This window comes from Ailuropoda melanoleuca, chromosome 9 (genome assembly GCF_002007445.2).
Source record: "Ailuropoda melanoleuca isolate Jingjing chromosome 9, ASM200744v2, whole genome shotgun sequence".
Taxonomy (NCBI): domain Eukaryota; kingdom Metazoa; phylum Chordata; class Mammalia; order Carnivora; family Ursidae; genus Ailuropoda; species Ailuropoda melanoleuca.
This window is the reverse complement of record NC_048226.1, coordinates 31,103,917-31,245,908: the sequence shown is the minus strand read 5'-3', so window position 1 is coordinate 31,245,908 and position 141,992 is coordinate 31,103,917. Positions and strand designations below refer to the sequence as shown.

The 141,992-nt window shown below is 42.7% G+C and overlaps 1 protein-coding gene across 2 annotated transcripts; it reads right to left on the bottom strand.

Annotated features, from left to right (window-relative positions):
• Positions 1-33,024: 33,024 nt before the first annotated feature.
• Positions 33,025-119,832, bottom strand: LYN (LYN proto-oncogene, Src family tyrosine kinase). Of its 2 annotated transcripts, none has more exons than XM_002924109.4 (13): positions 119,690-119,832; positions 98,482-98,618; positions 95,652-95,697; positions 94,749-94,854; positions 93,077-93,175; positions 92,851-92,954; positions 92,179-92,328; positions 91,190-91,342; positions 73,372-73,554; positions 70,836-70,912; positions 45,927-46,080; positions 42,941-43,072; positions 33,025-34,491 (listed from the first exon to the last, which is right to left on the bottom strand). In XM_002924109.4, exons 2-13 carry the CDS (start codon positions 98,611-98,613, stop codon positions 34,289-34,291), a joined length of 1,539 nt encoding a protein of 512 aa, XP_002924155.1. In that variant the 5' UTR covers positions 98,614-98,618; positions 119,690-119,832; the 3' UTR covers positions 33,025-34,288. The 2 variants fall into 2 exon arrangements, with proteins under 2 accessions (XP_002924155.1, XP_011229205.1); XM_011230903.3 differs by having other exon boundaries at positions 98,545-98,618.
• Between the last annotated feature and the right edge of the window lie 22,160 nt (positions 119,833-141,992).

Genomic DNA, 141,992 nt, shown 5'->3' with positions numbered 1-141,992 from the left:
TGCCTCTTCTGAGAGTCAGAGCAGCAGCGGCTGAATCTCAGCCTCTGTCACAGAACAGAGGGATTGCGGCCTGTTCTCTACTGATGTTCTGGCCACTTTAACTCTGTTGCTGTTGGTGCTGCTCAATCCTGCAGTGTCCCGGGATGTGTGCCCCACACCCGGCATCCCAGCCCTCACTTCCAGGGCTGGCGCGTCTCTGTTCTTTGTGTTTCTAACGCCGCCAGCCGCCGCCGCGCGCTCCCGGAGCTCCCGGTCTCAGTCTGGATCCAGTGAGCACCTGGAGTTCTGTGAGAAGTCTGGTTGCGCGCGCTCCCCGCTCACGGTCTCTGTCTGTTTTCTCCCAGGTGCGGGTCCCCGAGTCCGCCCGCTCCCCCCGTGCAGGTGGTTACTGCTTCCCTGCACCTGAAAGCGGCAGCTCCCTCCCCCTTCCATTTATCTTCCGATATCTGTGCGCGGTTTCACGGCTCCCCACCTTGTACCTCAATACTCAGTGCTGGAGATGTTCATTTGTAAAGATCCAGATGTATCTTCCTGTGTCTCAGGCTGATTCTGTGAATGTTCAGGCTGGTCTGGTACCTATCCAGCTCGACTCAGGGGACCGGCTGAAAAAGAGGTCCCCTACTCCTCCACCATCTTAACTCCTCCCCCCTAAAAACCAGACCAGGAGATAAAAATTTCTATAACATGACTTCAGCTTGAGTTAAGTATGAGCCTACTTAAGGAAATGTTCATAGTGATTGCCTATTTCTGTGTTTTTTTAAGATAAAGAATGCTTTGCTGTAACTATAGCTTTCATCATTATCTATAGAAAAATAATTTTATGTCCTATAGTGAAAACTTATAAGACTTTGAAAAGGGTGTGATTTTTAAATGTGAACTTTGAAGTTTTATTCCTGAAGTAATCTCCCTGCAAATTTTTGGCAGTTGTACTACTTCTTTTAATATTTTACTTGATTCTTTGAGAGTGTATTAAGAATGTGGTTCCACATGAAAAAGACAGCCGAGCTCTGTGAGGAAGGCAATGCTTGATAGATCATATGTTTTTCTGTGAATTTCAATATGGTTTTGATAAAATCATGGTTTCAATTCAGGGAGTATTTGTTTTATTATCCGCACAGCTCTAAGCTAGATGATCCACCTAACTCACTTGGAGTTTGCCAAGGGACCTATTAGCAATGTGAAATATAAGTAAGAATATATTATATAGAGGGCTGGAGGTGGGGCTGAGGAAGTGCCAAGGAGGAAGAAGTAAATAGGTGAAGGACTGTTCTAGGCAGAAGGACCAGCCCATAGGTGAAAAAGAGCCTGGCATGTGAAAGGGTCTGAAAGAAGTTGAGAGTGGATGAAATATCTAGCCAGGGATTCATGTGAGAGGGAGATAGGGCTGGAGAGGTAAGCCAGGTCGGGTCATGCAGGGGCTTTATTCTATGCTAAGGAATATAGACTATCTTCAGAGAAAGAAGAGAACATAAGAGGGTTCTGGTCAGAGGAGTAAGAAGATGAGATATAGTAGAAAAATGGATTGGAGGGGAGGGAGAAGTCTAAAGACTGGAAGACCATTTCAAGAGCCCAGATGTGGGGCGCCTGGGTGGCTCAGTCGTTAAGTGTCTGCCTTTGGCTCAGGGCGTGATCCCGGCGGTCTGGGATAGAGCCCCATATCAGGCTCCTCAGCTGGGAGCCTGCTTCTTCCTCTCCCACTCTCCCTGCTTGTGTTCCCTCTCTCACTGGCTGTCTCTCTCTCTGTCAAATAAATAAATAAAATCTTTAAAAAAAAAAAAAAAGCCCAGATGAGACATGATTGCAACTTTAACTAAAACAGTGGAAATTGGAATGGAGAGAGTTCTATCACTGTGAGAAGTTTTCAGAAGGTAGAATCTACCATATTTGTAAATAGGTTGACTAGGAGGAAGAAGGTAAGTGAAGAGTGATGTCTCCAGCACTGGGGAGCAGATAGAGCATTTACAAAGAACACTAGAGAAGGCTTGGAGAGCTGAATTGACACGTTTGAAGTGACCATGTGACTTCCACGTGCAGGTACTTTGTAGATAGCTAGATAAAGTGGATTGGAAGATTAGGAGAGAAATCTGGAGTGGAGATCAGATGTAGGAACATCAGCACAAAGCTAACTGCAGTCATAGAGACAGATGAGATGGCCCAGGGGGCATGTATCAAGTGAGATAAGATGGGCTGGATGGAACCCTGGAGATCACAAATCCTGATCAAGAAAACCAGGGACTGTGGAATAAGGGAAGTGAAGGAAACATCGTAAGAATGAGGGAGAAATCAACTGGGTCAAATAAGATACAAGTCAAATAAGATAAGTCCATTAGATTTAGCAGAAACTTACACAACAATAGCTTCAAGAAGCTGGTGGAGATGGGAGGGAGATTAGGAATGGACGCTGAGGAGTGAGAAGAAGGTGAGACAATGGAGGCAGTGAGCACAAACACTTCTGGAAAGTTTGGCTGTAATCGATGTAAGAGAGAGAGAAAGGGCTAGAGGCCAGCAGCATGTGGTTGAGCAGACTTTGTGTTCTTCAGATGAACTTGTGTGTTTAAAGGCTGAGGGGAATAGAAGAAAAAGTTGAACACGTGGGAGAAAGGGGTGGCAAGTGAAGGAGAAAGCGTTGAAGGATGACATCATCATGGGAGAAGGAGATGGTGGGGTTCATGAGAAGGTGGAAAGGATGGAATCCAGAGACAGGTAGAGGGATTAGCTTGAAGAAGAGGAGGGACACCTTACCCTTTTCTATTGTAAGTAGAAGGGAAGAGGTAAGGACAAGTCCTATTGGCAGGTAAGTGCCTTTGTTTAGTACCTGAAGTTCAGTAATTGCTCATATGTCAATTCCTAGTGTCTCTGTGAATAAAAGAAAGAGTCATGAGCACATAAGGAGGGAACTGTGGAATCCAAGACTTGAAGAGAATGAGGAAAGTATGAGAAAGCTTAAAGGAGAGCAGGAGATAGATAGAGCCAACCAGAAAACAGAAGGTTTTGGGGGTGGTAAGGCTGATTTTATAATGGCACCAAACCAAGCCATTTTATTACTTTTTCTGTAGTTGCATGCTCGAGATTTAGAAATGGGGAAAGCCAACAGTTGTGTTGACCCGGGATTGGGGTTTTTCAGAACCCAACAATGGTGGGAGATATGATGAGAGTGGAGAATATTATCAAGAACGTTACCAATAGCAAAAACACCCCCATAATTCCATTAAAAAATAAGCTAAGAACTTGAATAGACATTTTTCCCAAGAATACATATAAATGGTCATCAGGTATATGAAAAGATGCTCAACATCACTAATCATCTGGTAAATGTAAACTAAAACCACAATAAGATATCATCTCACATGTGTTAGGATGGCTGTGATCAAAAATATCAAAGACAACAGTGTTGGTGAGAGTGTGGAGAATTGAAACCCTCATGCACTAAAGGTGGGAATGGAAACAGGTGCAGCCACTATGAAAAACAGTATGGAAGTACCTCAAAAAATTAAAAATAGAACTACCATATGATCCAGCAATCCCACTTCTAGACATTTATCCAAAAGAATTGAAATCAGGGGCACCTGGGTGGCACAGCGGTTAAGCGTCTGCCTTCGGCTCAGGGCGTGATCCCAGTGTTATGGGATCGAGCCCCACATCAGGCTCCTCTGCTATGAGTCTGCTTCTTCCTCTCCCACTCTCCCTGCTTGTGCTCCCTCTCTCGCTGGCTGTCTCTATCAAATAAATAAATAAAATCTTTAAAAAAAAAGAATTGAAATCAGGATCTCAAAGAGATATTAGTACTTACATGTTCATTGTAGCACTACTTGTAATAGCCAAAATGTGGAAACATCTTAAATTTTCTTGATGATGGATGAATGGATTTTTTTTAAAAAATGCAGTATATATACACAATGGAATATTATTCAGCCTTAAAAAAGAAGGAAGTCCTGGCATATGTGACAACATAGATGAATCTTGAGGCCATTGTACTAAGTGAAGTAAGCCAGTCACAGAAGGATAAATACTGTATGATTTCATGTATCTTACATTGTCAGACTTGCTAACAGATACATGAAAAAAGTGTTCAACATCATTAATCATCAGGGAAATGTAAATCAAAACTACAATGAGATATCACCTCATACCTGTCAGAATGGCAAAAATCAAAAACAGAAGGAACAACAGGTGTTGGTGAGGATGTGGAGAAAAAGGAACCCTTGTGCACTGCTGGTGGGAATGCAAACTGGTGCAGCCACTGTGGAAAACAGTATGGAGGGTCCTCAAAGTTAAAAATAGAACTGCCTTATGGATCCAGGACTCGCACTACTAGGTATTTACCTTAAAAAATACAAGACCACTAATTCAAAGGGATACATGCACCCCTTTGTTTAAAGCAACATTGTTTATAATAGGCAAGGTATGGAAGAGGCCCATTAACAAATGGATAAGGAAGATGTAGTATATAAACAATGGAATATTATTTACCCATAAAAAAGAATGAAATCTTGCCATTTGCAAGGACGTGGATGGAGTTAGAGAGTATAAGGCTAAGTGAAATAAGTTAGAGAAAAACAAATAACATGATTTCACTCATATGTGGAATTTAAGAAACAAAACAAATGAGAAAAGGGAAAAAAAGAGAAAGACAAACCAAGAAACAAACTCTTAACTATTAGAGAACAAACTGATGGTTACCAGAGGGGAGAGGGTGTGGGGACGGGTGAATAAGTGATGGGATTAAGGAGGGCACTTGTGATGAGCACGGGTGATGTATGGAAGTGTTGAATCACTATATTGTACACCTGAAGCTAATAATATAACACTGTATGTTAACTCTACCGGAATTAAAAACTTTGAAAAATTTTAAAAAGGGAAATGCAAATCAAAGCCACATAGCTATCACCTAACACCTGTTAGAATGACCGTTTTCAAAAAGACAAGATATAACAAGTGTTGGCGATGTTGTAGAGCAAAAGAACTCTCGTACGCTGCTGAAGGGAATGTAAATTGGTGTAGCTATTATTTAAAAAATTAAAATAGAACTACCATATCACCCAGCAATTCCACTTATGGGTATTTATCCAAAGAAAGCAAAAACACTGACGTGAAAAGATATGCACACCCCCATGTTCACTGCCACATTATTTACAATAGCCAAGACATTGGAACAGTCTAAGTGTCCTCTGATGGATGAATAGATAAAGAAAATGTGATATATATACATATTTTTTCCACAATGGAATATTATTCAGCCATTAAAAAGAATGAAATCTTGGCATTCGGTAAGATGGACAAAACTTGAGGACATTAAGCTAAGTGAAATAAGTCCAATAGAGAAAGATAAATACCATATGATCTTATTTAGATGTGGAATATAAGAAACAAACAAGTAAATAAAAACAAAAACCAAACCCATAAATACAGAGAATAGATTGGTGGTTGCCAGAGGCAGGGGTGGGGAGTGGGCAAAATGGATGAATTGGTCAAAAGGTACAAACTTCCAGTTACAAAATAAACAAGTCGTGTGGATGTGATGTACAGCATGTGACTCTAGTTAACAATACTGTACTATATATTCAAAAGTTACTAAGAAAGTAGAACTCGTAAGTTCTCATAAGAAAAAAAATTTGTAACTACGTATGATGGTGGATGTTAGCAAGACTTGCTGTGATCAGTTTGCGATATTTACATATATTGAATAATTATGTTGTACACATGAAACTAATATAATGTTATATGTTAATTATATGTCGATAAAAAAAGAAAATACTTTTAGAATAAGATCAACAAATTCAGTTAAACCTTACACTTCATCTGTAGAAAGACTTTTAAAACCTTGCCTTCATAAGCACATCTTTTTTACATATGAAAAGATACATATCAAGCCACAAACATCCCATGTGAGGAAATAATTAGTGAAAAATTCTGTTAGAAGAATAAATGGACTTTCATATTTATAGAGGTGACAAAAGAAATAACATTTGAAGAATACAGTGGTTTAAAATGGAGAAGCTAGCAGGGCCCGGTGGCTCAGTCAGTTAAGCATCTGCCTTCGGCTCAGGTCATGATCTCAGGGTCTTGGAATCGAGCCCAAGTCAGGGTCCCTGCTCAGTGGAGAGTGCTTCTCCCTCTCCCTCTGCAGCTCTCCCTGCTTGTGCTCTCTCTCTCAAAAAATAAATAAAATATTGGGGCGCCTGGGTGGCACAGCGGTTAAGCATCTGCCTTCGGCTCAGGGTGTGATCCCGGCGTTGTGGGATCGAGCCCCACATCAGGCTCCGCCACTGTGAGCCTGCTTCTTCCTCTCCCACTCCCCCTGCTTGTGTTCCCTCTCTCGCTGGCTGTCTCTATCTCTGTCAAATAAATAAATAAAATCTTTTAAAAAAATAAAGAAATAAATAAAATCTAATAAATGAATGAATGAATGAACGAATACATACATACATACATAAAATGGAAAAGCTATTCACTCCTCTGAGCAAAGAAAGGAGGTCTCTAACCCTTCGTCCTCCCCTGAGACCCTAGCCAGTTCTTCTCCCCAAACACCAGTCCCTCACCACTACCCACCTCATCTGTCTCAGTAGCCAGACATACAAACATATGCACTTCTCCCCAGTGGGAAGCAAGATCTCCAACTACGAGTCAACTAGACCAGAGAGGGGAGTCGCTCTAGTAGTTTATTTTCATCCACTGCTGAGATGTACCGCTAGGGGGCAAGGAGAACTCCATCCAAAGCTAGGGAGCCAGTACCAGAGAAAAATGATTTTTAAGTACAGCACAGACTTTGTTGCTAAATTTGTCAACTGCCCAGCTTCCACAAACACCTGAGTTGTAGGGGAAAGGCAGATTGCTATAAAAAGCAGAAGAGAAATCTCTGTAAGACATTGAGAACAAAAGGAAGCCTTGTTTCCTAAATCAGATAACAATTGGGAGTGAGGAGCGCTCCCCACTTGAGGATACAACCGCCTTAGTGGCAAGTGTGTCCTGCCATGTTGGCGCCGCTGATTGGCAGCAGCAGCAGCCACCTGTGCCAAGTTCTGCAGCATCTGCTTATTCACCTGGCACCAGAGGAAGGAAGAATTTGAAAGAACTGTGGGTTGTAGAACAGTTGATGGGGAGGATGGAAAAATATATATTATTTTATTATTGTTGTCTTCATCCTATTTTTTCCCCTGGGCTGGCATATTCTAGGGAACTATGGTTCATAAGAACTTCAGACTCCATCCCTTCTACTTCTTTCTCCATGTCACTGCTCAAACCTTCTTGAGCTGTTAGCTGGACTATTGCAATAACATCCCAGCTGATCTGCCTGCCTCCCCCATTTCTAACCCATCAAATGCACGTTCACCAGATTGTCTTCCTGACTAGTCAGTGTTGCCATGTCACCACATGATCAAATTAAGTACAAACAACTCCCCATCTCTCTAGTAATTCAGTTGCAGCACACCGCTCCTGTCTTGAGCTCTGATTAAACAGCCTCTTTCCCAGGGTTCCCAGTATCCTATGCTTAGGTCTCTGCTTCTTCCCCGTCTGGGTGCATTATGATCCTGCCATTGTCTCAAAGGTTTGTCTCAAAGAACACCTTCTCCATGGAGCCCTTCCTGACTCCCAGCATTGCTCTGTTTTCACCCACCTGAGTCCCCCCAGTGCATTGCTCACACCTCTCCTCTAGCAAAGAGGATTTATAAAGCATCTCCTCGGTGCCAGGCAAGATTGGATAGGCATGACCTCGAGGAGCTTGTGTCTAGAAAAGGAGACAGACACTGTAAGAGATGACATGTAGAATGAGCTGGGTAACTGATACATCAGAACTGAATCACACTTTTATCAACACTTGATAACACGCTTTGGTAAATGGCAAATTCAGTCTGGTCCTGAGTTATCTGTGTATCTCCCACACCTCCTGTCACCAGTTGATTGGACATTGCCTGAGAAGATGTCTTACTCTGTCTAGATCCAGGGCAGTAATTCATACAGTGCCTGGCACACAGACATTTTTTTTCATCCAAATGAATTTCAACTTGAATAGAAGAGACAGAAAGTCTTATTCATTTCCAGTCCACATCCTTCTGTCATCCCCAATGACCTGGGACACTTAGAGTCACCTCACTCTCCCAGCAGAAGAAACAATAGAGCTCGACCATTTACAGGGGTACTGAGTAGCCTCAACCCCCAACTACATCCCTGTCTAAATTTGAAAAGCCAATATCAAAATCTTTCCTGGAAACTATTTTCCCCAGGCCCCAATATCTTCAACCTCCTTGAAATAGGAACAGGAAGCAAAACATAAAACATAACAAACAAGAAATAAAATTAAATAATCACATCAGAGACAGAACATAACCTATTTAAATTCCACAGTGTTGACATTAAGTAAAATAAGAGGATTATAAAAAAGAGCTAAAATAGTTAAAGTCATGTGAGCAAAGAATTGTGGTTGCTAGGGACTGGAGGGAGGGAAATAGGGAATTGCCAATCAATGAGTATAAAATTTCAGTTACACAAGATAGATAAATTCTAGATATCTGCTGTACAACATCGTGCCTATCAATAACAATACTGTGTTGTGCACTTTAAAGTCTGTTAAGAGGGTTGATCTCATGTTAAGTGCTTTCACTATAATTAAAAAAAATTACCAAGTGCTAGACCATGAAATCCATGAATGAAAGGGAAGGTGTGCAACAAAGGCAGATTCTGATAATTACATTCTGGCAGAATGAAAGAAAGTCAAAATTGGTTGATAATCTCACAGCAACATTCAAGTTAAACACACACACACACACATACACACACAGTGTGCAGTTGAAAAGGGCACAGGATTCGGTATTAGAAGATGGGGATTCCAATTCCTGTTTGTCCCTCTTGTTTGACCTTGAGCAAGTAATCTGACCTCCCTGGAACTCAGATGCCTTCTCTATAAAGGTTTAGACTGAAATGATCTCAGAAATCCCCTTCAGCTTTGAAATTCTAGAATTTTGGAATAATATTGAAAAGAAATCATTTTCCCATGATTCTACATGGATGTGATGCTAACTTCCAAATATGGCTATAAACCGTAACTAGTAGGAATGATGTTATACTCCATAACCCCAAGAAGACTTTCTGTTGTTTTAGTTCGGATTAGAGGTCTGAGAATATTGGCTTAACAAGTTTAGAGAAGTATTAGGATTTTTATTTTAAAGTGGATACAGCAAAGACTCTAGTAAGGTTCAGTAACACAAAGTTTTTTGTTAGAATGGAGTTCTAGGAAATAATAGATGCTAACTCATTTTTCATTTTTAAATAAATCACCCAACACTGCAAATCTGAGGAGATGCGCAAAACTACGGACATAATAAGGAGTCAGTGTGACGAGAAAAAAGAATTACTTTAAACTGATCTCCTGACCTTTATTGTCTTTTATGATATGACTGGCTGTTAGTAAGGTTGCCCATATATCTTAGCTTGTCTGGGACAGTCCTGGTTTATGTCTTTGTTTTTATGTAATTAAGGGCATTTTTCCCTTTTACTCTCGAAAATGTCCTAGTTTGGATGCTATGTTATAAGGTCACCCTATTGTTAGTAGATTCGTTTCTGCTTTGCTTAATTCCTAAACCCACTTCAAAGATATTCTTCATCTGGTCCTCAAATGTTTCTTCTGATGGGCCTTATGAAAACCAATTGCAGCCAGAAGAGCTGGTTTTCCTCTTTCTTTTTCATTTCCTCGCTGCAGCGTTATGAAGAGCCACATTTGTCACAGTGATTTAAATTGTTGATGTTAGAGTGATTTCTCTCTGACATATAAAGAGCTCAGAAGTCATTACTTCTTGCCTTATGACAAGAAAAAGCTGGCGAAACTGAAAATCAAAGAATTTTCTTGTAACCATCAGAAAACTGAGGTCACAGGGCAAACCACCTCCCCTAAATCTAGAGAGTCAATCACAGCCAGAAAGATACATGGAGCAGGAGTTGCCAAATGCCAAGCTGGTCAGAATATTTAAACACTGATTTTGACAAATTTACCAGAGACTGAGAACAGACTAGCAAGGCAATGAAAAACTCCTGGGGCTACAGTCATGCAGTGGGGCCCACATATTCACAGGCTTCTCCACCAGGGACCCCACCAGGTTCTCACAAGCAGGATTCCAAAAAGCTCCCTAAGTGAATTATCAGGAATAAAGAGTTGCCAAAATGAAACCCTCCCAGATTCCTCTCCCTGACAAAGGACTGACCCCCAAGGGAAGGGCCGAAGGGACAATTTTGAAACCTTATCCTCACTGAGGAAGGAAACGTGGCACTCCTGCCTACTGCAGCCTTCCTGTCTCACCTAAGGAAAAAAATGAGTACATAAACTCATAGTCAACAGGGCAAGGGATTTCATGGAATGTATCTGGAGATGCTGAAGTCAAGAAAAGAACTGGGGGCAAAGAAAAATGAAAGCTCTGCTTGGGAGAAGGAACAGAAACACTTCTGAGTCGCTCCTGAGACGAGACAACTAACAGATGGAGACTTAATTACAAAATTAGAGAATGCCCTCCCCCCCATAGCCTCTCATGATGCTAACAGCAATAATAACCATAGTCATAATGGACAGGAGCTGAGAGAGCTGCAAGACACAGCAGGTCAAAGGAAAGCCCCAAAAGCAAGAGGGGTGGAAAAGACAAACCCACTAGCAGAAAGTGAAGCCTCCAGTGTTTATAGCTGAAAAAAAACTAAACACAGCCCAGCTCCTAACCAGGGTAACGTAGATCCTTACACAAATAGCCTTTTACCTCAGTTCTTATTACCAGATAAAACATACCTAACTTTCAAAAAAATGTTTTGAAGGTGTGCCAAAAGACAAGAAAAACACAGACATGGAGACAAAGCAAGCATCAGAACCAGACTCAGCTAGGACCAATTATCAGAAAGCTAATTAAAAATAATTACAATGAATGTGTTAAATGCTCTAGTGGAAAAAGTAGATAACTTGCATAAATAGAGGGGTAATGTAAACAGAGAGATGGAAACTCTAAAGAAAAATCAAAGGAGGTGCCAGAAGTCAAAAACACAGTAACATAAATAAAGAATGTCTTTGATGGCCTCATCAGTGGACTGGATACAGCTGAGGGAAGAATCAGTGACCTTGCAGGTAGGTCAATGGATAGTTCTCAAGCTGAAATTCAAAGAGAGAGAGAGAAAAAAAAAGAATGAAAAAATAGAGCAGAACATCGAAGAACCATGGGGAAATTATAAAAGGTATAACATGCATAATTGGAATATCAGAAGTAAAGTAAAAGAGAGAGCGGAGCAGAAGAAATATTTGAAGGGATGTCTGATAATTTTCCAAAATTATTGACAGGCATCAAACCACAAATCCAAGAATTTCAGAAGACACTATGTCAGTTAAATACCAAGAAATCTACAGGTAGGCATATCATATTCAAACTGCAGAAAACCAAAAACAAAGAGAAAACTAGAAGACATTACAGTGAGGATAAACGTTTTGCCTCTAGAGGAATAAAGGTAAGAATGACAGCTGAGGGGCGCCTGCCTGGCTCAGACGGTTAAGCATCTGCCTTCAGCTCAGGTCATGATCCCAGGGTCCTGGGCTTGAGCCCCACATCAGGCTCCCTGCTCAGCGGGAAGTCTGCTTCTCCCTCTCCTTCTGCATCTTCCCCTTGCTTGTGATCTCTCTCTCTGTCAAATAAATAAAATTCTTTAAAAATTTTTTAAAAAGAATGACAGCTGACTTCTCAGAAACCATGCAAGCAAGAAGAGAGTAGAGTGAAATCTTAAGAGTGAAGTGTTGAAGATTGAATTCTATATCTAGAATATGCCAGAAGTCTATATCTAGCAAAATTAGCCTTCAAAAATGAAGGAGAAATAAAGACTTTCAAAGACCAAAAAAAAAAAAAACCCAACAAAACAAAACAAACAAACAAACAAAAAAACTGAGGGAACTCATTGCCAGCAGACCTACCCTGGAAGGTTTGAAGGAAAGTCTTCAGGCAAAAGAAAAATGATCTAAATCTAAAACTCAGATCTTTCTTGTTTTTAACTGGTCTGAAAGGAAACTGTTTAAAGGAGTTAAAACAACAATGTGTTAGTTGTTTATAGCATATGGATAAGTAAGATGAATGCCGGCAATGTCATAGAGGTTGGAGGAAGGACTTGGAATATTCTAGCATAAGGTAACTGCATTATATGAGGCGATATAGTATTATTTGAGGGTGGACTTCAATTAGTTGCGGGGTATATTGCAAAGTCTAGGACAACCACTAAAATGTGTTTAAAAGAGGTATAAATGATATAAGAGAAGAAAGATAAAATAGGATCAAATAAAATACTCAATTTAAACCAGAGAAGGTAAAAAGTGGTGGGGAGAAAAAAAGTATAAATGCAGCAAATAGAAAACATTTACAAAGATGGGAGATTTTCATCCAGCTATAGTGACAATCAATTTAAATGGGACTGGCCTAAACATACCACTTAAAAACCAGAGATTGTCAGATTGGATTAAAAAAAAAAAGATCCAGCTCAGTTTAAACATTAGGACTCGGTACATTAACTGTGTTTCTAGCTTCAGGAAACTGTGTTTTAGCATCTGTTCTACATGTGTATGTTGACATGTCTTTTTCTCGGCAACCCAATAATATACCTTAGTCACCTTTCCTTGACTTCCTGCCTCCCACATTGCCCTCCCCCCAGTGGAATGTGCTTTTCTTTCTTTCTCTTTTAAATATTTTATTTATTTATTTTTTGACACACAGAGAGAGAACACAAACAGGAGCGGTAGAAGGAGAGGGAAAAGTAGACTTCCCGCTGCAGGAAGCCTGATGTGGAGCTCGATCTCAGGACCCTGGGATCATAGCCTGAGCCAAAGGCAGATGCTTAACAGACTGAGCCACCCAGACACCCCTGGAGTGTGCTTTTCAAATACAAGCTAATCAATCCAGAGTCCACACTCCCCACCACACTGAGTCATTATCCCCTTGCTCTAACTACCAGAGCCAGGTGCCCCTATGCCCAGGAGCCCACTGTAATTATGCAAACTAACCAATCCTATGCCTGCTTGTCCTTCCTTGTTGTGTTCATGCTGAAGAAAGCACAATAAAGACTCTTGCCAACAGTTCCCCTCTCTCTCCACTTCTTAACTGACCCTGATGCTTCCCCATGTGGCCCCCTGTGGTATGGTGTGTCCCCTCCTCTTAGGAACCATGAGTAATAAACTGTCTTTTTAACTGCAATCATCTCCTGATTACTGACTTTACTATACCTCAGGTTTTCTATCAATACGTTATACTTTGAAACACTCAGATACATAAAAAGTAAAAAGGTGGAGAAAGGCATATCATGCTAATACTAATTTTAAAAAAGCTGGGGTGACTGTACTAATTTTAGACAAATTGTAACTACCTTGTGATACAATGACATTTTCCTAAGCCATTGCACAAGTACCACGATGTGGCGAGATCTCGGTAATCCCTTGTAATTAAAAAAAATCCTTTGTCATTTAAAGTTCCTGTCTACCACAGTAAAGCATGAGGCTGAAAAAGATGTGATTTTATTTTGCATTTGGATCTGACATATGTGCTGCGCACAAAAGTGTTAAGCGTGAGTGAAGACGGAGAGGTTTCGTGGACTCGCCCAGAGACTGATGGGCTCTGGAGAACTAATGATGAGAACGAACAATGGCTGGAAACAGGTGGGCACCCAACAAATGGATGACCTGCTGGGCTGGATGGGAACATACTTACTTTCACGTTGAAATAGCTGGTAAAAACAATCCCCACCTCACCATTTCCACAAGCAATGATTCAGATATAGAAATAGTATGGGGCTCAGGACCGTCTTTTCTGTGGTACCTTACTTGTCCTGAAATGCTATTTGACATCAGGCAGGACTCTGAGCTAGCTTAAGAGGATGCCAAAGAAGAGATACTCTCTTCTGGGGGAAGCTGCATATAGAGGGAAGTTTTATGACTTAGAACCAGGGGGTTCCCAATCCTTTACAGAATGTCTATATCCTCTGGAACCATCCACAAATAACCATGCCACTATTTATCCATTCCAGTGAGAGTAAGAAGCTAAACATTTTACATAGTGGGTTGTCAAAAATGAGATTATGTATGTTAGGTACAAGGACACCAGCTGTTGCCATTAAATATTATTTCCATTAAAAATGATTATTAGCCCATGTCCTGACTCCTTATTCCTTTTCCCTCGCATGTGACGACCCTCAGCCTTCTCAGATCTCTCTTTTCTTGACTTGCTTGGCTTTCTATGCTTCTCTCTTTGAGTGAGAATGACTGGCTAGGCTACGCTTGGACACTGTTTTTGTTTTTTCTATAATCACCCTGAAAAAAAACCTCAACCCTCCTTGAGTTGGATCTAAAAATTCTTTCATTCATCAGTGGATCCTACTGAATTAATCTGGCCAACACCCAGCAAAGCATCAGAGCATACTTGCCCTGATAATCTGCAAACTGTTATAAACCCTTAGCATTTTTCATTCTCTTCTTACTCTTTTCCTGTTACTTTTCTTTAAAAGATCCCTTTTCTTTTCATTCCCAAGTCAGCTTCTCCCTTCTCAAAAGAGGCAGGGAAAAGTTTATAATTTGTTTTTTCTTTTTCATGAAAATATGGATCTAAAGCACTTAACATGGTACCTATCATAGAGTGGATAGACAGGAAACATTGACTTTCATGCCCTTCCCTAGGAGAGAGTCAAACAAACAAACACCCTCTTGCTTTCTGGCTTTCTTTATTGATGCCTTTTTGGAAGAAGGTGCATCTGTAAGAGTCTGAACGATCTGATTTTATCAAGGGACCCTACTCTCTCCTTCTTTTTAGGCCTTCATGTATTTCCTCACCCCCTGCCCCCAGGTCAAACCCATCTCAGCCCAGGGGTATTTTACTCTTTTTTGAGGACCCAGCCAGGAGCCCTGAGTATGGGGCCTGTCACTGAGTCTGAATAATACTCTCCTTCAGATGCCATCACTCTTCTCCTCAGCCCCCAATAGCCCCTCATAGACTTAGTCCTAAGGAAGAATTTTCCTTCCACTCTTTTGGCCCAGAATAAGTCTTTTAAAAGGTGCATTATTTGAAGAAAATTCAAGCTGACCTGGGACTTGGGAGAAAACAAACAAATAAACCCGATTTGTGTGGTGAGATTTTATCCCCTCCCCTACCACACACACACCACAATCTAAACCTGATCATGGCTTTCAGTGCCTCTTCCCACCAGTGAGAGATACTTGTGTCAGGACTCTACTTTCTCTCCTCATGCCTGGTTGGAAAGGGAAGGCTTTGAAAGGTGGGTGAAGAGATGTCCAAGTTATGCTATGATAGTCCTGGAAACTCTTCCAGTTCTTCCTCCTGATAAATATGCAAGACCCCCATCTACTTTCTGGTGCGCAGTAAGGGTCCTTTACTGACCATGCAAGATGGTCAGCTGTCAACATGACTGGAGGGCTTTTGCAGCCACACAAGTTGAGTTGCCAGAACCCCAGTGACTACCAAGGGCAACAGAGACCCAGGGAGGGACATGTTAGCCCACAAGGTAATTCATCTTCTAAAAGCAAAGCAAAAAGTCTTTATGCCACATGATTCCATTTATATGAGATTATAGAAAAGGTGAAACTATGGTGACAGAAGGTAGATCAGCAGTTGCCTGGGGCAGGGGTGGGTGCCGACGTGCAAAGGAACACGAGGGAACTTTCTGAGATGATAGAAATGTTCTACATCTTTTATTGTGGTGGTGCTTAGATGACATGTCAAATCTCATTGAACTGTACCTTTAAAATTACACTGCAATAAAGAGCTAATTAAAAAAAAAAAACTGTGTAAGACACCCTCATTTAAAATGGGTGGGAGGGCCAAGGGTGCAAACTAAACCAGGTCCCTCCATCCTGCTCCTCTCCACATCTCCTGGGGGACAGTCTCCATTGGAGATCCATGGTCTGGATATCCTGGTTACTGACTGAAGAGGAGGAGCCCCACTGAGTGGTACAGATTCCTTGCTTATTTTCTTTCTCATTTTCCTTGATGCTCCAAGGGTGCTGTGGAGGATGACAGTAGTACATGGTGATAATGAAATAAATCTGGAATCATGTTCAAATCTCTTCCCCTCCTAAGTGGGCCTTCTTGAGAACCAAGGGGAATCATACCAAATCCCCAGATTCCATCTCCAATGTCCATCTCTGGAGAGGTGCTATGGCGTTCCTTCTTCTTTGTGGTTATGTTGGGACTGGAGAACAAGGCGTCTTCCCCTGGCACTGCCTAACCCCTTATGTAGAGAGTGGTGCCATTAGACCAGCCCTCAGGACCCTCTCCTGCCGCTATGCCCAGCTTGTTTCTTTAAAAATGCCTCTTCAGTTTTTTAGGAGGTTCCAGAACTTACAGCATAAGATATCTCTATATGCTTTTATTAATCCCAGGAACTCAGGATTAGGCTGAAATTTATTAGAGAAAATTTAAATCATTGCACAATTTAATTGCAACTTTGAAGAGATTCCTGAGGGACATTTCTTTAAAAACTCTTACTTGAAAATTTAATGAAATAACCACTTGGTCATTAATCTGCCTGGCTAGTTGGTAGGGAATGTGTTCACACTTGCAGTGACATATACTCCAGATTTCATTCAATTATAAATCTCTGTGACCTCAACTCACCTACAAGTGTCACTGAAAGTCATTAAAATGTTTTAAGTCCACTCAAGCCCTAAGGGATATCTTTATAATTACAGTTATGTATAAAATTTTGTGAAGTAGGTGAACAATTCTGAAGTTGCTAAACACAACAGACACCAAAATGGTGAGGAGGTGCATTAAAACTGAAATCCTCCTTCCTTCAACTGACAAGGAAATGTGCTCATTGCCTATAACTTTTATTTCTTTTTAAATCAAATTATAACTATTATGAAAAGACATTTCTCAAAGAAAATTCTACTAAATCCGGCATGCCTTTTGATATCAAGGGTGGGACGTGGTTATCCATTGAAACCTCACTCTCTCAAGAGAACATGAAGGGAGAGCAGGACCCCATTGGGGCTTCTATTTGTTGAGTGAGGTTTTGGACGCTAGAGGACCAGGTGCCCCTATGGCTGGATTTTGTAACTTTTTGTTTCATAATGTCTATTTCTCTATGATTATTCTTAATGTGCAGGGGGCTTATATTCATCTTTGGAGAGAGCAAGAAAGTGAGAGCTGAAAAGAATCCTGTTTTGGAGACAAAAAATCCCAACGGATAGGCCCAGTGGTGGCCGCCATTGAGAAGAAAGCATCCTTGGGACTCTCAGCAAAGAAGAAAGGAGAATATGGAAGCTGGCTTGGCTCCAAAGTAACAGGTGTGGAAAGTATCCCTCACATCATGGCCTGAGGGCTCCTGGTTGCTCCACAGGCGAGAGGGGGAAGTCATATTTCACTTGGCAGTAGCCCAACCCAACACCTGGAATATGCCTATCGAACGTCCAGCAATTCTTACCTGTAAGTATCCTTAATGCTATTTTTTGAGATATGAAAAATAAAATTGTTGAGTGCTTGTTCTGTGTCAGACAGTGTGGTAAACATCTTCACACATATTAGCTCACCGATTCCCGAATATAGCCTCGAGAGGCAGATGGCGTTAGCCTCCGTTTACAGATGGTGTTAGTCTCCGTTTACAGATGGTGTTTAACTAATGAAATCCAGTAACAACAACTATCACATTTGCCTTCCACAGACAGCAGGGGACAGTCCACAGAGCCTTCAGGTCACTGCTGCTGAGCCCACTACCCAGAGCGCCCCATGGGCTTACTCCCACCACTCACCCTGATAGGACAGCTCTCCTGGCTCTTTGCTGGCCTCCTCTGCTGTTTAGGGGATGAATTCTCTCTTCCTCTCTTCTTGGCCCAAGGACCCACTCATTTTCATGAGAACATATTAGCACAGCCGAAAGCTATTCCTTCCCAGCACCACTAGATTCCAACGCCCTCTTCATAAAGTTCCAGCCAGTGTTTCGTTTTGTTTTCTATTTTTGTTAGAGTTAGTGGTGGTATATCACTTCTCCTCGTGGTGCTTTGTTCCTGGTAAAACTGCCTCTCTCACATGCCTTAGAGGCTTGTTGCCTATTCTCCTCTCCAAGGACCAGTGCAGTGGTGCTAAGAGATCTGAAGATGATTGAAAGCTCTAAATCTGTGAAAACCATCACAGTACGGAACATTTATGATACAGACTTAAAAAGAAATGCACCACGTCTCAGGCTTTTTAGACTGATAACAATAATTCCATCCTTTGTCATGTCCTAGATTTTGAGAGGAAAAAAGCAAAATCTTCAGAATCATAAAACCTTCCCCGCCTTAAAATAAGTCTGTCTTTGGTCATTGTAAAATGCAGGCTTTTCTTCTTCCAGAGCCTGGAGGGTCATGAAGGTGCTCTCTTGTAACACAGGCTAGCTTTTGTCTGGGCTGAACATGTGCTCTAGTTCGTCCTTACTCTGCTTCAGCTCAGGAAGGAAAGCAACACGATAGTTATTCTGGTAAGCTCATGCTGTGAAAGGGGAAATGTCTCCAAAGTGCCCGGCATAATTGTATCCAGTATACGCTGGCAGGAGGAAGACCCTAGCCCATGGTCCTGGGGACCTCTCCAGCCTTGTGCCTGACCGCTCTGTTTGGGTCATCTATTTCTTACGCACATCTTCTACAGAAGTTTCCCCGTTGTTTATTTTTTTAAAAAGGATTTTATTTATTTGACACAGAGAGAGGGCACACAAGCAAGGGGAGTGTGAGAGGGAGAAGCAGGCTTCCTGCCTAGTAGGGAGCGGGACTCGATCCCATGACCTTGGGATCGTGACCTGAGAGAAGGCAGAGGCTTAACGGCTGAGCCACCCAGGTGCTCCTCCCCGCTGTTTGGAGCTGCTGTTTAGAGCCTCTGTTTAGAGCCTTGCGGGCAGAGGCTTTTGAATTGCTGCTTCTTGTTCCTGAAGATTCCTAGCACAGATGAGAACCACCGTCGGATGACCGTTGACTCTGTCCCAAACTCTTATTTTCTGTTCCAGCATCATCGCCTCCTTAGATGACTTCTGTTTGTTTCTATCACCAGGAAAAGTATTCAACTTTCTCTCTCTGTACCAGGGGAAAACAATTCTGTTTTATCTCCTACGCATCACTATTGATAAGAGGCGACCTGGGGACCAACAAAGCATGGTTGAGCTCGGCTGCTGGACCGTGGAAAGGCACCTGGCACACACCTCTCTGCAGCCACGATTCCAGCTTAGAGCTGCACAGGGCAGGTGCTGTGGGGAATGTGGGGAGGGAGGTACCGGCTTCCAGGGAAGAAGGGGTGACCATTTCTGGTTATCACCATGCTTATTGTCAGAGGCAATTTTGTCCAAATTCTTGTATGCTGGTTTATTACCACATAGTTCTCTTGAGGCTAAACCTTTTAGGAGAAAGTACTCTGCATCTGTCTATTATGTGTCTTACATTTCAGATATTTTCTGTTTTCTTGCTGTCACTGGTTCGTTTTGTAGCTGGGCGATTTTGATATTTCCAGAGCAAAGACATTAACGAATAAAATGGGGTAAATTGTCCGTAGTCACATCATAACTCAGACATCATCACTGACGTTGGACAATAATTTGGTTCACTGAAGTTGGACAATAATTTGCTTGCCTTCAGGAAAAGTTTTTTTTTAAAAAAAATATTTTATTTATTTATTTGATAGAGAGAGACAGCCAGCGAGGGAACACAAGCAGGGGGAGTGGGAGAGGAAGAAGCAGGCTCCCAGTGGAAGAGCCTGATGTGGGGCTCGATCCCATAACGCTGGGATCACGCCCTGAGCCAAAGGCAGACGCTTAATGCCTGCGCCACCCAGGCACCCCTACCTTCAGGAAAAGTTTTAAGGCTCAAACCTAAGAGAAGTTTTTATGTGAAAAAGCAAACCAAAGCACTAGAAAAAAATTGTAACTTGGCTAAGTTGTTATCAGTGCCTTTAAGCTCCCAACTAACTAAATCTTGATGAAATCTGAAAAACAAAACCCAGGACAAATTTTACCCTGAGAGGTGACTTCTTCTTACAAGGGCACACCTCTTAATTCCAGGTATGATGGAAATAATTGCTTTTAGGGCCTATCTTAATATATCTACATGGTCAGAAGAGAACAAGAAGCGTCATTCAAATTAATAACTGGAAAGAGTTTTTTCCCCAACCTGTTCTACATGCCAAGCACAGAGGAAATTAAGGGTGGAAAGTAAATTTTTGCCATTTATATTCTAGACAAACTACCTTTTAGGTTATTTGCAATTGGAAGGTGCCAGTTATTTCAGCTGTGTTCCTTTCTTTTTGTGACACATTTTGAAAAATCATTCAGGTTCAAAAACAATATATATTAACTAATCACTTGAGTCTTTTCACCTGAGACGTTTAAGACCTTCATGGAGCCCATTTTTTTTCCTTTTTTACTACTAATTCTTAATAAAGACATAACTTGATGAATAACAATCTCATTAAAACAGGCATGGACTTATTAAGCAAGGGGTCTTGACGTAAGGGTTGGATTAAAGTCAACACAATAGGAACTTGTCACAGCTTTGCAGTTTCCAGAACTGACAGCTGGAATGGAGATCTGCTGTTTTATAAGACGTAAGTCATTTTATAACTTTTAAACAGTGACTACACTATTAGACATTTTCATGAGTTTGTATTTCTGATAAAATCTCTTTCATACACATTATTTTTGGACTGAAATTTTAAAATAGACGCATACACTTTATAAACTGAAAGATTCAAGGCTGAAATTGTAAATGTCACCAGGTTATTTCAATTGGATTATTCGGTCATTTGAGATGATGAGCAGTCTCTGGGCACATGGGGTAGAGATATATTTCCATTTCTTTGTTCTTTTAAGCCAACGTATAGCAACCCATAGAAAAGGAACCAGAACCACCATTGTTTCATTTGTGTAACCAAACACTAGATGGCGCTGTCCCCCCGAAGGAATTAACTGGAGTACTAAATTTTTTAAAGCCTATTGTCAGGGTTGGTTTGTTACTTTGTGTTTCCCAGAAGTCAGATAAAAATATTCCATTTCCTTTTTGTTCTTAATAAAGTTTTAACTTTATGAATAAGCACCTACACTTGAAACAAACAGGGAGTTCTTGAATAATGTAACTCTCAGTAAGATATTAGGTAAATGTAAATGACAGGATGGTAACTCTTGGCTTCACTGTACCGAGAACAGACTCGTTGAACTTGTTTACTTTTCTGTTGTTGTTAACAATCTTTACTTTAAAAATAAATTTAAAAAGATTTTATTTATTTGAGAGAGAGAGCATGAGCGAGGTGAGGGGCAGAGGGAGAACAGACTCCCCACTGAGCAGGGAGCCAGACAAGGGGCTCCATCCCAGGGTCCTGGGATCATGACCTGAGACCAAGGCAGGTGCTTCACTGACTGAGCCACCCAGGTGCCCCACAAACTTTATTTTTAGAACTGTTTTAGATTTACGGAAAAATTTCATAGCTAGTACAGCAAGTTCCCACATATCTTGCATCCACTTTCCCCTACTATGGTACATTTGTCACAACTAATGAATTGATATTGATTTATTATTATTAAAGTCCACACTTTATTCAGACTTCCTTGGTTTTTAGCTGATGTCTTTTTCTGTTCCAGGATCCCATCCAGGATACCACATTAGGTTTAGTTCTTGTATTTCCTTAGGCTCCTTGTCTGTGACAGTTTCTCAGACTGTCTTCATTTTTGATGACCATGAAAGTTTGGAGTGTTACTGGTTGGGTATCGTATAAGAGGCCCCTGCATTGGAATGTGTCAACGTTTCCTAATGATTAGATTAGAGTTGGGAGAGGAAGACCACAGACGTTAAGTGCCATTTTATCCTGTCAAGGATACACACTACTGACAAGACTAATCACCGGTGCTAATGTTGACTTTTATCACCTGGCTGAGGCAGTCTTTGTCAAGTTTCTTCACTCTCAAGTTACCTTTTCCCTCCCTTCCCATACTGTCCTCCTTGGAATGAAGTCATTATGCACAGTGACTGCTTAAGGAGTGGGGTGCTATGCTTCACCTCTTTGAGGGTGAAATAGTTACATAAATTATTTGGAATTCTCCTGCATGGGAAAATTTTCTCTTCTCCACTTATTTGTTGAATTTATTTATACCAATATAGACTCATGAATTTTTATTTTACACTCTGGGTTATAATCCAATACTTCTTGATTTATTTGGTTACTCAAATTATTCCACCTTTGACTGTTGCGAGCTTTCGGTTGGCTCCTGTGTCCCTTTTAACATGTCCCCATCACTATGGGTTTGTGGTTTTTTTAAAGCAATCTGTTTGCTTCTTAATAGATTTTGTTAAGTCTACAAATAGTATTTAGCTCCATTATTCTTTGAGCTTTCTCTTTTCCATTATTAAAGTAGTAGACGATAATGAAAATTGAAAGATAAAAGAGAAAAAAGCTCAATTCAATCTTTATTACTTGAGTGTGTTCTCTTGAAGAGCCTTCTCCTTTTTCCTTACTTTGCATACTTTTCACTATTTCTTTTTTAAAAAAATAGGTCTAATCGTTCTTTGTAAATAATTCATATTTGGGTTATTTCTGCTTAACAATACATTATGAACATTTTCCTTCCTCATTAGTATATATCACTTAAAGTGTTCTACATAGATCAATTAACCTTTCCTTGTAATTGATTAAAATTGGCCCATAAATATCCTCGGTGTATTGCATAATTCTGAATGCATAGGAGGTCTTTAATGCATAGAGACTGAATAAATTAGTTCTTTAAAGAGTTTCGATATTTTCGAATTATAAATAGTGATGAAAGGAGTGCGTTTGAGTCTATGAGATACTTAAGTACTTTTACAAATTTAAGATTTCTAGAAGTTGAGCTGAGTCCAATACTAGCGTCAAAATTTTTGAAGCTCTTAATTCATGATTAGATTTTACAAAGTTGGGCAAATTGCATGAGGCTAATCGTTGAAAGAAAAGGAAACATATTGTCCTGACTATCCAAATAAGCAAGGAGTCACTGTTTGAGAATCTCAACAGAATGGAGGCCTTTTAATGAGATAGAAGACTTATCATAGACATGATGTCTAATTCAGAGTTGGGGAGCTGGCCTTCTCTGCACCCATTCTCACTGCTATGCTGAAACTCAGGGAAGTTGCGTGACCAGGTTATTTCCACCTTGTTTAACACAGGGCAGGAGGAGAGGGATTTATATCCTGGGCAGCACTGGCCGCATCACCCTCTCAGGCACTCGCATAGTGGGCAGAACAGTGAGAATTTGAATTTCTCCCCAAGATCTCTGCTTAATGACACTGCAGTACTAGCCACAATGTTCACTGAAAATTCACACAGTAGTTTGAAAACCCCAGAAAATACCAGAAGCTAGACTCCTACATTTGATGGGAGGAGATCTGTTAAAAGAATGAAAGTAGGGGCGCCTGGGTGGCACAGTGGTTAAGCGTCTGCCTTCAGCTCAGGGCGTGATCCCGGCGTTATGGGATCGAGCCCCAACATCAGGCTCCTCCGCTGTGAGCCTGCTTCTTCCTCTCCCACTCCCCCTGCTTGTGTTCCCTCTCTCGCTGGCTGTCTCTATCTCTGTCGAATAAATAAATAAAATCTTTAAAAAAAAAAAAAAAAAGAATGAAAGTAGATTTCCTTCCGTCCTTTTTAAAAAGTTTTACAATTATTTTTCTCTCATAGGAGGGAGTTCAGTCCTTGTTTTGCATCACCTGGTGTAATAACATGGGAGTTTCTTTGCAGGGTTGCACATTCAGATTTTATTTGTTGTTGTTTTTTTTAAATGATTTTATTTATTTATTTATTTATTTATTTATTTATTTATTTATTTATTTTAGAGAGAGGGAGAGAGTAGGGAGGAGCGGAGGGAGAGGGACAAGCAGACTCCTCACTGAACTCAGAGCCAGAAGTGAGGCTTGATCCCAGGACCCTGAGATCATGACCTGAGCCAAAACCAAAAATCGGACACTTCACAGACTGAGCCACCCAGGCACCCCTGCACATTCAGATTGTAAACCTCACACCTGTTGTTGAGTGTTGGTTTGAGAACATGTGTCTGGTGGGGATTCACCACTTTCGAGTTCTGCTGTGTGGAGCCTGAAGGTGCTCTTGCTTCTTCCTCTGCCTCAACGTTAGTCTTCTGACAGACAACCCCATTTTCTAACCCACAGCATGCCTCCCAGAAGCTTACATACAGCACGGGGGAATTTGCTCCTTACCGGCATTCTTTGTTACACTATTGATATATAAAGACGGAAAGTCTTTCTTTCTTATTTGATTCTTTGGAATTGAGTTTTAATCCGATCCTTAAGTTTTTTCTTCTTTTTCTTCATTTCCTCCCACAACCCGAGCAGCTCTCTGCAATATGGTTTGGCTATTTTTAAAGCTGTTGACAGATGGGAAGCTGCTGTTGAGAGAGAAGTGATAACAGAATCACTCTGGGGTGTGTGTGCATGGTGGGGGCGAGGTGCGTGTCTAGGTGTTCTTTAAAATGAACTACACTCCAGCTAGTTCACCACCCAACGTGGCGGGTGATAGATAAATACTAGTGGATGGAATAAATGGGTGAACAGCTGGTATCTTATTGTTACACATCTCCCATAGTTGAGATTAACTCACTCCTATGTCTTATCCACTAGTTCCGGTTTCTTAGAGATAAAAGTCATTTTAAATGACATTAATAACAAAAGCCACAGCAGCTGAAGATTCTGGCAAGTAATAATAGGAAAGCGTTCTGTCTCTGAAATAATTTTATGTTTAAAAAAAAAAAGCTTGGGGGCGCCTGGGTGGCACAGCGGTTAAGCGTCTGCCTTCGGCTCAGGGCGTGATCCCAGCGTTGTGGGATCGAGCCCCACATCAGGCTCCTCCGCTGTGAGCCTGCTTCTTCCTCTCCCACTCCCCCTGCTTGTTCCCTCTCTCGCTGGCTGTCTCTATCTCTGTCGAATAAATAAATAAAATCTAAAAAAAAAAAAAAATAAAAAAAATAAAAAAAAAAATAAAAAAAAAAGCTTGGCATACTTACGTATTCCTTGGAATAATGATATGGTGGAAGATGATCGCTACTGATGATAATTACCACCTGTGTGTGTGTGTAAGTGCGCGTGCCCCAGACTGTGGCTGTAAGCGCACCGCCCGTCGTGTTTTTCCATCCTAAGAATCAGAGATTACTCTGGCCTGCTGCTGCTCCAGAGCGTTCTATCCAGGGTCGATTCCCCCTCTGGCACTGCTTTCGGAAGCTGCGGGAGGCCCGGTGGGCAGGTTCAGCGAGGCCCTTGCTCCGCTCCAGTGGGGCCCTCCACTGCCTGCCTGACAAGGAGTCAAAGCACTGCAGCCTTTCACCCCTGATGTTCCTCTCCTCGCCTCTCTTTTTTCTCTCTGGCTTACATTGTCCTTCTTTGAAGCCCCACCCAGCTGCTAGTTGGAAGCCCCACCTCGCTCGGGCCTCCAGGGGCTGTCTCTCCCTCTCAGGAAACGTGGGTTCCGACCGGGGGTCTATGTGCGCACCGGGACAGACTTCCCCACCTCCTGCGGCCAGCATTGCTCGTTGTAGCTGGGGAGGCACTTTCAAATCCTTGTCTTCCCTGATACTCAATCACCCTGTGCCCCCGCAGAGGAGGCTTGAGCAAGCTAGGGCTAGAGAGGTTCCAAGGGCCTTCGGGTAGGGTGAGCCAGTGCCGGAGGAGCCAGGGCCCAGACCCCAGATGGGAGCCCCTGTCCAGAGCCCTGTGGCTGCAAGAGGGGGCTGGAAGCAGTGTGTGGGCTTTGATGCTTTCTATAAGGAAACATGGACATCCTAACTGCTCTCCACTCTTGATGCAGTTCGATGACATCTGGTTGCCTTCTTACTACATATTCTCCATGAAGAGACTTGAGTGTTGTGGTTGAATTGTGTTCCCCTCCAAATACATTGACTATGACCTCCAGTAACTCAGAACTTGAGTGTATTTGGAGAGAAGGTCTTGACCGAGGTAATTAAGGTACAATGAGGTCATGAGGTGGGTCCTAATCCAATATAACTGGTATCTTTATAAGAAAAGGAGATTAGGTCACAGACACATGCAGAGGGAAGACCGTATGAGGACACAGGGAGAAGGCGGGCATCTGCCAACGAAGGAGAGAGGCCTCAGAAGGAACCAACCCTGCCAACACCTTGATCTTGGACTTTTACGCTCCAGAACTGTGAGCAATACATTTCTTTTGCTCTAGCACCCCAGTCAGTGGTGCCTTGTGATGGCAGCCCTTGCAGACTCCTGTATTCAGCGTTAATAGCTGTCCTTGGTGTTGCTTTGCATTCTTTAGACCAGAACCTCCCTTGGGCTGGAGCAGGAGCCCGGTCTTGGAGGGGGAGCAGAGCACAGCTGCCAGGGGCAGTGGCGCTGGCAGCCCTGAGTGCTGCGGGGCTTTCTCCCCGTGAGCTAGGATGCTCGGCTGAGCTCTGTAGGTCAGGTCTTCCCCTTTGCCATCTCCTTCTTTGAATTCACCTCAGCTCTTCCGAACCCTGCTTACTATCTTCACAGTTCACTTGCGTCACTTCCATGACATGGCGTGGCTGCCTCTTCAGCTGCATTAACCAAGCCATGAGCTGGGCCCCCACTACATCCCCCTCTGTCTCCTCCCCTGTTAGCTCGGGGGGGACATCCTTGCACCCCCTTCTCTTTAGGTCTTTGCAATCCTTTTTCTCCCACCTCTTTCCAGATGCCGCTGGAGTTTGAAAGGGCTTTTCTGGGCACTGGGGATGGGGTACAAGTGAGGCGCAATTCTTACACTCGGAGGGCTTCTGCCCCTGTCAAGACAAAATGCCTGCTTGCCCTGCCCTGTTTTTATCTTCCTCCATTTTTTAAAAAGATGTATTTATTTGAGAGAGTGCAAGAGCATATGAGTTGGGGGAGGGGCGGAGGGAGAGAATCTCAAGCAGACTCTGCACTGACATGGGGCTCAATCTCACGGCCTTGAGATCATGACCTGAGCCGAAACCAACAGTTGACGCTCAACCGACTGAGCCCCCAACATCTTTTCAATGGCCATTGTCTCCTCATCCGTTGGCCTCACTACACTTGAGTACATTGAGTACGAAACCTACATTTTGAGACACACTGTTGCCCCGTCTCTAGACCCTGGACGGCACACCAGGTTAGCTCTCCTCCTTCCTGCCTTAGCAGACACTGCTTTATCTGGTTTGCTGGCCTAGCTCTCTTCTCCCTAATTGCAGATTCTCCCAATTTTTGTTTTTCACAATTTTCTCTTTTATCAGCCACTCCTATAACTTTACCAGGCTGCTGTATTCACGTGCTAGGACTGTTGTAACAAAGTGCCACCAACGGGGTAGTTTTGACAACAGAAAGGTATCATCTCATAGTGCTGGGGGCCGGAAGTCTGAGATTAAGGTGCTGGCAGGTGGGTTCCTTCAGAGAGCGTGAGGGAAGGATCTGTTCCAGGCTTCTCTCCTGGGCTTCTTCTTCCCGGGGCTGCTGACATAGTCCTCCTTCTATGGGTGTTCTATCTCTTCCCAGAATGTTCTTTTTATAAGTGTGCCCATTATTTTGGACTGGGGGCCTACTGGTAAAGTCCTCTTGGCTTAACTAATAACAACCCTATTTTTAAATCAGGTCACATTCTGAGGTATTGGAAGTTAGGGCTTCAACATACAATTTTGGAAGGACCCAATTCAACCCGTAACAGTTACCACCTCCAAAATCCAATTCCCTGCTTGAGTTTATCAGGGTTATAATTTGAATACTGAAATCGGATCTCACAGGTGAGGGAGGTTGTTAAAAAACAAAAACCACACAAACAGATCTCTGTACCCCTGCATTCCACATCTAAAGAAACCCAGCCTCAGGATGCCAGGCAAGGCCCTCAGGAGGTCTGTGTCTGCAGTGTCTCCCAGAGCACAGCAATCCTAGCTAGGGAGCTTATGTTCTCCCCACTGGGACAGCCGTAACAGCCTCCTTGCTGCTTTGCCCGTCCATCCGTCCCTAACACTGTTCGCTGATTGGACTTCATACTGTGCTTTTCTGACATTGCATTTTATTTAACATCTTTAAAAAAAATAATTAGTTATTTGAGAGAGAGAGAGAGCATAGTTAGTGAGAGAGAACACGAGGGTGGGGAGGGGTAGAGGGAGAGGTTAGAAGCAGACTCCCCGCTGAGCAGGGAGCCCAATGCAGAACTCGATCCCAGGACCCTGGAGTCATGACCTGAGCCGAAGGCAGATGTTTACCCGTCGGAGCCACCCAGGTGCCCCTTTATTTAACATCTTGATTACCAAACATCTTGATTTCACGATTTTATTTCACAAACACATTGGCTTGACTCTGTGCCTCACTCACAGTGAAATATTACATCATTTATTCCTCCTAATAACCCTGTGAGGGGAGTACTATTCTTACCCCTATTTTGTAGCTGAGTACAATAAACAAAGCCAGGCTAGGAAGCCAGGCAACGTGGCTCCGCAGTCCCTGGGCCGCAGGCTCAATGCTCCGCTGGCCTCCTGTGAGGCTCCCTCAGTTGCGTAGGGCTACCACCAGCATGCTGTAATACAGGCCGCACTCCTCACCTGGGGCTCCATATGTTCTCCACATGGTGGATTTGTTGTGGTTCGCTGGGTTCCCCACCTGCTCGTCCGGGGGCTCTCAAACAGTGGTACAGAGCCAGGAATATCAGCTGCTGTTCCTGGGTGCCTCCCCAGACCTACCTAGACCCAGAACCAGAAACTCGGGGCGGAGGGCAAGTGATTTGTTATAATGAGGCTTCCAGGTGATTCTGACGCAATCACAAGTTTGGGTATCAGCGCCCTAATGCTACCAGTCGGGGGAGCTCTGTCCTCCCGTGCTTCCCACGTTGCTGCTCGCTGCTTGTCTTGCTGTATCCTCTCTGAAACTTCTCCCCGCGACTCCTTTCCACTTGCCTGTGAGGGCTTCCTGCAAAGCCGCTCTGGAATGTCACTTATTTAATGAAGCCTTTTTTTCTTTACCTCCGTGCCTGCTCCTGTAACCAGCTTTGCCATCTCTCCCTAGAATGATCTTCTTCCCATTTCAAACCTATTTCCCCCCCTTGTGATAGTTTTCTTGCACTACCTGTATCATCCCTGCAACTTGCCCCCTTAAAGCAAGCAATTTAAGACAGACAGTCCCTGTCCCTTGCACGTCTGCCACCTTCCCTGTCCTCAGGCAAGTGCTCAGGAAAGCACTGTATTGAATGACTACTATTAGCCCATAGAACACGTTGTTTGAAGTACGTTGACAAAACAGAGATGAGGAGTGATGAGCCCCTTTCAAAACGTCATACAAAGTAGGATTTAAAACATAATTATTGGATAAGCAAATGTTTTAAAATGATTCCCATTTATCTCTCCCATCAGAATGTCTGTGCCGTGGCTCCCCCACCCCCGACTGCCTGAAGAAGTCCACACTCCCAGTTCTTTCACGCATACCCCATCGCCCACATCAAAGTGACTTTTCCAGAGCAGTTATGATTTGAGAACCCGCCATCAGGCGTTCAGAATTGAATGTAATGCTTCCACATGGTCTCAATTGCGTGTTAGGAAGAAAAAACATCTTTTTTTTTTTTTTTGAGCCCTTTTTGAGCTCCTAACATAACTCCCTACCACACTCCTTAACTGTTTTAGCAACCACACCACACTGGTAGTTCTTGTGGTCAACTAAAACCACCAGATATTTTCCTCACGGGAACTGCTAAGAGTCAGACCTCCCTGAGGTGAATTCCAGCAGAGATTATTTTCATGCCTGTGTTGTTTCAAAGAGACTCAAAACTACTTTGCATCTTGGAACATGGCTGCGGGAAATGGGCTTTGCGCACCCACAGGCCCAACGTCCTCCATCTGAATCGGACACACCGATACTACAAGGTCCTGTGGTCTTGCACCTTCTTCAAGATCTCAGAGTTGTACAAAACTATCCGCTATCCACAATTCCAAAGTCCCCAAAACTCTGAAAATCAAGCTGGGTTTTTGTTGTTTGTTTTTAAAAATCATTTGATGGAAGAACTTGACCTGAAGCTATTTACAGGCTATATTCATCCCACTTTGTGTGAGTTCAGGCATTTTTCTGCAGAAATGCTTTATTTGATTAAAGGTTTCTTCTCCAGTGTTCACTGAAGGTTTACCACCAAATATTCAATATGTTTATTGCATACCTTTTAAAAAAGATTTAATTTATTTATTGGAGAGAGAGATCTCGAGCAGGGTGGAAGGTAGAGGGAGAAGCAGAATCCCCACCGAGCAGGGAACCCAATGCAAGACTCGATCCTAGGACCCCGGGATCATGACCTGAGTTGAAGACTGACGCTTAACCCCCTGAGTCACCCAGGCGCCCCATTGCATTAACCTTTTAAATAAAAAACAAAATCAAATCTGAAATCAAAAACAGATTTCACCTTAAGGATAGCAGATGAGGGAGGGATTAAGGACTTTTGTCCAAGCCCAAATAAGTGTAAAAAAAACCAATTCGTGTATTATTTTCCTGTTTTGTGACATGGTATCTACTTTGAGTGGGTAAATAAAGCCACCTTTGATTCAAGAAATTCTGTGCTAATATTGATCACTGCCCAATCCCGATTATTTCTGACTAATCTTTCCAACAACCTAGAGATGGAGGCCACCAAGACTGCCCCTATTATTTCCACATGTAAATGAAATCCCCAAGATCACATGGTGACCATCTTGGGAACCCAGTGATGCTTTTGGTACTCACTTCTACCTGAAGTATTTAGATTCATAAAAACACAGGAAATTAAATCGGAAGTCTTTCCTCCTATACATGTGTCACATTAAGAACTTTCTGGAATAAAATTTTATCCATTTCATACAACTTCATGTTATAAAATGAAGCATAAATGTTATCAAAGCATTTTATTCCAAAGTGTAGTCTCAGGGTGCCCGGCTGGCTCAGTCGGTAGAGAATGCAATCTTGACCTCGGGGGGGTCATGAGTTTGAGCTCCACAATGAGCACAGAGATTACTTTAAAACGAGAGAAAAGAAAAGAGGAAAACAAAGTGTCGTCTCTACAAATTGTCTTCTTCAAAGGTGTGAGTGGTGAGTTGAATTCTTGCATGACTTGTTTTCCAAAATTAGAATTACATCTGATTTTTCAGCCACGAAGTAAGTCGTAGCACTGGCCATACATACCTTCAAGGGTTGTGGTGTGCGTTCCAGGTACGTTTTACAAAGTGCAAAAGAGAGCACTGAGCAAATGGTGGATGTAAGTTAGCTTCGTGTATTTGTAACCACCGTTCCTATCAGGAAGAACGGCAAGGCTCATCTTCCTTTAACCCAGGAACTTCAGGTCGTCAAAATGTGGCAGATAGAGAACTGCAATGTCCATTCAACTAGGCAGAGATCGAAAACAGAAACGCGGAGAGGAAAGGTGGGGGTGTGATCTCCTCTGAGCACGCAAGAAACTAACTGGCAGTGGAGGGCGGAGTTACGATGGTGAAGGCTGCGGAGCGCGGGGAGGAGTAGCGGCTTCCCTTCAGCCCAGCGCACCAGATGCTGGTGTGCAGTGCCCACCACCTCTCGGCGGCTACTGCCCCGATGATGCAGTGTTCGGGGAGGGGAGAGGACAGGAGAGCCATCACCACACGCAGCACCGGAAATGAGCTTAAACCTAACATTTCAGTGCCCTCGATCTATCCTACTGTGTAAGTAAATAAGTACAGTCCCTTCTTTTACTGGCCTCACTGGGGACAGGAATCGAGGCCTCTGCAGTATAGTATCTTCCCTGGGAGAAGGCCTGGGCAGTAAGCTCTTCCAGTGCGATTCTGACAGAACCAGGGAGGTCTGCCTGGAGGGTCCACAGAGCATCCTTTCTACTGAGAACACCAATGTCAAGGCTGTTTTACCTCAGATTCACGGCTGTTTTAAGGAAAAAGGCAACTTTCTCCTTTTCCTTCCTCCTGGACTCCTCATTCCTTTGGGGCAACTAAACCATCTGAGGAAAGAGGGCTGTCCTTCCTGTGAGCAGTTAACTTTGCAATATTGGGTCAAAGCGAGGGAGTGACTCTCAAGCCTGGGCACACAGTATATCCACCAAGCTTTTCGAGTGGTGATACAAATCCTTCACTGCAGAACCATGAAGGCAGGTCTGCGGGGCAGAGGAGTGGCCATTCAGCCTTTCAAGTCCTTGACAAAGATCGTGGGTGTGATGATACCAGGCATTCTGCACCCCACCGGAGACCCTGTCATGACACAAACACCTAGTCAGCCCCTCTTTCTGCCTGCCAGTCATGAGGAAGCTGGAATCTTCCTGACAAGGGAAGACACTAGCTCCCTGTCCATTGAGTATGACGTGGCTGGAGCAGATTCTGAAAGGGAGTGACGAGGCCCAAGGTGCCGGAGGAAAGGCTCACAGACTTGATCGAGAGAGAAAGTTGAATGTAAAATGGCAAAAGAAAGCAGAATCAAGAGAAGAAAAACAAGGTGAAGACAAACTTACTAATTTTCTAGAGACTTCTTTTTGCCCTCGGGATTCTTTACACTTTCTCAAAACCACATAACATGCTGGGCCATATGTGTGATTCTGAAATGAAATGTGAACAGGCAGGTGTATGCAGAAGACGGACCGTTGTGAATCAAGTCATCAGCGGTGCAGACATTATATGGCGATAATATTCCACTTTGTGAGTGTGGCTCTTGTGAATTAAGAACTTTAGAATATTTTAGGAAGGACATTAAAAAAAATGCACAGGAAAATAGGTTAAAATTTAGGGAACAGAAGACTATTTTATCCCTTCCCCTAGGTACCCAACACCTAGACAACACACCTAAAATGAAATTCTAGTGATGCCTGCTAAGCCTATTTGAAAACAAATCCTATTTGGCCCTATTAAGGGATATCCAGGCTGTCAACTCCTGGTTTTCATTTTTTTCCCCTTTTTTCTTTTTTTTTTTGCTCAAAAGATGGAGAACTTGTACAAGTTCTTTAAATGATAGAACTATATGGAATCCCCTCTCATCCCCCTCCCTCCACAAATGGCACTTATTTTTACAATGATGATAATTGGAAATGTTAAACACAAGGAAAAAGCTCGAGATGTTATTGGGCCAGGTGTATTAAAATAAAATCAAAAAAATAGAAATATTAGGTATATGCACAAGAGCATAAGTGAAACAGGGTGATATAGCATTTTCTATTCAAAGCGTACAGTAGAAAAATTTAGTAAACAAAACCTCTCATATCCCTTGCTACGGGGGCCCTTTTGAGCCTCCTCAGCCACTTACTGTGCTTTCATATCCTCGTATAAATAGTCTCGCACACACCTTACACAATTTAGAAGAGATTGCTGAATCACAAAATAGACCCAAAGATGGCATTTTTACTTTTCTCAAGTACAATTAAAATTAACATTTCATCATTAAAATAATGTTCAAATCATTGGAAGCAATAAAGAACATTCTTATGTTTTATAAGGCCCTATAAGGCCATGCAGAGATTAGAATCTTATTACTGTCCCAAAGTACGTTGTCAAAAGAGTCTCCATATAGGAAATCGTGGAACTGAAAAGCTGGACTGTTAAAAATATTCCTTCTTAGGGCAGAGCAGTTCCTGAGGCCCTTGTCCCTTTCCTGAGAGGTCTGGGCCAGCCCTGGCCATCGGCGGGGTCCACGCAGGGACACACAGCCGCTCTGCACGCTTATAAGGGATATTTCCACAGGGACAGACCAGAAGAGCATTGTGGCTGCTCTGTTTCATGTCTGGGGGTTCTAAGCAGTCTCCATGGAAGGAAAATGTTTAACAGTCTCAGATTTTAGGGTGAGGGGAACCTCACTGAAACCTGGGAGAGACCATTGTAACCTTCGGACTTCACCTGCAAAATGTAACAGATTGGATTAGTAATTTTTTAACAGATAAGCCAAAGCATAGAGAAAATGCAAAGAAGGGTCATGATATGCATCTGGTTACTTTACTTTTATAAATGAGTTTAAGTCTGTTACTATTTGAGATTCATTGCAGTGGCCTCTGAACCTCGGAGTCACACATGGAGCTGTAAACAAGAGGCCAGCGTGGGCGCATTTTGGACAGAACAGGTGTTCTCTTCTCAGACCGCTGTCTGCAGATGTTGGTCTAGCAAAGCAAGATTGCCAGCTGGGAGCAGTCCAAGAGGCAACCAGGTGCATCAGCCAATGAGAACGAGAATACTTTTCTTCCATGTCGAGAGTGTTCTTCCTGAGTAACCTAGCCTCACTTTCAGGAAGCAGGGACGGTGGATGATCCCAGTGCAGGAAATTGTCCTGCAACCACTATTGTCCTGTTTTCTTTTTGCAGGAGGCAAAAATGGCCATGAGTCTCCCTGTGCATCAAGGCTGCTGCTGATACTGCCCTTCTGTGGCAGTGTAGAAATCATCCAGGACGCTCTGCAAGTAATCAAACGTTGGCCTCTCTTCTGCCTTTTCCTTCCAGCACATTTTCATGATGTCATAGAGCTCATCTGGGCAGTTCTCCATGCGGGGCATCCTGTAGCCCTGGGACAGGGCGGTCATCACGTCGGCATTAGTTCTCCCTAAAGCAAAAGAAAGGTACCATTGAGAAACCTGACCCAGGGTCGAGCACTGCAGTGGTCTTTCTGCTCCCCACATCCCGCATCCATTCTTCTTCTTCTTTTTTTAAAATTTTATTTATTTGCGAGAGAGAGAGAGGGTGAGAGAGAGCAAGCACAGAGGGAGATTGAGAGGGAGAAGCAGACTCCCCCACACGGGGCTTGATCCCAGGACCCTGAGGTCAGGGCCAGAGCTGAAGGCAGACGCTTAACTGACTGACTGAGCCACCCAGGAGCCCCATCCTGCATCCCATTCTTGGAGCAAGCCTTACAGGTGGTTATGGGCTGAATTGTGGCCCCGCCCAAATACATTCATATGTTGAAGTCCTCAGAACTCCTGAACTCCTCAGTCCAGAGCCTCAGAATGTGACTGTCTATAGAAACAGGATTTTTAAAGAGGTATTCAAGTTAAAATGAGGCCTTGAGGGTGGGGCCTAACCCAATCTGACTGATGTCGTTGGAAGAAGAGGAGATTAGGACACAGAGACCCAGGATGTGTGGGCATTGTGTGGGCACTGAGGTAATGCTCGAGTGAAGACACACGAGAAGGTGGCCATTTAGAGGCCAACGAGGAGCCTCAGGAAAAGACAAACCGCCCACACCTTGTCGCAGACGTCTGGCCTCCAAAACTGTGAGAAAATTAATTTGAACTATTCAGTCCGTGACATTTTGTTACAGCAGCCCTCACAAACAGATAGGGAGGCTAAGAAGATTTCTGTGAGCAACTAAATAATGTAAATTTTAGTACGAAGGGGATCAAGACAGTATTCAGTTTGCCTGAGTGAAAACAGGCTAACGGAAGTAGAATAGAGAGCAAGTTCTTTTTAATGGCAGAGGGATAGTGCACTTGACTGATCCTTCAATGACCTACTCAAACCCAATCCTCACCCCCAATCTCAATGTCATTTGTAGTATTGCTTTCAGCTTCTACCTGTAATACATACACCAAAAAATCATCTTCATGTACATTATCTCTTACCAGTATACGTATTTTTAAAAATCAGCTTTTCCCTGTAAGTTTACTGGAAGAAGTCAAAATCCTTAAATCAGCTAGTCCAATGGATTATGCCCCATCATTAAATTGTCCTCTACAAAGTCTTCAGTACAGGCCAGAGTCAGAACTCGCACTGACATTGGAATATGCGTGTTCTCAACATCCAGTGAAGCAGGTGGAGTGTTCATTATCCCTACTGGGCTCTACAACAGGACTGGTAATGAAGGGTGGCTTTTAATGCAGTCAAATGACTCAGGGTAGTTCAGAAGCTGAAATATCAGTCTTTGATACTAAGAGCAGCTTTGAGGAAAAACAAAAAACATTTTCCTCCAAGATTAAAATGGGATAGAGGAATACGCTCATTTAGCGGTTTAGCAGGACCTACCCACATCTGCATGTTTTGCCTGTTTTGTGGATGCCGCATTCTGTAGGGGAAAAGGTATTTCATGCAGCATATTTTCAGGCAGAATATGTCAGATGCCTGGCACATGAGGAATTCCATTTATCACAACCAATTTCCTCTCCACAACCATAGATTTTTACCACTGGTGGACACTGGGAAGATTCTAAAAGACACTAGAAGTCAAATGTCTTTTACTAGATTTGAAACAGAGCCTTCTCTTGAACGTATCCTCTAATCGCTGTTTCTCAAATTCTGGGTTGCTACCCATTTGAGATCGACAAATTGATTTTTTTTTTTTTTAGGGAGCTACCAGTATTTTTTAAAATAAATCACGACAGAATGACACAGCGAAAATCAGAACGCACCACACATAGTAAAAGTTAGTGTGGGTTTTGTGAAACTTTGGTTCTATTCGTGGAGTGGGGTTTCTGTTTATGTCTTACCATGGGTCATGATCTTCGAACTCCTCTGCCTTTAACTAACCTTTCTTTTTCTAAGAACACAGTGACTGAAGGCCCTACCTGGCTTTAAACCCTTGAAAGAAGACATGATTACTTCTGTCTTGGAAGAGTCCTTGGTTTTTGAAATGGAAAGTTCCAAGCAAACTTTATGGACGCTAAGATCTCTTGAAAGTTGTTTACATGGTGAATTAATTTTGCTCAAGTCTTCTGAAACACAATCTTCAGATATTTGTGTAATTGGAATGTTCTAACAGGAAGACTTCAATTCATTCTCTTGGAGCCAAGAGACCAATTTCCAGACCTTTCTTCATTTGGGGTTCCAGTCTCCAGAAAGTATGCGGTTTCAGCATTACTCTGGCTCGTCACTAACCCTGCTCACTTGGATAAATTTCAGATGAAATCCCTGTATTTGCTTCTACATGGGCCTTGGGTGAAGCTCTGGGACCCTGGGAGGAGGAATAACATTCGGAATGATAGAAAAGCTGGATGGCCAACCTCTCAGGAATCTCTCTTTCACTTTCTGCGTGGAGAACCCCCAGCTGAATGAAAGGTCAGAACGTGCCCACAGAAGAGAAGACTTTCTAGCCACCCCACCCCACTTTGTCCCACTGCAGATTTTTCCTTCCTTGTTCTCATATGTTTTCCTAACTCTGCAGGACTCTCCATGATACAGATAAAGGCCAGGTGTGCTCCATCCTGCCTGGGGGAATCTGACTTGGTAAGAGGACTAGAAAAGAAAGAAATCTGAACACACGAGTAAATCAACAAGCAAAATAAGGCTATTAAGTGACAAGTCATGTGGAAGAAAGAAAGAGAGGGGGAGGGAGATCTCAACCAGACCCTAAGATTAAACCTGATCCTTGGTTATTGCTGTGTTGCTAGGTTAAAGAAAGCAAACACCCACTGGCCGGTGATCATAAAAGCAAGCAGTTTCATATTCCATCCTCCATTCTCTCCACAAGCATTTGTGTGCTTACTATGGGACGTGAGCTAACACTAAGCTCTGAGAGATACAAAGACGTTTAAGGCCGAGTCTTGTCCACAAACGGCTCACAGCCCAATGGGGGAGGATCCCCTCAGGAGAGGGGGGTAGGTGGGGAGCAGGAAGTGAAATCTGGAGTGGGTAGGAAGTAGCAGAGACTAGAACTTGGTGAAGGAGGACAGGAAGGAGAAAAATGCAGTACAGCAGAGAACAGACAAGGGGCCCTCTTGTGTGTGTGAGCAAGGAAGTGGCGGCTGCCATGAGACCACAGTCTTCCACTTGGTAATACTTCCAAAAAGTCGATTTTTTTCATTGCTGCTTTGAGCACTGCCTGTGATCAAAATGAGCATTTATAGCAAATGAGTTCCCTGATTCCAATTTACACATGTTATTAAGATGCTGGACATGTCTGGGAAGAACCAGCCAGAAAAGACAGGAGGCTTCAGAAAATTTTGTCATTTTCAAGCCTCCTTTATCTCTGTAAGAGCAAAGCAAAACAAACCCCCAACCACAAAGATCCCCTCTATTTTCTTTAGAAAATTCATATATGAACATTACTATGGTTTGCTTGTAAGCTAGTGAGGTAAGGGTCTTTGGCCCCACCTCCTTTCCCCCCTTTAATTCATCCTAAAACAAAAAGAGAACAAGAAACAGAAACTTAAATGCCATCTTTGATGAAACCTCTGTCACACAGAGGCAGAAGTGGGCTGAGCCAAGAGGAGGGACGTGAAACCGAAGTACCGACAAGAGAGAGAAACCAGCAACAGGTAGGATGTTTCACCCCACCATGCCCTGGAAAGGGTCCTCATGGAGTCACCGCACACATGAAGGGAGAGGTTGGTTGTTGCAGATAGACTATACCTGGAACCCGCCTGGCAGGTGCCCCAGGTGAACGCTGGGGAAACCGCAGGAGACAAGCCCCACGCTCAGGAATGCCAGTGGGGGTGGGGTCAAGTGTGGGATGAAAGAACAGGAGTGAGGAGAAAGGCTCAAGATGGAAAAATGAGACCCTTCTGACACACGCCACAACCTGAATGAACCTTGAGGACACAACACAGCCTTCAGTGACAAAAACCAGACACAAAAGGACAAATACTATATGATTCCACTTACAGGAGCTACCTAGAGTTGTCAAATTCACAGAGACAGAAAGTAAAATAGAGATTATCAGGGGCTGGAGGGTAGGGCAACAGGGAGTTATTGATTAATGGTTATAGTTTAAGCTTGGGATGATGAAAAAATTGTGGAAACGAAGGGTGGGGATGGTTGCACACCAATGTGAATATACTTACTGCTACTGAATCGTACACTTGAATGTGGTTAACATGGTAAAGTTTATTCTGTGTATATTTTACCACAATAAAAAAAAATACAATGACAACAACGAAAGACACCAATGCCCTCTTCCCAGGGCACCCCCAGAATGCTGATGGCCAGGCTGGTCCCCCATAGGCAGGACCTGGAAGATTCTCTTCTGAGGAAACTAGAGGGTCCCAGAGAACAGACCTGAAGATGCTGACCCAGGAGGGCGCTAACAAGGATGCCTGGACCACCCACAGACCCTCATTCTCATAAGACATATCTCATCAATGGAAGGGTGAGGGAATGAGCCTTCGAGCAGTGCTCAAGGACAGAGTGACAGAAACAGAAGAGCAGACAGGAGACTCAGAGAGTCTCCCATCTTCTAGCATGTGACTCAGAAAGAGAACAGAAGTAGAGAGGAGAACATTTCCAAGGAGGCTATAGGTGAAGACTTCCCAGAATTCATGGCTATAAGTTTCCAATAGAAGGGACAAAACAAGTGCCCAGCCTAACGTAACAATGACCAGTGAAATTTCAGGGATAGAGAGAGATGCTGAGTTCTTCCATAGAAGAAACGGGATCCAAGACACAGGACAGGATTCAGAAGCAATCTGCTTCGGCCCAGCCACACAAGAAGCCAGATCTAGGGGAGGAATTTGTTTAAAATTCTAGGTGAAAGGGCTGGCATATAGCACTCATAACATAAGCAAATTTGATAATGGTACTTACTTATTGATTTAATTTTATCTAGGTCATGAGTCTCTGAAGAAGAAGTCCTATTTGGGAAAAGTCCTAGTATGAATTAGAAGCAGAATACCAACTCTGATGCCTCAAATTTTCATGAGGACCAACTCCAAAGTCATGTACAGCAGCAACCATGATAAACTGTCTTTACTCATCCAGTGTTCACTCTTCAGTGAGAACAAGAGAAGGCTTGAAGAAAAGGATTCCTCATTGCTTTGAGCTTGTGGGGGCGGGGGGGGGCTAAACATTTTAAAACTCAAGAGAAGATTGTTGAAATTTTTGACTAACAGTAGTTGAAGACAAAGGATTTGGGGCATTTGCCCAAATTATGATAGATAGGTGCAAGGCCTCTTTCTAAAAAACGTGTTAAGAAAAAGACTTTTCCTGAATTACATTTGGTGTGCACAGAAGTTTGTGATATTAGATGTGCCTGTTCAACGAATCTATTTCAACACAAAGGACTGCAAAATGGGAAATGACACTCCTACCCTCTACTGCCCCATATTTAGTATTTGACTACTAGAATTTTGATAGGTAACTTTTACTGACAAAACTGTGTATTTTACTCTCTTATTCCCAGAAGTTTGCTCTCTGTTGGTGATATCAGTTTTGGCACCCAGCCAACAGTATGTGTATTTGGTACACCTCTAATGGTATCTCCATGGATATTTCTAGAAAGTCTCTGTTCAATTCACCAGAAATTGATTAATAATGGTTCCAGTGGGGGTAAGGGGAAGGTAGGGTGGCTGGAGATGAGGAATGAAAGCCGTGCAATTTCTACCATATACTTTTTGGATTTCTTGAGTTAGAACCATGAGATCTAACTTACCTTAATGATAAGTAAAATGGGGAAAATTTTTTACTTAAGAGATAATAGCATAATATTTTGAATTCTGAGCAACAAATATTAGAATAAATAGCTAAAATTCCTGAAAGTAAATGCCTTTGAGGAGCATGAAGCCAGGGAGGCAATTGTTCATTAGAAGTCTTTTCTTACTACCTGATTTTTTGATGCATGTATATTACATAAACAAGCACTGAAATATTTTATAAAGTGATTTTTTAAAAATGAGAAAAAATAAAAATTGGAAACTTCAGAAGCTTATCACAAAGAAAATTATAATCTATCATTTCATTGCCCAAGGACAGTAGTAACATTTTGGTATATTTCATCTTTTAGTCTTTCATTTCTTTTAAAAAATACATGTTCACTTTATATGTGACTTCCTTATTTCCTCTTTGTTTTGTCCCCTCCTTTCTCTTATTCCCATTATTTTGCAAAGCTAGGCATATGGTTTCTAAACCACTTAAAAAAGACCCAAACTTAACATATCCAGCACTCTTCCGGGTAAAGAAAATATGCCCAGATAACTCAATTATCAGTGGGGTCTCTCCCACAAGCTGTTTCATAACAGTGATGGACGTGGCCCCTGTTGGCGATGTGCACCGATTTCTGTGCTACCTGTGAATCAAGTCCTCCCATATTTATGTAAATAGGATTGTTCAGTTCTGTTCGCATCTCCTAATGCTAGAGGCTCTCCTCATGTACAACTCTCATGACCGGAATACATCATCAATCCAGAGCTCCTGATGGTATCTCTTGCATCCGCCGTCCTTACAGTGGACAAGCTACCTGGGGAGTAGACCGGTCAGTGCTTCCTGGTTGGTCCTACTGTATTCTTATTTTATTTTATACTTTATTTTATTTATTTTATTTTATTTTTTTACCATTTTTCTACTGCTTTTTTTTTTTTAAACGATTGTTTTATCCTAAACATTTTTAAATCCTGGACATTGAGCATAGTGGATGAGAACAAGGGTTTTGGGAGGCACAAGGGCCTGGGGTTCAGAAGGAGCTCTGCCAGGAGCGAGTAATTCAGTTCTGGGCAAGAGTCCCTTCTCTGAGCCTCACCGGCCTCATCTGCACGCCTTTCTGGAGCACGTCAGACATATCACAGATCATTTGATGACATTAAATGTTCATTTGATCAGATATCAGATTATATATATAATCTGAATAGACAATCTTTCTTTGTAGATAGATACAGACATAGACATGGATGCATAATACCAGGATTGATCAAGAAACATTTTCCGTATTTTACAGATATAGAGATAGATTATAGATATAGATACATAATGTCAGATATCAGGATTGATCAAGAAAATACTTCTTTTTCCTGTTTTCCCTTTTTTCCAGTAATGTTTGCATTCACTGCAGCATCTGCAGCAGAGTGGCAGTCAGATTATGAAATGTTAGGACAAGCGGGATGTCCTGGGACAGTCAGCCCACTGCGTAGGCACCACCTCAAGGCTCGCCCCCCCCCTGTCCCCCCCCCGCCCCTGGTCCGACTTCCCTATAGCCCCTCCCAACAGCAGAGGGTGATAAGGAGCATGAACGCCACACTGCGGCTCTGTCCTCAAGTTTTTCTCATCCATAGTATGGTGTTTATCTAGATGTTAAATGGCTTAAACATGTCATTCATTCATCCAGCAAATTCTCACGGAGACCCAAACCACGGGGCTTCGGGATCCCATACAGTGCCTGCTTCCTCTATGGGACGCTCAGCCCCCCAGACAGCTCTGGGGCTCCCTCCTCAAACCTGCTACTACCAGGATCACAGTATAAAACCAGAAACCTTCCTCCTCCTCCTCCTTGCTAATCTTTAATCCACTCCACAGGGTGCTGCGCCACCTGACAGTCTGTCTGTCGCCTGACTGTTATCAGTCTCTTCCTACTAGAATTATCAGCTCACAAACGCAGGAGCTGTGACTGCTGCATCGGGCCCCCTCGGGGGTGCCCGGCACCCTCAGATAGTTTTCCAATGAGGGAACGATTTAAACATTAAAGATTTAATTTTGAATTCATCATATCCATTGATTTTGTAAAAAGCCTAACATTAATGTGAAGGCTTTGGGAGAAATCCTTCTTGCATATTCAGGCTGCGATCTCAGTTAAAGGGAAGGCTGGTGCGATCTGGCTCCAAGGGCTTTCGGTGTTAGGAATCTAGACACACCGAATGGATGTCCTCACATTCAGTAAGTTACAGATCAGAAAGATCTTTAACTGATAAACAGAGGTGGTTATTTCCCAAAGAGGCAGAGGTTCCGAAGTACTTGATACAAATCTGTTTCAAGACTAACACAAAAGCACTGCGAATCCTCATTCCTGTGTCTCTTCCCTCCTCCATCAGGTGCACTGCTTCGGAGGAGAACCTGTGTCTAACCTACTACTCTGTCCTCATATCTGCAACACCTGTGATGGTGCCACTACCTTCTAGGCACTAAGAGGTGGAATTCGTTGCTGGCGGGGGGGGGGGGAAGGAGAAAAGAAGATGCACGCAATCAAATAAGAAGGCAGAGAAGTGTTTAAGCATTTTTAGAACACTTTCCACCCCAAATCATCATCTAGAACAAAGGGCTTATTCTTAGCTTTTGGATATGGGTTTATGTTTTTATGCCTCCTACCATTTGGCATTTTTTTCTCATACAGACCCCTTGAATGGAAATAGGTAAGGAAACGGTACCTGGGTAGGGAATTTTCCCATAGGTGACGATCTCATACAAGAGAATTCCAAAGGACCACACATCAGACTTAATCGTGAAACATCCGAAGTTGATTGCTTCCGGAGCTGTCCACTTAATGGGGAATTTGGCACCTAAGGGAGAAGACATGTCTTACTTGGGCCTCTGAGCTGAAACAAAAAAGTCATGGGCATGTCGCCTTCATATGTTCCTTCTTTTGGGGAAATTTTAATTATTTCTTTTGAATAGGTAATGCATGCACATAGTACAGAACAGAGATGGTACAAAAATGTTATACTGAAAATAGCTGCCTCCCTCCTGTTTCCCTTTCGGGCATTCCCCTTGTGAGAAGCAAAGTTTCCTGTGTATCCTCCCAGAGACATCATAACGAGCCCGCTTTAAACAAAAGAACATGACACAGAATGCAAATGTGTTTGTTCTTAGCTTGTGTATTTGTCCCCCAACAGCAGCCTCTAAAGCATACATCTTCAGTTCAAATGCTCTCCAACGAACCCAAACTGTTTATATGGGATATAAATAGCTCCTGATGCTCACATTCTTGTGCACAAATCTCCGTAAGCCCACACCAATGGGGATTTTAAATACTACTCCAAATGTTAAGGTCTCCTGCTTTCATTTGCTCAGCCCGAACATTACTAGTTCTAGGAATTGGGTAGCACCGTGATCTGCCCAGAGAGAGACAGTAATGCCACTGGGATTCTCACGGGGAGCTGGAGAGGCTAAGGGACAAACCTGGCTCGGGGTAACTTGCAGGGACACCTCGAGGAAAGTAGGGACTCAGGCGCAGAATGTGATCCCTATATCCTGGAAAGTCTAGGGGTTCCCACCCACCATTTTAAAAGATTTTAAACCTGTTTGCCTTTATTAGGTCTTTGCTTTAGAATTCCTTGTGGGGGGGGGGCGCCTGGGTGGCACAGCGGTTAAGCGTCTGCCTTCGGCTCCGGGCGTGATCCCAGTGTTATGGGATTGAGCCCCACATCAGGCTCTTCCGCTATGAGCCTGCTTCTTCCTCTCCCACTCCCCTGCTTGTGTTCCCTCTCTCGCTGGCTGTCTCTATCTCTGTCGAATAAATAATAAAATAAAAATCTAAAAAAAAAAAAATAGAATTTCTTGTGGGGTCAGACCCAAATTGGAAACCTGAACAAGATCATAAAGACAGCAGAAAGCCTCACAGAACAGCTAGGTAGGCTGTGCAGGGCACTCACTGTTGCACGTTCTGGGAATTGACCCTGCGTGGCTGGGCAGCAGCAGGGGGAAAGGGTGGGGGGTGGGGCAGGTGGCTCCAGGAGGGGTCCTGACTGGGGGGGGGGTGTCAGTCCCACACAGCGCATCTTGGTTTGAATCCTGGTTCTGCTGTTTCCAACTTGGTGTGACCCTGGCAAGCCACTTACTGTCTCTGGGCTTTCTCAGCACCTTCATCTATAAAATGAGGACAGAACCTCCCTAAGGTTGGTGCCAGAGTTAACTGGGGTGATCTGCATGCGTGGCAGAGGGTAAATACCAACAAAAGGTAAATATTATTGTGGCCCTGAAAAAATGGCTACTATTTAATCCTAGAACCCATGCTCTCTGCACTAAGCCACCTGTCTCACGCAAGAAGAGTTATTTTTGTGAGGCACCAGTCTTGTCCAATTCAACAGAGCCGGTGGAATACGTTCTAGCGGGTGAACTTTGAGGCTACATCTCCTGGGTTTGGTTGTTGGCTCTCCCACTTACTATGGGACCTTAGAAGGTGCTGAATGTCTCTCTGTGGCCTCACCTATGAGGTGGGAATGATGATAATAACAACAACAATATGGCTTATTACATAGGGCTACTGTAAACATAAATGAGATAACATATGAAAAGCACTTAGAGCGGCACCTAGATGGCTCAGTCAGTTAAACACCTGGCTCAGTCATGATCTCAGAGTCCTGCGATCGAGCCCCGTGTCAGGCTCCACGCCTACTGGGGAGTCTGCCTGAGAGTCTTGCTCTCCCTCTCCCTCTGCCCCTCCCTGCCTTGTGCTCTCTCCCTCTCTCTAAAATAAATAAATAAATCTTTTAAAAAAGATAAAGAAAAGAAAAGCACTTAGAATAGTGCCTGCCATACCGCAACTCCTCACTACATTTTAGTTATTATTTTCCACTCCCTTTCCTCAGACTGTTTTCCTTCACCTGCCTTTTTGTGGAGGATAAGTTGTCCCCCACCTAAGAGAACACAATCTTGAGGCAGGAGGAGAACTGCCGGAAACATCATGGGCNTCCCTCCCTCCCTCCCTCCCTCACCATTTCTTTTTAAAGATTTTATTCACTTATTTGTCAGAGAGAGAGAGCTCGTGAGCAGGGGGAAAAGCAGACTCCCCACTGAGCAAGGAGCCTGATGCAGGACTCGATCCCAGGACCCTGGGATCATGCCCTGAGCCAAAGGCAGATGCTCAACCGACTGAGCCACCCAGGCGCTCTCTCTGTGTGTTTTAATATGTGTAGAACACGGAATGCAGTTAAATAAAGGAGCGCATTACATTTACTTCTCTGTGTGTGAGAATTTCCAAGTTTTAATTTGCAATGAAAAGGCCAGAATACAGGATACAGAATTATTTTTGCAAATGTCTTTTCTATAGTTAGGAACAGTGTACTTCATTGTTTGGGTAAAAAGCTTGAACATACAATATAAACAAAGAATTTTGAACTTGCCAAGTCTTTTTGTTTTCCTTTGCTTAACTGAAATACAAATGACAACATCTGTAAACTTTATAAACAGTATGTGGAGTTAATCAGGAGAATAATTTTTAAAAATATTAGAACAAACCCACAAACAGCAACTATGGTACATTGTGAACATTTTGCCAAATGGGTTCTTTTTTTTTTAAGGATGACTATTGTAATTGCTTTGTAAAAAAAAAAAAAAAAAAAAAAAAAGCCAGACCCCAAAACCCCTAAATAACAAAACATGTAAAGATCGTAAAGATGGTGAGTGACAACATACCTTCCCTTGCTGTGTACTCATTATCTTCAATTACTCGAGCAAGGCCAAAATCTGCAATTTTGCACATGAGGGACTCAGAGACCAGAACGTTTGCTGCTCGTAGGTCTCGGTGAATGTAGTTCTTCCTCTCAATGTACGCCATTCCCTCTGCAATCTGAAACCAGAAAGAGGCTCTCATTTTCAACTTAGGGTAGGCTCTCACAGACGACCATCAAGGACTTACGAGTTCCTGAAATCCCTTCATGTAAGTTATTCTGATCATTCAAGTTTTCAACACAATGAGTAAATTATAACGACTATTTTGAGTCCTTTCTAAAATAACTGTCCCCACCCCAAATCTCCAATGATAGGGATCACGTCTCAACGGGATTTTTAACATAGTTGCATGTCTTGACATTTTCTAATGTGTGAGGAATCTTTTTAAGATCCTGCTAAATTCTTGCACCTAGAGACACAGATATCATGATCCCAGTGGTTCAAATGAGCAAACGGAGCTGGAGAAAGTAACATGCTAATACGAATAAATGATTGAGGTATCAGGAACAGGATGTCCTTGGTCAGCATCATCCTTGCAGTCCAGTTAATCAACAGCCCGCAGAACCGGTTCTCCAAGTTCTCCCCGCTCAGTGTTCCAGGAGGAATGGAGAGATTCATCCCAACCATAAAGCATGACAGCAGGAGAGAGTCCAAGATTTCAACAAAACCAGCAAGTAGGGGAGGTGAAACTGCCACTCCATTGCCTGCTAGAAAACTGGGTTTTTAAGGAAATCAGAATGAGATGTTTAGGGAACACATTACCAAATTATAAAGATAAGGATCTAGAAGGAAGGAAGGAAGGGAAGAATCAAGGATGGACAAAAGTAAGGAAGGAGCGAACTACAAACTACGTACGTAGCCGGGTCTGGTGAGCAGTGAGAAGGACAGCTCTAATTAGGATTCTGTCACATAGGAATGAATGTATTCTTCTGGATTCTATCTCAAATTCCAGCAGGCTCAGCTCTGAGGGCCTGGCTTTCCCCACTTGTGCCCTCAGTTCAAAACCCCTCTCAGTGAGGCCGGGCCGTTTCGCCTGGAGCTCAGCTTCCTGGCTTTGCATCTCTTGGACGCTCCCCCAGCCAATCCCTAGGTTTACCTTCTGCCCAGAGGGCCCTCCCTGAACTCCTCTTGGATGATGGCTCTCCACTCTCTACCCACCGTCAATGGTCAATTTGTACAAAAACCATCTGCCCCTACTGATCATAGCTCTGCCTTTATTTTTATGCTGTTTCGTGCACCTGTTGTTATGCCTGCCAGACAGTAAACACCTCCAGGCAGAAGCCACACCTTGTACCTTGTCTGTTTTCACGTGCATCTATTGGAACCTTCAACCTTGTCACCAAGCCTCTTCTCAGGAAGTTCTTTAGGAAATGCGCTGGGTTTTCAATAGTACCAGAATACTCTGTTGCCAGCTACTGCTGCAGGAATTGGGCAGATGAGATTTTCGTGGCCACAACGTCTGGCTGGCGTATAATAATCAGCACACACTTGGGCAGGTCTCAATGTCCCATCAGCCCAGCAGTTCGCATCTGACTGACACCAAGGAATATTGTTTCGAACAGAGAAAATCATACATCAGAAGAACAACTGAGGTCTGATCTTTTGCTTTTGTAGAAATGACAATTTAATAGCATACAGTTTTTCCAAGCAAGAGTAGCACGCGTGGCCCTGGAGCAGTGCTGGTCAAGTGCAGAAGACCAGGCTGCATGACCCCGACCAGGTGCCGTTGGAGTCAGGTTCCTGCCTGGCCAGCCTGGCCTGCCCTCGCTTCCTGACAGTCTGGGCCACCACATCCCTCCACAGGAATGCTTAAATCCTTGGTGCAAGTCCAACCAGGTCACTACCTGCTTCAAACTAGCTTCAAGACAAGTTTCTGAACTTTTTTTTTTTAATAGATTTTATTTATGTATTTGTCAGAGAGAGAGAGAGTGAACACAAGCAGGGGGAGCAGCACGCAGAGGGAGAAGCAGACTCCCCGCTGAGCAGGGAGTCAGATGCGGGACTCGATCCCAGGACCCTGATGAAATCATGACCTGAGCTGAAGACAGACGCTTAAGCGACTGAGCCACCCAGGGGCTCCAGTGTCTGAACTCCTTACCACTGCTGCAAAGGCCCCGTGTGACCCGGCCCCTGCTCAGCCCCCTTGCTTCCTCCCCCGGGACCAGCTCCTGTCCCATATCCTGGTTCCAGAGCTGCCTCTGCTTAGGACATACACTCTTGGCCCCTGGGCCCGGCCAAGTCATTCCGAAGGCCTCAGTGGAGATGTCACTTCCTCTAAGGAGCCTTACCCAACCCTCGTCTGCTAATGTGCGTGGTCCCAGGGCCCCTTGCTCTTCCTCTGTTTACCTATGATCGCCGCAGGAATGTAAATCCCTCAGGGCAGGTGTAGGGCGTGCACATTCCTGTCCTGGGGCCCTTAGGTCACATTCCAATAGCTATGTACAAACTGGAGCAGGATCCCCCAAGGGCCGAAGTGGGCCGCCATCTCAGGCTGGGTCTGCACTTGCCCTTGGCCGTGGCCCTGAGAACCTCCGCAGAGCCCCTTCTAGGCACGCAGACTGACCCACACAGATGTGCGCTGGTGGCACGGACAGAGCCTCTAGGACACAGCACCGACCATCCATGTCTCTCTTATTCTTGCTGGCGGATTTTAATGATCTAAATATTATTAAAAAAAAAAAAAAGCCGAACTGCCATTCCCCTTAGAACTCTCATGAGGCTGAAAGGAAATTTCTTTCCGAGCCATGCCACAGGTTAGTGCAATGTTTTGGGAGTCAATTGAATTTCCCTTCTGTGCATTTAGCACTTAAGTCTTAACCCTATGCTCCTATTTCTTAACTTTGGCTGTGTCCCTGGGGATCTTTAAATACCACCACCACCTAGGCTTCACCCTCAACCAATTACACCTGAATCTATGGGAGTGGGGCTTCCCCAGGTGATTCCAATGGGCAGTCCCGGCGGAGAACCACTCTAGGCCCTCGTGACACAAAATGTGGCCCTCGGGCCAGGAGCAGCCTTAACACCATGGCGGAGCTTGGCAAAAGTGCGGCATTTTGGACTCGGACCCAGAATTTTAACAAGATTTCCAGGTGCTGTGCACACACAGTCAAGTTTCAAGACACTAGATCATATGCTTTTAAACTTAAGCTATTTTACGAATCAAAGTTCTACATAAGAGGACACCTGGGTGGCTTGGGTTGGTTAAGTGTCTGCCTTCGCTCAGGTCAGGATCCCTGGGTCCTGGGATAGAGCCCTGCATCACGCTCCCTGGCTTGGCGGGGAGCTCTCTCTCTCTCTCTCAAATTAATAAATAAAATCTTATTAAAAAAACCCCAAAGTTTTACATAGATTGAAAGGAGCTCATCGTCTCAACACTTACCTACAACCTCACAAGTGGATTGCTGTCCTCATAATGGGAGGGGGAGCTACCATACAACTCAGCTCAAGCCACAGAAGGAACAAGGTGTTCACACCAGCAGTAAGGAGCCTGGGCCAGGAGGGAGGTGTCACGTGGGGGCAGGCTAAGGTTCAGGGCCAGATGCTTGAGGTGCTGGGATGCCCTGGCTGACCTTGGACCTAGTCCATCAACAGCTCGACATATGTGTCTTGAGCCTCTGTGTTTCCTCTCACTCAGGGAGAGACTCCTCCAGCTTCACGGCTTGGGACAGGGGATGGTGGTCTCTCTCTATATATATCATGGTACCGGGGCTGGGCCATTCCTTAGAGGACTTGGGAATGATTTGATCTTCATGTTTTAAATCATATAAAGAGATTCTCTTCATCCTGGACCACAGCAGCCTCACAACGCCAGGCCCGGTGATGTACAGATGCGAGAAGACCTCAACTCTTGTAAACTCCCTGCTGAGTCTAACAAGGGAATGAAGCATGTCTCTCGTGTTCCTGTACTCATTCCTAACTCTGAATGAGAGAGTCAGGGTGTGAAGCTTCTGGAAAGTTGAAATAAAAAGTGTCCCCATTACCTAAAGTGAGAGCAATCATGTAAGAAGACAATGTTAGTGATGTTTTTCTACTCCGGGGTTAAAGCTAACCGACTTACGTTTAGGTGTGCTTTGCATTTCTCATGGTCTTTAGCTCACAGAGTGTGGCAAATATACATTTCTTAGTTCCTCTTTCTAACCCTTCAGTGGAAATATATAATGATGACATTTCTCCCTTTTGGGCGTGTGCATGAGCGTGTGTGTGTGTGTGTGTGTGTGTGTGTGTGTGTTGTGTTCTGCCGTCCTGGAAGGGCTGAGAGGAATTAAGACAGTGACCCTGAGCCAGTAACCCACATGCGCTCTGGTGAAGTTCTAGGCAAAGGAGCCATATTAAAAATGCTGTTCCCCAAGGTAAAGGGCAGTCTTATCTTGTCAGGTGCTCACGAAGCTGACTTCCAGTCCCAAACAATGCAGTTTTTCAGAGGGGCCTTTTAGATGCAGCATCAGAAGAAAAGAAATTGCTCATACAGTGTCTGCATGGGGGAAACGAACGGGCTAAAAACACACATGCCACCAGAGAAAAAAGGTATTATCAAATGTCCTGATCCCAACTACGCTGGCCTGCCTCTTCTGCTGCTGGCATGAGATGGAAAGTATCATCCCTCCCAACAGACGTACCCTCCATGGCCCACAACAAGTTAGAAGGTGCCATGTCCTCCAGGGCAGGCGACCCAGCTGTCTTGGCTGGTGGGGGAGTGGGATCAGGGGTGCATTTCAGACCCTCCTCAGCATCTCAGAGGGCACTTATGGGCACACCGCCCACGGTAGTGTTGCCAGCGCGTGTCTGTTTTCTGATATATTCGTATCTACAGATGTGATCTTACACACACACAAATACATGTAAGCACATGCCAGTTTTCAGAACGACAACATTTTGTAAAGCACTGCAGCCTCTGCTCTGTCTGCTCATCACTTTCGACCAAGCACGAACACGTATACACCCGTACATGCCCGTGTGCACACTTACGATGCACGAAATCTAGACTTCTATATACTTTGCAAATACATTTTTTTCCCAGGGTACAAGGTCAGAAATCAGACCAAAGTTTTCAGAAACATTTGAGCTGAGCTAACTCATTTAAATTCCTTCTCCAACATTAACGTTTAGATGGAAAGTCTGTGTTCCTCTTCCCAAAAAGAGGAGTAAACATGGTGGGGAGCTCAGCAGGCCCTCTTCACACACCCCTGCCTGGGCTGCTCTGAGGAAGGCAACACGGCGCCCACTCTCTGAGTGATGCACACCTTCCATCATCAAATGCATTCCCTGAGAAGTGAGTTGCCGGTGACCAACTGGGGACCTCAGTACAGTTCTGCCTGGGGCAGGAAATACCTAAGTACTCCAGCCACTGGGTAAATGGCCGATGGGCTTATTTTATGTGGAATACAGCTCTAGAGGGAAAAAAAATCTCAATTATGTTTTTACATACCAAAGCAGAGCTCAAATAATCCTCCTCGCAAGTGACCTTCCTTGCTAGCAATGACCACAGAGGTCACTCATTTTTTCCTGTTTTTCTTAGAGGCCCAATCAGAAGCGTGTCAACCTAGCATCCCACACAGTACGTACGTCCCAGCTTCCAGCAGGCTCTCTCCTGTTCAGATGCTCGGGCTCTGAGCCTTCAGTAGCCCTTCCCAAGCCTGTGCTCTACGGATGGCTTGCTTGGCACACACACTGGGCTGCTTTCCCCAGAGAATCTGAGTGATGCTTTGGACAAACAACAAAATGTTTGTGTGGACTGCCTTGCTCTGGAAGTCTTGCTCTGGTGTTCCTGTATTCATCCTAATTACTATCACTTTTCTGAGAAATTGGCAAATAACAAGCTATCTTGCTTAGTGAGTCATTTTTTATTTTAATGAGAAGAAGCCCACATTTGAGTCAGATGACGGAGGGAATAAGGAATGAAAGGAACCTAATTGAGGGACTCAATGTGATCTCTCAAGCAAAGCTAAAATCTGCCCCAGGAAATTCCAGGCTAAATGAGAATCTGGAACTGAAAATACAACCTGTCTTAGAATTGGCTGGTTGGAAAACATTTGTCATCTAGACAAGCAATGAGAGAAATTAAACAAGAAAAGTGCCAAAAGGCAGCAAAGGATAAAAATCTGGTTTTATTGCTTTACCTGTCCTAGTAGGCTTCGATAACTTCATTCTTTAGATATGTATTTCCTTCCTACACTTGGGAAAAATAGAATTCAAATAAGGGGACTTATTTGAAAGTCCCAGGAAGCTTGTGAAATAATGATAATGATAATATTAATAAGTTGGAATGGAACCAATGAAAAGCAATTGGGTAAAACTTACAGTCTATGTGAAGGATCCTTTGTAACAGGGAGCCCCTAGGGACAATCCTAACTGACCTAACAACCATTTAATGACCATAGAAAAATAGAATGTAAAGACAACAGGGAGCTTTCAAAAAGAAAGCTTAAGTAAGAACACATTCTGTCTGTACTCCAAATATGGCAACATTTGTTTTATAGCCCTTGATAGTTTTTATAGAAACCCTTTTCTATTAATATTCATTGATCTTTCCGTACTGGAGTCCTACACTCTTCAATCCGTAATTTGGTAGAGGAAGGGATGGAACAGAGTGCTCGTTCCTTGATGTGTTTTGGAGTGAAAATTTCTTAGAAATGTTGTTTTAGCTTTACTTGGTTATTATTGTTTTTCTTTATTCTTCTCTTTCAAGTGAAACTGCTAAGGAGTAGTGAAATGTATTACTTTGATGATGGTGGTGATGGTGACGATTACATTGGATGTTTACTCTGCCCAGGCACCTGGCCAGGCATTTATAATCCTTAAAACAAGCCTATGAGACAGGCAATATTCACAGTAAAGATGTGGAAGCTGAGTCTTGGAGAAGGTAATTTTTTCCTGGATAAACTTGGATTTGACTGCCAGTCTGGCTGGTCCCACCACCTGTGCTCTTAACCTTTCATCTAGACTGGCTTCTCCTTTACAAAGAGGTAAAAACAGTGGAATGCTCACAGGAAGGTAAAAGGAGGGACAAGATAAATAAAAAAACAAGATAGTGTATAAAGTGGCCAAGTTAAAGTTTTCAGTCTGTCAGACTACGTTCAAAGCTCAAAGATGAGGGCAATCTGGTATATGCAAACTTAGGGCAGGTGAGGTTCCTATGACTGGTCAACATTTAATCCATCCAACAGTATGCAAGGATGTCTCAGGGAGACACTCATAATGTCACTGAAAATCATATTCAAATCAGTAAGTTTCCATAAGGAGATTCACCTTCTTTAGAAAAACACATTTTTCAACTAATTTCCATAGATATTCTCTTACGAAAACTTGTTGAACTACTTCACACCCATGAGGATGGCTGCTACAAAGACAAACAAATAAGCAAAAAACAAACAAAAAAGCAGAAAATAACCAGTGTTGGTGAGGATGTGGAGAAATTGCAACCCTCCTGCTCTGCTGGTGGGAATGTAAAATGGTGCAGCCATACGGAAGACAGAATGGGTGTTCTTAAAAAAATTACCATACAAACATGGAATTACTCTGTGATCCAGCAATTCCCTTTCTGGGTATATCCCCCTCAAAATTAAAAGGTGTTTGTACAATATGTAACATATTTGTACATCCCTATTCACAGTAGTATTTTTTGCAAGAGCCAAAAGTTGGAAGCAACCTAAGTGTCCATTGATGAATGAATGGATAAACAAAATGTGATCTATACACACAATGGAATATCACTGAGACTTAAAAAGAAATGAAATTTTGACACATGCATGGATGAAAATTGAGGACACTACTTTAAGTGAAATAAGCTAGTCACAAAAGGGCAAATACTGTACGATCCCACTCACATTACGTACTTCGAGCAGTCAAATTCATAGAGACAGAAAGGAGAAAGGTGGTTGTCAAAGGCCAGTGGGAGGGAGAATGGGGAGTTGTTTAGTGGGTATAGAGTTTTATTTTTGCAAGATGAAAAACGTTCTGGAGACGGACGGTGGTGATGATTACACAACAACATGAATGTACTTATTGCCGTTGAACTGCGCACCTAAAAATAATTACAATGGTGAGTCTTATGTTCTATGTATTTTGCACCCCCCCCCAACCACACACACACAAAACTGTCCTGGAAAGCAGGATGAACACCCAGCGAAGACTCTTTGCTGTGGGAAGAGCAGCCAGCAGAGCACTCATCACCCACCCACCTGTGCAATGCAGCTTCTGATCAAGGACGAGGTGTGGCAGCTCACGGCGGCGCACCAGATGGGAGCACCCATGCACGCCTGGGCGGGACCAGACCAAAGTGGGAAGCAGCCACAGCTCCTCCCACGTCACTTCTTCCCCTCCGGCACCTCCTCAATCTAGCCTCAGCTAAACCTGGCCATCATGTGAATACATAGCTAGGGACTGGCAGGAAGGAGAGGGATTACCGATGATGCCTCAGGACAGAGTCAGACAGTTGTGACCAGGGTTCAGAAACTTTAGAATGACTCAGCTTGGGTTTATACAAAACGGGGGTGAGTTTCTTCTTGAAGCCTCAAGCTTTCCACTCTGCAACACGGTGATGATAATCTTAGCAACCTGGTAAAGCCCAGATGAGAGTGACAAGGAGAATGGAAAAGGCTCGATGCAAGATTATTGCTCTCGTGACCACTACTGCTACAGATCTTAATCACAGAAAGAAAGAGCCCGAATCCAGACTGGGCTCATAATGGCAAAATGACAAACAGCAGAGCTGATTTTGAGCCGAGGGACAAGTGGCGGGAAGCTGCCGGCACCATATGCAAGTGCAGCCCTGGGCACGCCAGCTGGCAGCCCTCCGCCTGCCGGCTCCCTTTGGCTGAGAGGCTGCCACCAACCTTGGCAGAAGCCGACTTCCGGACCCTGCATGACTAGCCCCCTCTCTTCTACCAACTGCCTGAGAAAGTAAAGGGGATGACCTGCCAAAGATTCCCCCACCATCCCTGTCGTGAAAGAGACTGACCACTTCTGTACAGTGGATAAATGGCACTCAGGGATTGGAAACCGCCTTTGCTTACTGTCCCCTCTGCTACAGCAGTGTTGCGCTACCACAACGATCTAAATGAACTGCTCCTTGATCTGTGGCTAAGGAGCCATGCTCCTGCTTATCACTTTGACAAGAGAAGGAAGCAAACGGTTCACTTCTGCTCCAACTGAGGGAGGAAAAGAGAAAAACCAGTGCCTTATTTCTGAGCTTGATATACGGATCACCTCTGTGGTGGAATGTGAACCAACCCAGATATCCCCCCCAAACACCTCAAGCTGAGAAACAATTCACTCTGTTCAAATGCCAAATTTTGCATCTTGTGAGAACAAGATGGGAATGTTAAGAGACTTAAAACACTCCTGTTCTGATCTGGTTATCTGGCTACTGGAGGCAGAGGAAGGGCGGGGGTTCTAAAGTAAGGAAGTAAAGTACGTAAAGGTTTGTCCACAGAAATGTTTTGTATTGTTATATGTATTAGTGAAGAATTGGAGATTCTTATGTTAATCTATAAGGGAATGTTAAAGAAATTGTGATATAATCATATGAGTTGAATATTGTACTGCAAAGATATGTACATGTTTGTGAAGGATTTTTCATAAAGTGAAAAATGACAATATTCAGTCCAATACATACAAAACAGCATATATGGTACAAACCTAATTGAAATCAGAAATAATTAAAATAGACGGTGATGAGCTAATTGAAAAAATGAGCAAAAGTTTAAAGAAAGAGTTCCCAGGAAAAGAAACTGCAAAGAATAAATACGGAAAAAGGTGTTTGACCTCATCTATATTAAATAAACATAAATTGCAATAATGAATGCTAAATTTGACTTACCGGACTGGATTAGAGAATGATAACAATATCTGCTTTGGGCAAGGGGATGAAGCAAAAGGCATTCTCATTTCTTTTGAAAGACTTTCAGGAATAACTATCAAAATTTAAAATGTATGTACACTTTTGGTAGGTCTACAACCTACAATTTATCAAACATACTTGCACAAGTATACAAACATGTACAGAAGGCTCTTCCACATACACTGTTTCTTTTTTTTAATAATATTTTTTATTATATTATGTTAGTCACCATACAGTACATCCCTGGTTTCTGATGTAAAGTTCGATGATTCATTACTTGCGTATAACACCCAGTGCACCATGCAATACGTGCCCTCCTTAATACCCATCACCAGCCTATCCCATATACTGTTTCTTACAGTAAAAACAAACAAAAAACCCCCAGAAAATAACATAAATGTCCATCAATAAGGCAATGGTTAAATAAACTACAGGACATCTATACTGGAGCAGAGATAAGCAGCTTTAAAAGAATGAGGGGGATCCTTCTACACTGATATAAAAAAGTAGCCCAGATACATTAAGCTATAGAATTACAGCATGAGTACATATCATGCATTTCCATGGGGGCTGGGGAGGAATGGCCATAATCTATGCTGGTACCTGAAAAGATGCATTAGAGTTGCTAAAATTGGGACCAAGCAGTCAGGGTTTTTAGTTTCTAAGCTATAGTATAGACTTTTCATTTTTTAACCCATTATCGATACGTTTAAAAAATCAGTAAACAAATAAAATAAAACTGAAATATAGCATAAGAACACACAAAAATGCTTGTAAAAAGAATAATAGCATCTGAATAATATTTTTTCAATAATTTTGTCATAAGTGTGCACTGACTTCTTTTTTTTTTTAAGATTTTATTTATTTACTTGAGAGAAAAAGAAAGTGAGAGAGAGCACTGAGGGAGAGGGAGAAGCAGACTCCCTGCTGAGCAGACAGTCCCATGTGGAACTTGATCCCAGGCCCTGAGATTATGACCTGAGTGGAAGGCAGACAGATGCTTAACCAGCTGAGCCACCCACGTGCCTCTGCACTGACTTCTAATAAGGAAAAAAAAACCTATATTTAAAAAAAAAAGGAGATCTGATATGGATTACATTTTCCCAAAATATCCCAGAGCATAAACATTTGTTTTTTGTTATAGGAACCTTGAAAGACCTCCAGGATTATTCACTAAGTATGTACTCACATTTATATGACCGTATCACGCATGCAGAGGTCACAAGTTAACATAAAGCAGTTGGGGTGTAACTGAGCGTCTAGTCACTTGTGGCTTCACTGGATACCACACCCAGAGGACACTCAAGGACATTAAAGGACTGAAGATCACTGTCCTTCCGAGGCAGGGTCTTCCGTTAGCCTGAGGACGATCTTCCATTTATCTGCACCCAGTCAGCCTGCCCGCTAGGAGCCTGGGCCTGTTCTGGGTGCCGGGCAACTAAACATAGGCCCTACCTTGTGGAGTTTACTTCCCAGTGGGGCCGACAGACATACCCTGTGTCAGACAGCTAAGAACTGAAGACAATATACAAGCACAGGGTGCTACACTTCAACTCCAACAAAATACTTCCAAGAACTTGCGTTTCATTGGCTGGAAAGAACTCCCGGGAAAGCCTGAGCTCTAGCTCTGAAATTAACCCCTGACTTATCTTCCTGTGACCCATTTAAAGAAACCTACCATGAGATCTGATCAATTCCAAATATGCCTGAGACAGATTTGCTATCATCTTTATTTATATTTCAACCCTCTTGAAATAAGTTTCCAAAATAACATGTGTTTATGAATGGAGCCCGTTAAGGTTGCCTCTCAAGCGTGTTCCTTTCCTGACGATATGGGAGCAGGAGGGGAAGCTGGAAGGGCTGAATCTGAGGAAAAAGCATCGTCAAGTATTTTGTTCACCGGGTAGACTTCTTCTGTGCCTACTGACTGGAGGAAACAGTTACTGGTCTTCATGACCTCAAAGGAGGGAGACCTCCCCACCAGTTACATGAAAAGAAGCAAGTACGCTTGACTACTGAACAGCACAGGTTCAAACTGCACGGGATTCTATGTGGATTTTTGTGGATAAATACAGTACTATAAATGTATCCTTCTCGTGATTTTCTCTTTTTTAAAAAAGGACTTATTTATTTATTTATTTGAGAGAGAGCACACAGAGGCAGAGGGAGAGGGAGAAGCAGACTGCCCCGCCCAGCAGGGGGCCCGACCCTGGACTTGATCCCAGGACTCTGGGATCATGACCTGAGCTGAAGGCAGACGCTTACCTTACTGAGCCACCAGGCACCCCCTCCTTATGATTTTCTTAGTAACATTTTTTCTCTTTAGCTTACTTTATTGTAATACAGTATGTGATATGTATAACATAGAAAATATGTGTTAACTGACCTTATGTTATCAGTAAGGCTTCAATCTAGTAGTTATGTCTGGGGGGGAACCAAAAGTTATACACAGATTTTCAGCTGCTTGGGAGGGGGTCAGTGCCCATAACACCTGCGTTGTCCAAGGGTCAGCTGTACTTTTCAAGATGTATGACCTAGAAAAACGATCACTCGCTTAATTCAGCAAATTCTCAAGGGAAGTGCTCTCCAGACGCATCCAAGCCCACAGGACACCTGCAGCTTGTCCTGGGCCCTGCTTTTTAATTACTGATATCAAAGAGAAGGACCCAGAAATCCATAGATTTTAAACAAGGACCCAAGGGGAGTCTTACGATAAGGCAAGTCCAGGAAAGCCTGTGACACAGACTTCCACACAAACAAAAGAATAAAACATTTATGAAGATGGAACTTCTGAAAGCTAGTCTATGGCAAGACTACCACTGCAGGCAGATGGCCACTGTGGGGCCTTCAGCTCGTCTTCCGAGTGAGGCACAGAGCAACTGGAGGCTGAGAAGAGGAGGAGGTTGATCTGATTTGGTTTTGAGAGCAGCACTCTGGCCGCGGCGTTACACGTGGGCTCTGGAGGAAGCAAGAGCCAAAGCACAAGACTCATTAGGCAGCTCCTCAGAAACTTGTTTTGAGAGAGGGCGTGGGACTTGGGTCAGTGACAACGCCGGAGGAATTAGGAACGTGAATCTGTTGTAAAGGTACAATCACCCGATTTGCTGAAGGACTGGATGTAGGGAAAGAGGGCCAACAATGACTTCAAGGTCGGGGCCTGACGACTGGAAGGAGGGAGGGACCGCCACCAGTGGGGGAGAAAGCTCGGGGTGGGAGGTTCTGGAGGGGGAAGGACCGGCGCTCAGTTCCGGCAGTGCTGAGTGTGACATGCCTGATACACAGTCATGAGATGCTGAGTCAGCACTTAGCTCAGGGGAGCAGACAGAGCGAGACAGAGAGACATTGTGGAAGACTCAGATATAGACAACTGTGCTGGGTCAAATAGAGTCCCCCCTCAATTCATGGTCACCTGGACCCTCGGAACATGACTTATTTGGAAATAGGAGTCTTTGTAGATTGAATTAGTTAAGGATCTCACCATGGAGTCCCATCCTGGGTTTAGGACGGGTCCTAAATCCAATGACCGGTCGGTGTCCATGACCGGTGTCTTATAAGAGAATGGCAGAGGGGGATTTGAGACACGCATGCAGAGGACAAGGCCTGTGAAGAAAGAGTCAGAGTGAAGCATTGTTGCCACAAGCCAGGGAGCACCAGGAGCCAGGAGGGGGACAGGCAAGGAAGGGTTCCCCCTGACCCCCCGAAGCACAGCCGAGCTGACATCTTTATTTGGAACTTCTGGTGCCCAGAACTGTGAGAGAACAAATCCCTGATGTTTTAGGCCACCCAGATGGTGGGAATTTGTTATGGTGGCTCCAGGAAAGTGACACAACACTTTCAGTGGGATTACTTAGGAGGTCAGTGTGGAGAAAGAGAAGGTCCTAGGGCTGAGCTCTGGGACCCTCCCATGTTTAAATGTTGGGAGATGAGGAGGAAATGGCCAGTGGGAATGGCATCCCAGAAGCCAAGTGAAGAGAGCATGTCTGGGAGGAGGCAGGGACCGGCTGCCCCAACCACTGCCGGCAGGCAGAGAAGAGGCAGAGGAATGCTCTTGGACTCAGTGTGGTGGGATCACCCACAACTTGCCAGGACCTGTTTGGCTGAACAGTGCCGAGTTCAAGAGTAGGAGGAAGGAAAGGAATTGGGAAAAATGAGGATAGTCCTTCCAGGGCTTTTGACCCTATACAAAGGGAGGAGAAAAATGGAGGTGGAGGTAGGTGGAGAGAGAGAGATGGAGGAAAGGGAGAACTTATAATTCCTTTGAGACTGGCACAGAAATGAGGGGGAAACGCTAATGCAGAATTTCTAGAACAATGTCTTGAAATGGCAAGACGGGATGGGACCTGGTGCTTGATGTAGGGTGCTGTCCCACCAGGAGGAGGGGGGCGGCTTTCTCGGGCTGGCAAAAGAGACAGCAAAGAAATCCACTGAGGGAGGGAAAGGGGAGAAGGTAAGGCTTGGGGGCGGAGGAGGAGGAGAAGGTGAGAAACAGCTGTCTGGGAGCCTGAGGAGTACTAGGCACCTCCATTACTGGCCTTGAATTACAAGTACAAAAAGCCAGCGTGTCACATCAGCATTGGGGGCAGCTGTGAGATATGGAGCCAAAACAGGTAAAGAGTTGGACGTAAGGAACCTATGACAAAGGGAGAGCCCCAAGTGGGTCTGCAGAAGCCTGGTCAGGACAGAAGAGAAAGAACAAGGGGAGTGGAGACGTGGGAACAGTTGGAGTGTTCGATGGGTCGGGAGCGCTGGGAAGCGACTGCTGGAGGTGGAGTCCCGGGGGGGGGGTGGGGATCCAGACAGATGGGGGCCAGTGGACCAGCTGGGACTTGTGGAGGGGTACAGCTATTGGTCATCAGCCTGTGTGGGGCAGTGGAGGAGAGAGGACAGAGTCCTGGAGGAGAGGAAGTCAAAAAACAGAGACAGGCCTGAGCCTGAAGGCCTACCTGCCTGGATCCCTACAAACAACGGCAGGGTCTCCAGGGGCTGGGAGGAGAACGGGCTGAAGCATGGCAGTGACAAGTGTCCAGGGATCCGGGGACAGCTACAACAAGCAGGGAGGGTGGACCTCAAAGCTGGGGTTCCTGGCGGGGGTAGGCAGGGAGATAGAAGGTCTGGATCTTCCATAGGGAGAAAGTATGAAAATGATCTTCATTAGCAAATGTGCAAGCAGTTGGTTCTGTAATACAAGGTGTCACCCAGACAATTATGTTCTAGACACGGGAGGAGATGTGGATAGAACACTTAACAGGAGCTGGAAATCCTGACGTTGGAAGAAGAATCAGCCAGCCCCATTGCCACTTGAATTCCAGTATTCTTGCCTCTGTTGGCTGCTGCAGGCACAGACACAGGCTCTCCCCAGCCCCAGGGAGAGGCCGCCAAAGGATCCGAGGGACACAGTGGAATGAAAACCTTGCTTGGTATTCCCCCCTCCCCAAGTTTAATGCATCCGCTACTGGCTTCAGTGTTAAACCTTTCCGTATAATTTCTCATTCCTTCTGGCATTCTCTATTCCACCGACAAGGAGAAACAAAGCAGCTCTTTGTCTTTGCATCAAGGCCCAGATACTTGTGTTCTACTTCCTTCTTCTTTTCTCACTTCTATTTAGACCAACAAGGTAAGTTTTGTGCAGGAAAGTAAACACACTTGGAGGAAGAGAAAGAATAAATCTATCAGGAAAATATTTTACTGCTAAATATACTTGAATAGTGACCCAGAGCTTATGAAGCAGAGAATAAAGAAATTATTGTCTTAAACTGAATATAGGCAGTCCCCACTTTGGTCAATATAGTCATTCAACAAATATTATTGAGCACCTACTATTTACAAGGCACTAAGTGCTAGGGATACAAAAGGTAAACTGAAACTTATCAAAACATTTAAATTGCTGTAAGCGTTCTGAAAAAAACGAACAGGAGGCCAAGATAGAGAGAATGGAGTGAGTGGGGGGGTTTGGGATGGAATTATTTTAGGAGGGAAGATTGGCGAAGGTGTCCTTGAACAGGAGGTTGGGGGGGGGGCATGGAAGAAGAGGTAGCTTCTGGGAGGAGGCTTGGGAGAGGCACTAAGATAGAACAGAGGCTGGTGGGCTCCCAATAGGAATAAGGCAGGATGCTGGGGAGTTGAGCTCATAGGCCATCAAGACATTTCACAAATGTGATGGGATCCATTGAAGGTACGAAGCAGGGATTCAAAATCATCCTACTGGTGAGACACCTCAAGTGGTCTACTTCACAGGGACAGAGAAGAGAGGGGTGGTTCCCAGGGGCCGGGGAGACAAGGCAATGGGGAGTTCGTGTTCAACGGGTGGGGACTTCCAGTTTGGGAAGATGAAAAAGTTCCGGGGATGGATATTGGGAATGGTTGCATAACAGTGTGGATGCACTTCATGCCACTGAACTGTACACTTAAAAATGGTTAAAATGGTAAAATTTTATGTTATGTATATTTCACTGCAATACAAAATGCACACATACATTTATGTAATTGGCCTTGCCTACTCCATGTAGCTTGGGAGGAGGAAGCCAAAGAGACCTTCAGAAGAGGTTGCCAGGTAAAAAAATACAAAGGGAACACTGCTACTAAAGCATTGTTCCTTGTTTATCCGAAAGTCACATGTCACTGGGAGCCCTGAATTTCTCCTCACTCAGTCCAGCAACACAGGTAATAGGCAACCACCGTTGTTCAGATGAGACTTGATGGTGAGTGGGGGGAGGGAGATATATTTCAGAAGAAGGAACTGAGAGGGTTTGTTTACCAGCTGTCTATCGGGGGCCAGGGGTGGAAAGAAGAGAGGCTCCAGGAGCTGCCTCTGGAGTGGGGGAAGGATGGTGGGAGAAAGCCAGGCTGGGAGGCCCCTGCAGGCCGACATCCTGGGGACTGCAACCTCCCCGGTTCTGGCTGCTGCCCCAGGGCAGGAGCCCTGGGGGCTGCAGGAGGGGGCCAGCAAGGGGTTTTCTAGAAAGGGTGTCCTCCTGAGGAGCGGGTGAGGCCACATGGTGGCACGTACCGCTCAGCTGCCCCCTGGCGGCCCCCTCCTTGCTGTGGCATCTCTGGCCCCCGGGTTCCTGGGGCAGGACCTCAATCTGGCTGCTGAGCTGCACCAGGGAGATCAGAAATGCAATTTCCCTGCTGCAGGACAGCGAATGAGGCCTCTGCTATGTTGGCCAGAGGCTGTGAAACCACCACAATGAAACCGGGGAAATGCATTCCAGGCGCCAAACTGACCTCAGAATAAACTCTGAAGACAGCAAACTGTTCTTAAATGGGGGGGGGGGGACTTTTGGTGACTTAATTTAAAAAAATGTTTATACTTTATGCAACTTCACGACCAATGTAACATTCTTAAGGCCCACTTTCCAAGGATGGGGGAAGAAAGCTTTTTTTCTACAGCACACTACAGAAGCATATTTTTTTAAAAAAGATCAATCATTTAAAAATCTCTCTTTAGGTAATTTTGTTTCATTTTTTCTCCTTCATAGAAAAAAATCAGTATTAACTTGCTTTTGAAAATAAAGACTATCCAATTGCATTGAAGTAAGGACAGAAATCAGTTGTTTCGAGTGTATGGCTAGGGAAAGGTGGGGGAGGACTGAAAGGAAGGGCAGGACGGTGAGAAGAGCCAACCAGGTTGAGACAGGAAGCTCTACAGACAAAGGAAAGATTCAAAGAACTGGGAGAAGGGGAGGAGAACCAGGAACAGGGAAGGGCTTCGAGATCAGGCCTCTGGTTTTCACCTACACTGCTACACTCAGAGGGGGTAGCCAAGTTCCAAGATCTCCAAGGACTTCCTTGTTGCAAAAATCCAATGGAAGTTCCCACCTCCTCCTTACAAGGCTGTCTCCCAGGACGCAGCTCCTGCTGTCCCCAGGCTGGCCTCTGTCCTCTGCCTGGGGCTCTGCTCCCTTCACCCATTCTCCCTGGGAAGTCATCAAATCCCCATTGAAAGGTCGGTCTGCAGCTCCAGTCCCCCCTCCATCTCCTGTCTACAGCAAGCGACCTGAGGGCATGTGAGGGGGGGTGTGGAGGCACAAATACATCCTTTTAGATGGAACAGTTAACTGTGCCTCCAATGTAACTCAAAAGAGGACAATACTTCCAGTTTCTCTCAGCTCTGTGTCCCCCCTCCCATTCTTTCCACACGCCCCATTTGCACCCTTCGTGCCCCTTTTCTGTGTCCTTATGCACCAAGTTCCCTCAAAGACTCCTCCCTACATCCAACCCCTCCCAGGCTAGCAGGGCTAACCATGGCTCTTAGGGTCACCTCTTCCAGGAAGCCTATCTCTTCCTGTGACCTCGCCCCCTGGGTTCCATCCTGTTGCACGTGCTCTGAAAGCAGCCTGCAGCACCCATCCCAGGAAGGCCTTGCCCTATTCCTTGTGCGCCATCCACCGCCGTTACTGATCCGCCAGGCTGCTCTCTCTACATGTTTGTGGGTGAAAAGGGGGAGGTGTCCCAAGAGGGTGAGGGGAACGTGGGGAAAGCAAGCCAAGGGCTTCAGACGAAGATCAATCAGAATTCACACACTCTGCTGCTCTTTTCAAAGTGCTCCATCTCCACTTAAAAATTGTGAGCGGCTGATAATAAACTCTGCCCACTCCTAAACTACTTCATTTTAACTCTGGCCTTGCAGGCTTCCGCGATGAGTCCCTAAAGAGGAAGTTATTTTGTGACTTACAGTAGCACTGACCAGAAATTGCCACCCGTGGACAAAATAATTGAGCTAAGAGGAAGATCTGGCATGCAGACCAGAAGTACCACGTCCTCCCGTTTACATTAGCTTAAGCTTCTCACTGCTGCTAGAAAGCCTTCCAATCAAAATTGAAACAAGCGTAACAACGTCTGCCTTCCTTGCTATTTTAAACAGCCAGTCATGGTTGTCCTCCACGTAAACCCACTAAACATCCCCACCCCCACCTAGCAAAGTGGGGGAAAAGAGGGTTCTCGTTTTATACTATTTTTAAATGACAGTTTCCCATTCTTTCAACTTTTTCAGAAGGAAACTGCCTATGATCCAGTTTTGTAATTCTGAAAGGACCTCTAGTTTCATTTGCCCATTTTGCAAGTTTTCTTTCTTTCCTTCTTTCTTTTTCTTTCTTTCTTTCTTTCTTTCTTTCTTTCTTTCTTTCTTTCTTCTCTCTTTTTTTTTTTTTTTAAGATTTTTTATGTATTTATTTGACACACACACAGAGAGAGAGCACAAACAGGGGGACAGGCAGGCGGAGGGAGAGGGAGAACAGTCTTCCCGCTGAGCAGGGAGTCTGATTCAGGGCTCTATCCAGGACCCTGGGATCATGACCTGAGCCAAAGGAAGATGCTTAAGAGACTGAGCCACCCAGGCGTCCCTTTGTAAGTTTTCACTGTCAAAGTTTAAGTCTCAGACATAAAACTCACTATACAAAACAGATAAAGAGAGCATTTACAGGCTCCAGAGTACTGTATCCCTGTGATACATTCATCGTCCTTTACGTACGGCAATGTCAAAATCTCACACCAGTGTCCTCTGAACACCCCAAATCATTCATTTCACTTTTGGGTGATGATTCACATAGATATCCTCAGTAGATTTTCTTAGTTGTGGAATTTTAGAGTTGGAGCATCAGGCTGTGGGAAACCTAACCTATGTCTCTCATTTTACAGATGAGGATGGGCGTACGAAATGACTGTGCCCAGGCAGGAGCAGGTTTTCCAACCCTGAAGGCTCAATGCCTTCCCCTCTATACACATCATCAATAGCTCAATCACATCAATAGCGATGTTTCTCATATTCTGTACAAAGAGTTAGCCGCCATCTCCATATTTTATCTTGGGATTTACATTCTAAGACCTGGCTCCTTAGTAATGTATCCTGGGTGATTACCACGCCCCATCAGCCTGCGCAGTGTGCCGCTCAGATTATTTTGTAGAATTAAATATCTCTTCCTTGCCAGCCTTTTCCCCCTCTGAGGAGATGTCCATGCTTGAAAGGAGAATTGGAAACGTGGGGCCTCAATACAGAGTGATGCGTGAGAATTCCAGGGTGAAGAAGTGAGACCAAATATGGATTGGAAAGGAGATCTGGCCTCCTGGCTGCGGGGCAAAACAAGTCTGCGACCTGAGGCTTTCCCTTGCCACTGGATCTGATTCATTTTCTCCACGCAATTCTTCCTCCAGTTTAAGTAAATTAAATGGGATGACACCATGAATCAGGGGTTAATTAATAAAGTTCTGGAAAATAAAGCGGTTGCTTCACTATATTATGGTGGGGGAAGGGGGGGTGAAGGTTAGCCGTGAACTGCAGAATGAGAACCTAACTTATCTTTTAGGTTCTTTACAGAGAGGTAGAATGAGCAGACACATCATGGTATTGGCAAATACTCTACAAACTTCTGCAGCAAATTCCTTCCAGACACTCATTTACCACCAACAGACTGGTGGGTCCTAACCTACAGTTATTGCAAGGGATTCTCAGTCTATGTCTTGTTTTCTCAGTCAGCAGATACTATAATGAGGGGGTACTTTAAAAGGTCTGATGGCAAGTGGCCTTCTTACTCAAAAAGGTTGAGAATTACAGGGATGGAGATTTCCGACCTTCCTCAGTTTACCAAATTCCAACTTAAAATATGTCTTAAATGTAATGGAGGGGCAAAATACAGTTGAGCATAATCACTTTGTGAAAGAAAGATCTATGTTTGGCAATAGATATTTCTTGGGGAAGGAAGCTAGATATCATTAATTCTGATAAGCAAAACCCATCAAGGGGTAAAAATGCGTTAACAGCATGGTGTCAGGTACAAAACGAACCTAGGAGCAACTCTGACCTTGGAATGCAAGTGTGAGACAGCGCAGAGGGAAGGACAGGTTATCTAAAGTCAGAAGACGCAGGACTGAGTCCAGCAATTCCAGCCACTAGCTCTGTAACCGTAAACAAGCCCAAGGTCATCTCCTCATTTGTAAAATGTAGTAAATAAAGATATAAATGCTTTCAAGGTAGTTGGGCTCAAATTAGATAATGGACATAGAAGTGCTCTATCAACTGGAAGGAGTTAAAGAAAGGGGACTTACTGCCACAATTGTAACAAAAACTGACTTTTCTGTTTCTACTGCAGCTTTACTCACACACAATTGTCCATTTCATTTTTGGTCATTTCTGCCCTTCAGTGATGTTGCCACCAAAGAGCAAGAAACGCTTTGTTTCGCTCGTCCTGAATTACAAGATGATTTCTCTGACTGCCATCTTGCAACTGTGGATTTCCCACTTCTGTCCCCTCAGTTGTACAAGTCTACAATTCCACTTCCACTTCCCTTGAAGGGATTTCCCAGATTTCAACCCCCTGCCTTTTCAAGTTCATTTTTCTTCTCTTGCAGGAGGCAAAGGCTGGGAGGGAATTATGCATTATCTCTGCTCTGACAGTATTAAACTTCCTCCGCCAAGGGGTAATTTTCCGATTTTAGCACAAAGAGCACAGCATCGCTTCATGTCATACTAGAGGGAGAGCACTGGTGGAGCTACTGTAGTTGGGATTTCTTCCTCTCCATTAAATGGCAATTGAGCTGAGACACAGGTTGCACAGAGTGAATTACGCTTGGGCTCAGAAGAGCTTTTTAGGACTCATCCTGAGACAGGAAGTGATGAAATCAGCTCTCACATGAAGGAGAGGCTGTCATGTGCACTCACCCGCTTCCTGTCTCGACTGGTGTAAGGGGAGGATGGTGAGGGGAAAAGGAGAGCTTGGGGAAGTAGGTCATGGGGAGAGGGAAGAAGAGGCTGATGAGAGGCTGTGGGAAAAGTCCCAGTGCTGTCCCTCACTCCGATTCCCTTATTCTTTTGGGGCTGAGATTAAGTAAGCTGGTTTCTTTCTACTCTCCACCCCTCACTGTGAAAAACAGCTGAGTTTAATTATATCTTCTTGTGTTCTTTGATGCTACTGAGAATGCTAACAGAAGAAAGTACAAACTACAGCCTGCTCGTTGTTCAGTTTAGAGTTCAAATATGGACTCATATAAATCCTTCTGCTTTACCCTATGTCCACGCTAAAGAGTCAAGTGGAAGAAGGTATAGAAAGGATGGTTCATTCCAGTATGTGGGCACCAGGTATCCTAGATCACCCTGGGCCATCATTATTTACATTTATTATTCTCATCTTATCCATTAGGGAGAAGTGATGGAATTAACTGGTGGCACATGATGGAGAAGAAAAGGGGAAAAAGTTCAGAGATGACTTTCTGTATAGAGAAAGAATTTCAGAGGAGTGTTGGTAGTACTGGTCACAAAGGGAATTGACAATATCATGGTGGGAATGGGCATTGGGTATACACAGAAAGCCATGTGTAAGATACATGATTTCAGACTGAAAGTGAGACGTGCAGGCCCCACTCCTTGTTGCCAAGGTTCAGGCCCTCTTCTTGTGTTATCAGTATCATACAAGAAAAGTCACAAGCAAATGAAGCAGATGGTAATCAAAGGTGGGGCAACATGGGGTCGCAGGAGGTCCACCTTGAGGGAAAGATTGGGGAAGATTCTGAGTGAGGTTTGCACCATGAACAAAGATGGACTCAAAAGGAGATCCTATTTGGTTGCCAAAAAAATGAATTTTGTGAAGAACCCCAAGCTTAGTGCCATCGTGGGTGGTGCTGACCTGCTGACTCTCCCACTGACACTTCACCCTCCATGCACTTACACTGGATGTCCCACCAGTTCTACCCAGTGGCCCCTGCTAAGAAAGAGACCCTGGCAGGGAAACACAAGCTTATCTAGCAGGAGCTGGATTTGGAACACTGGTTTGGTGGTGGCCATGATTATCCCGGGCCCCTCCTCTCATTGGGGGGGGGGGCTCAGCCCCATCACAGTTGACAGGGGAGTCAACTGAAGCCACCTGGAATCTACAATTTCAAAGTCATGGTCAATGCCAGGCTCTGGGATAATCTTCCTTGCAAACTACAAAGTTTTAGAAAGCACCTTTTCCCCCAACTCATTTGTAAGTTAGAAAAAAATTACCTTTTTTAGCAATAGTAGTAAGGTAGAAAGTTAAAGAATAGATACAGAGACCCTGAGTTGGACCATAAAAACTTTGACTATGTTGAGATAAGGCTCTTCATAAGGTAAGCCATGCAGAATCAAATAAAAAATACTCATGTGACAAAATAAAGTCCTTTTCCAGGTATGTTACACGCCCTGGTATGCATAATTTCCATACAACTGCAGCTCCTACATAACCCTATAGAACTGTAGGCACACACAGATCAGACCCTCAGCTGCACTTGAACTATGACCACTCAGGCCTCCAGGCCACATGCCCCACTTTTCCATATCCCTGTCAGCCACCCCCCTTCCCTTTCTGAGAAGTGGGTACAACAAACCTTCACTATACTCCTCAAGTGTCTCATTCATAGGGGATGCCTAAATCACCACCCCAAACAAAGGCCTCCTTTGTCAATGTTGAGTGTGACACAAGTTTATCAGTTAACTGCTGCTTTCTCCATTTTCTGACTCCCTATCTACATAGGATCTAGAGCTGCATTCATCCAAGTAATCATTCCTCTTACTGCAGAGCAGTGGTTTTCAAACTATGGTCCTGGAACCCTTGGAGTCCATAGAGGAGCTCCGGGGCCAGTGTAGAGAGTTTGAGTAAAGTCAGAGCTATCAGACTCTTTCCCTTCCCCCAGTTCTACCATAGCAATCTTGTTTCATTCCATCTTAGATGTTGGGGTTCCAGATCAGCTTTGAATTTCTTACTCAGATAAGGAACCTACTAACGCTTGCCAAGTTTGGATAGATGAGATGGGGCCTGAGCTGGGTGACTTCATCACACACCTCTACCAGAATGATGAGGACACTGTCATCCCTAAGATCCCCTCAGTTTCCACCAAGAGGTTCTGAAGTGTTTGTATCCATGCCGATGTGATTAGATTAGACCCCCAACATCTCACAAAAATAGGAATTACCATTCCCATTTGATGGGTGAATAAACTAACCCAAAGAGGCAAAAGACTTCCTGAGTGGTTATGGTTATCGAGTCAGAGCCACGAGTCATGATACATGCCAGTCTTCAGATGTTGAGCCCCAACTCTGTCCATGATATTCTACCGTAGAATATGTGTTCTGATCCTCTCTTACTTGAAGCACTTTACCTGCATACTAATTCATTCCTTCGATCTCACCTTCCCAAGAAGGCCTTATCAATTTCCCAACTTGAAGAGGGTCTGAAGGAAGAAATGGGAATAAGAAATGAAGATCATAAAGGGGACCCTTTTCCAGAACTTCTGGAAATCCCTTGTGCTACATGGCTTTATGGCACATGACCTTCCCAACATGAACTACCCACGGCCAGTATTGAGAAACAAAACAAGCAAATTACTGAAAATGACTAATAGACACAATTAGACTATTAATAGTCAGTAGCTGGCATCATTCAAACCCACATTTCCTTGACACACCAGGTACATTGCTGGGTTTCTGGGTAACTTCCCTCTGCCCTTAAACACGTTTCAGGAAACATGTGATTCCAAACTAAACAAACTTGCAACTTCTAGACTAGCACTAGAAATATTATAAATGAATATTTCTTAGAACCCTAAAGATGTATCCAATGAGAAGGACTGGAAGGGGGTAGATAAGGAAAAGAATATAGTTCCTCTGTTTTCAGGAATACTAAGGACTTAAAAGCACCTGTACCTTAGATGAGTAACTTATTACTACATATGAATCGTTTATTACGCGCTGTGCTCAGACCACTTGGGATTGTGTCTCCAAAACAGAGCGCCGAGTGACCCCTCCCGCCGCAGTGCTTCTCTAGCTGGGGCAGGCATGAGCGTAAGTCTAAGAAGCTGCCTTGTTTTAGGGAAGGTGACATCCAAGTCAGAGCCAGACACAGGCACACACATGCCTTCAGTGTGAAACACCCATCACTGTCTCCAAGGACGTGCACCTCAGAAGGCCTTTTTCTCAGAACCACTCCTGGGAAACACCCAACACAAATGCCTTTTCCCTGGAACATCATGGCACTGAAGCAGGGAGGTCTTCGCGAACTTACGTGCACCCTGGATTTTTAATACTTCACCTGGGCAGAAAAGTCAATTAGCTTTGGAAGCAGCACTTTGCCCCCTTCATCGCTCTTCAGGAAATCCAGCAAACTGCCTGTTGACAGAAGAGGAACCAGTGAGTGTAGTTCAAACACGTAAGACCAAAATCCAAACAAAAGTCAAACGATCATTAGTATTAGAGAGGGAACCCACAGAATGATAGCCTTCGTGATTCTGTATGGCCATGGTGCCTTTTCCTGAAGTTGGTCAAACGCAGTCCCCTCTAACCTGTCACCTTTGACCTGATGTGAAATGTGGTGTGTGGGCCAGGTAAGAAAAGGTGACGGTGGACACTGTTTTTCTAGCTATGCGTTTCAGAGCACTTTGCACCTGCCACCACAATCCACTTGATCCAGCCTGATCTTCAGAGCTGCTCAGAGACAGAAACCAGCAGGTCCTCATAGAGGGCTTGCCTGCAGCAGGCACTGCGCTAGGCTCGCTCCTCTCTGTGTCCAGCAAAAGCACAGAAGTCAGCGCGTGCTGTAAATGTTCAATGAGTATCGGATGAACGTACTGTGCTGTGTCCCTAAAAGAAAGTGTGTCGATAAACCCTCCTACTTCTTAAGGCTTCATCTCTAAAACAAGACCTGCTTTTTCTCTTAGAATTTAAAGGGTCAACCTTAGGCAAGGTGGTTACCTGTAATGTCTTAGTCCCTGGAAAGAGGGAATGTCCTACTAGCTCTCACCAGAGGCCTTGTGAGGACAGATTTAAAGCACGTGCCACGGTGCTTGGCAGGTGGTAAGCGCTCAATAAACGTTCTGCTGCTTCATCCTCAACACAGAACAATGGTACTTGCCTTCAGATTGCTAAGAAGATTAAGGGAGATCACCCAAGGAAAGCATCAAGAACACTCTGGTATACAGTAAGTACTCAATAAAGGCTAAGTATCGTGATGAGGTATTTTCTTTTATGATTCAAATATGACTAGCTGCTAAATTCGACAAGTATTGACTGAACGACAAAGTGTCTTATCCTGAGCCTGGTTTCTGGGTTAAACCAGAAACTAAGCCACAGGGGCTGGTTTTTTTGTTTGTTTTGTTGTTGTTGTTTTTGTGGGTTTGTTTTTGTTTTTGTTTTTAAACAACGTCCTTTTTTGGAAGGACTCTGAGTGACTGATATTCTGAAATATTTATATATATTAAATAAGAAAATGTAATATTCATCTTTCTAATCTACTCAGCTGAGACATCATGCTATGATCTCCATGATGCATGAGATGATTGTTAATTTGCTATTATTGCTTATGTTTCTTTCTTTTCTTCCTTCATTCCTTCTAAAGATTTTTTTTTTAAAAGATTTTATTTATTTATTTGACACAGAGAGAGGCAGCCAGCGAGAGAAGGAACACAAGCAGGGGGAGTGGCAGAGGAAGAAGCAAGCTCCCAGCAGAAGAGCCTGATGTGGGCTCGATCCCAGAACGCCGGGATCACCCCCTGAGCCGAAGGCAGACGCTTAACGACTGAGCCACCCAGGCGCCCCCCTTCTAAAGATTTTTAAAGAACCATTTGGCAGTTTGTTAGTATCTCTAACTGATATGGAGGAAGAAGGGGAGTAATTCAAGCCCTATTATCCGAAGGTAATACCGGTCGGAGAAAACATGGTTGCAGGACACCTCTTCTTCAGTGATTCTGATTTCAGAGGAATGTAACCTCTAAGAGTTTTAAAAATATTCACATTTTGAAGTCACACCCTGAACACTTAATAATGCTAGAGAGGAAAATGAACATGTTTTAGGATTTTGAGAACTCCCATTTTAAAGGTATAACAAATACTCTTATTTGAAATATGTCTTTTTTGGACAAATATTTATGAACGGGCTTCTATGTCTTGCATGTGATTCTTATGACTAATATGAATATGAAGACAAATGCAGAGAAAATAGAAAGATTATATATTATTTCTATAATACAGATAATACATATAATATTTTTGGTGAAGTGGTTTATGAAAATGCTTTGTTTCCCCATGTGTTCTCACTTCTTAGTAGTGAGTATGCTGTTTTGGAATTAAAATTATTGGAACATTCTGTGAACACTTAAAGGTTTTACTTCAGGGCACCTGGGTGGCTCAGTAGGTTAAGGCTCTGCCTTTGGTTCAGGTCATAAGCCCAGGGTCCTGGGACGGAGCCCTGCATCCAGCTCCCTGCTCAGCGGGGAGTCTGCTTCTCCCTCTACCCCTACCCCCTGTTCGTGATCTCTCTCTCTGTAATAAATAAAAATCTTTTAAAAAATTAAAAAATAAACGTTTTTTTAAAAAAAGATTTTATTTATTTATTCCACAGAGATAGAGACAGCCAGCAAGAGAGGGAACACAAGCAGGGGGAGTGGGAGAGGAAGAAGCAGGCTCATAGCGGAGGAGCCTGATGTGGGGCTCGATTCCATAACGCCGGGATCACGCCCTGAGCCGAAGGCAGATGCTTAACCGCTGTGCCACCCAGGCGCCCCCAAAAATAAACGTTTTACTTTTGGAGCTTGAAGCCTTTCAAAAGCCCTCGGTTTGGGGGGCATGCTCACCCTTGGCCATATACTCGGTGATGATGTAGATAGGCTCCTCTCTGGTGACCACGGCATACAGCCTCACCAGCTTGTCATGCTGAAGGGTCTTCATGAGGTTGGCTTCCTCCAGGAAAGCTTGCACAGACATAGTGCCTGGTTTCAGGGTTTTCACAGCCACTTTGGTACTATTGTTATAGTAACCTAGAAAGACAGTGGAAGAGAGGCATGTTTTATCCAACTGAAAACCAAAAGCCTCATGCAGAGTTAGAAGAAAATTTATAGATAGAAAAACTGACAGAAAACTCTAGACAGTGTTAACATTAGGGGAGGCTGAGTCAAGGGTGTGTGAGAATTCTCTGTACCATCTTTACAAAAAAAATCTAAAATTATTCCAAAATCAACAAGGTATCATAAAGCAGTATTTTTGAAAAAAAAAAAAAAAACTCTATATGCAATCCATCATGGGGACAAAGATTTTCCTCTAATGAATAAAATGTTCTTTATCCAAGAACAAAAAAAATGCATAGCAAGGCTCAGTATACTCTTATACACCACACACACACACACATATGCAGAGGTCTGGAAGAAAACACACTAAAATATGCCAAATGCTGGCCATCTCCAATGGTGCAATTAGACTGATTTCAACTGTGTTCACGATACCTTCAACTACTAAATTTTCTACAATGAACATATATTATTTTTGTAATCAGGATAAAAAGGCTTGCACTTTAAGAAATTACTTACATATACTACATTTGAAGTATAATATAGCTAGAGTCAAATAAGCATTTCCCCAACTTCTCCAAGAGAACTGGACTTGGGTGACTCTCAATGAGCAAAGGCTTCTGTACCAAAATGTCTGGGAACCACCGCCTCCCACCCCCTCCCCACTCAGGAGATGCAGCAGAACCAGAGAGTCCCACAGCGAAGAAACCTGTCAGACTTGGCTAACCTCAGCGCTTCCCACACTTTCTTGACCACAGGACACTCTGTCATGTACCTTTTCACACCCTGTGAAATGCACTTTGGGAAATACTAACTCCTTAATATAGTTTCCCCAAGGTCACTTTTTCTGGAACCTGCCCCAATGGCGTGCTTAATTCTCAGCCTCGTTTTCTCCTGGGGCCGCCTCTTCTCAGTGGTTTGACAAAGCAGAAATAGAGATAATCACGTTCCCCTTTCCCTTCCTCTCTGTACTTCTCTTGGAAGTGCAAGAAAAAAGTGAGGAAGGAGTGGGAGCAGGTTCCCGGCAGGTTGCTCTACCTGGTGTATTACAGCCTTTTATTTTTCTTTTACCTGTCCTACAAAATGGTGATGTCTAGTGTCTGGTCTCTTTGTTAGATCACATAATTATCTGTGTCTGGACAGAATGTAGAGATGACTGGAAACATGCTCAATAAAACATCAACAATGATGATCTCTGGGGGGTAGAATTTGGACCTTTCTTTTGTTCTTTTCCATTTTGATTCATTTTGTGAATGAATATGTATCTTTCTTTACAAAGGGAATTATTTCTTTAAAGGAAATTACATCTCTATTTCCACACTTCCAAATGGGCCAGAAAAAGTATTAGTTAACAGTCAACCATACTTACTAACTTTTCTCCTGATCATTAACACTTATTACTCTGTTAAAACCTTTCCTTTTATATTTCACTTTGATTTGTACTTAATAGTAGCTTGCAGTGTGATACAGAGAAGTGAAAAATGCAATATACAAAGTAAAATAAGTATTAGAATGTATGGCTAAGCCAGTAATAGAAAGCTGACAAAATACTGTATTAGGTTATTTTCAAAAGCCACAACCTGCAAAAAATAATGGTATCATAAATCTAGTAAATTGATTTTCCATTTAAATGCATAGTTACACACAATATGATCTTTCTTACAGCCTTTAAGAGTAAATTTAAAGTAAATTCCACCAACAAAAGTCCTTCAACATTGCATTTGAACGAAGAAGATTCATTACCTCAAAACTACAGTAAGATATCACTTCACACCTGTCAGAATGGCTAAAATGAAAAAGACAAAAAACATCAAGTGTTGGCGAAGATGTGGAGATAAAGGAATCCCACTGCACTGTTGGTGGGAATGCAAACTAGTGCAACCACTGTGAAAAATGGTACGGGGGTTCCTCAGAAAAATTAAAAATAAAACTACCCCATGATCCAGGAATCACACTACTGGGCATTTACCCCCAAAATACAAAAACACTATGTTTATAGCAGCATTATTTATAATAGCCAAACTATGGAAGCAGCCCAAGGAGATGTGGTTTTATATATATATATATATATATATAATATATATATATATATATATATATATATGTGTGTGTGTGTGTGTGTGTGTGTGTTTATGCATGCAATGGAATGGAATACTATTCAGTCATAAAAAAGAATGAAATCTTGACATTTGCAACAACATGGATGGAGCTAGAGAGTATAATGAAAACTGAAATAAGTCAGAGAAAGACAAATAGCATATTATTTCACTCATATGTGGAATTCAAGAAACAAAGCAAACAAGCAAAGAAAAAAGAGAGAGAGAGACAAACCAAGAAACAGACTCTTAACTGTAGAGAACAAATTATTGGTCACCAAAGGGAAGGGAGATGGTGGGATGGGTGAAATAGGTGGTAGGGATTAAGAGTACACTCATCACACACAAAATTAAAAATTAAAAAAATTAAAATAAAAAAGATTCATTATAAATCTGTTTAAAGGTTTACACATAAGTATTCAGTTATAGGAATAAATCTGATAAATGAATTTAGTAAAGTCACAGGATACAAAGTTAATAAACAGAAATCTGTTGTATCTCTATATACTAATAATGAAGTAGCAGAAAGAGTAATTTAGAAAACAATCCCACTTATAATTGTACCAAAAAGAATAAAGTACTTAGGAATAAATTTAACCAAGGAGGTAAAGACCTGTACTCTGAAAACTACAAAACACTGATGAAAGAAATTAAAGATGCCATAAACCAACAGAGAGATATACCATGCCTGGATTAGAAGAATTAATATTGTTAAAATGACCTTACTGTGCAAAGCAACCTACAGATTCAATGTAATCTTAATCAAAACGCCAATTCATTTTTTACAGAACCAGAACAAATAATATGAGAATTCGTATGGAACCACAGAAGTCCCTGAGTAGCCAAAGCAATCTTGAGAAAGAAGAACATGGCTGGAGGAATCACAATCCCAGGTTATAGTACAAAGTTATAGTAATCAAAGCAGTATGGTACTGGCACAAAAATAGACACATACATCAACAGAACAGAATAGAGAGCCCAGAAATAAACTCATACTTGTATGGTCAATTAATCTTTGAGAAAGAAGGCAAGAATATACAATGGGGAAAAGATAGTTTTTTACAATAAATGGTGTTAAGAAAATTGGACAGCTACATGCAAAACAATGAAACTGGACCACTTTCTTACACCATACAAAGAAATAAACTCAAGATGGATTAAAGACCTAAATATGAGACCTGAAGCTACAAAATTAAAAGAAAACATAGGCAGTAACACTGGGACATCAGCCTTTGCAACATATTTATAAATATGTTTCCTCAGGCAAGGAAAACAAAAGCAAAACTAATCTACTGGGACTACGCCAAAATAAACAGCTTTTGCAGAGCAAAAGAAACCATCAACAAAATGAAAAGACAACCTACTGTGTGGGAGAAGATATTAGAAATGTTATACATCCAATAAGGGGTTAATATCCAAATACATAAGGAACTTCTATAACTCAACACCAGAAAAAAAAAAATCTGATTAAAAATGGGTAGGGGGGAACAGCAACAGAGGGACAGGCCTAACCCACTGACAAGGAAGGAGTTGACCAAGATTAGAGCAGAAATAAATGAAGTAGAGACCAGGAGCACAGTGGAGCAGATCAATAGGACTAGAAGCTGGTTCTTTGAGAGAATCCATAAAATTGACAGACCACTGGCAAAGCTTGTCCAAAAACAAAGAGAAAGGACTAAGATTATTAAAATTATAACTGAAAACGGAGAGGTCACGACCAGCACCATTGAAATTGCAAGGATTATTAGAAACTTTTATCAACAGCTATATGCCAAAAAACTAAACAATCTGGAAGAGATGGAGGCCTTCCTGGAAACCTATAAACTACCAAGACTGAAACAGGAAGAAATAGATTTCTTAAATAGGCCAATTAACTATGAAGAAATTGAGTCAGTGATAAACAACCTTCCAAATAATAAAACTCCAGGCCCAGACGGTTTTCCTGGGGAATTCTACCAAACATTCAAAGAAGAAATAATACCTATTCTCCTAAAGCTATTTCAAAAAATAGAAACAGAAGGAAAGCTACCAAACTCATTCTATGAGGCTAATATTACCTTGATCCCCAAACCAGGCAAAGACCCCCTCAAAAAGGAGAATTACAGACCGATTTCTCTAATGAATATGGATGCCAAAATCCTCAACAAGATCCTTGCTAATAGAATCCAACAGTACATTAAAAGGATTATCCATCATGACCAAGTGGGATTCATACCTGGGATGCAAGCATGGTTCAACACTCGCAAATCAATCAATGTGATACATCATATCAACAAGAAAAGACTCAAGAACCATATGATCCTCTCAATTGATGCAGAAAAAGCATTTGACAAAATACAGCATCCTTTCCTGATTAAAACCCTTCAGAGTGTAGGAATAGAGGGTACATTTCTCAATCTCATAAAAGCCATCTATGAAAAGCCTACTGCAAGCATTATTCTCAATGGGGAAAAGCTGGAAGCCTTTCCCTTAAGATCAGGAACACGACAAGGATGCCCACTCTCGCCACTATTATTCAACATAGTACTAGAAGTCCTTGCAACAGCAATCAGAAGACAAAAAGGGATCAAAGGTATCCAAATCGGCAAAGAAGAAGTCAAACTGTCTCTCTTTGCAGATGACATGATACTCTATATGGAAAACCCAAAGGAATCCACTCCCAAACTATTAGAAGTTATAGAACAATTCAGTAAGGTGGCAGGATACAAAATCAATGCCCAGAAATCAGTTGCATTTCTATACACGAATAACGAGACTGAAGAAAGAGAAATTAGGGAATCCATCCCATTTACAATAACACCAAAAACCATACGTTACCTTGGAATTAACTTAACCAGAGACGTAAAGGACCTATATCCTAGAAACTATAGATCACTTTTGAAAGATATTGAGGAAGACATAAAAAGATGGAAAAATATTCCATGCTCATGGATTGGAAGAATTAACATAGTTAAAATGTCCATACTACCCAGAGCAATCTACACTTTCAATGCTATCCCGATCAAAATACCGAGGACATTTTTCAAAGAACTGGAACAAATAGTCCTTAAATTTGTATGGAAACAGAAAAGGCCCAGAATCTCCAAGGAACTGTTGAAAAGGAAAAACAAAGCTGGGGGCATCACAATGCCGGATTTCGAGCTGTACTACAAAGCTGTGATCACAAAGACAGCATGGTACTGGCACAAAAACAGACACATCGACCAATGGAACAGAATAGAGAACCCAGAAATGGACCCTCGGCTCTTTGGGCAACTAATCTTTGATAAAGCAGGAAAAAACATCCGGTGGAAAAAAGACAGTCTCTTCAATAAATGGTGCTGGGAAAATTGGACAGCTACATGCAAAAGAATGAAACTTGACCACTCTCTCACACCATACACAAAAATAAACTCCAAATGGATGAAAGACCTCAATGTGAGACAGGAATCCATCAAAATTCTAGAGGAGAACATAGGCAACAACTTCTATGACATCGGCCAGAGCAACCTTTTTCACGACACATCGCCAAAGGCAAGAGAAATAAAAGATAAAATGAACTTATGGGACTTTATCAGGATAAAGAGCTTCTGCACAGCCAAGGAAACAGTCAAAAAAACTAAGAGACAGCCCACGGAATGGGAGAATATATTTGCAAAGGACACCACAGATAAAGGACTGGTATCCAAGATCTACAAAGAACTTCTCAAACTCAATACACGAGAAACAAATAAACAAATCATAAAATGGGCAGAAGATATGAACAGACACTTTTCCAATGAAGACATACAAATGGCTAACAGACACATGAAAAAATGTTCAAAATCATTAGCCATCAGGGAAATTCAAATCAAAACCACACTGAGATACCACCTTACGCCAGTTAGAATGGCAAAGATAGACAAGGCAAGAAACAACAATTGTTGGAGAGGATGTGGAGAAAGGGGATCCCTCCTACATTGTTGGTGGGAATGCAAGTTGGTACAGCCACTCTGGAAAACAGTGTGGAGGTCCCTTAAAAAGTTAAAAATTGAACTACCCTATGACCCAGCCATTGCACTACTGGGTGTTTACCCCAAAGATACAGACGTAGTAAAGAGAAGGGCCATATGCACCCCAATGTTCATAGCTGCATTGTCCACAATAGCCAAATCATGGAAGGAGCCGAGATGCCCTTCAACAGATGACTGGATTAAGAAGCTGTGGTCCATATATACAATGGAATATTACTCAGCTATCAGAAAGAACGAATTCTCAACATTTGCTGCAACATGGACGGCACTGGAGGAGATAATGCTAAGTGAAATAAGTCAAGCAGAGAAAGACAATTATCATATGATTTCTCTCATCTATGGAACATAAGAACTAGGAGGATCGGTAGGGGAAGAAAGGGATAAAGAAAAGGGGGGTAATCAGAAGGGGGAATGAAACATGAGAGACTATGGACTATGAGAAACAAACTGAAGACTTCAGAGGGGAGGGGGTGGGGGAATGGGATAGACTGGTGATGGGTAGTAAGGAGGGCACGTATTGCATGGTGCACTGGGTGTTATACGCAACTAATGAAGCATCAAACTTTACATCGGAATCTGGGGATGTACTGTATGGTGATTAACACAATATAATAAAATAAAATTAAAAAAAAATAAAATTAAAAAAAAATAGAAAAAAAAATGGGTAGGGGGACCTGAAGACTTCCAAAGAAGACTTAGAGATGGCCAACAGACATATGAAAAGATGCTCAACATCACTAATTATCAGAGAAATGCAAATCAAAACCACAGTGAGATCTCACCTCACACTAGTCAGAATGGCTAGAATCAAAAAGACAAGAAATAAGAAGTGTTGGTGAGGATCTGAAGAAAAAGGAACCTTTGTGCACTGCTGGTAGGGATGTAAATTTGTGCAGCCACTGTGGAAAACAGTATGGAGGCTCCTCAAAAAATTAAAAATAGAAATACCATATGATCCAGCAATTCCACTTTTGGGTATTTATCCAGAGAACATGAAAACACTAATTCTAAAAGATATTTGCATGCTTATGTTTATTACAGCATTATTTACAATAGCCGAGATATGGAAGCAACCTAAGTGTTCATCAGTAGATGAATGGTTAAGAAAGTGGTATACACACACACACACAGACACACACACACGCACACACACACACATGCACGTGCACGCATGCGCGCACACACACACACTGGAATTTACTCGGCCATAAAAAAGATGAGATCTTGCCATTGACGATAGCATGAATGGACCTAGAGGGCAATATGCTAAGTGAAATATGTCAGACAAAGACAGACAAATACCACATGATTTCACCTAGATGTGGGATCTAAAAAGACAAAACAAACAAACAAACAAAACAACTCAATAGAGAACAAACTGGTGGTTGCCAGAGAGGAGGGGGTGTGGGGAAGGGCAAAATAGGTATAGGGAATGAAGAGGTACAAACGTCCAGTTATAAAATAAATAAGTCATGGAGATGAAAAGTAGAGCATAGGAAATATAGTCAATAATATTGCAATTACGTTACGTAGCAGCAGATGGTAACTGAACTTACTGGGGTCAGCAGAGACTAATGTATAGAATTGCCAAATCACTATTTTGTGCATCTGAAAGTAATATAACATTGTGTGCCAACTACCCTCCAATAATAAATACAAAAAATAAATTATATAAAATGCAAAAAAAGAAGGTTTATACGTAGATCCTTAGTTACATGGTTGTATCAGTGGCAAAACAGCAAGAAATACACTTTCTTTGACGCATGTAACTGACAAAGGACTAGTGCCCAGAATATATAAAGAATTCCTATAAATCAATAAGAAAAATAGAAAAATAGACAAAGGCTTGCATGGGCAGTTGAAAAAGAAGTCCATTGGGTGATGGACCTTCAGTAGGGCATGTGAAGTAATGAGCACTGGGTACTATATGAGATTGATGAATCACTCACCTCTACCTCTGAAACTGATAATACATTATATGTTAATTAATTGAATTTAAATTTTAAAAAGTCCAAATTGCTAAGTAACAGTAAAAAGAACTCAATCTTATTAGTAATCAGAGAAATGCAAATAAAGCCATAGGAAGACGCCACCACCTAGCTCAGCAAAAATGACAAAGCCTGACAGTGTGAGTGCTGGTGAGCACACGACCCTAGTGGGGAAACTGGGGCAGCTCCCCAAGGCCACCTCCTTTGGGGCTTTCTTTTGAGCATCAGTGAAATTCAGCTGGGAAGCTTCTATCTTTACCAACATTCCCAGGGCCCATGACAGATGTTGACAGAGCAGCCTTCTTTCAAGTGCAATTACCTTGAGTGACCACACACACACACACACACACACACACACACACACACACACACACAAGGGCTGTGTTGACCTGCGGCCCACCTCCTTCTAGATACAATTCTGCTGACCAGGAAATGGCACACTGAGAACTCTTGTACATTTTGCTGGGACAAGCACTTTGGAAACAGAGTTGGCAGTATTTAGGAGAGCTGAAGATTCATACTCCTGTGATCCAGCAAACAGACTCCTGGTTCGCCCTAGAGAAAGTCACGTATCCTTGCACCAGTACCAAAGTGTTCCTGGCAGAATTGTTCATAGTGGCTTAAAACTGGGAACATGTCCAGTTCCATCAATAAACAGTGGAATCAACGGACAAGCCGTCATATCACTTGAGTAAAAATACAGCAAAACACTACATAGCAATGAAGGTAAATGAACTGTACCTACACCCCCAAAACATGGATGAATTTCACAGCGATAATGCTGAACAGAAAGAGGCGAGACATAATACAAGAGAACATTCGGTATGATGCATTTATATGAAGTTTAAAAACAGGTAAAACTAAACTATACTGTTTGCGGATGCACACCCCCATATACAAAGGTAACAAAAGTGTAAAGAAAAGGAAATTACACAGAAGTCAGAATGGCAGCTGCCGTTGGGGGACGGTCTTTTGGGGACAGCCAGGTTGGAGGTGGGAAGGGGTAAGTGGGGGCTTCTGGGTGCTGGTAAGTTTCCAGTGTGTGATCTCAGGCAGCGTCTACCACACCAGTTTTCCTTTTGTAATTATTTGTGACATAGAATATTTGTGTTGTACATACTTTCCAGGCTGCTTGTTATATGACACAGCAATAAAAGCAAAAGAAACAAAACTGTTCTCTCTCTGTCATCGAACAATGGGACTCACTGAGACTTTTACATCATATAAAATTATGGGTCAAGGATACAGAAAAAAAAAATGCTTCCAAGGGTAGGGGAAAAGTTATCAGGAAATAGCACAGCTGCTGAAGATATTAAAAATGCTGATAAGGAGTTTGAGATGAACAGTGACTAAAACAGCTGTGTCAAGCCGAGCTCAAGAATGGCAGCAGCTTCCACTTACTGGTGTCTTGGGGCCGTGGTATCTAAACAACAGGGCAGCTTTCCAACTCGCACAAAGGCATGATTTTTATTCGGCACCATAGGTTCAAACTGTACATTACCAAGATATTCTCCAGTAGGGTATAGGTTCAATTAACCTAGTCATGGAGATTTGGGTTGGCATTACAGATGCAAATCATTTAAAAAAAATCATTTAAAAGGAAAGAATGTCTTGAAGAGAGCAAGTTTGGAGCAGTTAAAGAAAGTTGGGGTGAAATTTGAGGAAGCTCTGTTTTCAGGTGTGACTAATTTGCTAAGCAGCACCTAGGTACCACACAATGAAGTTGGCTTTATAAAAAGATACATGGGGTTGATTTTGCAAGTTGGCTGGTTAATTAGTTTCAATGCCATTGGCTCAAATGAAAATATATCAAGCAGAATCAATTCAAAACAAGTTCCCTTTCTTCTATAAAGTCTCTTCGTAGACCAAGTGGTAACAGGAAACATCATCCTTGGCATCACCTACAAGTCAGTTCCCTCGGAATCCAATAATCCACGGGGGGGAAGCGTGTCACCAAGCCAGATGTCAAGAGGATCACACGAACGAGAGGAAACAGCTTGAGGGAGAAACTCCTTTCTTTTATACCAACCCCCCTCCCGCAGAACAGGTCACTTCCTAGTATTTGTTCACTGCATTTCGGACCAAAAAAATCCGGACCATAAAATGTGTCTATGTACCATTCCTCAAGCTTCACAAAAATATCAATTTTCTTGGTTGACAGTGATATCATTTTTAATTTGTTCTTCTTTTTCTACCAATGAGAAAACTAGCCTGCTCATCTCTTGAGAAATAAAACAGAGAAATAAAAAATAAAATTTATGCAGCTCTAAATGGCAGACCTTGCTATTACACCAGCCCTCAGACTGTTGGAATGAGGCACACAGACACATTTAGGAGAGGGGGCATCTTTTGACCTCTGATGCATAACGTAATGTCACCAAGCATTATTCTTTTGGTTTTATTCCCAGTATTCCTCTATTAGATGCACTCAACATATTGACATTATTTTAATAGCCAAGGACATCCAAATTCACAGAACTGTATCTGCAAAAGATTCCAGATCAAAATTTCTATTTTGTTCTTTTTCCTTTCTTTTTTTCTTTCTTCCTTCTTTCCTTCCTTCCTTCCCCACCCTGTTCCTACCTCCTCTTCCTTCCTTTCTTTAATACAAGACTAGAAAGAGAAAAGCACGATTAAAAAACAACCACCAATGTCAATATCCTGGCAATGATATCATACTGCAGTTTTGCAAGATGTTAGCAGTGGGGGAAACTGGGTAAAGGTTACATGGGATCTCTTTGTATTATATATAAATGTATATGAAAGCTTTGTTGAAATATAATCCAGATATCATACCATTTGCCTGTTTAAAGTATACAATTCATTGGTTTTTAAATATTCAGAGTTGTGAGCCCATCAGCACAATTACTGAAACATTTCCATCACCCCCAAAAGAATCCCCATATCCACTGACAGTCACATCTCCATCCTTCCAGCCTTCCACCCGAGGCAACCACTCATTTCCTTTGTCTTTATAGATTTGCCTATTCACAACACTTCATATAAATGGAATCACATAACATGTGGTCCTCTATGTCTGTCTGGCTTCTTTCATTCAACATAGTGTTTTGAAGGGTCATCCACACTGTAGCACGCGTCAGTACTTTCTTTCTTTTTATTGCTGAATACTATTCCATGGTATGGATACACCACATTTTGTCTACCCATCCAATTGATGGACATGTGGGTTGTTTACACTCTTTAGCTATTATGAATAATGTTCTTCCAAATATTTGTGTAAAAGTGTTTGCATGGACATGTTTTCTTTTCTGAATTATTTCTTACAATTGCATATCAATCTACAATTATTTCAAAATAAAAAATTTAATTAAAAAAACCCCAAGAAACAGGGGTGCTTGGGTGACTCAGTCGGTTAAATGTCCAACTCTTGGTTTTGGCTCAGCTCGTATGCTCAGCAGGGAGTCTGCTTGAAGATTCTCTCTCTGCTTGTCCCTCTGCCCCTGCACCCCCCCCGCCCCGTGCACACATGAACATGCATTCACGTACCCTCGTGCACTCTCTCTCTCAAATAAATAAATAAATCTTAAAAAAAAATAAAACAAGAAACAACTTTGTTGAGTGTGGAACTCCTGGGTAATCTCTCCTACTTCAGTCTTCACATTAATGTTACCATACTTCCTTTAAAGAAATTCAGTATTTAATAATAACACTGGTTTTCTGAGTGCTGTGGATTAAGTGCTTACCTGAATCATCTCATTTAATCCTCATATCATGCCTAAAAATGCTAGGTTCTATTAAGACCTTTCAGATAAGCCTCTGTTGCCTCTGTCTTGTAAAACATTATTAGCAAATCAAACAACCTGATTAAAACCTGAGCAAAGGACTTGAATAGATATTTCTCCAAAGAAGATATATAAATGGCCAGTAAACACATGAAAAGATAAACATACATGCTGAACATAACTAATCACTAGGGAAATGCATATCAAAATCATGAGACACAACCTAACACCCATTAGGATGGCTACCTTAGAAAGGGAGGAAAGCAGGGAGTAAGGGGAGAAAGGAAGGAAGGAAGGAAGGAAGGGGAGAGAAAGAGAGAGAGACGGAGAGAAGTAAAGAGTAAGTGTTGATGAGGATGTGGAGAAATTGGAACCCTTGTGCACTGTTGGTAGGAATGTAAAGTGTAGCCGCTATGGAAAACAGTATGGCAGTTCCTCAAAAATTAAATATGGAATTTCCCTGTGATCCAGCAATCCCACTTCTGAGCATACACCCCAAAGAATTGGAAGCAGGGTCTCAAAGAGAAATCTGTGCATGCATGTACATAGCAGCATTATTCACAATAACTTGGAAATCAACCCAAGTGTCTAGCAGTGGATGAATGGGTCAACAAAATATTAGTCAGCTTTAGAATGGAAAGAAATTCCGTCACAGGCTACAACATGGATGAACTGGAGGATGTGCTACAGGAAATAAGCCAGTCACACAAAAAAAGTACATATTTTATGATTCTGCTTATTTGATATACCAAGGCTGGTCATATTTATATAGACAGAAAGCAGAATGATGGTTGACAGGGGCTGGGAAGAGGGTTAAGGGGAATTGTTGTTTAAAGAGTACAGAAGCTCAGTTTTGCAAGATAAAAAGAGCATTGGAAATTGTCTGTCTAATGGGAATGTCTGTAACAGTACTGAACTGTATACTTAACAATGGTTAAGACGGTAAATTTTATGTTATACGCATTTTACTATAAACACAAAATTATTAGCAAAGCTATTCAAATGGTGAATTTTCACCAGATTTTTACCTTCTTTCAAACAGTTTAAATCCAAATAATACTCCTGATAGAACAATTACATATTTTCCGATGCCACATTTCTCCTCTCTTTTAAGCTCAGTTTCTCCCACTACCTGGGCACATGCTAAAAAATGTTCTCAAAAATCAGTGTGAAGATTTAGCAGGTGGCCAGTGGAAGTGCATGAACAGGAAAAGGTGAGAAACGGGCAGGAGGTCTAGTATATTTGGAATTGGAAGCAGAGGTTTTCCTAATCTCAGAAGGACAAATGAGCTCGAGCTGCAGGTAATGACTTCAGCACAGGCTTGGGCCACTCAGGACAGAAATGTACTGTGAGCCAGTTGACTCAGGCATGTGCCCCCTGCTGCTACGTTAGCTCACCCCCTCATCAGTTTCCTTGGCCGAGTTGGGCTGGCATATGGCTCCTGTGACCACCACCATGGTAAAGCTGGCAAAGAGATTGCCATTCTGCTTGCTAGTAGCTCTCAAGAAAATTTTAAGAAGGGCTGCCTGGGTGGCTCAGTCGGGTAAGCATCTGCCTTCAGCTCAGAACCATATTGTGTAGGAAACACGTCAGGTATATAATCTCATTCTCATTTCAGCAACTGGGAAGATAGTTGTCTGCCCATTTTACTGATGTGGAAACTGATGAGGTCAAATTAACTTGTAAATAGCTTATTAGCAAGCGAGTCCAGGTCTCTGGGATACCAAAGAGGCTGGCTTCTTCACTGCCTCGAAAGACTTTGAGCAAGTAGCTTGTCTGAGTCCAGTGTCCTTGTTTATCAAATGATGGCAATAATTCCTATCTCACAGTGTTACTGCGGTGACTATGAGAGATAATTGATCCATATGTGCCTAGAGGGGACCAGCAGACACTGTACAGCTGGGATATTCCTCCTTCTATCCTTCTTCTTCCTCACCCCTCACTTCATCACCTCCTCCCCACTCCAAATCATGGTAAATACGGGGAGGGAAGAGCACTCAGATGGCCAGGGGGATTAGGCAGGTACCTGGTTCCCTCATGAGCCAGTGGGGTTGGAGAAGACATGTTTGCGGGGAGTGTGGAGGAAGACAGGGGCGGCTTCTCTTTAGAGAAGTGATGGCTTCTAAGAGGGAAAAGAACTCAAAATGAGCAGATAATGCTGAAACCACTTGGGGAAAATTCTTTTGGAGCAGAAATATCTCCCCACAGATTATTAATTAATTATGAAAGGGAATTAAAAAGTAATATTTACAATGGAGATATCTGGTAGACCTCCTTAAAATCAAATAGACCATGAGGAATAATGGGACCAACTAATATTTCGTGCCTCCTGGTAAATGCCCTGAGGACATAACATCACTTACTACTTAGATAGTATTCATGCACAAAGGCAACCCCTGAGCCAAATCATGGAAAAATCCAAATGAGGAACATTCTACAGAACAACTGACCCATGTTCTACAAAGTGTCAGTGTCATGAAGGATGAAGAAGGACCAAGGGACTGTTCCAGATTAGAGGATAGTGAAGACATGTCAACTCAATGCAAAAACATGATCCTAAGGAGCTCAGGGGCATTACTGGGACAACTAAAGAAATTCTAGACTCTGTATTAGATAATAGTATGTATCAATGTTAGATCTCCTAAAGTGGCCAATGTATCATGTAAGATAATGGTCCTGCTCTTAGGAGACACATATTTCAGTATTTAGGGGTAAAAACTCATCACATCTGCAACTCACCCTCAAGTGGTTCAACACCACCACCAAGAAAAATAAAATATTTATGTGTATGTGTATGTATGTAGAAAAGAGATAAAGCAAATATAGCAAACTACTAACTGGTGAACTCAGGTGAAGTGTTTGCAATGTTTATTATACAATTCCGGCCCCTATTCTGTGGGTTTGCAAAAAAATATATTAAGAAATAAATACAAATATCTCAGAGGAATAAAGAAGGTGGCTTTTTTTTTTTAAAATGAGCAGATAACAGCTTGATGATCCCTCAAAAAGTTAATGATAGAATTACCATATGACTCAGCAATTTCACTCCTAAAAGAATGTATATACCCAATAGAAATGACACTATTTGTCTACACAATCTGTATGTGAATGCCCGTAGCAGCATTAGTCACAATAGCCAAAAGGTGGAAACAACCCAAATATCCATCAGCAGATAAATGGATAAACAAATTGTGGTATATCCATACAGCAGAACATTATTCAGCCATAAAAAAGGATGAAATTCTGACATATGCTACAACATGGATAAGCCTTGAGGACATCACGTTAAGTGACATAAGCCAGTCACAAAAGGACAGATGCAGTGTGATTCCACTTACATGAGGTACCTGGATTAGTCAAGTTCATTGAGACAGGTAGAATGGTGGTTGCCAGGGTCCGGGGTGGGGGAAGGGGAAATGGGGGATGATTGCTTCACAGGCACAATGCTTCCTTTTGGGGTGATGAATGTATTCTGGAACTAGATGGAGGTGGTGGTTACACAACAGTGTGAATGTAGTAAATGTCACAGAATTGTTCACTTTAAAATGACTGATTTGGGGACACCTGGGTGGCTCAGTCAGTTAAGCATCTGTCTTTGGCTCAGGTCATGACCCCAGGGTCCTAGGATCAAGCCCCATGTCGGGCTTCCTGCTCAGTGGGGAGTCTGCTTCTCCCTGTCCCCCTGCCTGTGCTCTCTCTCGCATGCACGCTCTCTCTCTCTAAAATAATAAATAAAATCCTAAAATGACTGATTTTATGTGACACAAATTCTACCTCAATAAAAAGGAAAAGGGCAGACAGATAAAGGCGGAGTTTGATTCTATGACCTGGGCCACAGAGTGTGAATGAGAAGAGGCCGTGTCCGGAGCACACACTCACATCCACGAATCTGCTGACTGGGATGGAAATGGTGTGCCTGACGGGCACTACTGACTGGTTCTGGAATATGCCAACCAAAATGAAGACTGTCAGGTTGTGTAATTATCATTTACCTCAATTCCACAACAAGTTCACAGACTTACAGTGCAGCGAGAACTCATTCTATGCTGGGTCAGTATCTGTTGTATTTAAAAGATGCTTCAGGGGCGCCTGGGTGGCACAGCGGTTAAGCGTCTGCCTTCGGCTCAGGGCGTGATCCCGGCGTTATGGGATCGAGCCCCACATCAGGCTCCTCTGCTATGAGCCTGCTTCTTCCTCTCCCGCTCCCCCTGCTTGTGTTCCCTCTCTCGCTGGCTGTCTCTATCTCTGTCAAATAAATAAATAAAATCTTTAAAAAAATAAAAAATAAAAAAAATAAAATAAATAAATAAATAAAAGATGCTTCAACTCAAGCAACAGCAACAGGAGAAAGGAGGCAGTACTCTGACGCTAGGGGCCAAGACGTTAGAGGAGAAACCGCCTCTCCCTCATGGACCGGACCCCTGGATGGGCAAGTGAGGTGCCTGCGTGGTCGCAACAGGCTGAGTGTCTAGCTTCTGCTCAGCGGGGACTGTACAGGATTAAAAGCTGCTACCCCTTCGTCTCTCTAGAAATCACAGTTACTTTTCACTCAGACAAAGCTGGCACAGAAAAAGCGATCCACTAAGACGTGTATGACTTCACGTGTTATCCTTAACAAGAGCAATGGCATTTTCAGTTAGAACCTTGAAGAGAACATGACTTTTTAAAGAAAGGCTTTAGGGGCACCTGGGTGGCACAGCGGTTAAGCGTCTGCCTTCGGCTCAGGGCGTGATCCCGGCGTTATGGGATCGAGCCCCACATCAGGCTCCTCTGCTATGAGCCTGCTTCTTCCTCTCCCACTCGCCCTGCTTGTGTTCCCTCTCTCACTGGCTGTCTCTATCTCTGTCAAATAAATAAATAAAATCTTAAAAAAAAATAAATAAAATAAAGAAAGGCTTTAAAAATTCTATCACAAAAGAAAAAGAAAATTCACATTCGCTATAAAAACTTTAGAAAAGACATGGGGAAAAAATCCTCTGGAGAAGTCACTGCTCTAATTTCATCATACCTCTTGTCAGACTGGGAAGGCAGGACTTGACAAAAAGGAATGATTCATTAATGGCAGCACTTTGAACATCTTTAGAAACTTTCTTGGTGAGAAAGTGCAATAAATGCGATGCTTCCTATTATGCCCACTACTAAGGACTATCCTCACCCCAAATATAATTTTCCCTGAGATGGAAGCCAATTCCCAACCCTTAAAATATGTGTCCAGAGAATCTGGTGATGAGAGAATCATGAGTGAGTAGACAGAACAGTCAGGATAAAAACCCACTGTCCTCTCCCTTATACATGTTCATTCTAAAAGAGCTACTACCAGGGGCAGGAGGAGAAGTGAAATAGGTAAAGGGGAGTAAGAGGTACAAACATCCAGTTATAAAACAATTAGGTCACGGTGAAGAAAAGCACAACATGGAAGACAGAGTCAATAATATCATAACAACGTCGTATGGTGACAGATGGCGACTACACTTCTCATGGTGAGCAGAGCACAGCACACAGAATTGTTGAATCACTATGCTGTATACCTGAAACGAATACAACATTGTATGTCAACTATAATTCAACTAAAAACTGTTTTAAAAAACTTTTAAAAAGAGAGAAAATTACAACAAAGAGAGTCCAACCAAACCAATTTGAGGCCAGTTCTTGGTGCCAGGTGGACAAAGCAAAACAAAACAAAACAAGAGATGCTTCTGACATGGTTTAATGTTTGGCTGAGAAAATGGATGGACACTGGCTTGAGCCCTTATTTCTCTGGTCACCTCCGCCAGAGCCGCACACTCACCCATCCAGACTTCCCCGAACTGCCCGGCACCAAGCCTTTTCACCAACTTGATGGAATCCCGTGGGATCTCCCAGGCATCTTTGTCCCATGGCTTTTGTGGTTTGGGGCTAATACACGCCTTCTCCAATCTTCTGCACAAGCCATCGGACTGCTCTAATGTGAAAGAGATTAAAAAAAAAAAAAGTTAAGAAATATCCTACTTCGTAATTTACCAGTATCTATGAAGAAATTTCGACTACTAGTGGGATCATTTCCAGGTCGACGTAGTCTACGAACCTAAAATGCTATGGCAGTATCTCTTGTCTAATCGTGACTTTGGAAATTCTTACGTGAAAGACAATTCAGAACATACTTGATTCTATCCATTAGTACTGTCTGCAGACCTACATTGTGTATCCCCTTGGAGTGGGTTGCAGAAATAAACTGTACCAGCAGCTACCCACTACAACTGAGTTCAGTCACACAGGGAATGAACCTAAAGGCCGCCCATGGGTTTGGCATCACAGGGCTGGAAAGTGGCACTGGAAACAGAGGACCATTGACTTGCCACTTTTAAATATTTTCTTGTCATTGTTATTTCTGTTTTCTTTTATCCAGACTATAGATAACTTTTATACACATATACACATACATATACAAAGACACAGATCTGCAAATCCGCATTCTGATTCCAAATATTTAAAGATGTGTTGTAAAAATATGCACTATATGAAGAGAATATTCATTTTTCTCTTCACAGTTTTGGAACATTAACTGTCAAACAGCATGGATCGGGTGGGAAGAACTGGGATAATTACTCACTAAGATCAAATCTGGCTTTAAATGCATATGTAATTATAGATTAATTTAGAATCAATTACAGAATATGATCCTCTAACTTCATCCAAAAGAAATATGAGGTAGGAGAATTTTAATATAAAAATGTGTTTGACACCCTACATTTCATGATAAATCTGTTTTGTCTTGTCCGACCTTCAGTTTTTACTTACTTTGGTAATGTTTAATCATGTCACTGATACAAGGAAAAGTGATTCGTGGAGAGATGTAATAACCTCCATTGTCCAGACTTCTAATTTTGTAGTGCTTAATAACATCACCATGCACAGGGTCATAATCTCTGACAGAAAGAGAGTAGCTTCCTGTGGGGAGAAACGCAAGTAGAGATTATGCTTATATTTTACAAGTAAGAGCTGCCTTATACAACACTGTAGGACACATTTTCCCATAAAATATGCAAAATGTAAATTCACTATGTATCTAGTGCATAATTTAAGTCCTATAAGAAGTCTACTTGACAAATGAAGCTACCATTTTGTTGCCATGAAGCTTATCAACATGCTGTTTTCCTTCTTCATGCTAGTTTTTTTTTTATTATTTTGCTGAACTGAAAAGTTATTTTGATTTCCTTTCTCTTACAATTTCAAGATTTACACTCAACCGTAATGTAAGAGGCTCAGCAAACATAAAGTGAGGTAAGACATGGCCGTAATTATGTCTGCTATGTTACTTTTTGTAGTAAAACTAATCACTTTAGTTTGTTATCAAACCATAAAACTTTCACTGTAAGAATATATCTTTTTCTTTAAAAAAGAATTCTAGACTAGTTTCTAAGAATGATTTCCTAAATAGTGATTTACAAGGGGACTTAAACCACTTCCTACCTTTTAAGGTTTCGCTTTCTCTAATAAGAAAAGCTCCAGCACTGTTCCCTGGAGCCAGCAGCTGCCTTTCTGCGTCTTTCCTGGTTATATCCTTGAAAAACCACCTGAGAAGACATTGTCACATTTCGTGGATGTTATTCTCCAGGGAAGGAAAAAGATAAGGAATGCATAAAAAAGCCAAGGCACCAAACAAAACCATCCAAGATGGCAAGAGGGAAGGACTCACTCTTCCGTTTCTAAGGTGTTGACTTTGGCAACGTAGTTGCTGGGGATGAACCCTTCTCTCTTTGTTGAAAGGGATTTAGCTTTCCACCATTCTCCAAGCCTGGAAGAGAAACAGACATCAAAAATGTTTGTGTCCAAGGGGCATGTGGCTGGCTCTGTTGGTAGAGCATTGACTCTTGATCTCGGGCTTGTGGATTCGAGTCTCACACTGAATGTAGAGATTACTTTTAAAAAAAGAAAATCTTTAAAAAAAAAAAAGTGTTTGTTTCCAATGAGTCAAGAACTGCAATAGCAATTATCTTAAGGTGTCTGTTTTGTGGGGTGAGGGAGGGTGGTAAGATCCCTGGAATCCCAGAATCCAGCAGAAAAATTCACTCCTTTTGCTGAAATAAAAATATGTTTAGAGACTAAGGCAAAGGAAACAGCCTCACAACTGGGTCACTGTGCTCAGTGCTGTACACACAAGAATTGGTGAAAATGGTTCCTATCTTGTAGAAGCAACACGTTTGTAATTTCCCCCAGGATCTCTAAGAAATGCTGTAGGATCCTCACAGAAACGGGAGTCCAGGGAACAATGAAACATGTTCTCACGTTATAAACTCCTCTGTTAAAACATCTAATTTCCATTGAGAGATGCTGTGAAGAAAAGAAATGGAAAATCATAAAGAATTCCAAGCAGGTAGGCTCATCCCCACGTTCTTGCTCTCAGCATGGAGCCAAGGAGGAGGCTGGGGCCGAGGAAGGAGGCAGGAATGGAGGGTCCCCATGAGCCTCAACTATAATGTTCAAATTCCCACACACGGCCGGGTTCCTTGATTGCAAGACTTGAAGGACAGCCACATGACACAAAGCTGCTGCGCACTGTACGTCTATGCTGTGTTTACACACATGTGCACACACAACATTCTCACAGCAACCCCATGACAGAGCCACTGCCGCTCCCATTTCTAAGTGACAAAACAAAGGCATAGAGCCGAACTGACTGGTCAAGGTCACAAAGCTATCAAGAGGCAGGGCCAGAATTAGGCCCAAGTTCACACTCACCCGTGAGTGGTAAGTGCTCTTAATCACTTAGTACCTTGTACTTACTAAAAGGTCTCCTTCCTCCAGCCCTGGTTGGCGGGCCTGGGTGACAATGTATGAAAGATTAGGGGGAAATACTTGGGAAATCCTTATTCTGAGTACCAAGCCCCTGTGGTACTGAGCCACGGGTCTGTGAGTCAGCATGGGGGGGAGGGATGGGTCAAGGACATGACGATGTCTAAGTGTCTTCACAGAAGGATGACAACTGCTGAGTAGGGGCTTTTCCAAAATGATGGCTGCTTCAGCACAGTGCCCTTAAAAATCAAACCAAGTCGGACCCATAAACCCAGTCTGAATTTGAGCAATACAGCTAACTAAACATGGCATTAAAATAACATGCAAATTCCACACAGACACAAACTACTTAAGGGGGCACAGATGGATAAAGAAACCGGTGTCTGCATTCAAAAAGCTGGAGAACATAAGAGGAAGATTCCTTTGGCCCCACTCCTTCCACTGCCAAAGCCCTGCTAGCAGCGAGGAGGCTGGGAGGCTGGTTATTGCTGTGCTGCTGGGAACAATACGAAGGGGCCAGGACTCAGTGGCCTGAGTAAAGGGCCAGCAGGCACAGGGTGCGTGGGGGTACTTACTCCTCCAGGACTTTCATCTTCTCTCCTTTTTTGAAAGACAAGTCGTCCGGGTGGATGCCATCATAGGGGTACAAGGCTACCACGATGTCTCCTTGCTCCTCCGGATCTAGAAATGAAGGACAAAAGGGAAGACCTTCAAGAATCCATCAATGGAAACATTTTAACAAGTCTTTATCAGGCACAAAAGATGAATAACCACGTGTGTTTCCTGCCTAGTGGGGCTCAGAGCCCACATGGTCTGCAGTAAGCAACATATCATCCATACTGGATACACTTCATGTTATCCCCAACCACACAGACCTACAACTATAATTAACTGCTGCCCTTTATTTAAGAAATGATACAGCCATGTTCAGAGCAGCACTATTCGCAAGAGCTAAAAGGAGGGAACAGTCCAAATGTTCAGTGACGAATGGATAAACAAAATGTGGTGTGTCCATACAACAAGATATGATTCAGCCTTAAAATGGGAGAACACTCTGACATGAGCTACAACATGGATGAGCCTTGAAGACATTATGAGGAGTGAAATAAGCCAGACATGAAAGGACAGACACTTTTATGCTTCCACTTATTTGAGGTACCTAGAGTAGCCAAATTCATCGAGGTGGAAAGTGGAATAGTGGCTGCCAAGGGCTGAGGGGAGTAGGGCAACAGGGAGTTAGTGTTAAATTTGGACAGACTGGGGAGACAAAGAAGTTCTAGAGATGGATGCTGGCTGCCAATAATGTCAATGTGCTTAACACTACTCAACTGGACACGTAAAAATGCTTACAACGATAAATTTTATATTCCATGGATTTCTCGACAATGAAAGTATAAATAAAAACACCCAAGCTGACTCCCTTATAGTATCTCTAACAGTAAAGAAAGGAAAACCACCATGTTGCTATGGAAACGTACCTTTAGTTTGGAACCTCTGTCCTGGTAAAAGCTGAGATTCTGGAACCTAGGAGAGAATATTGGTTAGGAAAAGGATTTTTACGTTTAGCTTTCCTTACTCACCCTCATATCATTTTTTTCACAGTAGCAAATGAGGTTTAGAATGGCTAATTTAGGAAGCCGAAAAGTAGAGGAGAACAGAGAAAACATTTCACGGAGCTGAGTCCCAACCGACACAGCTCAGCGGAACGGCTCTCCCTTCTAAAAGCAGTCATTTGCTGTCGGTGGTGCCCGGAAGTGAACAGGCGAAGGCTGGAGTCTCAGCATGGAAACCGGACACCAGGAACAGCAGAGCAGAAGATGGAAATGGCCTGGGCCCCTGTTGGCTTGGTGGGATTGCTGCTTTGGCCAGGACCGCTGATCTCCATGTTTCCCAGACTTGTTTAGAAAACCAGTCAGGGCTCTGTCACTAGAGGCTAAGAACAGGTCCTGACAGATCCAGGCTTCCTAAGGCTGACCCCGCTCCTGTCATGGGGACAGATGGCAACCCTGGTTACTTCAGTTGGGAGGTGAATTAGCAGGAAGGGTCCGTGGGACAAAAGACCACCTCACTGACCTTTTAAATCAAATTCCTTTTTCTCTCAGTGACCATGGGGAGGATGATAAGACCTCTTGGGTCCCTTTTCAGGAAAGTACTGCCCAAGGCCTATATCCACAAATCATGCAACTTTTCCCTTTGATTCAGTGACTTAATGGAATGGGACCAAAACAGTTTGCACTGAAATTTAAACTTCTTTTCTTTTCTTTTCTTTTTTGAAATTTAAATTTCTGATGACCGTTGCCCATAAAATCTCCAATTTTGAGGTCGGGGCAGTGGGGAAGGGGACATTACTCTATGTCCTGGTATCAGAAAATCAGGGGTCCGTGTTATCCTTGAATATTTACTTTAAGAAGTTCTAGACTGATTTTTTAATCATGGGGATTTGCATAATTAGGATGCATGATCAATTATAAATGGTTTAGAGGAAATAATTAGAAGAGGAGAAACTAATTAAATCACTCTGAAAGAAGCAAGCTGATTTTGATATATCAAAGAGTCCTTAATTTACAAATGTTTTAACGGACTTTCTGGAAGACCAAAACACGTATGGGCAACTCATCTGCCATAACTCTTTCCTCAAAATGTCTTTTCCTTGAGGTGTTGTTGAATTCCATCAACTCCACCTCACCGGCTCCTCAGAGCTCCTCTGTCACGGAGCCAGAGAGTGCATTTTTGGCACATCTGGTCACGGCTGGGAGCGTTATCTATGGCCATGGGATAAGGCCACGCTGCCGCGCTCAGGAAACAAGGGCAGCTGTGACCAGCCAGAGAAGGCACAGACTAAAAGACAGAATCCAGGAGGGAGTTGCCATATTGCAAACTGGTTTACAACTTCTGCCTTCCAACTCCATGTTTAACCCCTTTTACTCTTAGTAGGAGGAAAAATGGTATGTTTATATGATTTGCCTTTGTTTTTCCGAATCAAGGGCATCTTTGCCCATCATTTCAAAAGAAAACTTGGGTTTAAAGCGTGTAAAATGCCTAGCATGTGATACCAGGAAAAGCCAGATTCTTTTTATGAGATCTCTTAAAGTCTATAATAAGGAAACTATCTGTGACTCCAATTCTTTAAATCATTATCTTTTCTATGAATCACATTTATGTAACAGAGTTCTACACTTATACTTGTTTATGTAACGTTTTTAAATATTATATTTATATAAATTATTAAAGCTATAGTCTTCTACATTTTGAGTTTCTCTCTATATAATTTTAACAATTTATCTATCTAGAAACATCAGGTACAATAATTAATAGTAATAATATATTCACTCTTCATCTCCACTTTTTAAGAAGGCCAACAGTGATTTCTCAATTTCAGCAATGGCATGAGACTGACATACATCAAACGTACAGGATAATAGGGAACAGTGGGGAAAGAGCTGGCAGAAGGCTTGGTAACAATAATACACTCTATAACGCCAAGGTCTTATATTTAAAATATGTCATACTAGAGACACTATGAAAATTCTTCATAAAGGCATTGGGGCTAATTTGATAATATAATATATATAATATATATATATTAAAATAGATGGAGAGGATAAAAGATCTGAAGTAAAGTGCATTTAACATAGCAACTATCCAAAGCTCTGGTCCTCTTGTCCATGAAATCAGATAGACTATTAGGTCTTCCTTTGCCAAGCATTTCCCAACTGCATCAAATAGCACATCACTCATGTAAAATTTCTGGTACAGATATTTGTCCAAGGTTAGCGGGCAGAATTAGCTGTGTATTTTTTTAATTGTTTAATTCTCTGTAATAAGTCATCACAACTTCATAATCTGTACTATTTGAAGTTAACTGAAGAATGACAAGATAGGGGATAAAATATGATACACCAAAGGGCACATTAACACTTATTTTAGCTTCTGACTTGAATCCAGAATTTCTTCTGCCTCCAGACCACTGTGCTAATCTCACTACCTATCCTAAGTCATAGAAGTTCAGAGAGACAGATTCTTCATATATAAAGGGTGGGTCTTTCCACCAGCGATATGAAAGATGATTTTCTTTACACATGAGAAGGTGATCAAAGGCCCTTTATTGTACAGTAAGTGGCCCAGTTATCTCCTAAAGTGTTTACAAACTCTTTAAAGGATTAGGTTATAAAGCACATCAAAAATTATGTGAGGCCCAAGTAATGGATGTGATTTTTTTGCATGCACATGTTACAGATTTGGTGTTTAAATTATGAAGCCATGCTTTGATCCTGCTGTGGGAATTCTCCCCTGAGACTATCTACTTACTGGCCTTTGCTGTTTATTGGACGTTGGATCTCTCACATAAATAGTTCGGTCAGTATTACGTACTGGTTGAGTCTTCAAATCTATCCCATCGTCATTCAGATTGTCTTTCCTTTTTGATTTTATACATCCCATATTTCCTGTGGGAATATAAAAGCAATGACATTGTTTTACCATTTTAGAACTGGCTCCAAGCTACCAAAATATCTCCATTCACAAAGAATAAAAAGAAAACATTTTTATTTTTTTATTATAAATATTAACAAACTCAAATGTGAAAACTGTTCACATAACCGTTTGCGTGTTCATTCATTCATTCAACAAGTATTTATTGAGCACCAATTTTATGTCAGAAGACATCATTCCTGCCCTGAAGATGCTCTATTCTTGTGGCAATGATTTGTGAATTAAAATTACAGTACAGTGTGGGGAGTCAATGACGGAGGGTGCACAGGACCTAGGAAAGGGCACCTAAGTCAGGCAAGTGGAAAAAGAGGTACTCAGGGGAAACGTCCTGAAGGAAATGCTCTGAGTCAAAGTGGGACGGATGTCAGTCATGTGGCAGAGTCAGTGAAGGGATTCCAGGAAGAAGGAACTTCACATGCAAAATACTGATCCCAAGATAACATGGCCCCTTCAGGGAACCAGTTCATCACACCCCTTTGGGGAACTGGTTCATCTCACTCCTTCAGGGAAGAAGTTCAAGCTGATCCCTTCAGGGAACTAGTTGTATGATGAAAAACCCTTTGGCCAAGGAGCAGGGAGGGAAGGCCAGGCGTTGGGATGGATAGGGAGGTGCACCTTGGGTGCCATGCTGGGGAGTTTTTCTTACTTTGTCATTTCACAAGGACACCATGGGCAAGGTCAAGTGAGGGGGCTTGAGGCCTCAAAGGCAAGCATGATTACGAGCTAGATGGCACAGAACCTGGCTCCAGCTGAATGTAGCTTGGGGCCTGGGAAAATGGCGGTGGCCTTCACCAAGACTGGAAATAAAAGAGGAGACGCCGATATGGGAGACATGTTGCCTGGAGGAACACCCAGATGATCAGCTCCAGCGGGCTTCCCAGTAAGGTATGTGGGTGTGCAAACCAGGAGAGATGGTGGAGCCGGGGGCACAAATGAAGGCATCAGCACGCCGTGACCATGCATAATACTTCGGAGGAGGAACAGGGAAGGGAAGGGGCTCCCGCCCGACCAGTGCAGAACGACATAACTGTGCTTCCGAATGCCGAACTCCTTTATTCGTTTCTCTGGTTAATACTAGGATGTACAGAGCACTGCACCAAGCACTCTGGGGACTAAAGAGATGACTTTAAAAACTGAAATCAGATAGGAGTCTTGCCTTACAGCATAGCCTCATGGTTAAATCTGTACATTAAAAACAAAAAATCTGTTATGAGCTCCATTAAAAGGTCCCGTAGAGCAGTGGTTCCCAAAGCTGAAGGAGCTTTAAACTACATAGAACAGATTCCCTGCTTGTATTCCAGGAAATTCCCTGGGGCCCAGTGGAGGCAGGCTGTCCCTTCCCCCCGGGAGGGGCGTAATCTGTGGAATTAGGAAGCAGTGCCATTGGGGGACCACTGCCTAGAACTTTAGAGGAGGGAGAGATGATTCGGAGTTTGGGGAGGAGGTGGTGGGAATCAGGAAATAACTCCCGGAGGAATTGTTCTAAGAAACCTCAGATCTTGAGGTTTCCGTCAAACTGTCATCCACAGGCCACAGCTCGTCTCTGGACCTTGTCTTGCAGGCTTCCAGGGGGCCTGCAACCTTCAACTTGTTTATCATCTCATCATGGAGATATGAAGCATCTAAAGGACAGTCACACCTCTTTCCGAAACTAGTGAGCTGCAGTTCCCAAAATAAAGGGGAAGCAAGTACTTCTTTGATTCAAAACAGCCCCCCCTTTTATAATATGCTAAAGTTTCAGCAATGGAGAACGGTTTTTAAGTTGATCTGTAAAAAAGCGAGATGGGTTTTAGAGTTGATCTATAAGTAAACATGCAAGTTCTTTTTTCACCTGTCTCAACCCCCACCCCCTCCCAAAAAAACTGTGTTTCACTGATCATCCATTAAGATGGTGCTGTTCAAGAAGGGAAGATGGAGCCTACCGCTGAGCACACAGCCAGCTCCAAGAGGAGGCCCTGAAGGGTCCACCTGACTGCTGCTGCCCTTTGCCCTTCGCAGCACCCTGCTTCCCCCTTGCCCTGACCCACCCCCACCGAGCCTCTGGGCTGCCCACGCTCCCGCAGCCTGGCCAGCTGCCCAGCTCCAGTGCACACTCTGTATCTCTCTTTGTCTCCCTCTGTCTCTCTGTCTCTCTCTGTGTCTCTGTCTCTGCCTGTCTCTCTCTCCCTCTTTCCTTCTCAGTGTCTCTCTGTCTCTGCATCTCTGTCTCTCTCTTCCACCCTCTCCAGACCTACACGCAATGTTACCTGCCCAGACTGGCCTTCACTAACGATCCTACAGAAAAGATCACCCCTCTGCCCATTCCTCAGGCTTTTTCTTTTTCTAATTGTGACCAACATCCCATTACTGGTTAATTCGTGGTCAGCCCCCACCACAATTGAGGCAGACGGGGAGGTCCCCAGCCTGTTTTTTCAGGGCAGTATTCCCAGTAGCTACCCAGCGCCTGCACAGAGCGGTGCTCAGGGAATATGAGCGGCAAGAACGAATGGATGGACCATCTCGGTCTGCTGCACTCTGCCTTCGCACACGCTCATCTTGACTCCCCTTGCAAAAGGTGGACAAGAAAAAGGAAAGGAGGTGAAACCCACCTCAGTTGTTTTAAAAGACACAGAAACTTCTAGAACTAACTTCTAATTTATAGGAAACACAGACGTTAGAGGAACAAAACGATCAGAAAAATCCCTAGTGTGTAACTAGTCTGGATACTTTGAAAAGTACAGGGGTTGGGGGGTGAGGACAGAGCTATTCCATATTAAGAGACGAAAGAAACACAATGGGTGAACCTTGAATAATCCTGGATTGGGGGGGTGGGGGTAGAGGAGGACACAGGTTGGGATAATTGGGGAAATCTGAATCTATTTGAACATGATATTAGGGAACTGCTGGTTTCATAGAGGATATGATAACTGCACTATGGTTATGCAGAAGAATGTCATATGTTAGCAGATGCATACACACGTGTGCCAGGATGGAGTCTCATGGTATCTGCAAGTTCCAACACTTTGGCCAAGATGAAAAAGAGAAGGGAGTGGGGAGACAAATGTGGCGTAACATTAAAAAATCAGTCAATCTAAGTGACGATGTTCTTTCATTTCTTTTCCCCCCTGTGGCTTTATTTTCAAAATAAAAAGTTGGAGTGGGCAGAAAATAAAGGGATATTATGTTATACTACTTTTTTCATAAAGTTGTTCAAAACGTTAGAAACCCCTGCAGTGTGTATTTCTGTGTGCGTGTGTGGGCGCGTGAGCACACGCACGCACATACACATGTGTGCACAGGGGATGAGGTAAGGAAAGTACTTTGAGGGGTGTTATTTCTATACCATGCCAAGGAGCGCAGACTTTATTTCAGCAGGAAACCATGGAAAGTTCTTTACCCAGGGAAACGGTATGATGAGACCACAGCTTCCCACAGAGAATTCTGTAGGAGCAAGAGGGGAGAGAGTTGGATGGGGACATCTGTGACCCAGACCTCTGAGACGTCTAGACAAAGAGACAATGGTGACTGTCCAAGGGCAGTGACCCCGGGAAGGAAGATGAAGGAGGGAAACAGAAAGCAGGTGGATGTGTGAGGGGTGGTGACAGTCCACGAATTATTGTTTCTTTATGCTTATTTCATAATTTCCCCTCCTTCATCACCATGGATCACTGAGAACCAATGCATGGGCCGTAGATGGAAACAATTACAACACTGCTCCACGTGGAGAAATCATCCTTGGTCGCTCATGAGTCGGCCTCTGCTGACTGCGCACCCAGCAGGGAGCTCTGGGTTGGGGTCCTACAGTTTCTCACAGTCCGGCAAGAAAGCTCAGAGAGCTCCTTGTTGTGACATGGGGATGAACTCAGACCAGGTCTTGCAAATGCCTTCTGCTGTAGGAAGGTAACGGAAAGGTAGAAAATACAACGTACCCCCAACAAAAACTGAGAAAGTGATTACATGTTTGCAAATGATATGAGCTACACTGTACAATGACTCCCACCTTAGTATATTTTAATGAAACATTTATCATTTTCTAAGCATCTCGTTTACCGCTTGAAGAAACCCTATGACACGGGTGTCATTAACCTCACTTTACAGAGGAGTACGCTGAGGCGTAGAAAGGTGGTGTGAACAGTTGCCAAGCCACAGTGCTGGGGAATATGACACAGCTTTAGCTCTCAGTCCGTGCTCCACCATTTTGCCATAGGATGGCTATTTTGAAACTCGTGCTTTATCTACTTACTAAGGATGCTGAATGAAGGGATTATTTTTGTGGCCCGCTTCTTTCTCAAAAGGACTTGAAATGCTTTCACCAAAAAAAGACAGTAATGAGTTTAAAAAATCAAAAACAGAAAAAAACTAAGCCCAGGAAAAGAGGAGAATGGAGATGGGGTAACACGGTAGGCACCAGATTTGCTAGAGCTGGTTTCCTGGCAGGAAGAGCAAGGGTGCAGGGCGGGTGACAGCGCTTTCACGAAAGGAAGAGGAAGTAGCCCCAGCTCATCACAGGAGGGCAAGACCCCGGCACAAATACTTAAGGTTTCTTATGACGGACTTTATATCAATTCCTATGGATGTAAATATCTTCAAGTCCTATGGCAATATCTTCAATTTTTTTTAGCAGTTAATGAAGGCATATTTCATATGTGGAGATTTTCATTTAATAATGATAATAACCAGGGGTTTGACATGCAAATATAGCCCTGGGATATTCACATGAGCTCAACTACATGGTCTGAAGAGACAGAAACAGCTGGGCAACCATTTGCTCACAAAGGGACGTCCACCCACAAATCCAGGGAATGGGAGGTGGGTAGCTTTTCTTTCCAAAAATGTCTGTTGGTCACACAACAAATATCCACTGGGTGGTTCATCCTCATGTAAGGGCCTTAGAATACCAAAATCCTTTAAAAAAAAGAAAAAAAAAGATTGTAGAAAAAAGACGAAGTATGAGTCTTCATTCCTCACCCCTGCTGTCTGTAGTCAGATCCAATAATGTGTTACAGTCATCCATGTGCTCAACAAAGACGAAACTGTCCACTCTGAATTCTACTTCTGGGGATCAATTTGTTCTATTTTTCCCCTCCAGCTTTACAGAGATATAATTGACACATGACTTTGTGTAAGTTTAAGGTACACAATGTGATGGTTTCATACACTGTGTATTGTGAAATGATGACCACAATAAAGTTAGTTAACACATTCATCACTTCATGTGGTTGTCAGGTTTAGTTTACTTGTTTTATGGTAAGGAATGGTATTTGTATTATACACAGAGACAATCTAGATGTCCATCAATAGGGGAGAGTTCATTAAATTGGGTCAGACTGACATATTCTGAGAGTAGGGTGAATTAAAAAGAGAGATTTGTATAATTCGGGCATTCTTGCCCATCAATCATGACTGATTGAAAAAATGCACATATACATAGTTACACACACATATCGATATGGGAGTGAATCCACATATGCACACAAAAAGAAAGGATACCCACCACCCTGCTGGTTAGGTTCCGAAGTCCACTTATAAGGTGCAAGATCCCATACAGAAATTTTCTCTCAAAAATTCCTAAGGAAGACACTACAGTTTACAAGATATTTTGGAGTAAGGACTATAGAGTAGGCTTGCTGACCACAAATCCTGGGTCCATCAATCATTAACTGTGTGATCTTGGGCAAGATGCAAACCTCTCTGTCTCAGTATCCTTCTGAAAAATTATCTGGCTCGTTGCACTGTTATGATAATTAAATTAGCTGATATTTGTAAAGTGCTTAGAAGTATGCTTAAAACAGCACACAGTAAGAGCTATATACGTATCTGTTAAACACCTAAATAAATGAGGTCTAAATACTAGTTCTCCCTCCAACATTGCAAGAGAAACACTCGAGATGATGAGAAGCACATGCACAACCCCATCCCACCTCAAAGTGGGAATAGTGGGGGCACATCTGCCATCCCACCCGCAGGGTGGCACCCAGGCCACTTGGACCATCGTAATGGATGTTTTCTTCCACCCCCCTCCTTCCCCCCACTTTTGGGCGGGCACCTTGCATGCTACACCAACTTTGCTGTATACTGTACTATTGCAGGATGACCTGAACGTGAATGTACGCATTGCTCTGTAATTAAAGAGCAGGGAGGGAAGCCGCACAGTGAGAGAGGTTCCTGAGTTTGCATATTACATATGTTTTGGGTACTATTTTGTTTGTCACAGATTTCCTAAGCTTGAAAGGTATTATATCCCACCGGATGTCACTTTCCCCTATGAAAGCTGAATCCGTGTTTTAACAATTCCACACAATCCTAGATCTTAAAATTTAAAAACAGAGTTACTAAAATTTAACCTCTCAGAATCTCAATTTCTAGCCTTTACAAAATGCTACAAAGAAACTGTGTTGGTATCACGTTTTGTTTTTCTCATGACTTGTACATTTTCTCTTTTATTCCAGCAGCCACCAAAGGAAACTAAAACCTTTTTTTTTTGGCCTTAAACTTCACCACCACTTCCCAAACTGACTGCTTCAATTTGCATTGAGTTTTCCCGGCAACAAGCTAATTACTCATCCAAAGACTCATCAGGAGCTCTGAAATATTTCTCCTGTTAGCGACCTTTTGCCTGACCGTGCAATATCAAGCGGTCATTCTGGAGTTACTAGAAGTATCTGTGCGGGTAGGGAAAAAAGAGAAGAACAAGTCATTACCTACTTTGTGCCTGGCATTGCCCAGATGAGGAAAGCAAAGCCGCGATGTGAACCCGTGCCAGGTTATCAAAGGTCTTAGGTAGAAGTGGAACTTGGTCCATCGGCTTCAAAGCTACACGTCTTTTTCTTCTACTTCTTTTTTTTTTTTTTAAGATTTTATTTATTTATTTGTCAGAAAGAGAAAGAGAGAGAGCACAAACAGGGGGAGCAGCAGGAAGAGGGAGAAGCAGGCTCCTGGTTGAGCAAGGAGCCCGATGCGGGACTCGATCCCATGACCCTGGGATCATGACCCAAGCCGAAGGCAGACGCTTAACTGACTGAGCCCCCCAGGCGCCCCAAAAACTGCACTTCTCTACACACCCAAAGCTTTGCAGCCTTTCTGTGGAGTGACTTTAACCTTTGAATTAGTGAGCTTAGAAAACCAGAGCAAGAGAAAGGAAGTCCCAAGGACTTAGAGATGGGTGGTAACAATCCCAAACAAAAGTGATCTTGAGCTTCCAAAGTAGGCTGGGTTTGGTTCAAGGGTCGTTCAGAGGAATGTATCCCTAAAATAATGTCCACACCTCATGCTTGCATTCCAGGACCAGTTAGATAACTTAAGAGCCTTACTTTGCCTGGCCAAATAGAAGCCTTTTTGACACCATTTGATTGTTTTCCTTCTTACTTTACTTTCAAGAATAAGACTTCAGAGATGTTTTCAGAGAAGCAAAGTCTATATGCGGAAGAGTCGCAATTTTTTCTTCAAACAACCTATCGGAGAGAAAAGGGGTCAGAGAAGCCTCAGAGACAGCCTCAGGACCACAGAGGAGAAGAAAGCTCCAGAACTAAACTCCACAATCAGCCCCATCGGTTCCTACCTTAAGTAGCTTTCTTTTCTTTTGCCCATTTTCCTAAATTCCTTTTGAAAAAGATAGAATTGAAAAAGGTACAGCCAGACTCTCTTTACTTAGACTAATAAGACTTCTCTCCTCTGTATGTCATGGTAATCGTTTTCAAACGTTCTCGGTATTTTTCTTTTATGAAATCTCCCAGAAAACCATTGTGTTGACATATTATGTAAGCTGGTAACCCAGGTCTGCCTGGGTCCAGACCCTGGCTTTGACTGACCTCTGATATGAGGTCCCTAAAGTTTAAATACCATATGTAACAGGAACAGTGTCTTGAGGCAATTAAGTCAATGTCATTTTGGTATCTGGTAATCCCAGCTCCTGGTGTTCCTCTGGGTTCCATTTTAAGAGCAAATCCTTGACAACTCCCAACCCAGGGCTGCTCTGTGGTGTGGATATCATCTCCAGTCTGTGAGGAAGTTTGGGCTCCCCCGAGAAGGGAGAGAGGTGTGCTTTACAAGAAGTACTTCTTGAGTTATAAAATGTGAGAAAGAGGAGCCTGAAGGAGCATTAGAAGGAGGAAGAATGGGACAGAACGTGTGTCCAAGGGGGCCACCCCCCAACCACTTTTACTGTGAAGGGCCAATTGGGACAGGGGGTGTGGTGGGAAGTGGCTTGAAGAACATCTAGTAGTTTTAGGTCCACACACCTAGACCCAGCCTGGAGGAGGCTGTGGCTGTGAAAGAGCTGCTGCCTCCCTCTTTGCTTGCCACCTCACACGGAGTGAAGCACACCGGGAGGCTGTCTCGAGGTTCCCCTCCTCAGCCTGTTGAAGGTATAAGCGTTCTGGAACTGATCCGATGTGATCCATTCGCTCTGGGGGCGCTGTTAGGGTAACACTCCCCACAATCAGCAGGGTCCGGTCATATGTCAGCAGACAGACAAAGAACATGAAGAGAATCTATGGCTTTTTTTCTCCCCAAATAGCACAACAGAAATCCTTTATCTCCTTAGGTACCATCTTAGAAGGGAGCAGGAGAAGAAATGTGAAGGACGAAGCTCCCAGGTTAAAGAAGCAGCGGCATGATGAAAAAAGATTAAACTGGAAAAAATTCAAACCGTGTTGGCAAACTTAAGGCTGTTCTCCCACCTGCCGCTGTTCAGAGGGATGAAGAGAGGTAGTTAAAGAATGTGAAGGCCTTTTTTCTCTTTGTTTTTGCACAGCTGAACTGCAGTGTGTACATTCTGCAAGCACACCACACACGAGACACAGAGGATTCTGGAATTACAGAGTGGTGATGGTGTTACAGCCTTGTAAGTATACTAAAACCCACCGAACTGTACACTTTGAAAGGGTGAATTTATGGCATGTATCAATAAAAAACTAATCAGAAATATGCTCTCCCCACCCCCCAAGAGAGATGTCGTGCAGTATGGCTGGCTTCCTCATTACAAATCTTTGTTTTTGTGATCTGATCTGATCAGATGATTCTGATACATTTTAATTTACCTTACGTTTGCCAATGTCTTTACCTGGTTTGAAAGCATTTTTTTTTATTATTATATGCTGTAGGACATATGCATAGCAGCAGGAAAAACCAGGTATTATGTAGTTAGCTATAACAGGAATGTGTAGCATAACTAATGTGAAGCTGATACTGAGATATTCTGAAATAAGGATGCATAAAAAGAGCAAACTGACTGCATTTATCATCACCCTAATAAGCCAGTACAATTTTAGCCACGGCATTTATTACAGTGAGTCCAAAAATGACAATTAAATAGGTAGGTGAGGGTTCAAATGCTTGACCGTTTGGAATCTAGAGCAGAGAAGTTGACGGATAATTTGATTCCTGACTGGAAGAAGGCAGTGGATAATGACAGGTGCAGCAAATTAGGAACTGGGAAGCAGGGCTGCTAGATCCAGCCATGACAGTCCTGTAATCATGGACAAAACCACTTTCTTCTCTCAGCTCTAATTTCCTCACCATAAAATGAAATGGTTGGGCTTGGCATGAGAGAGAAAATGATACTGTCTTTAACTTGACAATACATATTGAAGTCCTTTAAAATGTGCCCACTTCTTAACATTCCACTTCTAGCTATACATTGTTTCTATGAAAATAACTGGTCAGTTACACCTTAGAAAAGGATATTTATTGTGGGACTGTTTGTTGTGGGACAGCTTAAGTTTATAATTGTGTATTAATTGAAATGGTTTTAATAGCTTAAGTGTATAACAATTCTTATCAAATGTAATTGTTTTCAAAGCTTTTGAAAGTTTCTATGATGTCTTTTAAGAAATGTTCTTTCTTTTTAAGCAGGGGGAGGGGGCAGAGGGAGAGAGAAGGAGAATCTTCAGCACACTCCATGCCCAGCACAGAACCTGACTCAGGGCTCAATCTTACAACTCTGAGATCATGACCTGAGCCGAAATCAAGAGTTGAATGCTTAACCGACTCAGCCACCCCAAAATGTTCTATTTTTAAAAACAGGATTGTTGAATCTTCTTAGGACTATATTAACGTTAGTTGATAGTAATTAATAGCTTAATTATTAAAATGAATTATAAGATAACTGGAGAAATTGGACCATTTACCGGATATTTGATGTTAAGGAATTATCATCACTTCTATGTTTAATAATAATGGTATTAAATTTATATTTAAAACATGAGTCTTTACCTTTTAGAGACTGAAATGAAAATATAGACATATTTTTTAAAATTGTAACAAGTAGCTTAAGTGTATTCTGAGATAGGGTTGTTTCTGTCGTTTCCTAGCTCATTCCTTACTTTACTCATCCTTACATTTTTAGGATTTTAAACTAATTTCTAAAAATTCATCAACCCTGGTGACACGTTTTTGTTACAGCTGAGGTGCAAATCTCCTGCTTCCTTCTAGAAATTCCTCTACACATCCTCACTTCCCTTCCACATCTCAGGGTGGTTTTATCCCTCTGTGTCAAATGGTTTTACAAACAGTTGCTGGGTGAACACATCCTAATTTCGCCTTAGCATGTCATATGTGTTGGGAATATTTTAGTCACTTGTGATTTCTTTCTAATGCTTCTAAACTCCAGTTTAAGCTTAAATTAAATGAAAATTTTATTCTTTTAATTTCAGAAACAACAAGGTTGATATGCCATTTGAAAAATAGCAGGAGAAACATTAAAAAATGAATATACTTTAAAAATAGTAGACATAATATTCAAGTAGTTAAAAGAAACAAGTCTTCTGGTAAACTGGAATATTTGATAAATATATCAGATTGGCCTTTAGGCAACTGACTTTTGGAAAATTGACCTAGAAGATGAAAGCATAGGCAGTAAACTTTTGAACAATGGCATTAGCAATATTGTTCTGTCTTTCCAGGCAAGTGAAACAAAAGCAAAAATAAACAATTGGAACTACATAAAACTAAAAAGTATTTGCACATTAAAAGAAATCATCAACAAAATGAAAAGGCAACCTACTGAATGGGAGAAGTATTTGCAAATGATATATCCAATGAGGGGTTAATATCCAAAATGGGAGAAGTATTTGCAAATGATATATCCAATGAGGGGTTAATATCCAAAATGGGAGAAGTATTTGCAAATGATATATCCAATGAGGGGTTAATATCCAAAATGGGAGAAGTATTTGCAAATGATATATCCAATGAGGGGTTAATATCCAAAATGAGAAGTATTTGCAAATGATATATCCAATGAGGGGTTAATATCCAAAATGGGAGAAGTATTTGCAAATGATATATCCAATGAGGGGTTAATATAAAGAACTTCTACAACTCAACACCAAGAAAAAAAACAATCTGATTAAAAAATGGGCAGGCGACCTGAATAGACACTTTTTCAAAGAAGACATCCAGATGACCAACAGACTCATGAACAGATGCTCAACATCACTCATCATATCAGGGAAATGCAAATCAGAACCCCAATGAGATATTACCTCACACCAGTCAGAATAGCTAAAATCAAAAAGACAAGAAATAACAAGTGTCGGCAAGGATGCTGAGAAAAAGGAACCCTTGAGCACTGCTGGTGGAATGTAAATTTGTGCAGCCACTGTGGAAAACAGTATGGAGATTCTTCAAAAAACTTAAAATAGAAATACCATATGATCTAGCAATTCCCCTTCTGGGAAATGAAAATGAAAACACTAATTCAGAAAGATACAGGCACCCTTCTGTTTACTGCTTCTGTATTTACAATAACCAAGATATGAAAGCAACTGAAATGTCCATCAGTGTCTGATTGGATATAGAAGTGGTGTGTACACATGTACACACACACACACACACACACACACATGCACACACAGAGGAATATTACTCAGCCATAAAAAAGAATGAGATCTTACCACTCACAACAGCATAAATGGACCTAGAAGGTATTACGCTAAGTGAAATAATAAGTTAGAGAAAGACGAGTACCATATGACTTCACTTAAACCTGGAATCTGAAAAATAAAACAAATGAACAAACAGATACAGACTCACAAATACAAAAAACCGGTGGAGGGGGGGAACGGGGGATAGGCAAAATAGGTGAAGAAGAATAAAAGGTACTAAATTCCAACGATAAAAGGAATAAATCACAGGGATGAAAAGTACAGCATAGGAAACAAACAAACGAATAAACAAGAGAATCTGAACCCATGGCCTAAGATCTTCCAAATTCTGATAATCTGTGGGAGTAAAGAATTTGGAGAGCTTGCAGCTGGAGTCATAGTCTTTGCTAAGAATTTTAAACAGAAATAAATTGTCAATCATGAAGATTTTTCCTAGACGTAAAGAAAACTGCTCAACATCCAGGAGATGCACCTAAGTGGGCTCTGAAGAGACAGCAATGGCTCTGTCAGGTGTCTCAAGAGGTGACAGCCACGCAGGCCTTTATGTGAACAGTAGAAGTGATGTCCCCTTCTCTTTGACTCCCAGCAAAGTTGGGAGGTCTCAGGGAAGGGAGTTGGAGGTGGAATAAAGAGGCTGTGCAAAGGTCCTGTGACTAGAATGAGGTGAGGGGCAGAAAAGGAGCTGGTCTGGCTAGAGGGAATTGAGCAAGGGGCTGAGTGCTAAGAGGGAAGGCCTGGGTCCTGACCCTCTTATGGCCAGTGTGTGTCTGATGACAAATACGCCAGAGACGGGTGACATTCCCCTGGATCAATGTGCAGTAAGAAGCCTCACTTACACGGCTGATCCCGATTTGCATAACTCTTAGTTGAGCAATTTCACACAGAGGAAGACAACAGGGGATTGCTGAAACAATGGGGTTTTTTGGTTTTGTTTCTCTTAACAATAAAAGGGAACACACTGAAAACAAGATGAGTTCATGGAAACTTATGTATCATAGAAACTTATGTATCAAGTGTGTCATTTAAAGGAGCAGACAAGGAAATGAAAAGCAGAGTCTGATTATGTATATACAACCAACTAAGAAGTATTAGAAATGTCGACTTTGCGTCTAGTGTCAGATTTTTGTGATCAAGAATTCAGCCACATATATTCAGAAATATATAAAATTACGTATTTATATTCCACCTTAAGAGTTAAGGCAGCTTTACATAAGTGCATGCAACATAATGCAGACTACTATGAAATCAGAAAAAAAGTGCAACTAAGCCCAAGACATCTAAAGGAAGCTGAATATTACAGCACACCGTAAGTTTTGGTACAATTGTTAGATGTAGGCTGTAAATCTACAGAAATGTAGATTTTCTAGAGCTTAAAGCAAAGAGGAAAACATGCCATGGATATAAATAAATCAGCTGCTCTACAACAGAATTTCTCAACCTCAGCACTACTGACATTTCGAACCCCAAAAATTATTTGTTGTGGGGGCTGTCCTGTGCATTGTAGGGTAGTTCACGGCATCCTTCGCCTCTACCCAAGAAGCTAGTAACACCCTTCTCCCCGCCTCCTCATGAGTGGTGATAACCAAAAATGTCTTCAGACACTGCCAAATGTCCCCTGATAAAAGTTGCACAGGAAATCAGATGTTTTAATTACTGGCAATGACCTTGAAGTATGTTTTCTGTTACAGATTGGGGTAGAACAAAACGCTTTGTCAGTCAACACTGCAAGACAGGTTTAATATCAAATTATAAAACTTAAGGGGCATTGCCAGAAATCTTGTGGCAGTTGATGTCTGTCACTCTGCCTGTACACACAGACACAGACTCACAAAGACACACACACACAGATCTGGAGTTTGTTGGAACTGACCCAGAAACTTTTTATGAGAAAATTATTGGCCAGACTCTATACTTCAATATAAACTAGTGTCATGAGAAAAAGCTAGAAGAAATAGGAAGAATGATTCTACCTACCCCCCTTCTTATGAAAAGGTATTTTATTTTCACTGAAGTTAACACAAAAGTTCATTTAAAAGTTTATTGGGAACAGAATAGAGAGCCCAGAAATAGACCTACAGAAATATGGTCAACTGATCTTTGACAGAGGAGCAAATCCAATTCAATGGAGAAATGACAGTCTTTTCAACAAATGGCAAACAACTGGACGTCCACATGAAAACGAATTACCCTAGACCCAGATCTTACATCTTTTACAAAAATTAGCTCAAAATGAATAACAGAACTAAATGTAAAATGCAAAAGCATCAAATTCCTAGAAGGTAACACGGGAGAAAATCTAGATGACCTTGGGTTAGTGATGACTTTTAGATACAACACCAAAAGCATAATCCATGAGAAAAATTGGTAAGTTGGATTTCGTTAAAATTTAAAACTACTGCTCTGTGAAAGATACTGAAGAAAATAAAAAGACAAACTACAGACTGGGAGAAAATCGTTGCAAAATGCAAATAAAGAAACTGGTAGCCAAAAGATACAAAACTCTCAAAAATCAATAATAAGAAAACAAAGAATCCAAGTTAAAAACATGCAAAAGATCTGAATAGACACCACTGAAGCAGATATACAGACGGTAAATAACCATCTGAAAAGACTTCTAAACACCACATGTCATGAAGGAATTGCAAACTAAGACAATAATGGTACGTACCACCACACACCTATTCGAATGGCAAAAATCCAAAACACTGACAACACCAAATGCTGTTGAAGATGTGGAGTGACAGGAACTCTCATTCACTGCTGGGGGAATGTAAAATGGTACAGCCACTTTGGAAGTGGCTTGGCAGTGTCTTACAAAACCAAATTTTCTCTTAACATATGATTCAGTAATTTACCCAAATGAAGTGAAAACTTAAGTTCACACAAGAACCTGCACATGGATGTTTATAGCAACTTCATTCATAACTGCCAAAACTTGGAAGCAACCGAGAAGTACTTCACTGGGCGAACGGATAAAGACATGATGGAACGTCCATGCAGAAAGTATGATTCATAAATTAAAAGAAATGGGCCATCAAACCACAAAAGGACATGGAGAAAAGGTAAATGCATATTGCTAAATGAAGGAAGCCAACCTGAAAAGGCTACCTACTACATGATTGCAACTATATGACATTCTGGAAAAGGCAAAACAAAACAGCAGTTTATTGGAAACAGTAAAGATCAGTGCTTACCAGGACTTTAGGGGGAGGCAGGGATAAACAGGTGGCACACAGGGGATTTTTAGGGCAGTCAGCTATTCCATACAATGCTCTAATGATGGATATATGTCACTATACGTTGATCAAAACCCATAGAATGTACAACACAAAGAGTGAACCTAATAAAAACTGGACTTTCAGTAATAATAATGTACCAATATTGACTCATTGGTTGTAGCAAATGTATCACACCAATGCAAGATGTTCATAATTTACACACCAATGCAAGATGTTCCTAATTTAGGGAAGCTGGCGGGTGGTGAGTGCTATCTGGGAAACTCTCTGTACTTTCCATTCAATAAACCACTCTGTAAGCCTAAAACTGCCCCCCAAAAGTAATCTATTAATTTGTTAAGTATATTGTACAGGATAGGTACCATATACTTTTGAGTCTGTATGTCAGAAAACAGATCCTCGATTTTGAAAAGATGATTGCCTTAAAATATTTCTGTTGAGAAAATTTGCATACATCCATATACTATGTTCCTTCCTAACACCCCAAAATTTTCAATCATCACGGGCAGGCTGTTACCTGCCTTAATAATTATGGTGTAAAATACAATAGAACTTCATTAAATCTTCTCAGCTAAACTTCTACAACATTAGCTTGGGAAAATAACTGGTAAAAGATGGGAGCTCTAGTAATGTTTAATAATAAAGCCGTGAATCCTAACAATATGCCTATGGCCACTTATGATAAATGAAAGGTGAAACTGAGTTAGGCATATAAAAATGGCAAGGCAAAGTACATCTGATAACGTAGCCCTGAGTTTACTCATATACATTTGCACAGTGAACAGGATTTTATCAGCAATTAGTAATCCTACAGAACCACCACCGTCAACAGATAGTTTAGTAAGTCAAACAGGTAAAAATAGGCCAGGTAGCAGGTACATAAATGATGGGGTCCATTTAAGGGCCTATTACAGAGCCACTGAAACTGAGGACAAGAAAGTGGTTGGATCTAGTGAGTAAAACTGGATGGGGGAGGTTAGGAAGGTGGGGTAGGAGGCTGCTGTTTTATGTTAAAGCTTTTTAGCTGTTTTGGTTTTCAAATTATGGGCAAGTATCACCTTGATGGTGATTAAGAATTTTTTTAAGGATGGATAAAAGAACTATGTACCTAAATTTTTTAAAAAATGTTTATAACGTCACTTTTAAAAAAAGCAAGATCGGTGTTATATACATTATGATTACATATGTAGAAAAAAGTTTGTAAAGAATATTAAAATCAAACTAAAATCGAAACAAAAGCACTTTAATGCTTCTATGGCTGGTCAGTTTTTATTCTTCTCTTTCTCCATTGACAAAATGTCTACAGAAAGCTAGTGTGCTGGAGTGCCAGAGTGGCGCAGTCAGCTAAGCATCCAACACTTCTTTTTTTCCCTTATAATATGTTAGTCACCATACAGTATATCAATAGTTTTTGATGTAGTGTTCCATGATTCATTGTTTGCGTGTAACACCTAGTGCTCCATGCAATACGTTCCCTTCTTAATACCTATCACTGGGCTAGCCCATCCCTCCACCCCCACCCCTCTAAAACCCTCAGTTTGTTTCCTGGAGTCCATACTCTCTCATGGTTGTCTCCCCCTCCGTTCCCCCCCTTCATTTTTCCCTTCCTTCTCATAACGATCTCCCTGCTATTCCTTTTGTGCCACATATAAGTGAAACCATATGATAACTGCCTTTCTCTGCTTGACTTATTTCACTTAGCATAATCTCCTCCAGTCTCATCCATGTTGATAAGCATCTGACTCTTGATTTCTGCTCAGGTCATGATCTCAGGGTTGTGGAATCAAGCCCCTTATCGGGCTCCACACCCAGTGGGGAGTCTGCATAGGATTCTCTCTCTCCCTCTCCCTCTGCCCCTCTCCACCCCCCCTCCCGTGCGCTCATTCTCTAAATAAATAACCATCTTTTTAAAAAAAAAAAAGCTACAGTGGGGACACCTGGGTGGCTCAGTCGGTTAAGTGTCTGCCTTTGGCAGGGGTCATGATCCCAAGGTCCTGGGATCAAGTCCCGCATCAGGCTCCTTGCTCAGCAGGGAGCCTGCTTCTCCCTCTGCCGCTCCCCTGGCTTGTGCTCCCTCTCTCTGAAAATAAATAAAATCTTAAAAAAAAAAGACTACATACAGTGTTTTACTTTTATAAAAATATGGCTGTAAAATGAAAAATCAAACATGGTGAGCCACTCATTTACACTAGTTACCTCTACTCATGGGAGACAAGCAACACCCACATTTTCTGTCCTGCCGCAACGCCTTGGTGTCAGCCCACCTCAGTCTCCTCGGACAGGAATGGACTGGTAACGGCACTCCTCCCCATGGGGTTGTGGTGGACTCGCAATGTTTTCAAGAGAGCTGAAGGCATGGGAAGCCCATCTTCCCCATGGCCTGGCACCCATGTGAGCTTGTGGTCAATAAAGTATGATGGTTAAAAGCCAGGCAATGATTCTAAAGCAGAAGACCAGAAGTCCCAGGGCCACGATTTTATTCACAAAAGATGTGAGGAAGAAGGAGGACTGGAAACAATTCTTTGGACTAAGTTTGGAGACAAAGCAGTGACTTATCAAGTGTGCTGTAAGGTATCAGGAGTGGACCGGAGAGAGTCACTTTAAACTCAGGCCAGGAGTCTACAAGTGCAAAAGAGGAGATGAGGCCATGGCTGGGTCTAAAGTTACTTTTGTAATTAAAATGGGTATGGCCAAGAAGTGTCATAAGGATGAGGAACAGAAACAGATATGGTAGAGAACAGGCCTGTACCACAGTTCCCAAGCTGTGTGCCAAGGCACCCAGGGTGCCATAGCAAACTCACAGTGTGCCCAGGGATATTTCAAATATTCAAGGGAAACATAATGACATCTGTTGGACACCATGAGAACTAATAGCTCAAGGTAGCTCAGTTTCAACATTAGTTTGTACTGTATTCCTTTCAACAACTTTGTATCTGTGGGAAACAGGGTTTTCTGTGGTTGCTGTGATAAAAAGGAAGTATCACATGGAACAGAAACATGAAGATAAACATGGAACAGAAAGTAAGGGTGGTGTGCCCAAATACATTTCCAAAAGTTGAGAGGCTGCACGACACAGGTATACACGTCTTAAATGAGCACAACTAGGTGTTCACTTAAGAATAACATGAAAATAATATATTTTGCTTTCGGTGTGTGTGTACTATTTTTTCAAATGCTGCGAAGTGGTTATAACAAATATACATTAAGTTGTTTAAACCTAACAAATGGAACCCTGTGGTGTCTTCTGCTCTAGGATGGCCATGGAAAAACTGACACACTCAGGGTCAGCAATGTTAAAAACGTGAGCAGCAACAGACGGCAGGTTAGGACAGAGCAGGTGGGAGCTGTCAGGCTGAGCGGTGAGGCAAAAGGACAGCTGAGGGTGGGGCCGCGGGCCAGGCGCACCGGGGAGCAGAGGCGAGGTCTCCCGGCACCAGGAACCCACCACCTTTAACTTCATCGTGCCTACCCCGTTGTAAGGAGAAACTGCTGATTCTCAGTATGAATACGCAAGAGGATGCCCCCAATTAATGTCAGGAATTTTCAGATTGTGGAAACAGCATGACAGATATTCTGTTGAATTTCCATTTTTCTTCACGAAATCTCCTTTTTCTCCGCGTCCTACTCACCCAGGCTTAGAACCTCTGTCATCTTTGTGATCTCCATGTCACACTTTATGCAGCAGAAACAACTCCACACCAAGCCCTGTCCCTTTTGCAGTATAATTGTGCTTGGGTTTGAAGCTGAGGAAGAAGCGTGGATCAGAAAAACTGTGTATTCCGGGGGTTTTTCCTACATGAGTCTTCTTTCTCTACGAAACCCTACATGATATTAATTACTAACATCATAGCATCTTAGGGAAAACTAGTCTTGATCGTTGCAGTTGCCTTCTAGCTAGGCCCTACGGCATCAGTCCTTCCCCGACTCTTTGCTCATCTTTGCAATTACATTATCTTCATGTCACTCTATATTCAAAGTTCTTCAGACCACCCGCTATCATTTCACGGATTCAGTGAGTTAATACACATACACAGGGCTCAGTCTTACAATGGCGATGTCCTCTCAGTCATCCCCACCCTGCCCACTTCCCTGTTTCCATTTCGCTATAGCATTATGACAAGAATTCAGATTACAAGACCTATTTTATCATCTGTCTGTCTCTCCTCAGAGGAGAGCAGGGATTTTTGTTAGTTCTGGACATTGTTGTATTGCCAGAGCAGAGAACAGTTCTGGGTACTTGGAAGTGTTTTATAAATGTTCATTTGTTGAATAGAGCACCCGGCAGTTCAAACACTCAACAAATGTTAGATGTGTGTTTATAATTATTAGTGTTATACCATCACCTCTAATACTGCCATCAGCCCCACTGCCATTGCCAATAAGATAAAATCTCAAATATTTAATTTGCCACTCAGCCTCTCACAGCCTGGCAACAGTCTACCTCACCATCACCTGTGTTACTCCCAATGGAAGACTCCCTGATGGACACAGGTATGAACTGACACAGCAGCATGAGCCTGCCTTGATTGGCATCTTGGCTCTTACCCATATAGGCAAATCCTGTGTACCCTCCCAAACCTAACTCACACCCAATCTTGCCTCGTCCCCTCAGGTTACATCCTTCTCTTCCTCTGATTTCTTCTCTCTGTAATCAATTTGGAGCCTAGGCACAAGCCCCAAGACATCTCTTACAGTACTATTTGATACTGACACGTAACTCTTATACTGCCTGTCTGTGAATGTGTGTATAGCTCTCCTCGCCTAGACTAGAAATTCCTTGAGGGCAGAAACGGTCTATTCCGCCTTTTTGTAGACACCTTAGACATCTTGCTTCCACCACCCAAACTCACACAGAACCACTACCTAGTTACTGAGTCAGCAATAAAACACCATTTACTCAATTAAAGTTGAACTTAGAAATCCCAACCAGAAGCAATTCTATAAGTAAAATTAATTACCCATATTTATTTGGTTTTGACTAGGTGATCAGTAAATGTTAGTCCCCAAAACTGTTTTAGTCTCAGACGCATCTAGACCATGAAAACAACCAAAATGCCTGCATTAACTGGGAATCTGTGACCATTCAAAGAATTTGGGCTGAAAATCTCTCCATTAAAAACATAATTTTTCTGAAGTGAAGTAGCAAAGGGCTTTGGGGTGAGGAAGTCTGGGTCCAATCTGGCTCTTCTGTTTATTACTCGTTTATAAAATGTAAATAATATTCCTCCTTCAAGGGTTGCCGTGAGGATTAAATGAAATAGCATCTGTTAAATGCTTCTCCCAAAGCAAGTGAACAATGTTTTACTTCCCGTTTTCCCTCCCTGACCCCTAAAACAAGGAGCACCAGATTACAGTGACATTATCATACTTAAGTGAAGAAAGGCTCCTGCAACCTCTGGCACAAACAAAATCGTTAAATAAAAATTGTTAAGGAGTCTTCCTGAATGTGGATTCCACTCACGATGAAAGCCACTTCAATTTTCACAGCATCCCAGATAACTTCTAGTGAACCCCCTCCTCTCCACCTCAATTCTTACCCACCATTTGCTTTACTAAAATCTAAGCAGCCCAGACTGTAGACCTTTCCCCAACTCGCACGGGGCTCCCATCAATTAATCTGCTAAATCACTTTACTGGATTTGCAGCACACACTCATACTTGGCAGGAAAACGAGTTCTGTGTTTGCAGATATTTCTTTTTCACTCGGCTTCGGCTTTTCTCGGATTTTGTCACCAAGCGAGTAAGAAATGAAGAATTCAATTTTTCGGCTTCAAGATGTGTTAGTTAGACTGAAGGACAGAGGCAGCAGGGAGCAAAGAGGGGGCACTCGGCACACTCAGGTCCTTCATCCCCCCAGGAGCACAAAGCATTAGAAAGCTGCCCCTCACCAGTCTCTGTGCCTTGAGAACCACGTTCCAAACCTACCTCTCGGCCAAAGTGTATTCAGTTACTTATCCAAGCTGGCATGCTCTCTCTGCCCACTACCCCTTTGCCTCTTGGACGTCTCCCCAGCCAGCCTCATGCTGAGCAGGAAAGGGACTCATGACAGGCAGATTAGGGTTTTCAAGCAGCCCCAGGAGGAGGAAGTTACTTGTTCCCACGGGCCTGGGTTTTTCTTTTTGTGGGTGTGTTTTCTCTTTCTGAAACCAGGAAGCTAAATTTGCCTAATGGTTAAACCCAAAAGGATTACAGATTCTTTCTTCAAGAACCCTCAGAGGCCTGTCGTCCATCCCTCTGTGTTAAAAGCAGTCCATTTCCAAATCACCCAGGCAGAGAGGAGGCTTTCTAGACTATTCAGTGAAGTCTCTTATATTCCGTTATTTTTATGAAAAGCACTGTATCAACAGACCATTCATATTTATGTTTCCCATTCTCCTTACCGAACACTACACAGTATCTCTATTTATGTTTCCCATTCTCCTTACCGAACACTACACAGTATCTCAATTTCCTAAAAAGACAAAATTCAACATTTCATACCCCCTCCCCAGCCCCACCACTTCTTTCTCCTCTTCGAACTAAACCACTTTTAGGTTCAGGCTCTCATTCACTCACATTCTTCACATTTCCGTTAATTAGCCTTGAACGCCCAGCATGTTCTGCTTTTCTTGCAATAACTGAGATCCTCTTTCTCGCCCAGCATTTTTACTGAAAATGTGTTTTCCCTTGGCAATGTATCCCAACATTCAGCAGCCATCCTGTCAGGGATGTCATTGTTGGCTGTTTTAACCTCCAGACAGGTGAAGGATCCTCACTGCAGCCCCCCATCGTCCCACTCAGGAAGTGGGAGAGAGGCCACTCAGAATCTTTGTGCTGCCAGCCCAGTGGTTGCCTTTGTCTGAGAACTGTGGGCACAGGCTGAGCTTGAATCCTAAGCTACTGGTCAACCTTGGGAAGTTATTTAACCCCTCAGTCTCCGTTGACTCATTTGGAAAATAAGGATATCGCCACTGCATGGAAGGCCAACAGAAGTAATACACCCAGGGGCGCCTGGGTGGCACAGCGGTTAAGCGTCTGCCTTCCGCTCAGGGCGTGATCCTGGCGTTGTGGGATCGAGCCCCACATCAGGCTCATCCACTATGAGCCTGCTTCTTCCTCTTCCACTCCCCCTGCTTGTGTTCCCTCTCTCGCTGGCTGTCTCTATCTCTGTCTAATAAATAAATAAAATCTTAAAAAAAAAAAAAAAGAAGTAATACACCCAGAGCTCCTAGCAAGCACTCAATAGGAGAGGGCTCTTGTCAATTTCACTCACGTGTGGTTATCTGCAAGTAAATGCCTTGCTATTCCTTAATAATCCTTTCTAGATTTCTCATTCTTAATTCTTTTATAAATATTTTCAGCTGCAGTGGTTATAGCAGTACACTTGTATTTGTTCTATCAATGTGTAAGGCCAGGATTCTTAACGTTGTATGTGCCTTAGAACACAATGCAGGAGCTTTTAGAAATAAGTGCCCAGATCAGTATGTCAGAATCTCTGGGGGTTAGGCCTGGGCATCAGTATCTTAAAATCTCCAGAAGCAAACAAGTAAATGGAAGACTGGTAGGTGATGGTATGTACAGTGAAGAAAACACAGGGTCACAGGAGAGGGAGGGATGGGATGGTTGGTCAGCAAGCCTGTGTGAGCAGACCACACTCAAGGTGTCCCAAGGCCACCCAGGTTCCTTCCCACCGCAGCTTTGCTTGCTCAGCGTTTCCTTCTGGGCAATTTTGGGCAATGCCTCAGCTTCCTTCCAATAATTCCCCACTTCTGCTTAAGCTAGGCAAAGGAGGTCTCCATGGAAACCCAACAAACTTCTACTAAGAGAAAAGGTAAATTAGTTTAAATTGGTCTTATTTATGTAATCATCTTTGACAAACATGGAACTTCAAATCAAGATATTTCGAGGAATTCATTAAAGTCTCGACCACTGAGTATCCCAAATATATTCCGTAACTTTTCCTAGACCTATACCTTCTCCTCATTTGTAAAACACATGGGTCAAACAAAATATCCATCTTCCAGCTCAAGTTTTATGCATCCACGCACCTGGGATCATTTTCATTTGTTGAACACACTATAAGAGAGACACTGGAGGCACAAATATTGTAAGACACGGCCATCTCCAAGGAGTTGAGCATGTTTTCGTATTAATGGAGGACAGTTACCCAGTGTGTGCGGATTTAGGAGACTCTTTTCCCTTCCTTCTTTCTTTAGTTCATGTCACCAGCTCATTAGCGCCAGCCTCTCCTTTCTCACTCCCACAACTTCCAAGTTTGACAAAATATTATTGGTATATCCAGCATATCGAAACTTTTAAAAGAGCAGTTTCAAAATAACAACTCCCCCTGACCTCAACCATTACCTGAAATTAAATTTTTATTTTTAAATTTTCTCTGATAAGTTTTAAGTTTTCTCTCTGATATAACACACACACTCATGCATGCACACACCGCCTGAGGCAGTAGTTAATTTTTCTGCACAGTCTCCAGGGCAGTCACTATTCCCACATTTCTAGGATAGAGCCAGATAGAGGTCGGTCTCTGTTCTTCTCTTTGGGGTGGGGCATTGGGAAATTCAGTTCATGATGAAGGATTTATATCTTCCCTAACATCTGGTGTTCAGGAATCATCATCAAAGACAGGATACCCATCCAGAACAATTGTTCCAGGCTAAGAGTCTACATCATTGCCCTACGATGTAAATATAGGTCTCCATTGCTCTGTGATCTACATTTTTGCCTACATCCTTCCAGAGTGGTATTATGTTTGGAAATCAGGCATAAATCTTTCAAAATCACCCAAAGTAATCTAACAAAGTCTAGAAGAAGTAGAAGATTTAGCCTTAGAAACACTTTTTTTTAAAAGATTTATTTATTTATTTATTTATTTATTTATTTATTTATTTGCTAGAGATAGAGACAGCCAGCGAGAGAGGGAACACAAGCAGGGGGAGTGGGAGAGGAAGAAGCAGGCTCACAACAGAAGAGCCTGATGTGGGGCTCGATCCCATAACGTCGGGATCACGCCCTGAGCTGAAGGCAGACGCTTAACCGCTCTGCCACCCAGGCGCCCCGAGAAACACTATTTTTAAATGAAGAAATAGGACTGTTTAGTAATATACATTGGAAACACAACCTCATCACTTGCAATTTACTGATATTAAAAGCACATTAATGTTTAACACACCTAGTGTTTCTCTCCATTATTTTCCCTTTCTGCCCTCAAAAACCAAAATAAAGTGTTCCTTTAAAACCAGTACTTCTTTAGCCAATGATCCACTTGAGAAAATTTTTTCTTAAGACTTAGCTAACAAATGGGACTATCACAGAAATAATTTACCTCAAGTAGAATTACCAAATTGATTTACTCAAAGTGTTATGTTTTCCTGAACCTAAAATACTGTTGATTTTTACATCACTATTTTATGTACCATTAAAGAAGACAAAACAGGGGGCACCTGAGTCGCTCAGTTGGTTAAGCATCTGACTCTTGATTTTGGCTGAGGTCATGATCTCAGGGTTGTGGGCTCGAGCCCCCCATCGGGCTCCACACTTCCTGTGGAGTCTGCTTGAGATTCTCTCTCCCTCTCCCTCTGCCCCTCTCCCTGCTTGTGTGCTCTCTTTCTCTTGAAATTAATAAAGTCTTAAAAAAGAAAACAAAACAGAATGGCTACCCTTCCAATTATTAAGATGCCTTTAACTGTGATTTCACAGGTATTAAGATATAAGAATATGCTTGCCTTAGAGCTTGTGAAATACAGTAAGTACATGCTTACTGAATATCCATTTATTTTAGAAATCATAATCTATGTTCTGCTTTATCCTTAAATGTCTTTTTTTTTGGTAGTGTTGCTTCACATTCTTTTTAAGTATAGAGAATTAAATTATTAATAAAGAAAATTTTAATAGACTTAAGCAAGAAGAAGGTCTCTTTTTTTCCCCATTTAATGGTGAAATGAGTAATATTTCAAAGGCCTGTGCCTGGTTTATGCAGGGTAATTGTATTATCATCATCTCTATTCCATGCTGAACATGTTTTCCCATCCCAACATTGCTGCTGACCATACCTGATAAAAGCTAACATCTATTTAACACTTACTATGTACCTGGTACTGTGTCAAGCACTTCACATGTTACTGTTTCATTCAATCCTTAGAACAATCCTTAAGATATTATTATTAATCCCATTTAACAGATGTGAAAGTTGCGGCTCAGGGAGGTAAAGAGACTTTGCCAAGGTGATGGAAACAGTAAGCAGTGGAGCCAGAGCTGCGATGTGTAGTGTTAGGTAAGCACCACGTGCTCTCCAGGGCGTACTGCACAAACGCCCTCAAGAGCCCCCACTTCAGACTACAGAAGTGAGGGCCAGTGGGCACCACAGTCCACCCCAGGGTGGCTGCACACTGTGAATGTGATGTGACTTGGCCTCTAGATGCTGACAGGTAATGGATTTTTTAGTGGCTGAAATGAGCTATTGGAGCTGAGAAACAGGATCCCAGGGGTGTGACTGGCAGAAATCTGCAGGAGCAAGAAGAAGTAATTTCAGAAAACACCTGTGAAGTTGAGGGCAGAAATGGGCAGACACCATCATCTATTTGAGAAATGTGACAAGGTCCCACCTGATGCTTTATAGAGGAACACAATCAAAATACTCGAGCTGGAGAAGACTTTTTAAGTGTCAATCTAGACCAGCAAGCTCAGCACCTCCTGGGAATGGGTAAGAAATGCAAATGCTCAGGCCCAACCCGGACCTTCCGAATCAGACTCTGTGGGTGGAGCCACATCTGGGTTTGTGCAAACCCTCTGGGGGATTCTTATAACTGCAAAAATTCCTGAACCACTGGGGCTCCTGGGTGGCTCAGTCGGTCAAGCGTCCAGACTCTTGATTTCGGCTCAGGTCATGATCTCAGGGTCATGAGATCACCCAGGGCAGGTTCTGAGCTCTGAGCAGGGACCCTCCTTACAGATTCTCTCTCTCCCTCGCTCTCTACCCCTCCCCCTGCTCCTGCCCCATCTTTCCCACTTGCGCATGCAAGTGGGCTCTCTCTCTCTCTCTCATCTGCTAAATTATAAAATAAACATTTAAAGCTCCAGAACCACTAACTAGTCCAACCTCCTTATCTGACAGAACTTGATGCTCAAGGTCCAGCAACCTGGACACAGCAAAGTGAGCAAATAGAAACCCAGCTTTCAGGGACTTAGTCTAGAACCTCAAATACTTCAGCATTTGGTTTGCATTTCACAGAGGTATTGATTTTCAAAGAAACTGGATGTAATAAAATATATTGAAACAAACTATAGTTAATATAATTAAACCTTGATATCAGAGGCTTGAGAGGATCTGGAATCACAGAGCGTACGTTCACAAAAGATCGGGCAAAGAACAGAAAGAGTTGCAGCACCCAGTTCTAGAATGCCGGAGACAAGATAGCCCCAACACAGCATGAGAGGAATTAAATAAGAAACAGAAAAACAGCTAATAGGGCTTTCAGACAGAGTATGGCCTCAGCCTTCAACCCGCGCTTAGTACAAGTATCATAAAGCATAATTTTTTCATCTAATTAACAAGCCCATTAGTACTCTCCCAGCCTAATTGGACTTTATTAAATTATCCTAATTCAAAGCAGGTGAAACTTCAGGCACACAAACAGATGGCGAAGAGCCCATTTCAATTTTAGCGGGCCCTGAATCCCACTGGAAACAAATCCATTAGCATTGTTCACCTTTTCTGCGTTTGTTTGAAACTTGGCTTCACTGTTACAAACAAAATGAACAGGAATGGGGGAGTTAACAGAATAGCCACTTCCTGGATCCTTCTTATTTTACCAAGTAGGTCAAGCTACCGGATTTCATTCTGAAACAGTGTATCCTCACGTCTAGAACGGAAGACTGAGGCCGGCGGGAAGGAGGTACAAGGAACACAATCGCCATGGTGATTCCGTTGTCTGGATGGCCACCAAAGGTCCTGGCAACAGAGGCCTCAGGGAAGGGTCCCAAGAGCTCAGGCTGCTCCTGGGGGCGCATGCAGATGGCCGCAAGGGCAGCGTCTCCCCAGGACCCGATGAGGGCAGCTGATGGGGCCTGATCCACCACACAGTCGGTCCCTCCCTGGACTTCAAAGGAACTGAGAGCGTCTCATGTCAGGAAATCGGAACATTCTTGCCTTTGCTTTTTCACTCTCATCTTAAGGAAACATGTGTACCCAAAAGTATGCGGTCATCTCAGCATACTTCACATTAAATACATAAAATGCCTATGGAGGCAGCAGGGATGCCTGTGAGCACACACTCAGGGTTCCCCCATTCCCGTTAGAATGAGCACCTGAACCTTGCTGGCTTACTTCAGGACCCGCTTCGGCCTCACAGAGCGGTACTAAAAACTCTCCAACTGGGCCTGCCTTCCTCCTGCGTTCCCGGTCCCGTTCTCCCCACTACCCCCTACACACACATACACACACACACACACACACACACACACACAATCACCACCACCTTCCATTCCCCATGCTACACGCTGCTGGCCCAGGTATCTTTCCAAAAACAACAACGATTCTTTCTCTCCCCTCTGCCTCCTCTTTCCTCGGAGCCAGGAAAGAAGCTCCGTCCACAGTGACCCAACTTCCTGGTTTTACAGGCCACTCATCCCCTTCCCACCGCGTCCTACAGACCAGCCACACCCAGTAATCTGCAGCCTTTCATCCTTCGTCCTCCTCTGTGCCTGGGCACCTGCCCCTCCCTGGAATACCACACTTTACAAGCAGCCTCCTCCTTGTTTCCAGTCACCCATCTGGAGCCCCATGCCCTGTGGGAAACACTGTCCTCAACCTGCAAGCAGAAGTGACCTCCGTCCTCCCGGCTCCCCGCCCATCTCAGGCCCAGCCCTCCCTTCACTGTTTACTCCACCGACTGTCCTCAGCGTACAGGACACTGTGAAGCCCACGAGAAGACACCGATAAATTCGGCTGAATCCTATAACTAATGAAATCGTTTGAATGCAATTATTTCCCCTCCAGCGTCTCCAAAGGCTCGTCCACTCATTCCTCTACCTTAGCTGGAATTCTGCTATGACACCTTTAATCCTCTCACTCAAGCCAGTGTTCCAGACTTGCCTGTTCACAAGAATGACCTGGACGTTTGTTAAAAATAGATTCTTGGGCCCCACACTGGCCAGACCCCTGAACTAACATCTCTACCAGGGATGAGGGCGTCTATAGCCAACAATGCAGGTAATTCTTACACTGATTTGACTTAGGTGATACTTTGTCCCCTATTAAAATGTGAGTTTCTCTGGAAAGAGAATGACATCATAAACTTTACTGTTTATACTTTTAAGTGAATTTTTGGTAAAATTCTTACCTAAAGATTTAAATAGAAGGGGTAGGGGAAAAAAGACAGAGAGACAGAGAGAGAAAAGAATGGGTAGAGAAAAAAGAAAAAAGTCATGGAATACATCCAATTTTTTAAAAAGATTTTATTTATCTATTTGCCAGAAAGAGAGAGAGAACTAGCAGGAGTACAAGCAGGGGGAGCAGCAGGCAGAGGGAGAAGCAGACTCCCCGCTAAGCAAGGAGCTCAACACGTAACTTGATCCCAGGACCCTTGGATCATGACCTGAGCCAAAGGCAGACACTTAACTGACTGAGCCACCCAGGCGCCCCAAGAATACATCCAATTTTAATTTAAAACATTCTCTGGGGGCGCCTGGGTGGCTCAGTCAGTTGTCTGCCTTTGGCTCAGGTCATGATCCTGGGGTCCTGGGATTGAGCCCCACTTTGGGCTCCCTGCTCAGCAGGGAGTCTGCTTCTCCCTCTCCCTCTGCCCTCCTCAAATAAACAAATAAACCTTTAAAAAAAATAAAACATTCGCTGGATATGATGCCATTTTACATCCAAATCCTCTCTAATCAAAATGCTTACCTGGTAAAGTGGCATTATATTATATAAGAATAAAGTCAAGGTGAATGAACTTTTTACAATGGCTACCTTGAAGGAAATTATAATATTTATAGTCCATTTTATTTAAAAAAAAGACATTTCTATCAGGAAATTTAGTTTTACAACTGTGCTTATGAACTCTTGCTTTTTACTCAAAATGAAATAATTTCTTACTTGAGCTAAAATTTCAGAAAATTCTTAAGTGCAACCATGGTAGGGTCTAGTTGTAATATTGGATTTTATAAATGTTGTGACTCAGACACTTTGAGCCTGGTTTATCTTGTCTCTCCTTCACCGTCCACATAACCGCTTCATTGCAAAAATAATTTTCCTTCATTATGCCTATCAAGGTACAGAAATATTCTTTAGGCTCCTATGAAGTGCATTGACTTTACCCATTTTGGGGTTCATTTAGGAAGTGGCTCGTCCCAGCCACGCTATGTTCTGAATTATTCCTCTCCTTCCATTTGAGCCAAATAACACTAGATGGAGAGAAGGAAGAGAGAAGGCTGGAAGGGATGGGGACAGGGATGGGGATGGAAGGGTGAAGAAATTGCAATGACATTCAGCTCACTCAGAATCAGGCTTCCGTGTCTCCACTTCCTGTTTGCTATACCCTTAAATAAGACAGGTCCTCATCATACACATACACACACGACCACTCCTGCCATCTCCATCTCGGTAAAGGGTGCCCTCGGCTCTCGAGATTGAAAACCAAGAAGTCACCTGATTCCTCTTTTTCTCACTCCCCAAATCCAACTCGGTGGCAAGGTCTTCTCATCAACAAACACAAGCTCTCCCTGGTCTGACCCTCCTCAGCTCCAGGACCAGGGCCACATGCATGGGTGTCCCAACTGCCAGATAAAATTAAATAAATCTGTGGAATTTCACAGATACAGTAATTCATTTTTAATATAAGTATGTCCCAAATATTGCAAGGGACACACTTATACTAAAAAATGATTCATTGTTTACCTGACATTTAAGTTGGATCTGGCATTCTGTATTTTTATTTGCTCAATCAGCCAGCCCTGTCTGCCCCTGCATTCCCCCACACAGCCAAATCTTCATGGATTAAAACCCTTCCACAGCTTTCTTCAGAATTTAGAATAAAAGCTAAGTTCTTTACCAAAGTCTTGAGGGCCCTCGATCGGAGAAGGTGGGAGCGCTTGGAGAGGGCCTTTTGCTTGCCTCTTCAAACTCTCTCACCCCTTGGCTTCAGCCATAGGAGATGTCCTTCTTCTCTGCAGACACTCGAGCTCATCCCCACCTCAGCACCTTTGCACTTGCTGTCCCCTCCGTCTAAAATCCTCTTCCTTTCCTTGTCTTCCACATCATTCAGATCACAACTCAAAGAGACCCCCCCAACCAACCTAGTTAAAGTAGTGTACCCGTCCACATGCCCTCTGTCACATTACCCAGTCTTATTTTCCTCAGAGCCCCTTCCTCTAGCCTGAAAGCCTTTATTAGTATATTGTCCTTTCATCCTGACTGGCAATGCATGTCCATCACAGCAGAGCCCTGTGTCTTTCGTTCACTGTCTCCAGAGCACCCAGAACTGAATCTGGCATTTAACAGCCTCTCTTTATATATTTGCTGGTGAATAAATGACTGAGTTTCCATCTGTAAAATGAAATTTCCTTAAATTCCAAGCAGTCTTCACTTTCACATGTTCAACTTCTGTAATAAAATGGTGACATCCCCAAACAACCTTTCCTGCACCAAATGCAGACTTTTTCCCATTAGCCAGCAAATACACCTGTTCACCTATTGCATGGTGGTGCTGACCATCGCTCCAAGTTCAGAGTCATCAGAAGCAGTGTCTTACTCAATGCAAGGTGATAGCGGATGCAGTTACTGGAGTGTTTTGTTCTATTTTAAACCTATAATTGAAAAAATTTAGTAGAAAGCCAAAAGACCCAAGTGTCGACATGAATGCTATAAAAAGCAGAGATGCCATACGCCTAATTCAACAGTAACAAGATGAAAATCACAAGATAGGCTGAAAGCAAGGACCCTTTAAGCCCTAAGCAAAGCACTTTTTTTGATCTAAGCTGATAGCCTTATTGTGAAGAAAATGTATAAAACTGGAGCCCAAGGATAAAATGCTGAATCTATATTGAAAATTATGTCTAAACAGGAACACACAATTAGAAATGGTACAAATTATTTAGCTGTCTGGGGCTGGAGGCCCTTATCACATTTAACCCTATTTTTGGCTTTCAGGCTCCGAAGAGGAAGAAGGGGCTGCCTGTGGACCATCTGTGCCACAGCCCAAAAGCACCGTGGCCAAGTCCCTAAACAGCAGCGTATGGTAATCCCTCCCATGACTTTATACGCCTCCTTATTCCTGGGAAATCGTGGAGTTTCTGAAGAAGAAAAATGTGAAGTTCTAGTTTCAACTCTTCTGAGCTGCTAGGAGAATAAAATATTTTCAGTGGTCGCCCAGGCTCTTTTGCGTTGTTTAGATAGAGGATTTGGAGGCAGGACAGGAAACCACAGGGCACAGGAGAAAGAGAAGTGCCTAAGTCATGGTGTTGGGTGTGGGAGTCCAGAAGCGGACTCCAGCAAGAAGGAAGAAAAGAGATAAAACACACATGTTAAATAGAATCAAGTAGTTCCAGGAAGTCATACTAAATGTTCCCCATTTCAAGATTCTAAATTCTCACACAGTTTCTTTAACCATTTTACAGAGGTAGTTGTGAAAAATACAGACTCATGTTTCCTTTAAGAAGAGCATAGAGGGACACCTGGGTGGCTCATTCGGTAAGCGTCTGCCTCTGGGTTCAGGTTATGATCCCAGTGTCCTGGGATCGAGCCCCACTGAGCAGAGAGCCTGCTTCTCCCTCTCCCTCTACCTGCCACTTGGCCTGCTTGTGCTCTCTCTCTCTCTGTGTCCAATAAATAAATAAATAAAATCTTAAAAAAGAAGAAGAAGAAGAAGGAGAAGAAGAAAAGTGTGGAAACGTACCAAACCAAATTCTGACACTGGGACAATTTGGCGTTCAGCACACTTTCACGAAAACCTCACTTACATGGATGCTGGGGGATAAAGGATGAGCAAGATACTTTCCACCCTCTGGAATTCAAGGAACAGTGGGAGAAACAGGCAAATCAATGCTAATACCAAGACGTGACAGGTACCACAGCAGACGTATGTTCGAAACGCTTCGGGGCCATAGACAAAGGAAGCGTCAGGGTTGGTTTCACCTATGCACCAGGTTAACACCTCAGTTAGAGCTTAATTGGACCTTACCACATGACATTATCTTTAGTTCGCATTTCTTTTTTTTTTTTTAAAGATTTTATTTATTTATTTAACAGAGAGAGAGAGACAGCCAGCGAGAGAGGGAACACAAGCAGGGGGAGGGGGAGAGGAAGAAGCAGGCTCATAGCGGAAGAGCCCAACGGAACTCCGGGATCACGCCCTGAGCCTAAGGTAGACGCTTAACGACTGAGCCACTCAGGCGCCCCTAGTTCGCTTTTCTTATTGAAGCAAAATGTATATATCATGTTCTGGAGATGGACAGTGGTGACGGTTGCCGAAGAATATGAATGTACTTAATGTCACGGTACACTTAAAAATGGTTAAGATGGTAAACATTATGTTATGAGTGTTTTACCACAATTAAAAAATCATGAGAAGTAAATTCTGATTATCCACCAAAAACAAATCTGTATATATAATGAAATGCACAAATCTTAAATGCTCTATGAGATTTATTTCAATGTATGTCCACATTTACCTACCCAGCTTCCAAAACAAGATATGAAACATTCCTATCACCTCAGACAGTCCTCTGTGTCCTTTTCTAAGTCACACCCTCCCTGTGAGCACTGTTCTTGAACCTCATGCAAATGAAATCATCCAGTATGTATTTCTTTTGGACGTGTTTCCCTTAACATGTTTGTGAGGCTCAAGCAGCTCTTCCATGTATCAGTATCCTTTCTTTTTTTGTCGGAGTAGTATCCCATTTTATGAGTCTGCCATCCAAATGTACTGAACCACTCTTCGGATGATGGGTATTCAAGACATTTCCACAGATATATATATATATATATATATATATAAAGGGTGCTATATACATCCTTGCACATGTCATTTTGTGGATGTATGTTTTCATTCCTCCTGCATAAATACCTAGGCATAGAAATGCTGGCTTGTGAGGCAGATGTATGTTGAATTTTATAAAAAGCTGCCAAAGGGTGTCTTGAGGTAGCTGTCCTATTTTCAACTGCAGTCTCCCCACATCCTCGCCAGCATTTTGGTATGGTCAGTCTTTTCTTTTTAAATGGACACGGATGGCTCACTGAACCATCATGAATGCTGCAGAAAGAGGAAAGTACCTCTTGGACAGGGTTACTGGTTTCCCAGAAGGCTGTTCCTCCTCTCGCAGGCAGAAGGTTTCTACCCCGGCTCAGCTGGAGATTAAATGGGGGTTATTTCATTCCTTACTTTTTCAACAAAGCCCTTTCACACACCCTTTCAAAATGAATCCCAAGGGCCACCTGGGTGGTTCAGTCGGTTAAGCGTCTGCCTTAGCTCAGGTCATGATCCCAGGGTCCTGGGACTGAGTCCTGCATTGGGCTCCCCGCTCATCAGGGAATCTGTTCTCCCTCTACCCCTCCCCCTGCTCATGCTCTCTCTTCCTCTCTCTCAAATAAATAAAATCTTTAAAAAAACAAAACAAAACAAAAAAACAAAAACGAATCCTGATAAGGAATTCTAACATCTGACAAAAGAGCAGCTCTGAGGTGGGGTAATTTGCCCTGGGTTCACAGGGCAGACCTCTATCCCAGCCCTCTGACTAAACAGGTTCCCCATTTCTGAGCACATCAGTCAACCTGTTGCATGTGGAAAGAGAAAAAAAAAAAGAAAAACCTATTGAATGATAGGTTTGATTGAGTTCTGATGGAACTAAGCTACGTTATAGTTTCCTATACATATTCCCTTCTCACTCACGCATCACTTTGACAGAAGTCAAGACCAGAGGGCAACCTTCAGGACTGCTGGAGCCAAGTCCTGGGGAAAGGGGAGGGAGCCCCTTGCATGTGGGAGACACTCCACACCTGAATGTGCTACTCAGGGAGTGACAGAAGCTCTGTGGACCCCACACACCTGAAAACACAGCCAAGACATTCGGTGAATGTGCTGTCCCAGCAAGTGGTATGTCCCTGTCCCACTCCAGGTGCTTCTAAGTGTGCATAGGAGACAGTGGAACAAGCACTCTGAGCCCAAGAAACTGTCCACCCTCCTAACTGGTGCCCACTGCAGTTGCTTTCCTCCAAGGGGGAACTCCTAGCTAGGCAGCTCTTCCGGGCATGTCTCCACACTCCAGGATACATGACATTCAGCTGGAAAATTAGCAGGTATAACTGTACTACCCTAATTCACTGATCTGAATGTTTTCTTATAATAGCCCCCAAATTCCATGATGGCTAGATCTAGTGAAATGGTTCTCAACCTTGATACACAAGCAGAACCTCGAGGAGAGCTCTCAGAAGGACTGAACAAGGGTCCTCCACTATTCTCATTTAATTGGTTGAGGTCCAGCTTGGCATGGGAAAGTTTAAGTGCCTCTCACTGATTCCCATGAGCAGCCAGGGTTGAGAACTACTACAAAAACCCCACACTACAACCTCACCTGCTTTTGAAAAAGAAAGGCACCATCCAATTATGTTAGGAACCTTAGCAAATACCAAACTCCACGCCAGGACTGAAATCATAGCAATGGAAATGCCATGGATGATTTAATTTCAGGTGCCCTGCCAGTTAACTACAACAGTAACAATCCCAAACAGCATTACAATTCCCTGCCCTTATTTAGGAATGGGGATTGGGATTCATCCACTACCAGTCTGACCCCATACCTGAACTCAAAACTGAAAACAATGCTCAGGAAAGAAAGTAAAGCTCTAATTGATAAAAAGAGTCCATAATCGTAATATTTGCTGGTATGCAGGAGAGTTGGCTTTCATATCCTACTTTTGCTTCTGTGAACTTTATTTCTGTTCTATAAACCTGATTGCCAAAAATAAGGTTATACAATAGCCATAAAGAAAATGGTAGAATTTACAAAGTATTAGATTTGGGGTACATTTTATGAAAAACAGAATTCACTTATGTTTATCTCAGGTTTATCTATTATAAAACTATTGCTATCATTTTCCTTTATTTCAAGAGTCATTCTACCTCATTGTTTATAATCAACCCTCAGAGAACAAATACTTTTATGACTAATAAAACAACACTACTTTATGTTTAAGACTTCAAAATCTGTATAAAGGATAAAACACTCTAAATTCTACATAAACAATAGGCTAATCATAATAGGTAGAAATCATTTTCAAATGGGAGGGTCTCAATAAACCCCAATGTCCTCAGATTAAACTACCAACACAAAAGTAAAAAGAAACTTTCAAGGAAATAATTTGTCTCCTGACCTTAAAACTAAAACTTAGAATAGCAGAAAATTTCCAACCTGTTCATTTCCTGAACCACTGGCAGTCAAAACCAGAAGTAATTCAGTCCATCATTGTTCTCTTGTTAAAGTTTACTTCATCTTTTTCAACTTTGTCCCACAAGTCTTGCGTGCAGAAGCCTTACCAGTTTCACTCTTCCCCACTAGGTCACTTAGTTCTTCTGGAGGCTTGAAAGAAATACTCAAAGTAGGGCTCTACTCTTCTGTTTGCTCCAATGTGAAGACACCTTCCCATTCATATCAATACAAGACACTTTTTAAATGATACATAATCAGTGACTCATCTGGCTTTTCTAACCCCAGATTCCCCCTGTCTGTGTCTGGGAATGAAGCTGTCACTGCCCCGGGTAGTATATTAACCCAAATCACAGTCCTTGTGCCGGTTTTGGCTTTGGCTCTTCTCATCTGTTCGTCTTTGGTTGAGCCGGGAACCCAGATAAGGACTTCGCATGAGCTGTTCAGCGGGGTGCGCCCCCCTTGCTGCCTCCAGCTCATGTTTGGGATGGCGCAGTGGTTTTATGGCCCGAAGGTTCTCACAGGTCCAGCAATGATTCCAAACTGTCAGTCGACGGAGTTTATTTAAGTGTATGCCCTGTGTTTCTTCTGAATCTGCATAAAAATTATTGACGCAAGTCTCCCCCGGCAACACCGTTACCCCCACAGAAAACAAGCATAACATGGCACCTTTGGTCGACATCAAGCCTGAAGCTGCCATATCTGGGGACTACTAGTCCAGGGAAATCACCAGAAATGTTTCCGGTTAGGCCACAAGGTGTACTGAAAAAGGATCTTGCATGAGCCCAAGAATGAGCACAAGGGCTGGCACTGAGGTTAAACAGCTCCTTGTCTGTCAAAGTCAAAGCACTTCCACTGACTTCCTCAAGACAAGAGAAATCTGGGGTTTACTCAAAGAACCACCTGACACCCCAGCAATGAAAGAAAGCAGAGAGATTCTAATACGTTTTCCTTTTTTAAAGGAAAAGTTGAAGTCTTATCCATTTTTCTTTTAACTTCTTTTCAGAGAGCCATCATTCAGAAATGGAAAAAGCCATTTATAAACCATACAGGAGACAGTCCATCATGAAGTGCCCAAGTGCTGAGCAAAAGCACTGGCTGGATCGTTGACATTGCCTCCCAGGGAATAAAGTGGCTTCACTCAGGCATCTGGACACATTGCCACAGATACCACAAAGAAAAGCGAAGGGGAATGAGCTCGAGATGGCTCTACAATTCCCCTCATCTGGAAGTTCTTTGCCTATTATCCTGCCGGTTGCCATTAGTAATCTATTAACTACGGTCTTAACCTTTCAAACTGTGAGGATTTGTAGCAGCGTTTCAAGGCGAAGAGTTAGCAAGTGTAGGATCCTGAGGGGTTACTGCTTAATGGGAAGAAAAATGCAAGCTACATAAGTAATTAGCAAAAGAAAAGTGCAAGCTACATACTGAAGAAAAGTCTTAATCCAATCATGACTCAGTCTTAGCTGTAAAACAAATTATTTGCTTTGCTTTGGCGGAAGAGGAAAATTATTCTTTCCCAGCAAAGGGTGACAACTCTAACAGATTACACTGAGTTGCCAGCAGAAGTTAATGTGGATAAATTCAACTGGCTTAATCTTGATCATGCTTTAAAGTCTTGATGTGATGTTTATAAAGTCTCAGTGCAATTTCAACACATTTTTTTGCTCTTCGTCTTTTCAAGCGGTGACGATGGTAAAAATCACACCAAATTGGCAGAAGTGGGGGCTCTCTCTTGCTCTGACTGGTTTTTAGTGTCCAGGCTTCCGTCTTCTGCAAGACGATAGAGTTAGACATTAAATTCACGCAGCAGCGGTGCTGACCTTGATAGCCAGACTTCCTGGGTTCAAGTTCCAGCTCCACCCGGCAGAGCCATGTGACACTGTGGTCAATTAATCTTTATTTGTTTGCAAAAAGGGGACGAAAACTGTACCGATTTCAAAAGGTTGTCCTGAGGAGTAAATGAATAAAAACTTAGCAAGTGTTAATGACACACAGTGTGTGCTCAAAAATGTTTGCTGCGTCATTTTTATTATTAATCTCTCAGGAGCAACCATGTTCCTCTGTTTTCATTTAAGGAAATGTAGAAAGTCAACTTGATAAATGAAGTGAACATTACCTTCCACATATTATAGTCATGATTTTTAAAAAATAACCTTTCGGAGGTGCCTTCCACTCAGGTCATGAGTCCTGGGTTGGAGCCCTCAGTTGTCTGGCTCCCTGCTGGATGGGGAATCTGCTTCTCCCTCTCTCTATGCTCTTCCCCTGCTCATTCCCTCTCTCTCTCTCTCTCTGAAATAAATAAATAACATCTTTAAAAAATAAGTAAATAAAAATAACCTTTCAAAGTTAAATACCGGCATACATCATTTTATTGCACTTTGCTTTTTTTTTTTTAAGATTTTATTTATTTTTTTGACACAGACAGCCAGCGAGAGAGGGAACACAGGCGGGGGAGTGGGAGAGGAAGAAGCAGGCTCCTAGTGGAGAAGCCTGATGTGGGGCTTGATCCCAGAACGCTGGGATCACGCCCTGAGCCAAAAGCAGATGCTTAACGACTGCGCCTCCCAGGCGCCCCTGCACTTTGCTTTTTCTGACAACATTTGCTGATTTCATGCCTCTGTGTCACATTTTGGTAATTCTCACAGTATTTTACACTTTTTCATTATGATTAAACCTGTTATGGCGATCTGTGATCAGTGATTATGACTCACTGAAAGCTCAGATGATAATTAGCATTTTTTAGCAATAACGTATTCTTTCACTAAGGTATGTACAATTTTTTTAGATATAATGCTATTGCACACTTCATAGACAATAGTATAGTAGAAACAGAACTTTTTTATGCACTAGGAAACCAAAAAGTTCTTGATTGCAATATGCACTTTATTGCAGTGGTTGGGAACTGAACTTGTAATATTTCTGAGGTATGCCTGCAAAACACACCAGCCTGGGAGTTACTGTGGCTCAGCTTCCATTTACTTAGTAGCTAAAGGAGACAATAAGGATAATTTATTATCTCTGAGCCTAGGTTTCCTTATCAATAACAAGAATATTAATAACACACCTTGTATGGAATCAGTCACTTAACAGAGGCCACATACTCAATAAAATTGCTATTTCTATTATATGTTCTGTGAAAGGTAAATATTGTTTGATATCAAAGTAAAACAAGTCAAAACTGTGCTGGCATCATTATAAAACTTTTGCAGTTAAGAAAGAAAGTTGCTTTCCCTTCTGTGCCAAAACTAATCACTCCCAGCTTCTTTTCCTCCCTGGTTCTGATAGGTCAGTCTTTCGTCTAAAAAAATGATTGCAAATTGGATCCTATGTCTTATCATTAGCTAGTGTTCGTAAGACTGTCTGGATTTGAAGACCTAAGGGCCAGAAAGTTCCTTTTGCTCCCTACAGAGACTAAGCAACGCATGGAAAACTTAAGTCATCCTGGTGTTGGTTTCTCCTTTGTCCATCGTTCATCCAAACATTCTTTCCCTTTTGGCAACACACTGTGCTTCTAAGCTTTAACAAACATTTCAAAACGGAGTACTGGCTCAACTCCAAGCATGCATCTAAGTTCAGACTGCCATGGCCTTTGCAAAATCTTTTCAGTAATTTACATATAGTTGCAAAGAATAAGCTCCCTGAAGACTCTGATGGCCAAAAATGATTCCTTTACCAAAAGAAAAGCAAATATTAAATATTTGTTGCAACTCTATTCTGTTTTGAGTATATCCATACAAATGATCACAGTAAACTTCCAAAGACCTTCTATAATTAATCGTCACACAACAGATGGCCACATGCAGATGACCAGAAGTCAAGTGCCTTGCCCAAGATTATACCTCCAACAGTGAGAATTTATACCTGCAAATGTAGAGCCAGGTCATGTGACCGGGTCCTCTGTCCACTGTCCCTACATGACATTACCTCTCACGAAGAAGAGAGTGACTATGAATCGTTGGCTCAAATGATCATATTTCACTTGATGCTTCTGAGAGCCTGTGAGGAGCGACTGTCATGTCCATTCTCTAGGTGGGGGAGCTGGGGCTTCCAGAGACCGCCTCCCCACAAAGTAAACCTGGCAGTTAAGAACATCACCATCACCCTCTGGCAGCAGGGAAGGGTGGGCAGCAGAATGCGGCAGGGCAAAATGCCCAGTTTACCCTCAGAATTTAAAGCTCAGCTTTCCAGGATTCCCTCCCAAATGATTTATGCTTCAGTGTTAATAACACTGCCCTTTATAATCTTGGAGGCTTCTCTTGGAGAGGAACTTTATTTATTTTAGGCTGAAGATCTAAAAGAGAAAAACTATTTTGAGTTTCCTTCTTGATAAAAGACAGAATGAAGGTTCCCACCCTGCCAACTATATTGAATTTTATAGAAATTGCATTATGAATTACACCTAGAAATTCTGCAATGTTAAATTAATAAAATTGGAAACAGTTCAGTCTGGGAAACATCAAAAGCCATGCACAAAATATCATTAAAAACAGTTGCCTGGAATCTATATGAAGAGAAAGTGGATTAGTGGTGGCTGCCCAGGGCAAGAGGGACTGGGGGGCGGGGAGGATGGTCAGTGACTGCTTGTGGGTACAAGATTTCTTTATGGTGTTATCAAAATGTACTTAAGTTGACTGTAGCAATGGTTGCTAACTTCTGTGAACAAACTAAAAATCCCCGAATTGCATACATTAAATGGGTAAATTACACAGTATGTGAATTATATCTCAATAAGGCCACACTGTAAAAAAGGTCACATGCTATAGGATTCTATTTATATTACATTCTGGAAAAAGCAAAACTAGAGCAACAGAGCAGATCAACAGTTGCCAGACGCCGGGGGTGATAGAAACATTCCGCATCTTTAGTGATTGAATGAGTCTATACTTTTATTTAAAATCACAGAACTGTATAGCAAAATTTGAAAAGTCAACTTAAAAAAACAAAAAGCTCCAGAAAGTTTCTTAAAATCAAATCTGCTTTCATTTAAATTTTTGTTACTCTTTTAAAAAAATGTTTATTGATCTTAAAAAGTTATTCTGATGCCTTAGAGTGCTTTATCTCTCTATTGAAGGGATTTTGAAATATTTCGGAGTATATATTAGGTAGTACATTTTTTATTAGATGGGGAGAAATCCAAGGTAGAAAAGGCAAATTTAAGAGTAAGGTGACGTGGGGGAATACTAGCCGTACTATTATTAGAACTGGAGGGTCCCACGCACTCAAGCCCCTCCTTAACACCACAGGTGAACTTCGAGGTCTGCTTAGCATCTGAGAAGCTTGCTCCTGATCTCAAGGTGTTTTTAATTTAGTAAGACGTCAAGCGCCATGTAATCTATTATTAGAAGGAGAAAAAGTATCTTTCAAGGTACAATAGAGAAGACTTCACTTTCCTTAGCCTAAAATCTGGATTTTCATTTATATGGCATGATAGGAGTCACATGAATCAAAACCAATGTAATAACGCTTGCGCCTCATGGCCTTGTCAGGAAGAAATAGGCCAAGTCGCTCCAAGGTCAATCAGAGGATTTGCGTGGAGGGAGAGCCTGCATGGAACCTGCTCTCTGGCCAGGGCATGGTGCCGCACCGAGCTACTCACACCAATGATTTTACTGGGGTCCTGCAACTGGGGCATCTAAATCGAGGTGAGGGAGCTTGAGGACAGGCCTCAACCAAGTTCAGCAAGGTTTTTATTCCCTCTGTTTCTTTATCTATGAAACTAGTTTTTTTTTTAACTGCTTTACTTCTTATGCTTAATGACAGCCTAATAATAAAAGAAAATGTTTTCCCTTTGCCTTTTGCCTGAAAAGGAAGCAAAGGCAAGGGGGACTGAAGTTGAACCCCAAACAATAGCCACAAGTATGTGGTGAGTTAGATTTCGCCAAGGACTTTCAGGTATATTACCTCATTTCAGCCTGGCAACGATGGGCCGGAGTAGGAGACAAGCGTGTCATTACTGACTTGGGAATGGAAAGGAACTTCATCTCCTGCCCTGAGCCTAGATCATGACACACGGGGATTAGACCCAAGTCCTGATTCCTCGCTTGAACCTATAACATTACACTGCTCCTGAGACACCCCAAAGTGTGTGTCGTGGCCATCCCCTTCCTCACAGCGACCATACTTCCCCTGGTGCACACCCCAGTTCTTCAGTTGTGTAAGTAAGGAATCCTGCTAAGTTGTTTCTCCTCTTTTTCTTTTTTATCCTCACCTGAGGAACACACTTCTTCACCCAAAAATGGGTGCTCCTGCTGTGGTCAGGCGCCTGGGCCTAACCCCGCCCTCCCTCCATTTCCCAGGATTCAGTCTTTCTTCAAATTTTCTGTACCACCCACAGCTGCCAAGAGTCGTACATGGTGAGAACACAGAGAGGCCACGCTCAGACACCGTGAGTCAAACCGTGGGCTCCCCCGGTCTGCCCGGCGTGTGGTTCCTCGGGGCCTTGACCTGGACCACAGCCTGTGACTTTCTCACAGGAAGACCTCACCTCACTACTCCCTGCCTGTGTGTGTTCTTCCTATTTCAGATGAGCTAGAAACTTGTACTCCTCAGTCTACTTTTTAAAATATTTTTACTTCCTGAGTCCATATGGCACAATTCTGCTGTTGAGAGCAAGTGGATGTGACGGCGGGTCGTATGCATACATATTCATGAGTGCTGAGTATCCAAGAAATGTTTTCTGAATGATGAATAAATGAAGCATTACTTCATGGATTAAATAAATTCCACAGGTCAAATCATGGCTCTCTCTCCCCTCCAACAAAAATAAATGTCAAAACTATGTGAGGCAGAACATTTAGTAATAAGGGTACTGTGTGCCTTCACATGAGAAAAAGGAGTCCTGTTTTACTGAGGAAGAGGATCCCTGAACTCCCAAAACTAGTTAGTCCTTTCAAATGTCTGTGCACAGGCGGGCTTTGTGGCCCATAGCAGGATGTTTGATTACATGAGGGTGGCTGGAAACCACCTTTATCACACCCACGTTTATATATTTGCATTTATAAATTCACTTAGCTGTGCAGAGATGGGCAGAAAAGCAAGCTGTCCCTGGCTAGCGCCGCCTAATTTTACTAAGGGTTGAATAAAAAGGTATTTAAATGAGGCTCTGATCAAACTCGCCCTGAGAATTTTAGCGACTGAATAGCCAGGGTCTAAATAACAGGACAAGGACTTGCTCACCGATTGAACTGTAGTCATTCCGCACACAGGGGAGAGGTCAGTGCCTGCCAAACCCACAGCTTGAAAATCCGCTTATCTGCCAAACCAAATGGCTTTGTACTGCTTTTCAGTTTCTTACACCTTATTGTTAAAAAGCCGACACTGGAAACTAAATTAAAACTAGGAGCAGGACAAGAGATGCCTTTGAGGGAAGCGAGTATTGTTTGGGGGGTGGACAGGGAGACGCTGGCCTGAGCACCGTTCTGCTTTTTGAGCTGGGGTGTGGGGGTGGTTACATGAGGGTTGGCTTTCAGCTGCTTTGCTACATGTATGTTATACTTTGATTACAAGAAAAAAGACCACTCCTGCCTGGGGAAAACTTTTTAAAAAGCTCCCCTTCACGCCTACGAGGAAAAACTCCATCAGCAACATTCTTCCGCCACAATTTGGAATCCGTGAGTACGTGGCTAGGAAACACAGCATTATCGAATCAGAAAGCACCTTTTAGAGGCATCTAGTCCAACCCGTTCTGAAAGGTCCTCAGAGGAATGCCTGGTGGGTGGCTCAGTCAGTTAAGCGTCTGCCTTGGGGGGTCCTGGAATCGACTCCCACATCCAACTCCCTGCTCAGCGAGAAGCTTCCTTCTCCCTCTCTCTCTACC

Bases quoted from the DNA above. Each gene is read 5' to 3' on its own strand.
- LYN (XM_002924109.4), bottom strand. From the start codon at position 98,613: ATGGGATGTATAAAATCAAAAAGGAAAGACAATCTGAATGACGATGGG. The intron at 92,329-92,850 runs GTAGGAAGTGGT...TTCTCCCCACAG, and splicing joins AGAAAGCGAAACCTTAAAAG to GAAGCTACTCTCTTTCTGTC. The intron at 73,555-91,189 runs GTGAGTGTGCGG...CTGTCTTTCTAG, and splicing joins GTTCGGGGAAGTCTGGATGG to GTTACTATAACAATAGTACC.